Below are 144,179 nucleotides of genomic sequence, written 5' to 3' on the forward strand. Positions count from 1 at the left end.
TTATAATAAACAAGCTAGGAGGTCAACGCTGGAGAAACTTCTGGAATTTGTGAAGACTTGGGTCCCTGATGCAACTATCGTGTTCTTGGTAGGGATGAGCTTCAAGTTTGAGTCAAACTCATGTTCGACTCGAACATTGCCTGTTCGCCCGTTGGCCGAACAGTGAAAAATGTGGGGTGTTTTCAGCAAATTCTAAAAGCCTTGAAACACCCTGTAAAAGTCTATGGGAGATATCTAAAGTGATAATTTTAAAGGCTTATATGCAAGTTATTTTGTCATAAAAAGTGTTTGGGGACCTGGATCCTGCCCCAGGGGACATGTATCAATGCAAAAAAAAGTTATAAAAACGGCTGTTTCTTCGAGAGCAGTGATTTTATTAATGCTTAAAGTGAACAATAAATGTGTAATATTCCTTTAATTTCGTACCTGGGGGGTGTGTATAGTATGCCTGTAAAGGGGCGCATGTTTCCCGTGCCTAGAACTGTCCCTGCACAAAGTGTCATTTCTGCAGGGAAAAAAGTCATTTAAAAGCACTCACAGCTATAATGAATTGTCGGCTCCCGGTAATACAGAGAACAGTCATTGAAAGTCATTGATAAAAAATAAATAAAAATGCGTGAGGGTCCCCCTAAATTCAATTACCAGGCCTTCAGGTCTGGTATGGATATTAAGGGGAACCCCGCATCAAATAAAAAAAAAATGACGTGGGGTTCCCCCCAAGTATGGATTTTAAGGGAAATGCCACACCAAATTTTTTAAAAGAATGGTGTGGAGTTTCCCCCAAAAATCCATACCAGACCCTTTATCTGAGCATGCAACCTGGCAGGCCACAGCAAAATAGGGGGGGGACAAGAGAGCGTCCCCCCCCTGAACCGTACCAGGCCACATGCCCTCAAAATTGTGAGGATGCTTTGGGGATCTGTGACCCCTCAAAGCATCATGTCCCCATGTTGATGGGGACAAGGGCCTCATCCCCCCAACTCTGGCCAGTGGTTGTGGGGGTCTGTTTTAAATAGTAACGGACACCATTGGGATAAGTCCTTTATTAAAAATAAAAAAATGTAAAAAAATTCCAGTGGTGGTAATCCACTCTTGGTATCCTGTGATGGCTGATCATCTCCCTGGGGTCCAGCGATGGGTGATCTCTTCTCTGGGGTGCAGCAATGGGTGATCTCTCCTGATGATGTCCAGCGCAGTGCATCCTATCTCCACTGGAGACACTGTGGGAATCCCGGCAGCCTGACAGGTCTTAGCTGAGGAGGACGGGGCCACCCGTCACCTGACCCTGCCCCCTCTGATGCAAGGGGAAACCCGGGCTTCCCCAGTGATGTAGGGGTGACCCCGCCCCCTCTGATGTAACGCAGGTTTCTGTTACATCAGAGGGGGCGGGGTCACTTGCACGTCACTGGGGAAGCCCGGGGAAGGTTTCTCCAGCATTGCCTTCCTCTTTATTTTGTTACCCAGAATAAATGGAGATTTTATTTTCTGAAAATACTTGCCTATGTGTTTTTCTACAAAAATTACAGTTTGCTTGTGAGTAGGCAGGTACATTTGTAAAAGACAATGTCAAATTAAGAAGGGACACCAACCTCCTTGAGGTCAATAAAAAATAAAAGATAATAATGTTTTTGTGGTAACTTGACACACAAAAAATAAAATTATATATGGTGATCACTAGAATTTTTTTTCAATAATCCCAAAAAAATAGATCTTGAAGAAATAAAAAAAAATACAATAAAAATTAATTCTAAACATTATTATGGAAATCCGGCTTTTAAAAATTAAAAGATTATTCATGAGATCAAGAGAAATAATTAAGAAATAAGTTTGTGAGAACTCTGTGTGAATATCAGCAGCAAAACAACTTCATTATTCTAGCGTTATAAAGAACAAAATAATGCGCTGCATTAAAAGTTCACAGATTTTTCTGCGTGAGGAATATGCTATCGCCATTATGAATGCTATTTTTACCACACCGAACGCTTCCATCTTGTACTTGTTTCAGAGCATGCATTGTTCTTGGTACGATGGAATAGCACACAGACAAGCGGTTTTCCCGATAGGAATTTGTTCCATCAGAAATATATAGAACATGTTCTCTTTCTAGGTCCGTCAGAATTTTCGAAGTGAAAAGTCCGATGGGGCATACACTCGATCGGAATATGCAATGAAAAGCTCCCGTCTGACTTTTTATGTCGGACATTCCGCTCGTGTGTACACGGCATTGCACTTTTTTTAGTGATGTTTCCCTTTAGAGGGGAAATATTTTACAGGTGCAAATATCGGCAAACACTTTTGTTCATATGCTTCTTCAGATTATGTTCTTCAATACATGTTCTTCAATTGCAATATATGTATTTCATAGGCCCTAGAGTAAATATAGTCCAGTTAAACTTTCTGTCTGTATTATTTCAATCGTTTATTTTCTGGCACTATACCACCCAGTTGAGGTGCAGTTCTAAGTCAAGTAAAACAATGGGGAACTTCATGGCCTCACTTCTTCCAGGGAGGTCAATAATGTACTGTATATTAGAGGTCTGGTGTAGCCAATTTTTTTAGTGACCTGGGGGGGGGGGGGGATAAGGGTGTTCACAGAGTCTCAGAGCCTCCTTTATATCAGTGTCTACAGTCTCCCTTTACATCAAAGTTTGCCCTTTAAAGCAGTCCCACTGTCTCAAGGGGACTTCACTGGATATAAAGGGGTACCATGATATGAAAGGGACTGCACTGTAATCCCCATCAAAGTGCCACATGCAGTCATTGCTCCCCCATCACAGTCCTCCTTGCAGTCATGGGTCCCCATCACAGTCCTCCTTGCCATCATGGCCCCCATCACAGTCCTTCTTGCAGTCATGGGCCCCCATCACAGTCCTCCTTGCCATCATGGCCTCCATCACAGTCCTTCTTGCATTCATGGGCCCCCATCATAGTCCTCCTTTCCATTGTGGCCCCCATCACATTCTTTCATGCAGTCATGGCTCCCCATCACAAACCTCCTTGAAGTCACGGTCCCCTATTTCCAGTGCCCATTCCACTCTCTGCCTCCCCTGCGCAGGCTTACCTTTGGCAGGGCAGAGGCAGTTATCAGCCTGTGTTTATTCTCCCAGGTGCTAAGATGGAATGCGGAAGCTGCCAAACTTATCATGTCAACAAGCAGGTGATTACCCATTTGTTTTTTTGAGAAGCTTCCTGCTCTCTGTCCCAATCTTCAGCTCCTTCCACCCCTAGGAGACCTGGAAGAAAATAGTTGTACAGTGGCGGCCAGCTTATCAGCAGGCCACAGATCGCTACCAGCCCACAGCCCTGGGTTTGGAGACCCATGAAGTATATAATATGTATATATTGACATTAAAGTATATCCAAAGCCAAAACTTATTTTTATTATTTTGTGATAGGGTAAGGAATAGCTAAATCCCCTATAAGGGTTTTATTGTACAGTCTGAGCCCTATTTGGTAGATTACTTTCATGTTCTGTCCCAAAGACAGGTCAAAAAGTGGGTGGAAGTCTCTCCAATGTGAATAAAATCCTATATTTGACAGTTGGCAGTGCAACAAGTATAACCATTGGAAGACTTTTCTTTCATCTGTTAACATTTTGCATCTTCCCTGACTTTCAGTTTCAGGAACAATGGTCATTAGGACTAATGTAGAAGATGAAACTCCCCAGCTAAGACACATGCAAACACTAAATTACCAAAGGTATGGGGGTGTCTGCCTTGACGTCTGTCATGTCCATAAAGACATGTATGAGTAAGTTTGGGGTGGAGAAACTTAACAGAGTCCTGACCTCAACCTGATATAGCACCTTTGGGATGAATGAGAGCAGAGACTGTGAGCCAGGCCTTCTCATCCACATCAGTGCCTGACCTCATAAATGCGCTTCTGGAAGAATGGTCAAACATTCCCACAGACACACGCCTATACTTTGTGGACAGCCTTCCCAGAAGAGTTGGAGCTGTTATAACTGCAAAGGTTGGGCCAACTCAAAATTAAACTCTACAGACTGGGATGCCATTAAATTTCATGTGTGTTTAAAAGCAGGCGTCCCAATACCTTTGGTAATATAGTGTAGATGGTTTGACACACCAGACAAGTGTGCTCATCTTTCACTACTAAATCTAAAACTTAAAAAAAAAGTGTCGGCTTTAGATACATTTTAGCTGGTGACAATTTCCAATGCAGTTAATCTTGCATGGTAGAGGCAGATTTTACTGTGCCGGGCTGCCAGTCTTTTGCTTTACAGCCTCTAGAATGGAACCTTATCTTTTGTGGGATGAATATGAAACAGTGGTTTAACTAATGGTTAAAGTGAAATCTTTACAGATTTATCAGCATCCGTTTCACCCATAACTAAAGAGGCACATATGTGCTGACTTTATCATAAAACTGTACTTTTATAAGCCTCCTGACAGCCTGACTAGCTTACTGTACATTGTAAATACTTAACAAATGATATCAATAAAATATATATTATAGTGGATTTTGGTCAGATAAGACAACCACAAGCAGCAATGTATACCACAACAGTTTTATCCTTTGTTTTGCAGGAGTTAAAACAGTTCTGCCCCGAGCTACTACAGTAGCACGTGCAGCTAATTAACTTTTTTTTTGTTTTTTATTAGACAGCATGGGCTAGAGAAAGAGAGAGTGGGGAGGTGAAAAGGGGTATACAGCCTTGTTTAGCCTTGTTTTACAATGTTTAACCTTGCTTTTAGCTAGGGATTTCTGTGTAGCTACCCCACCGTTGGATGTAGGCCACATTGACCACCTATATTAGTTTATTGAGACAATAGGAAAATGATATGGTGTACCCAAGATCCACTTGGTATAATGCCATAAAAGATAGTTTATTTTTGAGACTGAATTGGGATTAGATGTTTATTTTCTATTTGTGTGACTACTCTTTTACATGTTGCAGTAGGCAACCAAAGTTGTAGGCTGTTCCAGCAGGATTCTGCTCATTTTCTCTGAAGCCTTTTTCTCTGAAGCCTCTTCCAATTCCAATTCCATACATTTCTGCAGTTCATTTAAACCAGGATTGATAAGTCCTTTATCTTCTTCCCACCCAGCCTCAGCATCCCCTTAACAGGGTCTTTGCTGCATGAAGGACTATGTGATCATATGACCACTGTGACTGCCATTCACAGTGGTCACATGATCACACAGTCCTTCCCACCCTTACTTCCTGATATAAAGACCTTGAGTGGGAAGAATCCCCACCAGTTTCTGGTCCAGGTCTTTATAAGCCCTTGTACACACGGTCGGAGATTCCGACAACCAAATCCGTTGGATTTTGTCCGAAACTGTTGCATACACACGGTCGGACAAAGTTGTCGGAAAATCCGACGTGATGACGTTATTTCGTTATGACGGGACTACGTTCACGCTAGTAGCCAATAGCTTTGGTGTAGGAATTTGATCTGAGCATGCGTGGCACTTTGTCCGATCGGAATTCTCTACACATGATCGGAGTATGTCCGATCGGAGCATTTTGTCGGAAAATTTTACCAACAAGTTGGAAAACTTGGTCCGTCGGATACTCCGACGGAAACAGTCCGATGTAGATCACACACAGTCGGAATATCCGACAAAATGGTCCGATCGGACACATTCCGTCGGAATCTCCGACCGTGAATACAAGGGCTTAGAGATCGGGAGCTGTCTATCACAGCTCAGTCTCTGTGCTGGGAGAGTGAAGTGAGTACGCTCCAAGCACAGAAACCTTGGCTGCCCATGGATGCATTTGTGCGGCATATGGGCATTAAAGGATTTATCTCTTAGGCATGCCAATAATTGAAAAAGAAGAAGAATACATAGTTGCATAGTTAGTCAGGTTGAAAAAAGACATAAGTCTATCTATTTCAACCAATAAAAGGGGATACAATCCCATATTCACAATCCTTTAACCACAGTTGATAAAGAAGAAGGCAAAAAACCCCAGCAAAGCATGATCCAATTTGCTTTAGCAGGGGAAAAAAAACCCTTTCTGATCCCCTGAGAGGCAATTGGATATTCCCTGGATCAACTTTACCTATAAATGTTAGATAAAAGAATAGTAATCCTGTTACGGTAGTAATCCGGTTCATAGAGCCATGGACTATGAGAGGCTTAATGCCACACACACACGAGTGGAATGTTCAACAGAAAAAGTCCAACGGGTACTTTTCATCATATATTCCGATCGTGTGTATGCCCCATCAGACTTTTTACGAAGAAAATTCCGACGGACCTAAAAATAGAACGCGTTCTAAATATTTCCGACGGAACCAATTCCTGTCGGGAAAACTGCTCATTTGTATGCTGTTCCGACAGACCAAAAACGACGCATGCTCTGAAGCAAGTACTAGACAGAAGCTATTGGCTACTGGCTATTGAACTTCCGTTTTCTAGTTCCGTCATACGTGTTGTACGTCATCGCGTTCCTGGTGGTCGGACTTTGGTGTGATCGTGTGTGTGCAAGATGGCTTGCGCGGAATTCTGTCGGAACTCCGTCAGAAAAACCTTCAGAGTTTATTCCGACGGGAAAACTGGTTGTGTGTACAGGGCATAAGGGAGCTCGTAGAGGTATATGTGCAGTGCTCAGTTAGATGTATAGTTCAAAATCTTCAATCTAAATGAGTGTAGGATATGTTTCATTTACCAGTTATCCAGTCATGCAAAATGTTTTAATATACAATGGTATGTGATTTTAACATGTGTATTAATGAACAGTCCTTTTATTGGAAATATACTCCAGTTGTTTTGGCTATTGTTTTGGTTAGTAATATTTTCTTGTATTTTTGTATCGTCAGTAGAGTCCATAAAGCAGGGTTTTTTTTAAGTTTTGATATCTATTTACTTATTTTATACCAAAAATGTGGATTAAATTGTGTCTGTGTAGACTAAAATTTATTTTAGTGTATTTCTCATGATTTGATAAACAGTTAAATGTAAACATTTTATTAGTCTAAAGAAAGCGTGAAAGAAAAGTAGCTATACAAAAGTACTCTGAAAAATAATAATGCAATGAATTATACATATAAAGACAGAGATTTTTAAAAATAATAAGTGCATCAAGTATGTAAATGTTAACAAAAAACAATTCACTAATGTATGGACTAAAATCAGTGTAAAAAAGAAATAATAAAATACACCTGAAGGGGGAGACAAAGGGTAAAAAGAAGCTTGCTGGAAGGGAAAAGTGTGCATGCAGTCTTCTACATGCTATTTAATACAAAAGTGTTTTTTACATGTTAATGCTTTCACCTAATAGCAAAGCCTGTAAACTTTTTACACATAAACACACATTTTACATATTTGTGTGAACGCTTACGGCTTTATTTTCTAGAGTCGTACGTTTGACATTGTTGAAGATGTTTACCACTCGCAGAGCCTTGACTACAAATAATCATGTGTACGACACACACTGACCATCACAAAGACAAAATCGTGTATTAAATTCACACACCCTTACTAAAAAAAGTCATGTCTATGGCAATCGCTGACCTCACTAAAGCAAAAATCAACTGAATTTAATGTGTATTAGGTTTACAGACATTCACTGTGAAAAAGTATTTATTATTTATTTATTATGGGTATTTTTATAGTGCTAACAATTTATGCAGTGCTATATATATATATATATATATATATATATATATATATATATATATATATATTAACATAACATAAATTCATGTGTATAGCAATCACAGATCCTTAAAATGACACAGCTATGTGTATTACATTCACAGACCCTCAACATAACAAAACCATGTGCATGACACCCTCACAGACCATCACTATGACAAAATCATTTATATTACTTTCACAGACCCTTACCATTAAAAAAAAATCATGTGCATAACACTTACAGACCCTCACAATGCCATTCACAGACCCTTACCATAAAAAAATCATGTGCCTTATATTTACAGACCTTCATCATGACAGATTCATAAATATGACACTCACAGACCCAAGCTATGACAAAATCATGAGTATAACATTCACAGACCTTTGCCATTACAAAATCATATGCATCTGGAAAAATGGTAGCATGCATTAAAATGATTATAAAGCCTTGATTATTTTGTTTTTCTATTATTATTATTATTTAAATAATAAACATGTTATACTTGTGCAATCTGTAGAATGGTTTTATACAGAGCAGCCCCAAACCTCCTCTCCTGGGGTCCCCATCTGTGGTCCAGGCTCCTCCACTTCTCTGTGTGTCCCCAAAGTAAACCTCTTGATATAGAGGCACACCTGCAGACTTGCTCCCGAGCTGCACTGCCTGTGTCAATAGATACAACCTGTAAAAAGAAGAAGAAAGAGGAGAGGATCACAGCTAGGCACAGCCCTGGCTCTCTGAAAGACTCAAATGATTATTAGTATTTGGAGGGAGAATAGTTTGTGGGGTGTTTTTTACCTTAATGCAGGGAATGCAATAAGGTAAAAAAAACAAAAAAAACACCACGTTAATATAGTACACTGTAAAAAGCTACAATGATAAACCAGGAAATGATTACTAGGGATGAGCTACAGGTTCAGATTGAACATGAGGAAAGTTTTCCCACTGCCTGATGTAACCTAGAGTCCATAATTTAAGGAGAGTAGAACTGCTGCTAAATGGTATGACAGAGCCCCACTGCCCTCTGTTCGTACACAAGACAACGCAAAAACAATATGACATAACCATATTTGATCAATGACGTCATTTGAGGTCCCCCCCCCCCCCATTGTGTTTACATTCAAGAAGCATTGGGGATCTGTTCTTTGTCAAGGAAAGATGGTTATGTACTGGTGGGTCAACATCATCATGAATGACGTGGATATATGTGTCAAAGCAGCACTATAGATCAAACAAATCTGTGTGAATTTGTTTGATCTATATAAGTGGTTATTAGGGGCTATTGGTGCTACCTCAAAATAATAGTTATACTGTTAAACCTCAGGTAAGTGACCATTACCAATACACAGAGCTAATTCTGTAATATAAGTGCGAAACTTTCCCTATTATCTATCTATATATATATATATATATACAGTGGTGTGAAAAAGTGTTTGCCCCCTTCCTCATTTCCTGTTCCTTTGCATGTTTGTCACACTTAAGTGTTTCGGAACATCAAACCAATTTAAACAATAGTCAAGGACAACACAAGTAAACACAAAATGCAATTTGTAAATGAAGGTGTTTATTATTAAAGGTGAAAAAAAATCCAAACCATCATGGCCCTGTGTGAAAAAGTGATTGCCCCCCTTGTTAAAACATACTTTAACTGTGGTTGTCCACACCTGAGTTCAATTTCTATAGCCACACCCAGGCCTGATTATTGCCACACCTGTTCACAATCAAGGCATCACTTAAATAGGAGCTGCTTGACACAGTAAGGTCCACCAGAAGATCCTTAAAAGCTACACATCATGCCGAGACCCAAAGAAATTCAGGAACAATTGAGAAAGAAAGTAATTGAGATCTATAAGTCTGGAAAGGGTTATAAAGCCATTTCCAAAGCTTTGGGAATCCAGCGAACCACAGTGAGAGCCATTATCCACAAATGGCGAAGACATGGAACAGTGGTGAACCTTCCCAGGAGTGGCCGGCCGCCCAAAATTACCCCAAGAGCGCAGCGACGACTCATCCAAGAGGTCACAAAAGACCCCACAACAACGTCCAAGGAACTGCAGGCCTCACTTGCCTCAGTTAAGGTCAGCGTTCATGCCTCCACCATCAGGAAAAAATGGGCAAAACTGGGCAAAAATGGCCTGCATGGCAGAGTTCCAAGGAGAAAACCACTGCTGAGCAAAAAGAACATCAAAGCTCGTCTCAATTTCTCCACAACACATCTTGATGATCCCCAAGACTTTTGGGACAACATTCTGTGGACCGATGAGACAAAAGTGGAACTCTTTGGAAGGTGTGTGTCCAAGTATATCTGGCGTAGAAGGAACACTGCATTTCATAAAAAGAACATTATACCAACAGTAAAATATGGTGGTGGTAGTGTGATGGTCTGGGGCTGTTTTGCTGCTTCAGGACCTGGAAGACTTGCCGTGATAAAAGGAACTATGAATTCTGCTGTCTACCAAAAGATCCTGAAGGAGAATGTCCGACCATCTGTTCGTGTACTCAAGCTGAAACGAACATGTGTTCTGCAGCAGGACAATGATCCTAAACACACCAGCAAGTCCACCACCGAATGGCTGAAGAAAAACAAAATGAAGACTTTGGAGTGGCCTAGCCAAAGTCCTGACCTGAATCCTATTGAGATGTTGTGGTATGACCTTAAAAAGGCCGTTCAGGAGGCGCATGTGCGGCAGCTCCATGGACGGTCGCATGTCCTGAGAGCTCCGTTCGCCCTGACCGTGTTCCCCCGCCGTTGAGCCACACGGAGAAGAGCTCCATACCGCAAATTCACCCTCCCGTCTCCGCGGATCAGCACCACCCGCTTGATCGATCGTTCATCACGGCGAGACGCAGCTTATCCCGGCAGCTGACTCCGGAGCTCCAGGCCGCATCCACCGCCATGATGGCGGACGCTGCTCCCGCCGCACAAGGCCTGCATCTTCATCCGATGCCATCCATCGCAGACCGACTCCCGTCTGACCCTAACTCCAAGGATCCTAATCTTCATACTGTGAGTTACCCGCTGACATCACTTGCATCCCCAGCATCCACGGAATCATTGCTGGGGAGATTTCATGGGGGATCCCCGCTCACTCCTATGGAGGACTATCTCTCCTCTCCGGCGGCGCGTGGGGCTGCCCCATCTATCCAAACTAATCCCACTGATCTCCCTGCCCTGCTAGAGACATTCTCCCAAATGCTCTCCAGGGGCCTGGCTCAGAACGCATCCCATATTACCTCAATCATTCAAGCTGACCTACAGCAACTTGGGGCCAGGATTGAGGCAATAGAACTTAAAACTGACCAGACTGTTGCCAGAACCATGCAAAATACTGACAGGATCTCTGAACTACAGGAGCAGCTGGACACTGCTTACTCTAAATTAGATGACCTCGAAAACAGGAATCGCCGATACAATTTTCGGCTCCGAGGCCTACCTGAATCTTTTAAAGAAACAGACGCGGTGGTACGCGCTTTCATTTTGTCACTATTACCAGATCTTCCTGACCATCGTCTAGAGCTAGATCGCGCTCACCGAGCACTTCAACCCCCTCGCCAAGATGGTCTACCCAGAGACATTGTGGTCAAACCCCACTTCTTTAAAACTAAGGAAGAGGTCATGCGAAAGGCCAGAGAAACTGAAAATCTATCCTTCCAGGGCCATCCAGTCCAAATCTTCTCGGACCTATCCACATACACGATCCAGCTGCGGAGATCCTTGAAACCACTCTTACAAATTTTAACACAAAACTCCATTGCTTATCGCTGGGCCTTCCCGTTCAGATTGCACTTCACTTATTCCAATAAACAATATGGCTTCTCCAACTTCACCGATGGCGAGCGCCTGCTTCTTCAATTGGGCCTCATCTCTCAATCTCCTGCTGACCTTGCGGATCCCAAGTCTTCCAGTTCTTCGAAGAGGCCTCCCCCTGCAAGCCCCGACAAGCCCCTCTGGCAAAAGCATAAAGCGAAACGTCCCAAGGATGGACGCCCAACCTGAAAGACAGACTTTGGATATGTCGGCAATGATTACCTTTTTATGCTAATAACTCTTTGTTTTAGACTCCATGGTTACAGCGCTTATTTTGCGCATTCTCCTTTTTCTCCCCCTTTTTTTTTTTTTTTGTAAGGGTACATCCCTTCTCAGACGGGTGTGATCGGCACTACCACAGACTTCCTACATGACTTTTGAAATCCCTCCCCCCTTTTTTTTAATGCCTATTTTGTGTTTTAGTTATGGGTTTCCCCCTTTTTACGTCTTACCCCTAGATGGGTTTTGATACTATGAGCGGCAGCTCTTCTCCACGTGGCTTTCAATAGCTATCGCAAGCTTACGGCTCTCCCTCTTGTAATTGTTTTCCCTTTTCTTGTTCTACAGATTATTTTTTTGCTTGTTTTTCATATTTTTTTTTCTTTTTTTTTTATTAAGCGGGTTAATCCCTAAACCAAGAATTGCATAAATCACCAGCCCCTAAATAAGTGATACCTATAAAGGCGCATTCAAAAAGGTATATATGAAAAAAATATATATATGAAAAAATATATATATATGGAAAATATATATATATATATATATATATATATATATATATATATGAAGCAAAAAAAGAGGGTTTTTTTACCATGAAAAGTGTATGTGCACCTTATATAGGTGATAAAACATATACTAGGATTTACAACAACCTTCCCATCCACGTAAGGCAGGGAAAAAAATTAAAAAAATGAAAGAATGAAAAAATTCAAAAAGTACAATAAGAATACCAAGATAGAACTAAAATAAAATAAAATAAAGGTAGTCCACAGTAATTCTTCTGGTAAACGTCCAACAGTGTGCAAGATTCCAGCTCAGGAAAAAACAAAGAAGGTGACTTTCGTGATCATATATATTTTTTTAGTGACTTCCGTGCTTGTTTCCCCTTTTGGGTCCCCACTCACCAGATCCATGTACCCCCTAGGGGGTTGCAAGCATATAGGTTCTGCTCCGCTATGCACTGTTGAGGGTTCCACCGGCCAGCTCTAACCTCCACACTCTGCCACAGGATTTGGTTCTTCGTGCAGGAAAAAGATCTTTGCCAGGTGCGATAATTCCTCAGAAAGGAGAAAAACCAGCTCTCATGGTGTAGTATGTCAGATACCCAGGAAGCAGGCTTTTTTAGGGCAAACCTTTTATCACAATTTATCTTTGAGTCTTTTTGGGATTTGTTAGGTGGTATTTAAAAGGTCAAAAAAAACAACGTAAAAAATAAAAACAATAAGAGGTTCTAAAGGCCACTTATTTTAAAAGATTATTTTATTACAAAAAATATTGTATATATAAAAAATGTGTCACACATCAATCAAAAATAAACCATAGAAATAAAATAGCAATACCACACACTTCAGCTAATGGGGGACATGACACATATGCCTAAGGACAAAGTTGGTGATATGTCCCTATTAGGCAAGTATTAAAAGAGAGAGGCCAGTGTTAACACCTCACTGGAGCCCCAGTATAGGTATACATAGATGGGGACTAGCCCTCCTACTCTCTATATATACTGTATCCCCAAAAAGCTTGCTTTATACAAAGCACCGTTGTAGGTAAAAAATAAATAAAAATAAAAATAAAAACGAAACCAGTAAAGCTCCAGTGAGGTGTTAACACTGGCCTCTCTCTTTTAATACTTGCCTAATAGGGACATATCACCAACTTTGTCCTTAGGCATATGTGTCATGTCCCCCATTAGCTGAAGTGTGTGGTATTGCTATTTTATTTCTATGGTTTATTTTTGATGTGTGACACATTTTTTATATATACAGTATTTTTTGTAATAAAATAATCTTTTAAAATAAGTGGCCTTTAGAACCCCTTATTTATTTATTTTTACGTTGTTTTTTTTGACCTTTTAAATACCACCTAACAAATCCCAAAAAGACTCAAAGATAAATTGTGATAAAAGGTTTGCCCTAAAAAAGCCTGTTTCCTGGGTATCTGACATACTACACCATGAGAGCTGGTTTTTCTCCTTTCTGAGGAATTATCGCACCTGGCAAAGATCTTTTTCCTGCACGAAGAACCAAATCCTGTGGCAGAGTGTGGAGGTTAGAGCTGGCCGGTGGAACCCTCAACAGTGCATAGCGGAGCAGAACCTATATGCTTGCAACCCCCTAGGGGGTACGTGAATCTGGTGAGTGGGGACCCAAAAGGGGAAACAAGCACGGAAGTCACTAAAAAAATATATATGATCACGAAAGTCACCTTCTTTGTTTTTTCCTGAGCTGGAATCTTGCACACTGTTGGACGTTTACCAGAAGAATTACTGTGGACTACCTTTATTTTATTTTATTTTAGTTCTATCTTGGTATTCTTATTGTACTTTTTGCATTTTTTCATTCTTTCATTTTTTTCATTTTTTTCCCTGCCTTACGTGGATGGGAAGGTTGTTGTAAATCCTAGTATATGTTTTATCACCTATATAAGGTTCACATATAAGGTGCACATACACTTTTCATGGTAAAAAATCCTCTTTTTTTGCTTCATATATATATATATTTTTTTTTTTCCATATATATATTTTTTTTCAAATATATATTTTTTTCATATATACCTTTTTGAATACGCCTTTATAGGTATCACTTATTTAGGGGCTGGTGATTTATGCAACTCTTGGTTTAATTCACATCAGTTGGTATTTATAGTGATAAGCCCACATAGGGTCTGCACTGCACTACTATCTATTGAGAATACTATCTATAGGGGGAATAAGTATAAGTATTATTTACAAGGATAATTTATGCTGCATTTCTACACTTAGTGGAACTAATCACAATTATTCACAAGGCACTCTAAAAGTTTTTTTATCCCTTTATTTTCCTATTTTTTTCTCTTGGATAACTCTTGACCTGAGGATTTTTTTATATACAACTTTTTTATATACATCTTTATACCTATCTGTGGAGGCTATTATATATGTATGGCAGATGTACACTATTGGTGTCACCAGTATATATATATAGATGACCAGTATAGTTACTGATATATGTATGTATATATATATATATATATATATATATATATATATATATATATATAGATAATAGGGAAGGTTTCGCACTTATATTACAGAATTAGCTCTGTGTATTGGTAATGGTCACTTACCTGAGGTTTAACAGTATAACTATTATTTTGAGGTAGCGCCAATAGCCCCTAATAACCACTTATATTAATCTCTAGGCACGGACTTCAACGAAAGCCCATGCACTCAGGGGCGGCTGCAACCTGTTTGTATTTTCTTTCCTCTGTGCAATAGCACCTATTCCCTTCCTTATTACTATTTTTCTGTTTTTCCTGTCTATTTCCATAAGCGTGGCTATTTCCATATATCTATTTTTGTTTGATCTATAGCACTGCTTTGACAGATATATTATGAGAATTGGTTTCACAATTTTTTAGCAAGCTAATTTTCAGTCTTGCGTACCTAGCGTAGATTTTTGTACATTGTTTCATTAGTGATGTGGATATACATGGCCAGACAAAATTACTGACATTGGATTTACATCAGGGAACATTGTTTTTTCTTGTTTAACCACTTTCAGACCGGACCAATTTGCTGGTCAAAGACCAGACCACTTTTTGCGATTCGGCACTGCGTCGCTTTAACTGACAAATAGAGCTTTCTTTTGGTGGTATTTAATCACCCCTGCGGTTTTTATTTTTTGCGCTATAAACAAAAATAGAGCGACAATTTTGAAAAAGCGCATTATTTTTTACTTTTTGTTATAATAAATATCCCCCAAAAATATATAAAAAAACGTTTTTTTCCCTCAATTTAGGCCGATACATATTCTTCTACATATTTTTGGTAAAAAAAATCACAATGAGCGATTATTGATTGGTTTGCGCAAAAGTTATAGCGTTTACAAAATAGGGATAGTTTTATAGCATTTTTATTAATAATTTTTTATTATTTTTTTTTTTACTAGTAATGGCGGCGATCTGCGATTTTTATTGTGACTGCGACATTGTCGGGGACCCATCGGACATTTTTGACACATTTTTGGGACCATTGTCATTTATACAGCAATCACTGCTATATAAATGCAGTGATTCCTGTGTAAATGACACTGGCAGTGAAAGGGTTAACCAGTGGGTGGCAGTGTAGGGGTTAAGTGTTCCTAGGGGTGTGTTACTAACTGTGGGGGGGTTGGGCTTTCATTTAGTGTACATTGATCTCTGCTCCAATCACATGGAGCAGAGATCAGCGTCACTAGTTGCTAGGCAGAATGGAAAAATGTTGTTTACACAGCATTTCCTCCATTCGGCCGCTCCGTGAGACGATTGCAGGGATGCCCGCGGCGATCGAGTCCGCGGGTCCCGCGACCGGACTCACGGGGGTCCCGACCAGCGCAGGCGGCACGCTCCCGATGGCAGGGCGGCATCGAATATTGGACGTACCTGTACGCCAATATGCCTGCCCGTGCCATTCTGTCGACGTATATAGTCGTGCACTGGTCGGGAAGTGGTCTCATAGTGCGGGCATTTTTATTAAGTAGTTTACTACTCCATACTCCTAGTGCTTGACCTCTCTGTGGCCTTTGATACTGTTGACTGACCGATCCTACTCAATAAGCTCTGTTCTCTTGGCCCCCAAGATTCTGCTCTATCCTGATTCTTCTCCTTCCTATCACAGTGCTCTTTCAGTGTTACCTACAACTCTGTCTCCTCCTCTCCATTGCTCCTTTCTGTGGGGGTCCCCCAAGGCTCTGTTCTTGCATCCCTTCTCTTCTTTATCTACACCTCCTCCCTTGGTCACTTGATAACCACCCACGGCTTCCAATACCATCTATACACCAATGACACCCAAATCTAGCTGTCTGATCCTCACCTCACTCCTTCAGTCTCCTCTAGCATTACTAACTTACTAACTGACATATCAGCATGGATGTTGCACCACTTCCTTCAACTAAATCTCTCTAAAACAAAGCTATTAATATCCCCCCCACCCGTGCCCCCCTCCATGACTTTTCCATCAAAATCAAAAATGCAACCATCAGTCCCTCCCCTCATGCCAGGGTACTAAATGTAATCCTAGATTCTGACCTGTCCTTTCAGCCCCAAGTCCAATCACTGTTGAAAGTTTAAAGAATTCACCTCCGTAACATCTCTAAAATACGCCCCTTTTTTAACAAATGAAACCGACAAGCTACTCATTCTCTCCCTTGTTATTTCTCTCCTTGACTATTGCAACTTCCTTTACATTGGCCTACCGCTCCATAGGCTATCCCCTCTTCAGTCTATCATGAATGCTTCTGCCAGACTTACCCACCTTACCAACCTCTCAGTGTCTGCCATCCCTCTCCTCCAATCCCTATACTCGCTCCCAATCACCCAATTAATTAAATTCCAATTACTAGCCACAACATACAAAGCCATTCACAACTCTGCCCAGAGCTACATCACCAATCTTTTCTCCAGATATCACCCAAACTGTCCTCTCCTCTCAAGACCTCCTAGTCTCAAGCTCCCTTGTCTCCTCCTGCTATGCTCGTCCCCAGGATTTCTCCAGAGCCTCTCCCATCTTCTGGAACTCGCTACCTCAACCTGTCGAGCTAACAATCTCCTACTCTAGCTGCCTTCAGGCAATCCCTGAAAACTCATCTCTTCAGGGAAGCCTATCATACCTCCAACTAATCTTTTACCACTTCCATCAGCTCATTCCCCACAGTTACAACCATCTGCCCCACTCTATTAGATTGTAAGCTCTTCTGAGCAGGGCCATCTTAATCCTCTTGTATTTTATTGTATTGTAACTGTATTGTCACCCCTTTTTATTGTGCTACATAAACTGTTGATGTTAATTATTATTATTATACAGAATTTATTTAACTATTTTTTTTTTCACCTGGAGGGGAAAATATCTGGTGCCCCCTTATTCTATATGCACTTCCAGATTTCCTCTCCCCCCATAGACCTTCACATCTCTTTTGGGGGACAGGGGAAAAAAATGTGAAACAAACACCAATAAAAAATGTCCTTTATTATAAAGATAATTAACGGCCTCACATCAGGAAGAAAAAAAAAATATATATCCAATTAACATATCCAGTATCTAAGTGCACCCTCATCCCAATTTAACTGGAAAAGTAAGTTCGAAATCTCTGGTCTCCAATCAGAGATGCTGAGGAAGTGTGAGCAAGGGGACTGTCACGGGGCACATACATCAATTTAATTAATATAAGGAAAAGCAATGTTACATACAAAGTATTTTATTAAAAGATATACAATGTTACAGCTTCGGATGGGTATCACATTATTTCCAGAGAGGAGAAGTAGGGTAAATCAACTGGTTTCGCTTCTCAGCTTCCTCAGGATATTACCCCCATAATGTTACAGCTTCGGATGGGTATCACATTATTTCCAGAGAGGAGAAGTAGGGTAAATCTGCTCCTTTATTATAAAGAAACAATGCCACCTGATGTAAATTCAACATCAATCAGGTTGTCCAGCAATGCAGATCTACATCAGTCACAATATCCAGTGATGTTATTCCATGTCAGCTATGGTGATTAAAGCTCAACAATGTTGACTGAAAATATGACCCATTGTGCCCAACAATCTTCACTCGCTAATTTTCTTGTCACAAACCACAGATCCCCAGTTCTGCTGGGAAGTAAACACAGTGGTGGGGATCCCAGGTGACATCATTGACCAACTATAGTCATTAACTAAATAACAGACTTCTGGCTACATCAGCTGGAGGTTTGAAATATGGGCAGTTTGTTCACCCATTTGCAAAACTGGAACAAGCTGGATACCCTAAAGAGCAATAGGCTTTTACACATTTTGTGTATTATTTAATTACAAAATATATTTGACAGAAAAAATTATATATTATAAATATATCACTTGCAGTTATTATTGGTGTTTCTTGTTCCAATAGCTTTATTAAGGGCCGGTTCACACTGCAGGCGCGGCGAGGCGTCTCCGACTTGCCTCCCTGCGACCTGCGGCGGCCTCGGCGGCGACTTGCAGATGACTTCTGTATAGAAGTCAATGCAAGTCGCCCCCGAAGTCGCCCAGAAGTAGTACAGGAACCTTTTTTCTGAGTCGGAGCGACTTGAGTCGCTCCTCTCAGAACGGTTCCATTGTACAGAACGGGGGCGACTTGCGGGAGCGAGGTGAGGCGAGTCGTGTCGCCTCGCATCGCCCGCTGTGTGAACCGGCCCTAAAGAATAAGGCCCCATTCACATTGCTGATCAAAGCCATAGGAATGCTTGACCATTCTTCCAGAAGCGCATTTGTGAGGTGCGGGCCAGTCAAGTTCCTCCACCCCAAACTCGCTCATCAATGTCTTTATGGACCTTGCTTTCTGCACTGGCCCAAATCATTTGGTGGTGGGGGGATTATGGTGTGGGATTGTTTTTCAGGGGTTGGACTTGGCCACTTAGTTCCAGTGAAGGGAACACTTAAGGCCACAGCATACCAAGATATTTTGATAATTTCATGTTCCCAGTTTTGTGGGAACAGTTTAGGGATGGCCCCTTCCTGTTCCAACATGACTGCGCACCAGTGCACAAAACAAAATCTATAAAGGCATGGATGAGTGAGTTTGGGGTGGAGGAACTTGATGAGCTTGCACAGAGTCCTGACCTCAACCCGATAGAACACCTTTGGGATAAATTAGAGTGGAGACGGCGAGCCAGGCCTTCTTGTCCAATATCAGTGCCTGACCTCACAAATGAGCTTCTGGAAGAATGGTCAAGCATTTCCATAGACATACTCCTAAACCTTGTGGATAGCCTTCCCAGAAGAGGTGAAGCTGCTATTGCAAAGGGCAGGTCAACTCAATATTGAACCCTATGGACTAAGACTAGGGTGCTATTAAAGTTCATGTGCATGTAAGTGCAGGCATAGCTAGAAAGACAGCAAGTACCCACACCCTATCAACCAACAACCCCATCCCCGACCACATTCTCCTGAGATTCCCAGACAGTAGGTGAATGTAAAAAAAGGGCCATATTCTGTCATTCAACATTCAACATCTCAGCCCCTTTGTTTACAATCAAGCTGCCATCCCTTAAATCTTTACATTATGGAGTAACACAGAAGTGGATGTGTTGGTGAGACTGCTGTTTTGATTTGTCAGGTCAGACTCGGTGGGTGTTTTTGATTCTGATTAATGATGGTTCTACATCACTGGATGAATTGCATGATGATGGATTTACACATTTTTTTGTTTGTTTTGTTTTTTTTAAATAAAGGACTTCTCAATCGTGTGAGTATATGTGTGTTTGTGTATCTAAATCATAATTTTTTTGTGAATCATTTATGTGGGTGAAAGGGCAGATATCTGGATCCCCCTATCTTATTGAGGCCTCCAGAGTGGACAAGTTCTCCCCCTGTAAACCTCCATGTGCATGGGGCCAGGGATGAGGGGAAAGAGGCAGTTGTTCCCATCAACATGGGGATAAACTGCTTAGATTTGTTAAAGAGGAGCTCCAGTCTCTTAAGTAAATATTAAAAGTCAGCAGCTACAAAAACTGTAGCTGCTGACTTCTAATAAACAGCCACTCACCTGTCCTAAGATCCAGTGGTGTGCTTACCCCATCTTGCGGCTTCACAACCAGGTGCCCAGTGTGCAAGCATGAGTGGCACTGTGCACTGTGCATGGTCTGGGACCTATCATGTGTCCCAGAAGACATTGAGAGGGAAGGAGAACTTCCACTTCTGATCACCTAGGTGGTTAGAGAGAAAGAAGGAGTGGGTACCTGTCAAAATCAGGTACCTTATCCCCCCATCATCAATAAAAGCTTCATTTCACAAACAGGAGCAGGGGAGGAGGCCTTAAAGTGGAACTTCCCATTTTGGGTGGAGCTCCACTTTAAGGACTTATGGCTTGTATGGTTTGGTGGGGGTGGATAGGGCACCCATCTTCCTGTCCTGATATGGATTTTGGGGGGGTCACCAAGTTGTTGTTTTTTGTGCAGGGTCTCCCCTTAAAATCCACACCAGATCCTCACCAGAGATAAGGGTTCAGTAATGATTTTGGGGGGATAATGCATGCTTTTGTTTTTATTTAGCAACACTTGGGGTTCTCTCCAGAAATCGATACCAGACTCTTATCTTAGACAGGTATTCTCTGCCAGCCTTGTTCTTGGTTAGATATGCTGCATGCTCAGTTGAGGGTCTGGCCTGAAATTCCACACCAGGTACTTATGCGTGTATGCAACCTGGCCAGCCCATGGGAAAGATATCTTTCCGGGGGAATCCCTGTCTGATAGATGAAGGTAAAAAAAAGGGTGGGGATGGTGGCTGACATCCCTGACCAAATATGGCCATAGCCATGTTTTGGTTGATGGGCATGGCCATGTTTGTTTAGTGACATCAGCCACTAACCCCATCATTTGTTTATAAACCAGCTGTTAGTCAGGAATCTGTAATTCATTGAAGGGTGTGGATTACACCAGTAATGTTTTTTCTTTTGACAAGTGTTATTTATCATATTTGATGAGGATCTACATCTCTGGACAATGTGGTTGACAATTGATTTACATTGTGGAACATTGTTGTTGTTTTCTTTTTCTTTTTTAATAAAGGTCAGTGTATGGTGTGATTTTATTTTTGTTTACAATTTTAGTTCTGTTTACTTTTTTTGGGGAATGAGTAGGGGAACACCTTACGTATTCACATGGATGAAGGGTATAATAGTATCTGAGAGCCCCTTTTTTTAAAAGGAGCTTTCAGATTTCAATAAGCCCACCCCCCACAGACCCTCATATCCACTCGGCCAGGATGTGCAGCAAACAGGCCCTTTAATTCATCAACATGAGGACAAGTTGCTTTGCCAGAGGGCTTCCTCCCCATGCTGAGTGAATGTGATCTGTTAGGGTTCAGGAGGGTAGGGACTTATACTCAGATAAGTAATTGCCATGAATTTTGGGGGACCCCATTTTTTTGTCATTCTTGCCATTTTCCAAAAAGGTTAGATCTTGCTACATTTCCACCAGATGTGCATATAATTACCTTTTGAATGACCACATCTCCAGCATGCATCTGAGACCTGTGAAAGTATACAGTGCAAAGAGACCGGGTCTTTTTACCATCTCATTTTTTTCTGCTCATAGCAGGCAATTATAGATTCATGTGTGAATATATGTAAAGGCTTTAACCCATTCTGCAGTCAACCTCCCAACCTCCCAACCTAAATCCTTATTCCAGGCTGCTAGAAAGTGTAGAGAATGATTATTAGTATTGGCTTGGAGTATTTTGCAGATCATGGTCAGAATTTGCCTAGGTGGTTCCAAGAGAGAACACAGAGCTAGTGGATTTAAATTTCCTATAAAAGATGGAGAACTGGTGTGCTAATAACCAGTTTATCTTATGTGGGATGATGAAAGATGAAGTTAAGGAGTCAATAGAAGTGGTGATGTGTCTTGCTTGAGGCCAGATTAATCAGTGAAAGCTACCTATAGAGTGGGAACGGCAACCCCCCTAAAGGTCTGGGTTATCGAATATGGGTCTGGGGTCAGTAGACAACAAATGAGAAATCCTATATTTCTACCATATACAAAGGGTGGACATAGTAAATGGGGGAAAGGCCAAGGGGGGACATAAAAGAGTGGTTTTAACTAGGTTGCACCGATACTGGTATTGGTGCCGATACTAAGTATTTGCACAAATATCGGAACTCTGATACCCAAAACCAATACCTTCTGGCTCAAGTCTTTTCAGATGTCAGCGGGATTTCCCCACTAACAGCTGAAATGTAAAGAAAAAATATCAGTTGTTAAGGAGCAGGGGCCGCTGCATCCTTAACAACCGATGATATTCTGCACGTATCTCCACACCCACCGCTCATACCACACCAGCCTCCAGCTCTCCTGTCCAGGCCGGGGCGGTGAGGCAGAGGTAGAGGGGGTGGAGACGGCAAAATGCTGTGTACTAATGAGCTAATCCCCCGCTGTGCAGCTATTTTTTTTTTTAAAACTTCTCCCAGTCCCCTATGTTCAGTCGGTGCCAGCGGACAGAAAGCAGACTATTTAACCACTTTTGGGTTTAGGCGGATTAATCTGCAGCAACACTTCACACAATTACATTGAAGGTTGGCCTCTTCTATATCAGTACACTGGGGCCAGTCAAGAGTGCTGCTGCAGATTAATCTGCTTAAACCAGAAAGTGATTAAATAGTCTGCTTTCTGTTCCCCGGCACCCACTGAACACAAGGGACTGGAAGACATTTTTAACCACTTAACAACCGGCCCATAGCCGAATGACGGCTACAGGGCGGTTGTTTAACTCTGGGAGGCCGTCATATGACATCCTCCCAGAATTCCGCTCTCGCGCGCCCCCTGGGGCACGCACTCAAGAGCATCCGTGACCGCTCATCGCGGCCGTTTACCACGTGATCCCTCCCCCTCTCTGTACCGATCGGTACAGCGGAGGGGGAAGAGATCGGTGTCAGCAGCGCTGTGGGCTGCATCTGCAGTGCCCACATCGCTGCTCACCGAAATTTAACCCCTCAATTCCCTGCCATTACTCTGCATTACTCTGCAATACTCTGCAATACTCTGCATTACTCTGCAATACCCTGCAATACCCTGCAATACTCTGCAATACTCTGCAACACTCTGCAACACTCTGCAATACCCTGCAACGCTCTTCAATGCTCTGCAACACCCGCCAATACCCTGCAACACTCTGCAATGCTCTGCAACACCCGCCAATACCCTGCAACACTCTGCAACACCCACCAATACCCTGCAACACTCTGCAATGCTCTGCAACACCTGCCAATACCCTGCAACACTCTGCAATGCTCTGCAACAGCCGCCAATACCCTGCAACACTCTGCAATGCTCTGCAACACCCACCAATACCCTGCAACACTCTGCAATGCTCTGCAACACCCGCCAATACCCTGCAACACTCTGCAATGCTCTGCAACACCCGCCAATACCCTGCAACACTCTGCAATGCTCTGCAACACCTGCCAATACCCTGCAACACTCTGCAATGCTCTGCAACAGCCGCCAATACCCTGCAACACTCTGCAATGCTCTGCAACACCCGCCAAAACCCTGCAACACTCTGCAATGCTCTGCAACACCCGCCAATACCCTGCAACACTCTGCAATGCTCTGCAACACCCGCCAATATCCTGCAATGCTCTGCAATGCCATACTCTGAGATACCCAGCCATAGTCGGTGATACCCTGCAATACCCAGCCATAGACATCCCTTCCCCCCTCCCGTCACCCTCTGGTGCTTCTACCGACTCGCCAATACGATCAAAAATCTTTTTTTTTTTCAGGCTTCCCAGCTTAGAGGTGAGATGCAGGGTCTTATTGACCCCATATCTCACTGTAAAGAGGACCTGTCATGCCATATTCCTATTACAAGGGATGTTTACATTCCTTGTAATAGGAATAAAAGTGATCAAAAAATTTATTTTTGGGGAAAAAAATGTCAAACTAAAATAAATAAAGTAAAATGAACAATAAAATATATATATTTTTTTTAAAGCGCCCCTGTCCCCATGTGCTCGCATGCAGAAGCAAACGCATACGTAAGTCCTGCCCACATATGAAAACGGTGTTCAAACCACACATGTGAGGTATCACTGCGAACGTTAACTACTACTCAGCGTAGCTTCATCTTTCACATTATGCAAAAATTGGGCTAACTTTACTGTTTTATTTTTTTTTTAAGCACAAAGCATTCGAAAAATTGCTGCGCAAATACCGTGCGAGATAAAAAGTTGCAACTACCAACATTGTATTCTCCAGGGTGTTTGCTAAAAAAACATATATAATGTTTTGGGATTCTATGTAATTTTCTAGCAAATAAATGATTTGTAATTTGTGGTATGCATATGCTGTGTGTGAGAAATAAACTGATAATATGACAATTTTGTGAAAAAAAAAAAGTAAAAAAAATCTTGATTTTGCTAAGAATTGTGGGAAAAAATGACAACTTCAAAAAACTCACCATGCCTCTTACTAAATACCTTGGAATGTCTTCTTTCCAAAAAGGGGTCATTTGGGGGGGTATTTGTACTTTTCTGGCATGTTAGGGTCTCAAGAATTGAAATAGGCCTTCAGTACTTCAGGTGTGATCAATTTTCAGATATTGGCACCAGTGTTTCACAAAGACCAAATAATATCCACCAATTTGTACTTATTTTTACCAAAGATATGTAGTAGTATAAATTTTGGCCAAAATTTATGAAGAAAAAATTACTAATCTGCTAAATTGTATAACAGAAACAAAGAAAAATTCATTTTTTTACAGAATTTTCTGTATTTTTTCTTTTATAGCACAAAAAATAAAAAACCGAGTAGTGATTAAATACCACCAAAAGAAAGCTCCATTTGTGTGAAAAAAAGGACAAAAATGTCATATAGGTCCAGTGTTGCATGACTGAGTAATTGTCATTCAAAATGTGAGAGCACCGAAAGCTGAAAATTGGTCTGGTTATTAAGGGTGTTTAAGTGCCCAGTGGTCAAGTGGTTAACCCACTCTACCCCTGCCCCCCCCCCCGGCCTGGACAGGAGAGCTGGAGGCTGGTGTGGTATGAGCGGTGGGTGTGTAGATAAGTGCAGAATGTCATAAGTTGTCAGTGGCCCCGCTCCTTAACAACTGATAATTGCCGCCATATTTTTCTTTACATTTCAGCTGTTCAGCAGTTTTTTTTAAATAGCTGCACAGTGGGGGATTAGCTCATTGGTGCACAGAATTTTGGAGTCCCCACTTGCTCTACCTCCAGCCCCCCACTGAGCTCCCCCTAGCCCCAGTTGCCCAGGAGGAAGGTACAGGACCAGATACAATAGCAGTACTCAGTTGGTCCCAGGCTTCCATCTCCAGAGGATCCACCTGTATGAGAAGTTGCATCAACCACTCCAGCTCTCAACCACTATCCCACACTCAACTACCATGGCCTCACTTACCCCTCTACTCTTCCCCCACCCTGGCCTCACTTACCCCCCTACTTCCCCCCACCCTGTCCTCACTTACCCCCCTACTCCACCTCCCACCTTGCCTTCACTTACCCCCTACTCGCCCCCCCACCCTGTCCTTCACTTACCCCCTACTCCCCCCACCCTGTCCTCACTTACTTCCCCTACTCCCATCCCACCCTGTCTCACCCAACTCCCTAACTCCAAAACCCCCCCTCTACCTACTCTTCCAAGGTGATAGGTATTGGTAATTGGTATAGGCAAGTACATAAAGAAAAGTATCGATACTCATACTCAGTGTTAAAAAATGGTATTGGTGCATCCCTAGTTCTAACCCCACAGAATGGCTCAATGGTCAAAGGGAGACATCTTTCATTCAAAGGTAGAAGCTTTAAATATGGGAGTGCATACCAGTCAGGGATGCGGACCAATATAGCAGAAATGTTATAAAGTTTAAAGTCTGGTAGCCAGCTAGTTTAGGTAGACAAAGAGTATTAAGCTTAAATGGGTTGTAAACACATTTAAGCTTATATCTGTAGTGTTTCTTGTCTATCTCCAAAGCCCTGAGTGTCATTTATCTCTGGTGCTTCGGTACTCTAATATCAACATGAGTCATTTCTGATAAATTTTTCTGACACATGAGATAAAATTTGCGCCGGGGAGGAAGATAAGCTCACAGCTTGTCTATTCAGAATACAGCTCTGCATGTTCCTTCAAACCTCTGCTTATGTGGGGGGGGGGGGGTCCTTTCCACCAATCAGCTCTCACACAGTGTATAAGAGCTGTAACTGCAGTTCCCCACCACCTCCTCTGTACTCCACACAGATGCAAAAAGATTTGATCACAAACCTGCACTTTGGAAGGGTTGTAGACAAGAGAAGACTGCAGATAAACAAGTAAAACTTATGTAGGAGGATTGGTTTAATCTCTGTGTATCATCTGATGCCAGTCACTTCACTGGGTATATGTGAGTGTTTACAACCACTTTAAATCTTGAGAATTAATTATTCGAGGAAAAAATTGGCCAGTGAGTGAGCAGAGCGTGCCAAAGAATGAGGAGGAAAGAATAATGGATAGAGTTTGGAAGAGATAACGAAACTAGGTAAAGGTAAAATGTAAATTTTTAAAGACAAGATTTGAACATTTTGGCTGGGTTTCAAAGAAGGCTGCACACCCCAAAAATGTATACGAAAGAAAATTTAAAAATGTTCCCCCATGGGATTTTTTAGCAGTAAATTGAAAGACATCAAAAAATTATGTAAATTTTTAGAGTACTCATTCTGCAGAACCAGGGGATGGGCTTAGTATGCCATATGTCCAGGTCTCTGATGATTTAAGTCAATAAGGTCAGAAACTGAAAGAATATACAGTAAATCTGATAGACCGGCAGCAATGGCAATGCCCAAATATGTCAATGATCTATTAGGCCATTGAAAGGTGAAGTTGGTTCATTCTTTGAAATTTTGAGTTTGAAGTTACTGAGGTTACCAAATCGTTCAAACTCTGTAAAAGTGAAGATAAGTGAAGATGAACTATGGGGTTTTTGGTTGTACAGAAACAAATCATCAGCATAAAGTGAGAGCCTATAATGTGCCGAAGACATTGATTACATAAAAATTGATTCATTGTGTCTGATGGCTTTGGCTAGGTGTTCCATGACAAGGTTGAAAAGAAGAGGAGACAAGGGGCAACCTTGTCTGGTGCTGGTCGAGATTTTAAAAGGTTGGGAGCAGGTACCAGAACCGAGGCTGAGGGGGAAGAATAAAGTGCCAGAACTTAGTAATGAAGTTGGGGCCCAGACCAATTTGTTTGCGAGATAGGCATAGGAAAGGCCAACCATCCCTATCAAATCCCTATTCTTTTTTGGCATTAAAAGAAAACAGGACTGGAGATTGTGTTTCTAATACAACAGTTTATGTTGTATTGTCCTGGGTTTCCTCCCCAGGGACGAAACGGACTTGGTCATTATGAATGAGAGCAGGTAAAAGGGGAGAGAATCTAGAGGCCAACATCTTAGAATAGATTTTAAGGTCAACATTTAAAAGGGAAATCTGCCTGTTATTTCCACATACAGGTTTTTTTTTCCTAGGTTTGGGGATTAGAATAATGTTAGCGGACCAAAAATTGGATTAGAGAGATGATGCGCATCATCAATGGAATTAAAGGTGAACCCAATTTCAGGGTTTTAGTAGTAACAAGAAACTCCAGCATGGATAAAGTAGATTCTGCTGCTGCTGCCTGCTGAGAGTCGACAAGGCGGTTTCATGAATGTAACAGACTAAAATATTCATCTTGAGGTTTAAAGTGGGACATGCAGGGGATTAAGGAAGATTATATAATGAAGAGTAGAAATTATTACCCTGTTAATGGTAAATGGTTTGTCTCAAACCTCTCAGAATTCTTGCGTTTTGGGTATTCATCCCTGATCGCATACAGCCCTAGATATTATTATCACTCAGGACAATGTCACCTTCTCCTAGACTTTTACAGGCTGCTGGAAGCAGGGCTAGATGGTGCACCTGTTCTTTGTGCCCGCACAAAAACTCCAGACTCTGGGGCACAGGGGCTAAATGCCCAGTGTGCATAATGCCTGACGTTAAACTCCAGCCTTAACTTTTTTCCCACACTTGTAGCAAGCTCTCTCCTGTGTTGAGACTGATTCCTCTAAACTTTGCATATCCCAACAGTACAGATATCACAGAATAAGGCTCTAACTGTTGATGCACATATAACAAATATATGTAAAAATGACTGTAGTGCTGGTAAATATATGTGCAATCTTCTTCATGCAAGACATTATTATTAGACTCATCTAAAATGTAATATTCTAGAATGACATGTTTTAAAAATAATTTATTGGCTTTACAATAAGCTGTACACTATGATATACAGTGGTGTGAAAAAGTGTTTGCCCCCTTCCTCATTTCCTGTTCCTTTGCATGTTTGTCACACTTAAGTGTTTCGGAACATCAAACTAATTTAAACAATAGTCAAGGACAACACAAGTAAACACAAAATGCAATTTGTAAATGAAGGTGTTTATTATTAAAGGTGAAAAAAAATCCAAACCATCATGGCCCTGTGTGAAAAAGTGATTGCCCCCCTTGTTAAAACATACTATAACTGTGGTTGTCCACACCTGAGTTCAATTTCTCTAGCCACACCCAGGCCTGATTATTGCCACACCTGTTCACAATCAAGGAATCACTTAAATAGGAGCTGCTTGACACAGTAAGGTCCACCAGAAGATCCTTAAAAGCTACACATCATGCCGAGACCCAAAGAAATTCAGGAACAATTGAGAAAGAAAGTAATTGAGATCTATCAGTCTGGAAAGGGTTATAAAGCCATTTCCAAAGCTTTGGGAATCCAGCGAACCACAGTGAGAGCCATTATCCACAAATGGCGAAGACATGGAACAGTGGTGAACCTTCCCAGGAGTGGCCGGCCGCCCAAAATTACCCCAAGAGCGCAGCGACGACTCATCTAAGAGGTCACAAAAGACCCCACAACAACGTCCAAGGAACTGCAGGCCTCACTTGCCTCAGTTAAGGTCAGCGTTCATGCCTCCACCATCAGGAAAAGACTGGGCGAAAATGGCCTGCATGGCAGAGTTCCAAGGAGAAAACCACTGCTGAGCAAAAAGAACATCAAAGCTCGACTCAATTTCTCCACAACACATCTTGATGATCCCCAAGACTTTTGGGACAACATTCTGTGGACCGATGAGACAAAAGTGGAACTCTTTGGAAGGTGTGTGTCCAAGTATATCTGGCGTAGAAGGAACACTGCATTTCATAAAAAGAACATTATACCAACAGTAAAATATGGTGGTGGTAGTGTGATGGTCTGGGGCTGTTTTGCTGCTTCAGGACCTGGAAGACTTGCCGTGATAAAAGGAACTATGAATTCTGCTGTCTACCAAGAGATCCTGAAGGAGAATGTCCGACCATCTGTTCGTGTACTCAAGCTGAAACAAACTTGGGTTCTGCAGCAGGACAATGATCCTAAACACACCAGCAAGTCCACCACCGAATGGCTGAAGAAAAACAAAATGAAGACTTTGGAGTGGCCTAGCCAAAGTCCTGACCTGAATCCTATTGAGATGTTGTGGTATGACCTTAAAAAGGCCGTTCATGCTCGAAAACCCTCTAATGTAACTGAATTAGGACAATTCTGCAAAGATGAGTGGGCCAAAATTCCTCCAGGACGCTGTAAAAGCCTCATTGCACGTTATCGCAAACGCTTGGTTGCAGTTGTTGCTGCTAAGGGTGGCCCAACCAGTTATTAGGTTTAGGGGGCAATCACTTTTTCACACAGGGCCATGATGGTTTGGATTTTTTTTCACCTTTAATAATAAACACCTTCATTTACAAATTGCATTTTGTGTTTACTTGTGTTGTCCTTGACTATTGTTTAAATTGGTTTGATGTTCCGAAACACTTAAGTGTGACAAACATGCAAAGGAACAGGAAATGAGGAAGGGGGCAAACACTTTTTCACACCACTGTACAGCAGGATGTTTTAATTCCAATATACCGGGATGCTGACATGCACATTATTTCTGTAAGTCCCAGGTGCCACAGACCTATAATACACAGTCCTCATGCTTCTCAAAATGAATTTGGAAAGATGCCCAGACAATACATCTGTCCTTAAGTTTCATGCCATACTTCAAAGCCAAGCACAAAGAATTAACTTAGTCAGTAGGTTTTCTAATATCTTTGAAGAAGTGTAAAAATATCAATAAATATTTAAAACTAGCACATCATTTGTGATCACATTTTACCTATATGAGCACGTGTTTCAACAACTTAAGTGCAGAAAAGCTTACCCTTTCCTTGGTATTATTGCTATTCATTATATGACACCTGTGATGTACACAATATGGAGAGATGTTTATATATAGAAAGGAGAATGGAAACCAATATAAAAGCCTGGACAATTCAAGAGCTTCACTGCTTCAAACAACCTGCACGTTTATGCTGGTCATATACACTATATAAACATCAAGCAATTGTGTATGTGCCAACTAATGGCAATAATCCCTTTATGGAACTGAATAGGATAGTTATCAGACAGGGGCGGATCCAGAGTCTAGTCTCGGGAGGGACACTGCCAGAAAATATGTTTTTTTGATTTTATCAGGGAAATGGCTGGTGTTGGTGCTTCAATCATCCTGGCACCATGGTTGATATGGTGTCAGAATGATTGAAATGCATTGTTTCTATTATTACATTGTTATATAAAATGAAATGGTTCAACTCATAATATATAACATAATGCAGAATCAGTGGGAGCCCAGCGTGTCACTTGCCACCGTCACCTGCCACCAGATGCTGATTGTCACATGCCATGTCACCTGCCACACGTTGCGGATTGTCACTTGCCACGTCACATGCCACAAGTGGCAGATTGACACTTGCTTTGTCACTTTCCTGCTAAGGTGGAGATTGTCTCTTGCTGTGTCCCAGAGTCAGGCAGCAGAGAGATGATGTAATCTCTCTGCTGCCCGTGGCTGCCTGTACAGTAAGGGCAGAACTCCAGGGATGCAGGGTGGGTGGTGAGAGATGATGTCATCTCTCTGCTCCCCTGCCCGTTAATTGGCCAGCCGCCCTCTCACCCACCGGGCCGCCCAGATGCCCATCCCGCCTGCTCTCTCAACCACCCAGTTGCCCTCTTGTGGAGATGTCCACTCTCTCACCCACCCGCAGAGCCACATGCTCTCTCAGCCGCCCACCCATGGAGCTGCCCGCTCTCTCACCCGCCCACTCACTGAAAATGTATGTATAGTGATTTCTTCATTACAGGGCTAGATAGATTAGTCTTAGATCATGGGTGACAGTAAATTTGCAGATTTACAGATTTTAATGTTAGGTTAAACTTCTAATTTCTAAGCTGCCTTCCCTTGTTCCTCTTTCTCCCCTCATCAGTATGCTAAATGTATGTTTAAATAAAAGCTTTCTATTTGTATTACACACCTTTTTTAGACCCTTTGATGTCGTCACTGGGTCTCTGTGTTTCCTATGCAAGGCAGATCATGGCAGTTGGGAGGTACATGACTGGTACATAGATTTCTGAAAACAGCAGACTACCCTAGGCAATGAGCTACTGAGCCTCAGGATTGAATAAATTAAATCCAATTAATAAAATGGCCAGGAAAAGTAAGGCTTGGGAGAAAATGGGGCAGGCTCTATCTGACTTGTTGCAGCTACTATTGCACATTTTTAGAAGCTCACAGCATGCAGTGAAATCAAAGTAAACAATGTACAATCGGTACAGGAGAGGAGCCTGTAGGACAATGCAAGACTGAAGTAAGGCTAAATAAGGCTGTAAAGTAAATACGTGTAGTAGGTTCACCTTTATTATATTAATAAATCTCTCCAGTGTCCATTTTCAGATACATTTCTATCACTATTTGATCGATTTGCTCCAAGTGAATGCAAGGGTTTCAAAATTCCACTATTTTTCAAACTGATTGTATAGAGTAGATTATTTTGAAATGATCGCTTTTTATACTTTGCCTTTTAAAATTCTGACACTGAGAATGATCAGATTAATGCAGATAATTGTAATTTTCTTTTATGTTGCACCCAATATCCAATCAATTAAAACAGTTGGGACAATTAGTTGGTAAGGCCACAAAAAAGAGATCTGTGTATGGCCAAAATAACATACAAAAATTGATAATAGGATAGTATGACAATGTTAAAAGCTAAATATAAATAAAATAGCCTTGGTAAGGTCAGCAGCGAGGCAGATTTAAAAGCACTACCTACATTTTTATTGTGATACAGCATACCACCAAAGCGGCATACTAAACGCAGTCAAGTCAAAGGAAACAGTGACCTGAAATGTTGAAAGATTTGTGCAACATATTTTCACCAGCTGTACCCAGGGTAAAGACACTTCTATTTACAATCCTGCGTTTAAAATAATTTAGTGTTATATTGGTTGTTGATAATATTGGATTATGCTATTCATGTGGTTGATTATATTCCAACTATATTAACAGCCTTTACTGAATGTCCCCATGTTATCCATTATGGTCATCTCATGTGTGCCCCTCCAGCTTGTTTTGAAGTTCTATAGATTAGCTGAGTAGATAAGTTAGTTCTTACCAGTTGAATGTGATTACTCTGCATTCAAAGATTGAATTCGACAAGAATGGTGCAATGTCAGATTTTAAGGCTAAATAATAAATACTTCTTTGATTCGACAAGCAAAACTAAAATAAATATATAGAAATGTATTCATTATGAACTAATAGGTAAGTTTCTGCTGAGGCTAAGGCAGTTTGCTGCTGTACAGAAGACCCTGTGCATAAAAGCCTCAAATGGCATAAGCCCCCATTTTGCATCAGGATGCTAGCACCCAAAAAGTTTTACAGGTCTGTTAGCACTTTTTATTAAATACTACCGTTACAATTTAGTTTGTTGAAGTTGATGATTGCTGAGTAGAGGAAAGGGGTATTAATCTCTATCTCTTAACTTCTAATTAGACCAAAAAAACAAAAAACGATTTCAGATAAAGGTCTTTAAAAACCACGGTTGTTGCCAGTAAAATTAAAAAGACCCTGTAGGCATTTTTTATGACCAGTTATAACATGAAAATTAAGGACATTTTTTTTTTAACCATATTTTTAAAGTAGTTCCATGTATGTCAGCTATGAAGTTTGTATATTTTGCAGCGTTAGTTTGTATAAAATCAAAATATTCACTAGTCATTGAATGATACAAGTTAATCCATTTCCACAACATTTTAATTAAAAGCAGCAACACAGAAACCACTTAGGTTGACGGAACCCTGGGAGCAATGCTACGGTACAGGGAAACCCAAGATACTCTGGTTTCATGTGTTTGCAAAGTACTTAGGTAAACAAACACATCTTACAGCCCTACTATGATATGGTTAACTATTTCTGGAGTCAGAAAAAAAAAGAAGAAGAAGAAAAAAAAAAATCTTTTTGAAGCTACCCATAGCTTCATTCCATAGAAAAGGTGAAACTAACCACATATTTGCTAACAAAATGGAACAAAACTGTCACACAAGTTGAGGACTGTAGATACATGCAAAACATCCATCAATCTCAAACTGGCAAAAGGGAGACTAGAATGCCATTGTATTTATTATTAAAAGCCCATGTTAAGATTTTTTTTTTTTTAATATTGGATACAGTGGGGAAAAAAAATTGAACTTCTCACATATATCAAGTTATTATTTCCGCTCACTTCTTGTCGGGCAGACATTTATGAAATAGACAGGAAATTAGAAATCTCCCCAGCAGGGACACAAACTGCAATAAAAGATTGGAGGAGGTTCTTTGACCCAAGGATAAAGATATCTTCCCACCCTTCTTAACTAATTGTTGTATTAAAAGAAAGCCCTATCTAAATACACCTTTTTACTGACCTTATACTGGGGGCATCATGTGATGCTTTAGCCCTGAGCCTTCTCTTCTCTTTACTTCCTGGTTGGGCCCTTCTTCATCTGAGTGTCCAACCACTTTTAGCATGCAGCTTCTCTGGAAGACCCAGCAACTGTGGGGAGTTCCTCCCCAATTGCCACTAGAGTACTCCAGTTCTAGTGTGGTGGCCTCTTGTCTGAATCCCTCTGCTTGTTTGTCTGTGCTACCAGAGCTACCCAGGACTTGTCTCTCTCAGACAAGTATAGTAGCCGGTTTGTGTTTTTATTGGCTTGTGATTTTTTTTAATCATTCACAACAACACAAGCTGACAGTTACACTCTTTGTGCCCCGAATGGCTGGTTTCAGGTTCAGGATTAATCTGCAATAAACAGGGGAGATGAAGAGGCAGAGGGCTTCACAGCAGAACTCTCTGGCAGGTTAGAAGGAGGAGGGCATAGGGGGTTGTGCAGGCTCTGCATGCACTGGCTGTTACACCAATGCTCTTCCTGCACTGTCAGAACTACATTGTTTAGTGTTTTTGGATAGCGGTATTGGGAGGCAGGGCCAGGTATCTGACAACTGGTGCTTTGGGACCTCTGTAAAGATTTAAACATGGACATGTGTTCTGTGCACATGATCCCCTGGGGGATGTAATATTTTTTTTCAATTTCTGGGTACATTTCTTCTTTAAGGAGGTCCTAAACTCTGGACTCAAACAATTTTATTTTTGAAGTACGCATACAGTATATGAGCCAAATAGCCCACTGCTAACCAGCACTGTTGTAAGCTTGTATTTAATACACAAAAACATCATACTATATTTATCTCCAATTCTCCACCTTCTAGAGGTCTTGCCACCAGATCTTGAACTGCAGGACACAAAATACAAGAAGTCTGTCTCACCCACAGAGCACCTGCTACACTCCCTTGTTTACCCTATCCATTGAGTCTAATTTTGCAATGCATGTTGCCCTGCACCTGTTATACACAAAAGGGATAGTGCCATTTTCACCCTATTCTTCTAGCCCATTCTAGCCCATTCATTGGCTGCCTGTATGGCTTTTAGGGATAAGTTTATGGTACAGTTCATGGTACAGTTCAAACACAAGTTTATACTGTACTTTGACTGATCAGACATTCATCCAAATACAGGACTTTTAGCCCATTCAGTAAGTGCCGAGCAACATATATAGCAGTAGTAGGTGTACCACTACTATCTATGACAACTTCCTATCTGTCAATGGTTGTTAAGGAAGTGGAAGGTGCTGCCGACACCCTCCTCATCCTTAGGAACTAGTTATAACCCTAATTATTTACTGACCAGAAATCTCAGGCACCTATTTGGCCAATTATCTCACCCTAGGTAGCCCACACCTTTGTTTATTTTTATCAGGAAATGTCATTGAGTGCTATTCAGCAACAGGATCAGACATATCCATTGGTGACTGGGTGTTTTTTCTTTCAGCAGGTGTCAGAAGACAGTCATCAAGATTGACACAGATCTGTATGGCTGGACAGCATGATTGGTAATCGATGCACATTGTGGGACATTTTTTAGGTGTTTTATATTTTAAATATTTGTCAAAAAATTGTGCGGTTATTATTTACTGTTTAATTTTTTGTAAATGATAGTAAGGGTCTGATATGTATTTTTAGGGTGAACGCCATGCCATTGTCTTTTGTTGGGGGGTCCCCCATTAATATATATATATATATATATATATATATATATATATATATATATATATATAGTATATTACATTGTAAGATCTAAGAAGAGTCCTACTGTATTAAACTTTATTGTAATTGTAGTATCTGCCCTTATGTTGTAAAGCACTGCGTAAACTGTCAACGCTACATAAATCCTGTATAATAATAATATAATAATGATAATATATATATCAAACCTCATCTAGGATAAGGGTCTAGTATAGAAGAAGAGAATTCCCAACAGTTTTTTTACAAACAGAAGTAAAGCAGATGGAGCTGTTAATTCCAGGCAATTTAAATGCCATTTTTTTAATATATAAATGTCTTTCTTATATATAAATGTTTTGCTGTAGTAGGTTATATATAGGGTATGGGCATGCACCTTATGCCCTTATGCCACTTCATACACAGATTTTGCATTTTTTAATGTTGAAAAATGTTTCTATTTCTGTTCCCCACCAAACAGAAATAAATATTTTTTGCTTTTATATTGTTTCCCAGGGCAGTGCCCAGCCCTCATGCTATCTGTTTAAAAACCCCTTGCCTATTAACCTAGAAAATGGCAATTACTGTTTTTTTAACATTCAGCTTCAATTGACTTCAGTCAGGTTCGGATTTGACTATCAAACTTAAAGTGGTTGTAAACCCTTACAACACACTTTGACCTACAGGTAAGCCTAGAGGCTTACCTGTAGGTCCAAGAAATATCTCCTAAACCTATACGGTTTAGGAGATTTTTGCCTGAAGACAGGCACCGCTGTCTACGGCGCATGCGCCGTAGACAGCAAGGCGCAGGCGCACTGAGCGCTGCATCTTCAACGACAGAGATGCCGCGCGTGTCGGCTCCTGTGCGCATGCCAGCAGCGGAGCTGTGAGACCCCACCGAGAAGATGGATGCGCCGGACTACAGGGGACAGCGGTGACTTCGCTGGCTCCTGTGTCAGGTAAGTGACAGATAATGGACTACTATGCGATGCATAATAGTCTATTATGCTTTGCCTTTGCAGGGAATGAAAGAGGAAGTAAACCCATCAGGGTTTACTTCCTCTTTAAACCCATCAATTGAACTGTTTACAAAAACAGTTACATTCGAGACATGCCATGAATGATAACTGTCAAAGTTGCTTATGTTCCAAACCCAAGCTGTCAAGCCATCAATGGTTAGTATCTGAACTGATCACATAGGTAGCACCATGACAACTGCAAATCAAACAGTGGCTATGATAGTAGTTTACTCGAAAATAAAGGATATGAGGGTTTATTTATACTTTAAGTCACATTCTGTGAACCCGCCAGCTCATCCCTAAGCATTCCAGCCTCCCATATATACCTGCAGGTGCGCAAAACATTCATTAGATGTTGTACACCACAAGAACCACTTTTGAGGGTGTTGGGAATGTAGGAATTAAGACCCCTGAACATATGTGCTTTTTGTAGACTGCCACTTGGTTTATAAATGGGACAATAGTTATAGCAAGGTAGTATTCTTCAATATCCACATCATTTCACTAATTTGTTTATCACCTTCAAAAGGGCATCATTCTTGGTTGTCTGCTGTGCCAGTCTTCTAGGAGGATAGCCCCTAGATTGAATTCTTGGCCTAGTGGTTAATGGGCCAAGTTGCTCCCCCTGTTCCAAATGGGCATCTGTTGTGGAAATGGAAGGATGACTTGGCAGACAACCATCTACAAACTGCACAGCTACAGTGCACATTGAATCGCCACATACCTTCCCCTATACAGCCTCCTTTTCCTGCTCGTCATCTTCAGAGGTATACTCAGTTCTTAAAAAATATAATCAAACATACTGTATATTTGGGAAATCTTTTTAAAGACTACAGACCAGGAAATGATTACACATGCTGTTCTTGCAAATCCATATAGGGCTGAAGAAACCTAAGTAGACTGAGCTACTTTCCTCCAATTGTCACAAATATTCCTCTTTTTTTACTTTCGATTTAAAACCACAAATTTAAAACAAAACATTTTGATTTATAAAACATTTTTTAATATTAACCACTTGCCGACCAGCCGCCGCAGTTGTACTCGGCTGCGCAAATAGCTGTCATGTTAAGTTGGTTCATATTTTGTCCACTAGGGGCGCGCTCTCCCCTTCAGACCCCTCTCCCCTTCAGTTAGAACACACACGGGAACACATTAACCCCTTGATCGCCCCCTAGTGTTAACCCCTTCACCTCCAGTGACATTTTTACAGTAATCAATGCATTTTCATAGCACTGATCGCTGTATTAATGCCAATGGTTTCAAAAATGTGTCAAAATTGTCCGATGTGTCCGCCATAATGTCACAGTCCCAATAAAAATTGTAGATCGCTGCCATTACTAGTAAAAAGATTAATAATAAAAATGTCATAAAACTATCCCCTATTTTGTAGACGCTATAACTTTTGCGCAAACATTTCAATATACGCTTATTACAATTTTTTTTACCAAAAATGTGTAGATGAATATGCCTAAACTGAGGAAAAAAATAGTTTTTCTATATATTTTTGAGGGATATTTATTATAGCAAAAAGTAAAAATTAATGTGTTTTTTTCAAAATTGTCGCTCTTTTTTTGTTTATAGCGCAAAAATAAAAACCGAAGAGGTGATCAAATAGCACCAAAAGAAAGCTCCGTTTGTGGGAAAAAAAGGACGTCAATTGTGTTTGTGTGCAATGTCAAACGACCACGCAATTGTCAGTCAAAGCGAAACAGTGCCAAATCGCAAAAAGTGCTCTGGTCAGGAAGGGGGTAAAATCTTCCGGGGCTGAAGCGGTTAACCGGCTTCTGACCGACGCACGCCGATGTACATCGGCAGAATGGCACGGGCAGGCATATTGACCTACGTCCAATCTTTAATGCCGCCCTGGGGCCCGCGGACTCGATCGCCGTGGGCATACCCGCGATCGTCTCATGGGGCGGCTGAACGGAGAAATGCCGTTGTAAACAGCATTTCCCCGTTCTGCCTTGCAATTAGCAGAGATCAGTGTTCACTAAATGAAAGCCCAGCCCCCCACAGTTAGTAACACACCCCTAGGAACACTTAACCCCTACACTGCCACCCACTAGTTAACCCCTTCACTGCCAGTGTCATTTACACAGGAATCACTGCATTTATATAGCAGTGATTGCTGTATAAATGACAATGGTCCCAAAAATGTGTCAAAAATGCCGATGTGTCCGCCATAATGTCGCAGTCACAATAAAAATCGCTGATTGCCGCCATTACTAGTAAAAAACAATTATTAATAAAAATGCCATAAAACTATCTCCTATTTTGTAAACGCTATAACTTTTGCGCAAACCAATCAATAATCGCTTATTGCGATTTTTTTACCAAAAATATGTAGAAGAATACGTATTGGCCTAAACTGAGGGAAAAAAAATTTTTTTATATATTTTTGGGGGATATTTATTATAACAAAAAGAAAAAAATAATGCGTTTTTTTCAAAATTGTCGCTCTATTTTTGTTTATAGCGCAAAAAAATAAAAACCTCAGAGGTGATCAAATTCCACCAAAAGAAAGCTCTATTTGTGGGAAAAAAAGGACGCCAATTTTGTTTGGGAGCCACGTCGCATAACCGCGCAATTGTCAGTTAAAGCGATGCAGTGCCGAATCGCAAAAAGTGGTCTGGTCTTTGACCAGCAAAATGGTCCGGGGGCTGAAGTGGTTAATCTGACATCATTTTTTTTTTTTTAGGTATCCAGGAAATTCTTATTATTCCGTGTATTTTTTAATTCCTTTTTGGCAAATCAATAATATACTACATTTTTACAGCAACTTGGAAGGCCATATGGAGAAATGTATGTCAGATTGTAATGCCAAAGTCCACAGAAGAGAAAAAATAATTTCTGACACCAAACTCCTAACATCAACTTCTGGAATTGCATTGCAGCTACAGACGGAAAACAATAGCCTTGTCATGCAACCACGCAGTCTGGCTGCATCCATTTTAACTGTGGGTAGCTGAAGCTGCTGCCTGTTGACTTCCTGGATTTAAACAGACACACAGAGGCACATAGACACACACACATATATACAGACAGACACACACAAATATACAGACAGGCAGATAGACACACTTACCCCTCTGCTTGCCTTAACGTTTCTCTCTTTTTTTAACTAAAGACTGTGCTGGGCCCATAGGATGGTTGAAAGGACTTTCAACCATTCTAGCTAAGTGACAAATATTACAATCTGCTAAACACATGGATTTACAGAATGCAGTGTGCTGAAGGTAATGTGTATGCTGCACAATATTGTGAGTGTCTGTGATGTATGCAGTGGGAAAATGCAAGAGGACCACAAAATGCACTCCAGAGCAAGTACAAAAGGGCAGAATATTTAAAGCGGGGTTCCACCCTAAAGGCTAAGACAGGTATTTGCACCCACTTCCGGGCATAGACTCCCATGGGAGTCTATGCTGTTTCCTGTCCCGGCGCGCTGTCTGCTGGGAAACACATGGGTCCCAGAGACAGCGAGGACCATTCCTATTGTGCTGCGTGATTCGCGCATGTGCAGTAGGGAACCAGGAAGTGAAGCCGCAATTCTTCACTTCCTGATTCCCTCACCAAGAATGGTGGTGGCAGCAGCCGAGAGCCCGAACAATCGATCGGCCTTGGCTGCCGACATCGCTGGACCCTGGGACAGGTAAGTGTCCATTTATTAAAAGTCAGTAGCTGTAGTATTTATAGCTGCTGGCTTTTAATATTTTTTTTTCCAGTGGAATCTCTCTTTAATTTCCCCTGTAGCCAATGTTTTTATGGCAGGACAGATTGACTTACCACATAATAATAGTCAGATGCAGATCATTTCAGGTCCTGTTATTCTGAATGTAGATTTTGTTGTCAAAATGTTAGAAAGAAGTATTTGTGGCTTTTACCTGGTCCATGTAGAATAATGGTCAGCCAACTGCTTGCTGAGGGCGGGAGCGTATATATACAGCCTCCCACTCTTAACGCTTGTGATTGCCCCCCTTTGGACGCAACGGATCACAAATTGGGGTACAGGGCCAATAAATGTACACAGTGTTCGGAAAAATGCCGGCACACCACCAGTACTGGCCCCAGTGTCACCAGACCAATGTCAGCCAGCAACAGTGTTCCTGATTGATGCCACACCAGTCCTAGTGTAACCAAATCAGTGCAACCTGGTAACAGCATTCCTAATCACCACCATGAGTGCCAGTGTCATCAAACCAGTACAAGAGATCAACACTGTTCCTGATCATCTCCACACCCGTACAGTGTCACTATGGGATTATAAGCCAGCAACAGTGTTCCTGGTCTCCATCACACCAATCCCAGTATCACCAGACCAGTGCAGCACACAACAGTGTTCTTGATCACCACCGCTCAAGTCCCAGTGTCATCGGATTAGTGCAGCCAGCAACAGTGTTCCACATCACCGCCACACCAGTCCCATTGTCATTAGACCAATCTAATGCCGCGTACACACGGGCGGACTGTATGGCGTACTTAGTTCGTCATACAATCCGACGGACAGTCCGTCGTACTTTCGACTTTTTGAACGGACTTGACCACACACGGATGCACAAACAGTCCGTCGAAAGCTTGCACGATGACGTGTACAGCACGTACGACGGGACTAGAAATAGGAAGTCCAATACACAGCAAAGCACCCTTCCGCCGTGTAAAACCTTTCTGGGCATGCGCCATTCTTAGTCTGTCGAACTAGCATACTGACGATTGTCCGCTGAAACCAAAGTACGACGGACAGAATTTCGAAAAATCCAAAATTCTTAGTACGCCGGACTGCACGCTGAAAAAGTCCGCTGAAGCCCAAACAAGCGGACTGTCCGCTGAAATGTGTTTCGACGGACTAAGTACGCCATACAGTCCACCCGTGTGTACGCGGCATCAGTCAAGAACAGTGTTCCTGATTGCTCCCACACCAGTTCCAGAGTCACCAGACAGTGCGGTCAGCAGCAGTGTTCCTGATCACCACCCTATAAGTCCCATTGTCACCAGATCAGTGTAGCCAGCAGGAGTGTTTCCTGATTGCTGCCACACCAATTGCAGTGTTGCAAGGCCAGTGTAACCCAGCAACAGTATTCCTGATCACCAGCACACCAGTTCCTACTTCACAAACCAGTCTAAGCCACAACCTAGTTCCTGATCACAGTCACACCAGTCCCAGTTTATCAAACCAGTGTAAGCCAGTATTGCATCAACAGTGTCCCTGATTGCTGCCACACCAGTGACAATGTCACCAGACTAGTGCAGCCAGCAACAATATTCCTGATTGCTAGACACACCAGTGCCAGTGTCACTAGAACCAGTGCAGCTATCAAGAGTGTGCCTGATTTCTGCCATGTCAGTACACTGTCCTCAGAGCTGTTTCAACCAGCAAATATTCCTGATCACTGTCACACCACTGCAGTTTTGCCTCTGCCTGCTGCCTGTGCTACCCTCATCTGTTTATTGACCACATTTCTGCCTGCTGCTTGGACCGATTCTTTGCCTGTTTAATGACCATGTATCTGCCTGCCTCCTGAACTGATCATTCTTCATGTCTTGCTGAATACGTTCTTGAGAGACACCAGCCCCAGCTGTCCCCTGTGGACAACTGCACTCATGGGACCACAGGAACTGTTTTGTTCACCCTTTGTTTAGACTCCTGTAACTCCTGGCCAGTGAACATGGCATTCCTCGGAGAAGCCAGGTACCAGTAGGCTAAGCTTGCTTGGCTTATAGGAACAGCGACTGCTACAGGTGAAGCTACACTAAGCTATACTCCCTGACAACTCATACAGAGGCGAGCATTGCAGTACACTGTTTTTGATACAATGTTGTGATATCTTGTGATACACAAGATATAATGTCCTCCACATAAGCAGTCCAAACTATTTAAAAAAAAGTCTTATACAGCCCATGCTATATGTGAGAAACATCTTATTAAATTGACAAATTTGTGTAAAAAAATACATTTTTATTATCTTTTGGCATTTAAAAAAAAAAATAATAATAATAAAAAAAATATATATATATATATATATATATATATATATATATATATATATATATATATATATATATATGAAATCTGCAGTGGACTCACCATGCCTCTTAAAAAATATGTTTGTATGTTTACTCTCATAAATGTGTAATTTTGTGGGTGCGTCTATTTTTCTGGTGTTCCAGGGCCTCCAAAAATAACATTATAGCTTTATCATTTGGTATTATTACACAGTACCCCTGCTTATTCACATAAAAAAAAAAGAAATGTAACCTACAGACACCAAAATTTTAGAAAAATCATTTATTATTAAAAGAAAATGTTAAAAACAAAAAATTTGTCAATCACAATGTCTGCTGCCTGCCAACTTGGTAAAATAAAAACCTGATGGATCTGGAACACACCAACTGTCATCTGGTATATAAGAGAATAGGCAGGGATAGTAGTGACATCATTATATAAATATAGCCATGACCTAGGCCATCCTAGGTTTGGACTGAACAGTCGACTCACCCCTAATTATAAAGTTCCCTGTGCTACTGCACCATGTTGACAAACTTGTCTAGATCAATCCAGCCTGATGTGATTGGTATGAATAGCAAGCTGTAGCTGACACAACCCTATCCTTTACACAAAATACCTTCTCCTCAAAGAAGGATAACCTAAGGGGTACTGGAGGGGACAAACTATTGCAATTATATATTTTTTATTTTCTATTTTGTTTTAACTGCATTTCCATGGGTTGATTTGCATTGGGTTATGGTAAAATACATACATGTTGCATTATAACACATCAGTGCAGTGTTGTAGTGTGAACAGGACACATAGCAAATAATAGATTTCTACGTGCTCTAGCAGTAACCTGTGTTTATCCAATACAGAATAATGCATGTCACCATTGTATTTGTAAATGAGCCTTAACATTTCTAAATGTTCCCTATAACATAGCAAATCTTAACTTTTTCTTAATCTAATTTTTTAACTTAATCTGTATACATGAATATACTATATACCAGGGGTTTTCAAACTCTCTAAACAAAGGGCTGTATTGACTGTCTTTCAGACTTTAGGGGGGCCAGAGTGTGGCCATCGGGAGTAGAAAAGGCCCCAAACATCAGGGGATGGGAAAGAACGATGCCCCATCTTAGGTGTCAGTGTGAGGAATTTTGCCCATCGTTGGTTTCAGTGAGAGAAAAAGTGCACCACCCTTGGTGTCATTGGGAGAAATTGTGTCCCATTGTGTCATTGGGCCACATTGTTGATGTCATTGGGAGAAATTCTTCCCCATCCTTAGAGTCATTGGTCTCAATTTTTGGTGTCATTGGAAGAAATGGTTCCCCATCATTGGTGCCATTGGGAGAAATTGTGCCCTATCATTGGTGTCATTGGGTTCAATTGTTGGTGTCACTGGCAGGAACTGTGCCCCATCATTGGTGTCATTGTGCCCCATTGTTGGTGTCATTGTGAGAAATTGTGCCCCATTGTTGGTGTCAGTGGGAGGAATTGTGCCCCATCATTGGTGTCAGTGGAGGGAATTATGCCCCTTAATTGGTTTTACTAGGAGGACTGCTGGTATCAGTGGATGAATTAGTGCTCCAATGGCCGAATAAAAGCAAAGGGCCTCAGTTTGGAGACTACTGCTATATACTATAGTAATATAAACACATAAATATTATAAACTTTGGGAAAATCCTGGTAATGATAAGGTAGAGTAGCTTGCACTGTATATGGAAAAACTTTTCACAGGAGAGTAATTTCAGTAGTTGATTTATTCCTGAATATCCAGCTGCTATCAGATGTAATTGGCAAGCTTTAAGCTTAGTCTACACAGGTAGTCAACAGAGGACCCTATGTACTGCTTTGTAGAAAAAAAAATTGAGAATGTCACAGGCACTGTTGTTACAGTCAAATTTCCAAGACATACCAAACATTCGTTCCTCTAGAAAGCTTAAACAGCCCTCAAAATGGTTATATATGAGACAAATTCCACCTCAAGCTAAAGAAGACAAAAGATTCTACCAGTCCAAGATTTGGTAAGAGATAAAATGTCGATTTTCAATCCCTGTGATTTTAGTAATCTTTCTGAATGCATGGATAAAAAGTCAGTTGAAGATATATTCAACATGTCAAAAATAAGCATTTAGCCAGTCTTCTGATAAATCAGCATGTTTTGTTATTATTATTCATTTTGGTCACGAGTCTCAGAAAAGAGCTTCAGAGAATCATTAATTTAAGTTTTTCACAGATTTCTGACAAATGTTTAAGATATAAGCATTTCCCCTAGGCCTTACTTGTAATTATGGATGGGCTGAACACCCCCTTGTTCAGTTCACACCAGGGGCTTATATGCAAGTTTTTGCCATAAAAAGCATATGGGGACCCGGGTACTGCCCTAGGGGACATGTATCAATGCAGTTTTTAAAACAATTGTTTTTTTCAGGAGCAGTGATTTTAATAATGCTTAAAGTGAAACAATAAAAATGAAAGATTTCTTTAAATATCGTAAAGTTAAAGTGGCACGTGTGTGATGTGTAGAACAGTGTCGCAGCAAAATTACATTTTTAAAGGAAAAAATTGAATTTAAACTTGCTCGCAGCTGTAATGTATTTCTGGCGCCCGGCAATATAAATGAAAAATCAAGGAAAAAAACTATCCTCTTCCCAACAACCCTGGCCATTGGTTGTCAGGGTCTGCAGGTGGGGGGCTATTCTGAATCTGGAAGCCCCCATTAACAAGGGAACCCCCAGATCCCACCCCCCCCCCCATGTGAATGGGTATTGTGTATATTGCACCCCTACCCATTCACCAAAAAAGTGTCAAAAATTAAAAACCACAATAGACCCTTTTTGATAATTCCTTAATTAAAAAGGAAAAAGTGTCTCGCAATGTACATCCATTGCCAATCACGCCTCTCGACGGACCCGAAAAATAGAAAAAAAATGAAAAAACTGCGCCTCCATGGGACTGCTGTCTTTTCCCTTTAATAGCTCTTATATAGGTTGACTGGATGACCCCACCCCGTCTGACATCACATGAAGTCAAAAGGGGCGGGGTCACTCGATTACGCCACCGGGTGGCCTATATAACAGCTGTCACAGCCAAGAGACAGTAGTCACTGGGAGGCCTCCCATCAAGGGTGGGTGGCATGATTGAAGATGGATGGACATCGTGGGACATTTTTTTTTCTTTTTTAATAAAGGAATTGTCTGTTTTTTGCACTTTTTTGGGTGAATGAGTAGGGGTTCAATGTACCCGATACCCATTCACATGGGAGGGACCAGGATCTAGGGGCCCTCTTGTTAAATGGGGCTTCCAGATTCAGATAATCCCCCACCTGCAGACCCAAATAACCAATGGCCAGGGTTGTCGGGAAGAGGCTCTTGTCCCCATCAACATGGGTACAAGATGCTTTGGGGAGCACCTCAAAGCACCCTCTTCATGTTGAGGGCAAGTGGCTTGGTATGGTTAGGAGGGGGGCGCTCGCTCATTCTCACCTATTTCCTGGCCTGCCAGGCTTCTTAGTCAGATAAGGGTCTAGTATGGATTTTGGGGGGGACCAATTATTTTTTTAATTTTGGCGTGGAGTTCCCCTTAAAATCTATGCCAGACCCAAAAGACCTGGTATGGATTGGGGGAGGGGGGGCACGTTGTATTTTTTTTAAATTTTGTTGTGGAGTTCCCCTTAAAATCAATACCAGACCCAAAGGACCCGGCATAGATTTTTGGGGGAACCCCATGCCATTTTCTTTCTTAATTCTGTCATAGGGTTCCCCTTAACTACTTCAATATACTATATTATATACTCTGCACTGCACTATATACCCTGCACTGTGTTATATATTGTACACCGACTGCACTATATTATATACTGTACACTGACTGCAAAGTATTATATACTGTACACTGCCTATACTATAATATATACTGTACACTGCCTGCACTGTATATATATTCTACATTGACGCACTATATATATATATATATATATATATATATATATATATATATATATATATATATATATTAGTCTGCCTGAACTGTATTGTATATATAGCCTACACTACACATACTATACAGTATATATACTAAACTGCCTGCATGCCACTAACTAACCCGCCTAATCTAGCTCAAGTTCTCTCAATCTCCACATTATCACACTACATACGGCCGCCTTGTAATCAGCCTTATATAGCGTGGGGCGTGGACCCCCTGAGCCATTAATGGCCAAAGGCAACCTGCCTTTGGCCAATCATGGCTCTCACAGCAGATCGCGCTGTGATTGGCCAAAGCAGCCGTCATCTCAATCTCGCAGTGCATAATAGGCACCCCATATGTTTGTTTGTTCTGCGAACAAACGAACAGCGGACGTTCGACTCGAACATCTAGACCATCCCTATTTGTAATTTGAAGTAACATTAGGCTACATTATTAATTCTCAAGTAAATCAGCCCCATACATTTTAGAGGCTGCTGTGCATTATTATTAACCTCAACGGGCATAAAACATTGCTGTGTTAGCTATACAGGAGCTTATCACAGCTCATAGCATATGCTTGGTTACCTGAAATTACTTACCAAATCATGCCATGCTATCAATAACAAAGGAAACTATGCAGTGGTAAATTTACCAGGGTGTTGGTAATTTCCCTGTCAGGTACATTCCAGTTTGCTGGAGCATAAATGCTGTATGAACAAATGATTGCTGAAAGCCAGCATCAGTTCAGATCACCCAAAAAGCCAGGTACTAATAACTGTTCATCAGTTTCCTAGCAATCAAATTGCCAATGTAAGCTAGTAAAATAATCAGGAGTACCCCATACAAGAATGGTTACATTCTTGTGGTGAAATATCTGTGAATATAAAGGCCCTACAAATTAATAGGCAAATCCAAAAGAGGAAATCAGGTGAAGAATAAATCAAAATGATTCATTCCCACTCATAAATGTACAGTACCTCAAAATATGAAATAAAATGATATACTTTGTTGATATTATCCCTTGTTTATTTGAAGCTACAGCTGTAGCTAAGTATGAGCTCAGGCGTGTTCGCAACTCCATGTGCCCGTGCCCACCAGGAAGCTGACACTCCACAGTGCTAATCACAGGCAGTGAGTCATGTCAGTTCTCCGCTCTCCTCTATGGGGGATCGGATGAGCACGGACCGTCTGTCCGTGTTCATCCGATCCCCTCTGCAGACAGATAGAAAAATAGGATTTTCCTCCGTCTGCAGAATCGGACAATAGCGGAGGCGGACGATAGTGGGTATCTGCGGATGTTCATCCGCAGACACCCGCTATCCCATAGGAATGCATGTATGTCCGTATTTCATCCGCAAATGGATGGATGAAATACGGACATACTGTCCGCATGTGTGAAAGGGGCCTTAGTTGTAGCTATTGTAGCTACAGTTAAAGAGGCTCTACACTGTATCTGAACATCACAAAACGTAAAACACTATTTATTTATTTTTAGTATTCAAAGCAAACCCCCCCCCATCCATCCATGTCTCCATGCTTTATATTGCTGGCCATCTTCAGTAAGGGCAGATGATTCATGTAGCATTTACTTCCTGGAATCCATCTTCCTTTAGCGCAGGCACACGGGCAGAAAGGTGTGCTTGACTGAGAAAACTCCTCCCACCCTCTAAAGACTTATGGAATATATGTCAAACATTGCCTAGACATAAAAACCAGCAAGTAACTGAAAAAAATGGATTGAAATAAGTTTAAAACAAGTGAATATAATATACTGTGCCTTGCTATCTATTTACTAATTCTAGCAGCATAAGGATTAAAAATAGTCACTGTTGATAGAGAGTGAGTGAGTTCCACTAAATGTGTCCAAAAATCCAATATGAAGAGTGTAGGCCTCTCTGTTCACTATTGGAATCATAATATAAAAACATTACAAATATATATACCTTTCCTATTAGCACAATATACAAAGGGTTCTCGTTATACTTTGTCATTCTACCTTATCCCTTGGGTGATTGTGTTAAGAAAATTCCTTTGCTAACTTTTCCAAATCCATAGGGCATGAAATGTTATGGTTTTATGTCTGACCAAACTTCTTTAATAATACAAACAGCATCTGTGTATGGTATACATCCATTCACATTATTTATGCCTGAGGTATCTGAAAGAGTCCTCATTTAAGCAATTGAAGTTCCACTCGGACTGTTCCCACTATATTATTTTTCATCAATGAGTACATGCAGTAATTTCACAGACCAATAAAAATCTTGAAAAGGGCAACATCAGTGCCCACATTTGCACAAAGCTCTCAGGGCATGTTCTCTGTGCGTCATCTGAAACTAATTTCACCTTCTCATTAGCATAAAATGTACACTTACGCAACCATACAAGTTAGAATATTGATTTTCCACTAGTAAAAAGAATATTTGGCTGAATTTTGTGACATGTATTTTTTAAAGTGTGAAAACAAATATTTGCACTCATTAAAATTTTATTTTTTCTTCTTTATTTTTTTTTTCTTCTTACTTTTTGTTACTTTCTTTTCTTTTCCTTATCTTTTTTTTCTTCATTTTTAAATACATTGCCAAACAGTTTTAAATGTATTGTCCATGATTTTGAAAAATAATCTTTACTACAATACTTACCTGTCACTGTCAACAGCAGATGCACTGCTCCCATTCCAAATCATTGAACCAACTTCCTGTGAGGGCAAACTGCCATGGACACGATTAGGTCTCTCTTAAAACATTTTTATTTTCTCCTTTTGTTTCCCATTCCTTCCCTTCCATTCTATTCTGTTCTTCTATCCATCCTTCTGTCCTTCCTCCCATCTATTCTTCTGTTCTTCTTTCCGTTATTTTTTCCTGACCCAAACATGACAGTATACACTGTATATGGGTATAACTCTGCCCCTTCCCAATCACAGGACCACTAAAGCCCCGTACACACGAGAGGATTTATGTCCGACAGACTTCTGAAGGAGTCCTGCCGGAGTTCTGCCGGAGTTCCGACAGAGTTCTGACGGACTTTTCGACTGAGCGGACTTGGCCACACACAATCACACCAAACTCCGACGGATTCGAACGTGATGACGTACGACTGGACTCGAATAAGGAAGTTCATAGCCGGTAGCAAATAGCTGCCCTAGCGTCGGTTTTAGTCCGTCGGAATAGCATACACACGAGCGAATTTTTCGAAGGGACCGGGTCCGGTGGAGTTCCGTCGGAAAAATTTGAAGCATGTTCCATTTTCTAAAGTCCGTCAGACTTTTGCGAATCAAAAGTCCGTTGCAGCCCACACACGATCGAATAGTCTGACGGAATCATTCCGTCGGACTTTGGATGTTGAAAAGTCCGCTCGTGTGTACGCGGCATAAGACTATAAATGAAACACACACTACTAGATAAAACACGCACTACTAGACAGTATTCGTTTTTTCCTCACTCCTCATACTCAGCCAGTTACGCCATTACTAAGAACAGGTTTTTCACATTTACCTTGCCGGGTTCCTCTGGCCAGCCACACAGGTTTATCCTCTACTGTTGTGAAGTTTCCTCTGTACCAGTCACTAAAGGAATCCCCCCCATATACAGGAACTTTGGATGCAGGAATATGGTTTCTAGGGATTTTTAGACCCCTTGCGTAATCTGGTTACCTCGTTCATAATGACGCCACGTTTTGAACAATCATCTGACTTCCTGCTGCCTATAGAATGCGCTCACCCTCCCTTTCTCCTAGGGTGGCATTATTTAAACAGCAATGGTGTGTACCTTTGTGTACAAGTTGGATGCTTTGCCGTTGGTATACTTTATCAACAGTTCTTTGCAGGTATGTGATATCATGCCCTTTACTGCTGGCAGCAGGCAACACAGGTTTTCAGTGGCAGTGCCTGCATTAGGGGCGCTCAGGCAATGCCCCCTCTCTATAGCCACCCCCTCTGTGTATTATGGATAGATTCACGCATTGTATGAATCTATGCATGGCTGCTGTAGCCATCCCCATTTAGGCGTCCGGCCCATTTTCAGGTGCCGTGCACCTGAATTACAGTGGTGGGGGGAGTTTTTGAATCACCTGATTAGAGCCGTAGGCTTTAAAAAAGGTGCACTGCAAGTGCAAACCATTGTGCTCGCAGTGCATCCAGGTGTGTTAGCAAAGCAAATTAATATTTGCTTTGCTAATACAGAACCACCTCTCAATCAGGAGGCCCAGATGTAATACCGGGCACCTGATTGGCTGAAGGTAGAGGCGATCCCATTGGCCGCCGTGCAGAACAGGAAGAAGACATGCACGGAGGAGTCCTGCATCCATCACCGCACTACACGTCCCACAGCTCGCTGCCTGACCTGCTGCTTTACCCACTACCACGATGGGGGTAAGTGCTGGGCACACAGTGGGCGGACGGAAGGGCACAGTGGCTGCATATTATGGGCACAAAGACTGCAATTGATGGAGCGCAGTTGACTGCATTTGCGGGGCATAGTGGCTGCATAATATGGGCACAAAGACTGCAATTGATGGGGCACAGTTGGCTGCAGTTGATGAGAACATAGGCTGCATATGATGGGCATAGAGGCTGCATATGATGAGCACAGTTGGCTGCATATTACGGGCACAGTTGGCTGCATATTATGAGCACAGTTGGATGCATATGATGGGCATAGTTGGCTGCATATTATGGGCACAGTTGGCTGCATATGATGGGCACAGTTGGCTGCATGCGATGGGCAGAGTGGCTGCATATGATGGGCACAGTGACTGCAATTGTATTAAGAAAGGTATGGACTCCAGAGAGAGATATCTAATTTTGCCCCTGTACAAAATATTAGTAAGACCTCATCTGGAATATGCAGTTCAGTTTTGGGCACCGGTTTTAAAAAGGATATCGGTGAACTGGAGAAAGTGCAGAGAAGGGCAACCAAACTGATAAGAGGCATGGATGAGCTCAGCTATGAGGAAAGATGAGAAAAACTGAATTTATTCTCTCTTGAGAAGAGGCGATTAAGGGGGGAAATGACCAACGTGTACAAATATGTAAGGGGTTCATATAGTGAACTCAGTGTTGAATTATTCACTTTATGGTCAACACAGAGGACAAGAGGGCACTCTTTACGTCTAGAGGTAAAAGAGATTTCATCTCCAAATATGGAAAGGTTTCTTCATAGTAAGAGCTGTGACAATGTGGAATAGACTCCCTCCAGAGGTAGCTCTGGCCAGCTCAGTAGATTGCTTTAAGAAAGACCTGGATTTTTTCCTAAATGTACATAATATAACTGGGTACTAACATTTATAGGTAAAGTTAATCCTGGGAAAATCCATTTTCAGGATCAGGAAGAAATTTTTTTCCCCTGCTGTAGCAAATTGGAGCATGCTCTGCTGCGGTTTTTTGCCTTCCTCTGGATCAACTGTGGGTATTGGATTGTGTATATGGGATTGTATGATATCATTTTTTAATTATTTATTTGTTTTTATGGATGAACTAGATGGACTTGTGTCTTTTTTCAATTTGACTAACTATGTAACTATGTAACTAAAATACCGATATTTACAGGTGTCTTTTTACAGAGCTCAGGCTTTTGCCTGTTGTGCTATAACTTTCCAGTGTTTCTGCCTATTATGGATTAATCTTTCAGTGCTTCTATCTATGGCGCCTTAACCATTCAGTGTTTCTGCCTATTGTGCATAAGCGTTTTAGTACATCTGCCTATTGTGACTTATCCTATCAGGGCTCTGCAGGTAAGTATTTGGATTGTCACCACTGCTACTATCCCAGCTGGTACTTAAATATATTAATTATTAAGCCTGCACTCCATCAGCTCATCTGTGAGTCAGCAACCATGAGCTCCCCTAGAGACTAACCATGTTCAGTAAGGTAAGGGTCAACAGGTATGTATTGTCCTTAAAAAGAGTGCACTTTATGAACCTAATAGATTGTGGATCTTTCCGGGCCTTAATGCCAACACCACTCCTCAAGAGGCAGAGAAACAACTCACTTCCTCCACTGATCCTATTCAAACCTGTATGAAATTACTACAATTTCAAGGTCCTACCATAAGAACCGGAATCACATCATAAGGATTGTCCAAACTTTGAACACTACTGGACTTGTGCTCAGCCCACATCTCCTGAACAAAGAGGTCAAGAAAAAGTGGATGTAGTTTTACCAATCAGACTATTAGAGACCATATTAAAAAGTTATTTATGGGTACGCCTAGTCAGACAGCCACATCTGTGTCAAGTCTGCCTCTAGCTCAGAAGCAGTCCCACAGGTAGTCTTCATCAGTATCTCTCTCAGGTGAAGAATCTGCACTTGAGAATTCTTTGGTGGTTAGCCTTAATCTGGTCTCTAGTCAGGGCCATCAGAGAGACAATTGAGTGGCAGGAATGAGTGGAACAGCCTTCTAAAACCAGGATGTATTATCCACAATCAAATAAATAAGTGTCACTGTTTCCTCTAATAGAGAAAGTTAGAGATCTCATTTTAGACAAATAAAGTGGTACCAAGATGTACCTATTCAAGGAGGATGAGGGCCATTGCTTTGTCCCTTGCATTCTTAGTTTATGTGGCAGTTATCAGAGTGGCAAGTCATGGCCTATTGATGATGTTGTTTTTTGTTTAGTGGTCCCCTTGATATGAAAATAGATTTGGAGTTGAAGAGGTTTTATACCTCTGCAGGCCACGGAAAACATGTGATGCCTGCTGTGAGCAGTAAAGAGCATGATAGCAAATGCCTGCAAAGAATTGCACTCTATAGGCAGCAGGAAATCAGATGATTGTTCAAAATGTGGCATCATGATGAACGAAGTAACCAGATTACACAAGGGGCCTAAAAATCCCTAGAAACCATATTACTGCACCCAAAGCTCCTGTCCTTTAGTGACTGGTACAGAAGAAACTTCACAACAGGAGAGGATAAACCTGTGTGGCTGGCCAGAGGAACCCGGCAAGGTAAATGTGAACATCTTGTTCTTAGTAGTGGCGTAACTATAAGCCTACTTCGGCACTCACAGCTATTGCTAGGGCATGAGTCTCTTGTTGGAGAGGGTAGAAGCAGACCTATTGGTGGGTAATGACTGTTTCATCAGTTTTGTGGTCAGATTTTTGGACAACTCTTTCAAGTCAAACTGGTGCAAAATCCCATTTGATGGGTCCTTCCTGTTAACCAACAAGTTTGAATTAGTGATATCTAAAGTCATAGGCGGCAAATCAAGATTAATCACACATGATATAGGATCCCAGTGCCAATACCAGCAAATGCACAGGAGGCAAGCAAGCATATTTGGGATGATAAAACGTATGATCCAGGTAGGGGCTTCTACAGGGATTGGAAAAACTCACAGTCATATTTTCTACATTTGACCAAGAGCAAGTCTATTACATCTCGGGAGCGGAAAAATCTTTTGAGGGTTCCTCCACCCAAACTTCCCCAGTAAGTGGCAGGTTGTAAGAGTTTGCACAGTTTTGGAATTTCTCCTCTCCTCCTTCTCTTCCCCACTTTGTTTTCACCAAAGTTGGGTGATACACAGTGGCACAGTGGTCTAGTGGGTAGCACTCTCGCATAGCAGTAAAAATGGTTGCTGGTTCAAATCCCAACCATGACATTACCTGACTTTGCATGTTCTCCCTGTGCCTGCATGGGTTTCCTCTGGGTTTCCTCCCACATTCCAAAGACATGCTGGTAGGTTAATTGGCTTCTGTCCAAAATTGGCCCTAGTATATGAATGGGAGTTGGGGACCTTGGATTGTGGGCTCCTTGAGGATAGGGATCAATGTGATCCTATGGTCTTAGTGCATATAGAATGGACAGCTTGGGACCTCAGGTAGCGAGATTAACAATGTACTTACCTAAATTTCAAGGCAGCCTCGGGCTCCCACACTTCGCCAAATACTACCAGGCGGCCCAAATGGCCCAGTTACCAAAATTACACACCTCCCACAAAACTCCTCTCTGGGTAGCATTGGAATCCATACTGTGACCCCCTTTCCATGACCAACTTACTGCTTTCTGTGGCCCCCTTTCCATGACTAACTTACTGTGGCTTTGCCCTAGCAACCGCAAGACAGTGAGGAACTGTCAACTTGCCATTCCTTGCGGATATGGGATAATCTTAAAACTAAATTTAGACTCCAATCTCCCCATAACCCTCTTCTATCCTATCTACAAAACCCCGATTTTTATCCGGCATGGACACCCCCTTCCTCCTTTAGCCAATGTTCTGCAGCGAACCTAATCCGTGCCCATCAATTAACAACCCCTGACACCTTTAAGACATTCTCCACTCTACGTGAAACATACGGAATCCACAAATCTGGAATTTTCCACTACTTCCAACTTGTACATTTTTTCTCTTCATGCTCATATGCAGACTCCTTCTTAACCGACATGACCAACTTTGAACGGATTTGCAAGAAAGATGCCCATGCACAAGGCATAATCTCCTCTTTCTACTTATAACTGTTAGATACACCACCTCACACATCTCTACACTCTGCAAACAAATGGGAATCCAATGTGGGCCTCCAATTGGATGCTACTGACTGGCCCAATAATTGGGCTGCCAAAAAATGTTGTAGCCTCTGGAACTAATTGCAAAGTATTGATGTGCTGGTACCTAGTCCCTTCCTGGATTGACAAATATTTTCTGTCCTACTCTCCTGCTTGTTTCTGGGGTTGTCTGGACAATGGCATGCACCTCCATATCTGGGCCCACTAGCCCAAAACACTTTGGGCTGATATTTTTCATAGTCTTTCCACCCCTATTGGTAACACATTAGCCCGACCCAGCCATAGCTCTACCCACTAAGAAACCTCCTGATGTAATCTCCAATTCAAACTACTTCTGCAGGTTATGACTGCTGCAAATCAAACCATTGCAAAAGCCTGGAAAAACCCCCACCTCACTGTCTTGGAAACTAAGAATAGAGTTAGCAAAGCCATGATTCATGCCAAAACAGAAGCAGTTCTCCTAGACAGGGTCAAAAAGTTTGAACACCTTTGGAAACCCTGGGTCGGCCATTACCATCCTCCTGACTTCGATAAAGCTTTACTGCTACCTTGAATAACCTTATTTATCACTTTGTTTACCCATAGAGACCAGACTCCTATCTCCTCCCTACTCCTCCCCACTCCGCCCATTGAACTCCCTCCTTGTCCTTTACTCTACCTTCCCCCTCTTTCTTAACTCTCCTTTCTCTTCCTTCTTTCTCTTCTCTTCATTTCTTTCTTTTCCCTTCACTTTTCAGCTCTTCTCTTCTGGATGTAAACCTTTCAGCTCCAACCAATATATCTGCTCATCATGCTGAGGCTGGATATTCCCCTCTAACTGCAACCCTTAAGACCTTAAAATGGTCCCAATGTTTATTAGGCAATTTAACCTTTACACATTTGAAGGGCTCTTCTTAGACACCTGTTTGTAAACCTTGGGGTAACTCCATCTGGAGCCCTTGGTAACTAACATTTATTCATAGAAATCAAATTGGTTCCTGGACTTTATTTGCTAATAATCTCGTAAGCACCCCCAAACTAACCCACGCCATGTAGTCTTACAATGTCTTTTTATGCCTTGCTGTTATTTTTTTATATGTTTTGCTACAGAGGGCTGGGTCCCTACCTCTGTATTATGTTACTTTACCACTATTTCCTCCTGTTATCCTGTTATCCTGGAGGGAGATTTTTTTCTGATGCATCCAGTTGTTATTTATTGTTCTTTCCTTCAATAAAAAATTTGAACAAGTATGGACAGCTTGCACATCCTCCAAAAAGGTCATTTATACCTCCTTGGGGCTTGGAAGTAGTGCTAGACATGCTCTTCCATCTGCTTTTCCTTTTGTATCAGTCATCCTCAGTATGGACAGTAAACTTAATAACAGTTACTTCAGGATAGAGGGTGGGTATTGAATATCCAAGCCTTAGGCTGTAATCCACCATACTGCTTCCATTTCTCAGACAGGATAGTCCTTAGGACCCTACCTCCTCATCATCCAAAGGTGAATAAACCTTTTCATCCAAATCAGGACATTACTCTGCCAACATTCTAGAATAAAGTTACTGATTTCCCTTAGGCCCCTTTCACACTGGGGCGGTTTTCAGCTATACTGCCGGCAAAGCGTCGCTTTCCGGTGTTTGTGGGCAGTTTTAACCGTTTTTCGGTCACTAGCGGGGGGTAAAACCACCCCGCTAATGGCCGCAGACCACCACTAAAACGAAGGTAAAGCACCGCTAAAAATAGCAACGCTTTACCGCTGACGCCCGCACCGCCCCAGTGTGAAAGGGGCCTTATGCATTAGATGTTGGCACTATGTTGAAAAAATATAATTAGATGGCCTCTTGGTGGTGGAAGTTAGAAAATTTGTTCACCATTCACTGAGACGATTGCAGAGCTTTTCTGTCAAAGAGAATAGATCTGCTTATTAGTCTCAAGGCTCACTCCATTTTGTCCTCATGTGTGGAGTTCAGAGGTGTATCTCCTGAGTTAATCTGAGAGCAGTAACCTGGTTTATGCGTGGGATGTTTTCACCCCATAACAAAGTCAATCTAGAAGCATTGACCACAAAGGAGTTACGTTGTTCTGTTCTGAATGAATCTAATTATTTTTCCAATGGTGAAAATGTATTTATTTATTACAGGTACTTACTGTATATTGCACTGTCAATTTACGCAATACTTTACATATATATTGCACATTCACATCAGTTCTTGCCCTCAAGGAGCTTACAATCTAAGGTCCCTAATTCACATTCATTCATACACATACTAGGGCCAATTTACACATGACTCAATTAACCTACCAGCAGGTGTTTGGAGGGTGTGAGGAAACCACACAAGCACAGGGAGAACATGCAAACTCCAGGATGGTAGCGTCATAGTTGGGATTCAACACAGCCACCCTAGTGCTGCAAGGCAGAAGTGCTATCCACCTAGCCACTGCACTGTCCGATGATTTCAGCGTTGCCTTCCTTTGTTTGGATATACAATGTTCCATTTTTCTTTTCTAACTAACAGGCATGTAAGCTACTTTAAAACCTTCAGCTAAATAGATGGTTATGAAGAAAGAAAACTTTCTATAAATATTACCATGCTCTGAGTACATTTTTGTAATTTCTTCAGGGAGCTTTTCTGTGCCCTCAAAGCATCTTCTATATGACCATGACTATGAACTCTCTAATCACATTCAGTTTAACATCATAAAAATAGGGGTTAAATTACAGCATAATGCATAACACTAAGAGAAAATAACCTCCAGAACTTAAACTTAATGCTGAGATATATGAACTTTGACTTTACTTATTTACCAAGCCCTTTGGGATTAGGATGAATAGAAATATAACTATCTAGGCAACAAAGTGAATTATAACACTTAACTAACTATTATTGCAGTATTCTATAAATGAAACAGTTTTAGAAAAAAAAGTAATCATTTATAAAAGGGCTATTATTTATCATGCCCTCTAACACAGGTGACTCGGTAATGATATATTTGCAACAAGCTGTCTCCTTCCCAGCCATGTGTTTTCCTTGTCATAAAAGTAATTCATTGTATTTTTGGCTTTTTAAATTAGAATTCAGTGTAGTCACACATCCACACATAAGCTAACCAGCTGAAGTCAGATAAAGAAAACAATATGCTCTTAACCTATGCTGTTCAGCCACAAACGTATGAAGTGATACAAATACAAAAAGGCCATAGGGTATTTCCTTTTCATTCTTTTGGAAGCATATTTCATACATGTTTTATTTATTAGAGCACATGCAGAGACATACATAACAACAAGGATACAGTACTATATTACTATACATCTGACATATTGGGCATACTTGAAATAGAGCTCATGCTGCCTATAAGGTTATGCAGTAATCACTCTCCCTCACTGGCAAAATGATACTTCCTCAACATCTTTGTACATGTATGCCTAGATTCCCAAACCGTAACTAATATAGACAATCGATCAACAAAGAAATATATTAAATACCGGTACTTCTTTTTGAATATTTTAAAACGGGACGGACCCATGATGATCCACCCTGTGGACATCTGCTTGCTCAGCGGGGATAGCTCTGTCGATCCCCGATGAGCAGGAAGATAACAGGTCCGTCTCTGCACACTGTGCAGGGACGGACCTGTCAGAGCGCAGCTCTCCCCAATGGGAGATTGGATGATGACGGAACGCGGAGTCCGTCATCACCCGATCCAATGGAAAAGTAGGTTTTTTCCTCCGTCACACTTTTTCGGAACGGAGCGGGTCGGATGTCAGCGGACATGTCACTGCTGACATCTGACGCTCCATAGAGGTCTATGGAGCATCTGTTTAGGTCCGCCTAAATAACTGACAGGCGGACCTGAACGGATCGTTCGCGTGAAAGAGGCCTTATAATTTAAATAATATAACATATTGTATGAACTGATAAAAAACACACTTAGAGACCAAAGAGAAGTAGAAGATTTTGTATTTGGGAGAGTAGTATGTCCAAAAGGTTACTAGCAGAAACATGGTTAGTGTCACTGATATTAAAGTGATTGTAGAGGCACAATTGTTGTTTTTTTCATTAAAATAACAAACATGTCATACTTACCTGCTCTGTGCAATGGTTTTTCCCCAAATCCTTTTCTTCTCATGTCCCCCACCAGAGCTCCTGCCCCCCCCCCCCCCCATCAATGGGTGCCCTCATTGCAAGCATATTGATGTGAGGGTACTCCTGCATGCTCACTCCAGAATGGGGCTGGGCCCTACCCCCCACTCTCTGCTCACTGGCTGTGATTGACAGTGGCAGGACCCAATGACTGTGTCTGATCCAGCGAGGATAGAGAGAGAGTTGAGAGATCAAGAGGAATCACAGGAACCAGAACCAACTCCATCTTAGAAGAGCAGGAAAATTGTTGTGACAAAGCGTTAGCCATTCTTAGCACTGGGTAAGAATGAGACAATGCAATTGAAACTTGACAAGAAAAAAGCCCATTGCGCCCTTCTGGGAGAGAGGCGTTTAACCTCAGACAAGAATGTGAGATTCTTATGGTCAGTAAGAATGAGAACCAGCACAGTGGTACCTTCAAGGAGATGTCTCGATTCTTTCAGGGCTAAAATGATTGCTAACAGCTCTCTGTCCCAAATCTCGTAATTGTACTCCACAGGTGACAATTTCTTGGAAAAGTAGCCACAAGGATGCATAGCACTTTTAGAGATAGGACGTTGAGACCAAAGGGCGTCAACTCCAGTCTCAGAAGCATCAACCTCAAGGATAAAAGGTAACATAGGATCAGGATGTGCCAACACAGGAACAGCCTTGAGACTCTCAAAAGGCCTTAATGGACTCTGGAGACTAACTCTTTAGGTTACCATCCTTTCTGGTTATATCAGTCAGGGGCTTGACCAGAGACGAGAAGTTATGAATAAACTTTTGATAATAGTTGGAAAAGCCAAGAAAACACTGCAGAGGACGTAAACCCACAGGTTGGGGCCACTGTAGGACTGCTGAAAGTTTCTCTGGGTCCATTGAAAACCAGCAGTGGAAATGACATAACCCAGGAATTTAACCTGTTCACAATGGAATTTGCACTTCTCCAATTTACAATAGAGATTGTTCTCTCTTAATTTCTGAAGCACACGGCATACATCTGTATGGTGGCTCTCCAGAGACTTATGTATATAATGAGGATATATATGAGGATATCATTGAGATAAACCACCACACATAACTGCAACAAATCTCAGCGGGCATCATTAATAAATTCCTGGAAAATCTTCCGGAGTGTTGCAAAAGCCAAATGGCATTACGATGTATTCATAATGGCCTGTTCTGGTATTAAACACAATTTTACACTTGTCCCTCTCCTTAATCCTCACGAGATTGTATGCCCCTCTCAAATCAAGCTTTGTGAAAACCATTGTTCCCTTGAGGCCATCAAATGACTCCGTAATCAATGGAATTGGATAAGAATTCTTAATCACGAAATGATTGAGACCCCTATAATCAATACAAGGTCTCAGTTCACCACTCTTCTTCTTCACAAAGAAGAAACCAGCACCAGCAGGAGACGAGGCTTTGCGGATGAAACCTTGAGAAAGTGCATCTGCAACGTACTCCTCCATGACCCTATCCTCCAAGACCTACAAAGGGTAAACCTGGCCACGAGGGGGTATGGCACCAGATTGAAGGTCAATTGCGTAATCATATGACCAGTGTAGAGGCAAACTACTAGCTTGACCTTTGTCAAAGACATCACTAAAATCACTGTACTCCTCCAGCAAGGAGGAGAGTGAAAAGGTGCACAGGACATTGGCTACCTTCTGGAAACATGTCTTACTACGGCGTCCAATAGAGAACCTCAGCACAGAGCCAATCAAAAGAGGGGTTGTGCCTCTGTAACCAAGAATAACCAATAACCAGTGGAAACTTAGGTCAGAGAATTACTTAGAATAGGATAATCTTATGGTGAAGAGCCCCTACAGCCATGGACAATAGAACAGTCTCATGAGTCACAGGCTGTAGATGTCTCCCATCAAGAGCCTCAGTGGCAAGTGGAGTGATAGGGAGCTGCAGCGGAATCGAGTGCTTCAATACAGGCAGCATCAATGCACAGGCCTGCAGCCCCAGAGTCAATTAAAGCCTGTATGTTGATGGACAACTCAGCACAAGAAAGGGTAACCAAAACCAGGGGCTTAACCTTCTGGATAACTGGGGATGAAACAATGTCACCTAAGGTCTGTCCATGACAGGACCTCAAGGTTCGGGCATTCCCTGGATGGGTAGGACAAGACTTCAAAAGGTGACCTGCCTGGCCACAATAAAGGCACAATCTCTCTCTCCCTCCTCCTAAGGGCTCTTTCATCCACAGAGAGACATGTGAAGCCCAAGTGCATGGGTTCACCTTCACTGACAGACTCGGTACTAGGAGGTATGGGAGGTGAGGGAGGAAGAGGGGACTGCAAAGCTCAGACCCTGTCATGAACGGGTGCGACCAGAACTATGTGAACTGCAACAAAGTGAACCAAACACGTGTAAAGTGAAAAATTATATAATTTATCATAAGAAAAGTAAATAAACAAAAGTAAACGGACCTCCGATATGACAAGCAGTGAATAATTAGCAACCAACCCCAATGACATACAAGTAACTGCCTAAACCAAAAAGTTATGGAAATGGAACGTGCGGGAATGTCAAATACCCCTTTAAAGGAAGTCCCAAACTCTGGGTAACTCAAGACAACGGTTTTTGCATCTCCCATACAGGGATTGCCCCAGCCAAGGCTCTCTCAGGAAGCAAAGATACCACAAAACCTACTTTGCTTCTGTCCATGGAAAATGCATGGGGCAGCATCTCAAAGTATATCTCAAGCTGGTTGAGAAACCCTCTGTATTGGACTGGATCGCCCCCAAATCTCTGGGGAAGAGGAACAAAACCAGACATACCATAGAGGTAATACTCGACTGCACAGAGACTGGGGCAACAGCAGGGTTGGCCTGCAACACAGGTTCTACCGCAGCAACTACAGTGGGAAATTCCAGGTGAGCCATGTGACTCAAGCATTTGTAACGTCATGACAAACTGATCCATGCGGTGATCCTGGTCATCCAATCTGGAAAAAATATTACCAACAAGTGGATTAACTGCATCTTTTGAATTCATGGACTTCGCCTACTGTCAGAAACCATGAATCAGACTGAGACGGAAGTACAGTTAAATCACACTTGTTTAATAATAAAAGTAAATAGAACAAATGTAGTCAAAACATAGCCAAAGTTCAGTAACTGTAATGGATAGTCAGACAAGACAGAGAGTCAGGAAGCCAGGAATCAGCAAAGGGGAACAGCAAGCAGGATCTGGAGCCAGAAGGAATGTCGGCCAAGCAAGTCTTTAATAGGAGTGCAGGAGAAAGTCTCTGTGATGTTGACCAAGGCAAAGGCAGAGATCATATTGGCTGGATGTCTTAAGTATGCAGGACTGACAAGCAGGATATCATCAACAGGTAAGTCACTGTGGAGAGATAGGAGCTGGCAATTAGCCGACAGCTGAGCGGCCAGCTCAGAGAAGGAAGAGCTGAGCACAGCCTTGACAATCTCTCTGCACGATTCAGGCCTCCACTGCCAGTTGGGACGTCCAGCCTGAGAGAGGGGGATCCCAGGTGTATATCGAGGCACATCTCCACCATGTGGTGAACCATTCCAGTGTGAAGGGACTGGTCAGGTCGCCGGCAAAAGCCTGCTTGTTCCAGGACATACGATTGGCCCTGTTTGAAGGAGTTGGTGAGAGGGCATTTCTGCCCATCTGCAGGGAACAGAGGCACTTCACTACAGAAGGAGTTATTTGAACACTGTATACAAACATCATTGCTGGTAGTCATCTTGCTGATACTTGTAGCACTACAGGGATAAAGGGCAAGGTTATCCATTTATCCATTTCTGGGACATTGTGTACAGACATCATTGTCCTCTCACCTTGTTGAACAAAATCCTGTCTGTTTCACTTGACAATCTGGGCCAGTTATATTGTTTGCCCTGCTACCCAGCTGTTAAAGTGAACAACAAAATTGGCTAGCTGAAGACACCAAATTTTATTTTTGATTCAAAAATTGACTGAAGCAGTTAGTGCCTTACAGATCTGCACACACATATTTAGGGCTCTGCATATGCATTGGGTGTGTGGGAAAGTTTATCTATTAAGTTAAACTATTGTTTATTGACTTGAATAGGTGTGTAAAGTTGGGCCTGTAGTGCCAGGGTACAGTAGAGAGAGGCCTGACACTAAGGGAATCATTCCTCTGCTCTCCTCCTGCCTGAACTCATAGAGCCAATCTGAGTAAAGGTAAGCAATCTAATTTGAAGTGCCATATTGTGCTTTATTTACCAATCAAGAGTGCCTCTGCTCTTGGGGACATTCTAGTGTTTGGAATCCCCTGAAAGCTTCTTGAGAGCTATATTGCTCTTAATCTCAGTTATTGTTCTCTAGTTGATTATTTTGAATATTGATTGTTACTGTTTGTTACTCCTTTCCACAGAAATATTGCAGTAAAGACAAATTTCTGTGTTTTATCATAACCTGTGTGTTCCTCACTGTTCATTGCACTTACGCTATTGCCAGGTGTGCTAGAGGGGCTGAGGCTGTTGTTGGGGTTGAGAGGCAAATTAACGGACTGAACTAATTTAAGAAGCTCCTGCGGGGGGTATCGCTACATTTTTATGGGTCATGGTTGTTGAGGATGTGGCAGCTGGAAGCATGCCCCGCTCCTTACCAACCAGCTATTATCAAATTAATTTGAATCATTTGTTTATGTACATGCTTCAAACATAGTTACATAGTTAGTCAGGTTGAAAAAAACACAAGTTCATCTAGTTTAACCAATAAAAAAATAAAATAAAATAAACAACCATACAATCCCATATACACAATGCTATACCCACAGTTGATCCAGAGGAAGGCAAAAAACCCCAGTAAATCATGATCCAATTTGCTACAGCAGGGGAAAAAGTTCCTTCCCGATCCCCCAAGAGGCAATTGAATATTCCCTGGGTCAACTTTACCTGTAACTGTTAGTGCCCAGTTATATCATGTACATTTAGGAAAGAATCCAGGACTTTTTTAAAGCAATCTACTGAGCTGGCCAGAACCACACTGGAGGGAGTCTATTCCACATTTTCACAGCTCTTACTGTGAAGAAACCTTTCCATATTTGGAGATGTAACTCTTTTCCTCCAGACGTAGAGCGTGTCTGTGTTGACCTTAAAGTGAATAGCTCAACACCAAGTTCACTATATGGACCCTTTATGCATTTATACATGTTGATCATATCCCTTCTTAATCTCCTCTTCTTAAGAGAGAATACATTCAGTTCCTCTAATCTTTCCTCATACAGTGCCATGAAAAAGTATTCATACCCATTGGAATTTTCCACATTTTGTCATGTTACAACCAAAAATGTAAATTTATTTTATTGGGATTTTATGTCACATAGTTACATAGTTGCTAAGGTTGGAAAAAGACACAAGTCCATCAAGTCCAACCTGTGTGTATGCGCTTTTATGTCAATATTACATTGTATATCCCTGTATGTTATGGTCGTTTAGATGCCTATCTAATAGTTTTTTGGAAATTATCTATGCTTCCTGCTGAAACCACTGCTTGTGGAAGAGAATTTCACATTCGTACCACTCTTACTGTACAGAACCCTCTATGCAGTTTCCGGTTAAATTGCTTTTCTTCTTTGTGAAAGGCCGCAAGTCTTTTTAAATACCCTTTCATGGAAAAGTTTTAGACCTATTGTGGGGTCACCAGTATGGTATTTGTACATTGAAATCATATCCCCTCTCAAGCATCTCTTCTCCAGAGAGAATAAGTTCAGTGCTTGTAATCTTTCCTCATAACTAAGATCCTCCAGTCCCTTTATTAGGTTTGTTGCCCTTCTCTGTACTCTCTTCACTTCCAGCACATCTTTCCTGAGGACTGGAGCCCAGAACTGGACAGCATATCCCAGGTGCAGCCTGACCAGAGTCTTGTAGAATAGGAGAATTGTCGTTTCTATCTCTGGAGTTAATTCCCTTTTTAATGCAAGCCAATATTCTTTTTAGGAGTATCAGAGTAAAGGGGGATGAATACAAATGCACGCTACACTTTTCAGATATTTATTTGTAAAAAATTTGGAAAACCATTTATCATTTTCATTTTTTTTCAACTTCACAATTATGTGCCACTTTGTGTTGGTCTATAACAGAAAATTCCAATAAAATACATTTACTTTTTTGGTTATAACATGTCAAAATGTGGAAATTTTCAAGGAGTATGAATACTTTTAAAAAACACTGTAGCTGAGCTCCTCCATGCCTCTTATTAGTTTGGTTGCCCTTCCCTGTACTTTCTCAAGTTCACCAATATCCTTTTTGAGAACTGGTGCCCAAAACTGAACTGCATATTCCAGATGAAGTCTTACTAATTATTTGTACTGGGGCAAAATGATAATTCTCTCTCTGCAGTCCATGCCTCTCTTAATACAAGAAGGGACTTTACACACTTTGGAAATTGCTTGGTATTGCATACTATTATTTAGCTTATAATCTACCAAAACACCCAGATCCTTCTCCACTATGGATTCCCCCAGTTGTACTCCCCCTAGTATGTATGATGCATGAATATTCTTAGCCCCCAAGTGCATAACGTTACATTTATCAACTTATCAACTTACCATTTAAAGTAAGAATCTTTAACTACAAATCTTTGAATTCTGTCTTTTAGACAGTTTTATATCCATTTACAAACTGATCTTTCCAAGCTTGTAGACTTTACCTCATACATGAGTCGTGTGTGGGAAAACTGTGTCACACACTTTTACAAAATCAAAGTATACTATGTCCACAGCCGCCCCTCTGTCCAAGGTTTTACTTACCTTCTCATAAAAAGAAATCAGGTTTGTTTGACAATTTCTGTCTTTCATGAATACATGCTGTCTGTTGCTTAACCACTTCAGCCCGGAAGAATTTCTGACCCGGCCATTTCTTGCAATATGGCACTGCGTCACTTTAGTCACTGTGAGGTTATACCCAAGCAAAAATCCGACGGATTGTGTCCGAAACTGTTGCATACACACGGTCGGGCCAAGTTGTCTGATTTTGCGGTTGCCAAGAACGCGGTGACGTAAGCCGTGTACGGGGGGACTAGAAAAAGGAAGTTCAGCACCACGTCCAGCACACTTTGGGCTCCTTCTGCTGATCTCGTGTTTTAGTAGAAGTTTGGTGAAAGACGATTCGCGCTTTTCAGATTAGTGATTCAGATCGCTACTGCTCTTCAGTTTGTGCTTGTCTTTGCGTATCTGATAATCAGTGCGTGCAGTCATTAAGTATTTGCTTCTCATTGTGGACTCTATCTTGGTATAGTACGCTTTGAAAGGCATTTTTTATTGTCTGCTTGCTTCTGCTATTCAGGTCGTCCTTTAAGGTCTTGCTGTTTAGCGTTGCTTTCTGGTGTCCGTTCTGAACAGCCGACCGTTTTCCAAACATGTTTCGTCTACGTACTCATCGTACAGTTTGTGCTGTGCAGGGGTTCTTACTTTGACTTTGACACAAGCCAAAGGGCTTGTGTCAAAGTCAAAGTAAGAACCCCTGCACAGCACAAACTGTACGATGAGTACGTAGACGAAACATGTTTGGACGACCAAGAATTGGTTGCGCCAGCGTCACCAGTTCTCCCAAATGCCTTTGCTCTGTGAGATCCGCGAGAATAATCCTGATCATTTCTGGATTATTCTCAGGATGATGGACCCCGTTTTTCACTGTCTGCTTGCTTTGCTGTCCCCTTATATCACCAGGCAGGATACCTGCATGCGGCAAGCCATCACTCCGGAGCAGAGGCTCATCGCCACGTTGCGCTACTTGGCGACAGGGAGAAGCCTTCAGGACCTCAAGTTCTCTACAGGCATCTCCCCCCACGCTCTGGGGATCATTATTCCAATGACCTGTTCTGCCATCATTCAGCTCCTGCAGAAGGACTATATTATGCTAAGTTTTCTCCTTAAACATCACATTCTATGTATTTCATGATTGCTAATGTCTTGCATTTCTTTCCTCATTCCCTAATTACCATCATTGCAATATGCTCTAATTCATATGCTCTGCCCCTTTGTCCTCATGCAGATTTGCCTCACTAACTTCCCCACCATGCTCTTCTTGGCCCATAAAACTATAGTCTAGTCACTTGACAATGTCTTTTGTCAGCTCTATAGTATTGCTTTCCCCTAAACACCCCCTAAAATCTCTACAAATGTGATGTGTGTGCTTCAATTCATGCAAAGTGACCTTTTTAGTGTTTTTTGGAGTTGTGCCAAACTCATTAGGAACCCCCCTCTCCCGAATTGTTACCTCAGCTGATAGCAATCTTCTATCTGATGACTTGACCCAACCCAATACACACTCTAAATACCTTTTTCATGATCACATTTATGGACAAATTCACCAAAGCATGTAGTGTAAGGGCCTGCCTCAATACTTTCAAATGATATTTTGATTTTTTTAAAACATTCATTTTCTTGCTATGTAATAGCAGAATGTGAAAATGTCCTTCCATTTTGTTATTCTGACACTTCTTACCTGTCCGGTGGGCTGCCAATAGTGTAACTAAGGAGGGGCTTCACAAAGTATCACACATTATTTAGGTATTCAGCTCTCAATCAAGTGGAGAGGGTTACCTGTCCTAAACATCCCCCCTCATTTTTTATCAAGGGCCCATCAGATGGGGGGGATGGGGGGGTTAGGACTCTCATAAGGGGACCTTATACTTTAGGCTTTAAATACTCAGTTAAAAAAATTTTATACTAATTTTGTCAAAAAATGTGGGTGTCTAATCTGCATGCAATGTTGATTTGTAAATTACTCGTTTTTTTTCTTGTGTCACTACACAGTGTCCTTCAACGCAACAGGAATGGCAGACTGTGGCCTCCCACTTTGCCTTTTTTATTTAAGTTGTGCCTTTTTCACCAACAGTGCAAACCCAAGTTCAGAGTGAGATGAGGGGACAGTCTCTTCTTCAGATAATCTTATTATGTTGTGGGTCTGCTACACACACACCTTCTTTTTGTTAACTAATGTGTAGTGCATTACTGATCAAAATCATGCTCATTTTCAGCACCATGGCAGGAAAATGGCATGATTGTCCAAATTTACACCTCACTGTGGGTGCTTTTTACTAAAGGCACATCCACTATGCACTACAAGTGCACTGCAAGAGTACACCTGAAACTGCACTTGGAGTGCAAAGTGGAGTTGCCTTTATTAAATCACACTCCTTCTCAGCACAAACTCAAATTTCACTACAAATACATTTTAAGCCCAATGAAAAAGGAAGCCAGACATTGTTGAGAATTCAACTTTTTAATACAAGCACATTCATATGTGCGTTTAGTAAAGGTTTTTACAACAAACCAAGATATTTTGGGTATCCAAAACCGAGTTTAATCATATTTTTTTTTTTACTTGTTTTTTTGTGCAAACAGGCATGTATCAAAGCGTAAAATACAGAACACAGGAACTTACAAAGTTCAACTTGGAAAAGTGAAGACAATATCAGGCATGAGTATGTCCAAACTGGGCTGATATTGCCTTAATCACATGGGGTGTGACCCCTGAAAAATACAAATTTGGAAGATGCACACAGTGTGTCAACATGTGCTAACTCCCATCATGGGGGATCAATGTACATGCTTTGGGGCTGCAACCCCTTCATCTCAGACACTTTCCACAAAACATGTACATTGATCCCCCATGATGGGAGATAGCGCATGTTTACACACTCTGTGCATCTTCCAAATTCGGAATTATGCAAAATACAACATTTTTTTTTTAAAAAGCAAAAATAAAACCCTATCTAGTTTTTTCGTTTTCACACTCTCCCCAAAACATCAATGATGTTCTTCATTTTATTTTTAACATCATTGATGTTTTGTTGTACAATTTCCAAATCCCTATTGCACCCCATTATCTCCCCGATCAAGATCTGGGCACTTTCACTGGTAAAACGGGAATCTTCCTCCACATCACCTAGAAAAAAACTAAACAAACACACCATGTAATCCAAATATGGTGATATACATTGATGAGCTTACCGGAAGCTGTGTTTTCCGACACTCACCTGTTGTGGTGACAATTTGGCCAACCTCCACAATCTCTCCTTCTTCCTCCTCCTCCTCCTGCTCCTGCTCCTGCTCCTCTGTTTCTTCTTTTGGAAGTTGCCCTTCTTTGGGAGGGGTGTGGTCCCTGGTGTCCTCATGGTCCCTGGTGTCCTCATACTTGCCGAGTCTTCTCTCCCCTATGAGAATGTAAACAAAGATTAATTAGCACACAGAGGGCAGAAATAGGTATCTGAAACATTGCTTGGAAGTGTTGTACAATTGTGTTTTTGGGCCGAGTTACAAGGTGAGAACATTATTGGGGCCACTTTGTTAAGCTGGAATACTTCCCTGCAGAACGATGTTTCATACGAACGAACGAAACCATGACCTGGAAAGTGGCCATTTTAAAATGCACAACATGAAATCAAAGCACATGGAGCATGTATGCAAGCAAGAATAATGATATGAACACACGACAACTACTTACTTTTTTTAAGAACACGCTTGATCCTTAGGTACTGCTCGTGCTGCCTAAGTTTCAGGTCTGACCAGCGTTTTCTCAGTTGATCCTTGGATCGGCGTACCCCAAAATTCTTCAGAAGACTCTTCACAACTTTATTCATGATCTTGGCCTTTCTGATATTTGGGTTTGGGTAAGGTCCATACTTCCCATCATAGTCGGTCCTATTCAATATGTCCACCATCTCCAACATCTCTCCAAAAAGACATATTTGAGCCCTTAAATCTTGTCTTCCTGGATCGGGACGTTTCAGGCTCCGGGCTTTCCTCACCCTCCTCCTCGTTAGTGGAACTATTATTGTGCACCTGCGTTCTCTCTGCCATGTGCTCTCCCCACTGCGCGGGAAGCGAAGGGGCAGGAAATAGTCTGGAAAGAACGTCAGGGGCGGGCGGAGTTTCACACATGCGCACTGTATATAAAACACCACACATGTGTATCGTCCGTACGATCTGGGAGGAGAGTGTGAGTCACGGACGCGGCGAACGTGGAAATGAAGGTAACATTTTTAATTTTGTGCTTCACTAGACTAGACTGCTTGTATCTAGGCCGCTGTTGGGACAAGATTAGGAGGGATTTTAATTGCATTATTAGTATTTGAGGGTTTGTCTTGTGTTGTGTCTTTCAGACAAAATGGACCCATTCAACAATGCCAACTTTATGGGGCTATTCCTCGAGCTCTACATGGAGATGCCCTGCCTGTGGCAGTTCCACAACAAGTTTTATTATGACAGATCAAAGAGGAACGCAGTACTGGAGAAACTGCTTGCTTTGGTGCAGATCAGGGTCCCCACGGCAGACATGACATATCTGAATCGCAAAATTGTGGCCATGAAGCTTACATATTTCAGGGAGAGAGAGAAGCACCTGGAGTCCTTGAGAGCAGGAGATCCAGATGCTGTTTATTACCCCAGGATGGTGCACTTTGACAGGCTGCATTTTCTGGTAGACCAGGGGGTACCCAGGCCACCACTCAGGCCACCACTCTCCAGGCTTCCTCCAAGGCATCCTTCACCCCCAGCTGAGGCTTCTGATGTCCAACCTGGGCCTTCCAGGCAGCACCATGTGGTGGGGCCCAGCTTGAGACAGGTATTGCATTGTTGAACATATTTCTTGTGTTACATTTAATGATGTTAACTAGATGTTCTTATTGATCAGTAAGTTGAGATTTCTCTAAGTGGTTTACATCTCAATAGACAGTAGTGACCAAAAATGATTGGGACGGGAAAGAAAAATGCTGGTGTCAGAATGATAGTCTGTTCTATTTGGTAACAGTCAAATAGCAAAAGCCAGGAGCACAAAATGTTGTGATTGATGATCAAAAAACTAAAACTATGTCCCCTTTTCATACACAGGAAGACCTCAGTCGGGGGGAGGCTGTGGCAAGTGGCAGCCAGGAGGTCCACCAACGCCCTGCTTCTCCTCCTGCCCCAGCTACAGGAGCCCAGCCACAGCCTGGAAGGATGCCTGGTGGGAAGTCACAAAGGAAGACCAGAGAGTAATGGCCTGGGTTGAGTCTGGTGTGCCAGAAGATGCAGCCTCTTGAAGATCCACATCCTGGGGACAGAAATGGCATCTGAATTTCCTGCTCTCTAGGACTTCAGGAGCAGACTTCTCTCCCTGAGATATCTACTCCTCAGGCCACCAATTTTTTTATATCTCATTTAGTCATGTCTGCCCTGGGGGCCAAAGGCTGCACCAAAGTTAAGAAGTTTCTCCAGTGCTGCGTTCCTAGTTTTATTTTCGAGCAAACAAAATAAATTTTATTTTTGTTTGATGAAATACTTGTGTAATGTGTTTTCCTTCAAAAAATTGAGTTTATTTGTGAGCAGGCAGGTACATTTCCAAAATACAAAGTGAACTAAAGAACAAGGGGTACCAACACTAAACAACCTCCTGTAGATTAAAAAAGAAAAAGAAAATCTAAAAAATACAATAATGTTGTTGTTGTAAGTTTACACCCAAAAATAAAAAGTAAAAAAAAAGGAGAAATGAGCAGTGTCTTTAAAGTAGATTTTTAGGGAATCCCCCCCCCCCCAAAAAAAACATCCCAAAAAAAAAAAAAAAAAACATTGTGTAGATGTGACGCAAACTAAAATTGTATTGCTGAAATGGTTAAAAAAGAGTAATGAAATCCGTTCGGGAGAAGTGTGTGACTATGAGCATCAAAAGAAGTTGGTTCTTGCAGCATTGTAAAGAACAAGAGAATGCGCTTGATGAATGATTTTTTAACATTGCAGCGTGACGAATGTGCTATATCGCTTACGAGCAGTAGTTTTACCTGAACAAGCGCTTCCGTGTTGGAATTTGAATGTGAGCATGCGTGGCACTTGGTCCGATAAAAATGCTCTACACATGATCGGATTAGGTCCGTCCGGCCCAGTTGGTCGGGAAATATTTCCAACATGTTGGAAAATTGGGTCGGATGGAGATTCGGACGGAATCAGTCCGATGCATACCACACACGACGACACGGTCCGATAAGACTCATTCCGACAGATTCTCCGATCGTGTGTACAAGGGCTAAGTAGGCTTATGCAGAGCGGACACAGACACAGCCTGCTGTCCTCTATGTCCATGGACCGCCTGACCGTTTACACCCGATGGCCAACTGATACGCCATGTGTTTTTGGCAGATTGTATGTCAGCGGGTGGCAACGAACACACATCCATTGACACCCGTCACTCCATACAGGGCAATGGATGGTCCAATCAGGTCCACCTAAAAACTTACAGATAGACTCAGTCGGTCCACCCATGTGAATGGAGCCTAAGTGTTTAGTGTCACTTCAGTTTTTAATAATAATAAAACAATATTACGCTATGAAGGTTTCTGTCTTCTTCCTTTTTGGATGTCTTTGAATAAGTTGGTTTCTTGTGAAATAATTTGCAGAGGTAAGGTGCTGTGAATTTTCTTCCTGAGGATCCATGGGAGTTTTCTACTATAAGCGAGTGTGCTGGTTTTGAAAGAATTCAGCAAATCCATCTGAGTGATTTGGAGGAAAAGGTGGTGGAGATCGCTAGCTGGTGGTGGTGTTCAGTAAAGAACTGAAAGACAGACTGCATATAAAACTCTGAATTCATCCTCTTTATACACTAGGCACTTTTATAAACAGAGCACTTTATTCCAAGAGAGCACTTATAAACTTTTTGGGTGTTTCCTTTGAATAAATGGATTCATGAAACCGAAGTACACATCTAAGTTTGTTGATAAAGCACTAATCACTTTATTTTTAAAGCACATGTCACTTTAATATTTGATTTTATGGTATCTATATATGTTTTGAAGTTATACAATATTTTAGTTTGTTTTGCACAAGTAATCTGTATTGGAGCACAATACAATCAGAGCAAATACTGCTTCTATCTGTAATATAGTTTCTAAAAACCGTTGTAGTTATTTTTCTGTTTCAATAATTTTTTATTGAAAATGTTCAGAAAATATCATATTATTGCACAGTTTATATAGACATGTTCCAGATGCAGATACATTCAATTGCATAGTAATGGTATGCAAGACCCTTAGTGATGCATTGAAGATGAGTATATTATTTTTTATTTATTATTAATAATATAAACATTATTCAGTTCATAATTAATACCTTTGGATTCATTTATTAAAGGAGTAGAGGCTGTTCACTTGGCAAAGATTATGTTCACTTTGCAAAATGAAAATTAGTAAATAAGGTGAACCTGAATTAATTTTGAATACCCAATTATGTGTAAGGCATTGTTTAAACTTGAGTTGAAAGCAGTAAAAATGAGGCCAAGTCACATATTTGCCACCCCTCAACTGCTCCCACTTATGCTGCAAAGGCAGCAGAGGGGGGAATAAATATGCTGTAGCCGCAATGTTTTGTACCTCCCGCAGTGCAAGCAGTTGGGGTTCAAGGGGTTAAAACGGGTGGTGAAGAGGTGAAACAATGCTTCCTTACTGCCTGCCAAATGCCCTCTGCCGAGCGATCAGAACATGGATCGCTCTTCAGGGAGCAATCTAAAGCCTCATACACGCGATTGGATTTTCTGCAGACAAAACCTTGGACTTTTGTCTAAAAGCATGTGCCTGGATTTTGTCTTGCATACAAATGGCAAGGAATTAGGAGCAGCACAGTGGTGTAGTGGGTAGCACTCTCACCTAGCAGTAAAAAGGGTCACTCAAATCCCAACCACACCACACCACAACACTACCAGCCTGGAGTTTGCATGTTCTCTCTGTACCTGTGTGGGCTTCCTCCAGGTACTCCAGTTTCCTCCCACACTCCAAAGACATGCTGATAGGTTAATTGGCTTCTATCCAAAATTGGCCCTAGTATATGAATGGGGACCTTGGATTGTTGGCTTCTTGAGGGTAGGGACCAATGTGAGTGTGCAATGTACAGGGATAGGGACAATTGTAGACACTCACTCAGATTGAACTGGATGGACTGATATCTTTATTCAACCTTACTAACTATGTAACTATGTAATTGTCGGCCAACAAACACAAACTTACTGATGTACTACATGTTTTTTCAGCTCTTTAGCACCACCCTTTGGGCTCCTTCTGCTAATTTAGTGTTAGTAGAAGTTTGGTGAGTGTTGATTCATGCATTTTGCGCTTTTCATTTCATGCTTTTCAGTTCATTTCTGAACAGCCATTCGTCAACCAGACATGTTGCAGAATCGGAGGTGATAACATGTTATTTATTAGTAGCCTTAGGCCCTGTACACACGGTCGGAGATTTCCACAACCAAATCCGTCGGATTTTGCCCGTCGGATTTTGTCCGTCTGGTCTTGTCCGAAACTGTTGCATACACACGGTCGGACAAAGTTGGCGAAAAATCCGATCTTTCAGAACGTGATGACGTAATTTCGTTACGATGGGACTACGTTCAGGCTAGTAGCCAATAGCTTTGATGTAGGAATTTGATCTGAGCATGCGTGGCACTTGGTCCGATCAAAATTCTCTATACATGATCGGAGTATGTCCGATCGGCCCAGTTGGTCGGGAAATATTTCCAACATGTTGGAAAATTGGGTCCGACGGAGATTCGGACGGAATCAGTCCGATGCATACCACACACAGTCATATGATCCGACGACACGGTCCGATAGGACACATTCCGACGGATTCTCCGACCGTGTGTACAAGGCTTTAGAGTTATTGCTTTGATCCAAGTCCAGTCCAGGAACAGGAGGAGGAGGATTTCTTGGACCAAAAATTGGTTGCTTTATTAATGGGGACAAATTATGTCATATGCTTTTGCTGCAGGAGCTCCAGGAGAATAATCCAAATGATTTTCAGAATTATCTTCGAATGATGGACCCCTGCTTTCACCAACTCTTGACATTGCTGACCCCCTATATTAAGAAGCAGGAGGCTTTTTATTTAATTTTTTGGTTGAATAATAATGATTTGATTTGTTATATTTTCTATATTTTTGGATGCATAGAATGCACTTTTTGGTTAAGTTATATTGGCAGATGGCATGTCTAATTTTATTTGTTTTCTTTTTTTAATGCACAATTAAAAAAAATGTGGAGAATAATACCTGGCTATGTGTTTTACTTCAAATGACAGTTTGGGAGTAGGCAGTTACATTTAAAAAAAAATACAATGTAAAATTGACAAGGGAAAATAACATTTTATCTTTGATCTTAAAAACTACTGGGTAATGGTGTTGTGGTAACTTGCCCAAAAAAAAAAAGCATAATAATATTATTCTTGATATCACTAGAAAAAGAAAGCCTTTGAAAACTTGTTTGCAATAACTCCATCAGTATCACCAGGAAAGCAGCTTCATTATTATCCCATTAAAGAAGAAGAGAATTGTGCGCTGCATTCGGAGATTTCATAATTTGCCATGTCACGAATGTTAATTCTCTATTACGAACGCTAGTTTACAAGACTGGCCGCTTCTAACTCGTCCTTGCTTCCGAGCATGTGTGTTTGTACTTTGGACTTTTGTCCAACAGCCGTTGTCCGTGGAAAATTTTAAAGCCTGCTATACAACATTTGTCCAAGGAAAATCCGACAACAATTGTCCGACGGAGTGCACAAACGGACGGATTTTCCACCAACAGCCTGTCATCACACATTCCCCATCGGAAAATCCGATTGTGTGTAGGAGGCTTTAGTGTAAACTGGCCTTAAGGGAAACTTATAAACTTTTTGTTGCCAGCACTGTTTCACCTTATTTACTAATATTCCAAAGTCGCTATTCACATTGCTCAGTTGACAGCTTCTACTGCGTTAGTAAAAAAAAATTATATAAAGAAAAGTCTGTGTTACAAGGGTGCACTAAAGCTCAATGTGAACTGTTATATGTTGCTAACTCCTTTAAAATACCTTTTTGTGTATATCCTTAAGAGGTGTAGTACAATCATATGCCATTTTTATCTTCTAGCTAATGTAATGACTCTGAATCTGCATAAATCTTACTTAACAAGCCCCCAGTAGTGAGTTAAACACTTCTCTAATTGCTGTGTCCATGTCTGAAGCTAATTAGTTGACACCTGATAACGTTGTTGTAGATAATTGTAAACAGTGCTGCTGTCTGGGCTGGTAGAAAGTTTTACTGGGAAGCCTGCTAAGAAATATAGTGCATGCTGAGTAGAGGTATTAGCTTTACAAATATTTTGACATCACCCTTCTATTTGGTCTAAAAAGTTTGAAAACAGCATGGTTTCTGTCCTAATCCGAAATGTGTTAATTACTCCGATCCACCATTATCGACTTGTTAGTATGCATCTAATTGTCTGAGATGAGCTCTTGGGAAAACAAAGGTTAGATGATCTAGTCTAAATTGCTAGCAAATTACTGAGCTACCGAAAGCAAAACTATCCATGCAGTGAAATCTTCTTGACGCTATCTTTAGAAGTTCATTCATCAAAGTGGAAAATTCCTTCTCCACTGATTTCAATCCATTCCACATGTAAAAAAAAATGCCCTTTAACTTTTAAAAAGTTAAGTCAATTAAAGGAAAACAAATGATATACTATATATACATACCATATAGCATTGGTAAAACAGTTAGTGCTCCAGTAGTGACATAGTCCAGTAGTGACGTTAATTAAACATTACATTCAACTGGAATAAATACTATATATTATTAATGAATGATTAATATTTACCAGTAATTAACCACTTGACCACCGGAATATTTAACCCCTTCATGACCAGGCCATTTTTTTGCAGTGTGTTACTTTAACTGGCAATTGCGTGGTCATGCGACGCTGTATCCAAATAATAATAATGATTCAATTATTAATAATATAATAATTATATTATATATAATATAATAATAATAATGGTGGTATTTGATCACCTCTGCTGTGTTTATTTTTTGCACTATAAACAAAAAAAGACAAACAATTTTGAAAAAAAAACAAAAAAACAATATTTTTTACTTTCTGCTATAAAACACATCAAATAAAATAAAATAAAATAATTAGGCCAATATGTATTATACATATTTTTGGTGAACAAAAGAACCCCCGATAATCGTATATTGATTTGTTTATGCAAACGTTATAGCATCATGCAAACTATGGGATATATTTACTTAAGTCTTTTTTTTTCTTATACTAGTATTGGTGGCGATCGGCAACTTATAGCAGGACTGCGATATTGCGGTGGGCAGTCGGACACTGACAACTTTGACACTTTGCGGGAACCAGTGACACTAATACAGCGATCAGTGCTAAAAAAATATGCACTCTCACTGTACTAAAGACACTCGCTGGGATAGGGTTAAATATCTAGGGTGATCAAAGTGTAATATGTAACTATGTTAACTGTGTGCCTAACCAGTGTTATTGTGTACACAGTGTGCTGCTTTCACTAGGGTGTTATAACAGAGGAGCAGGAGGGGACGCTCCCCCTACTGCCGCCTCCCTCCGCTCTTATCGGGGATCCTGTTCTATTGGGAGCCCCGATCAACAAACCACCCCTTTTGGTGGCTAGGGACAGACTGGATTGAAGCCGTCACTTCCCGTTTACTCGGCTGCCAATGGCGCCGGTTTAAAAAATATACAGTATTCAGAATCACTGAAAATGGTGATCTGAATACTTTGAAGTGCAAAGGAGGGATCGGGGGTGTTTTAGACCCCCGATCCCTCCATAAAGAGTACCTTTCACGACCTATTACTGTCACAAGGGATGTTTACATTCCTTGTGACAGCAACAAAAGTGATTAAATTTTTTTTAAGCAATTTATTCATTTTAAAATAAATTTAAAAAAAAGAAAAAAATACTTTTTTAAAGCGCCCCCGTCAACGCGAGCTCGCTCAGCAAAGAAAACGCATACGGAAGTTGCGCCCGCATATGTAAACAGTGTTCAAATCACACATGTGAGGTATCGCCGCGATCGTCAGAGTGAGGGCAATAATTCTAATACTAGACCTCCTCTGTAACTCTAACCTGGTAACCGTAAAAAAATGTAAAGTGTCGCCTATGGAGATTTTTAGGTGCCGTAGTTTGTCGTCATTCCACGAGTGCGCGCAATTATAAAGCTTGACATGTTTGGTATCTATTTACTCGGCGGAACATTATACAAAAAAATTGGGCTAACTTTACTGTTTAGTTTACTTAAAATTCATGAAAGTGTCCCTTTTCCCAAAAAGTTGCATTTAAAACACCACTGCACAAATACCGTGTGACATAAAATATTGCAACAATCGCCATTTTATTCTCTAGATTCTCTGCTAAAAAAATATATATAATGTTTGGGGGTTCTAAGTAATTTTCTAGCAAAAAATACGGATTTTAACTTGTAAACACCAAATGTCAAAAATAGGCTTAGTCATGAAAGGGTTAAATTGTCTTGGTATGCTGACACCTAAAGAGTTCCCTTCACTGGTACTAAGGGGACAATTCCAACCTCTGAAAAACGTAATCCCCCAAGTGCACAAAGCAAGGTCCATAAAGACATGAATGAGCGACTTTGGGAGGGAGGAACTTGACTGGCCTCCGCAGATTCCTGACCTCAACCCAAATAATTGAAGCTGTTATAGCTGCAAAGGGTGGGACAACTCAATATTGAACCCTATGGACTAAGATTGGGATGCCCTTAAAGTTCATGTGTGTGTAAAGGCAGGGTGTCCCAATACTTTTGACAATATAGGGTATGTTTGGGCTAAGACAAACCATAGATCATACATTTTTTTTTCATGGAGTAATAGAGCATTAATACTGTCGCTGCCTAGTCTCATTAGGGATATTCCTCTTCCCTTTTTGCCATGGAGATACAGCAGGAAGTGAAATAATATATTACCAAAGGGAGGGAAAGTCCTCTCTTAGACAGTTGTCAACGTAACAGGTGTCCCCAATGGGTGATTGTCCCTTTACCCCCCGTTCTGGTGGTAGTCACCAGGAAGAAGACAGAGGGTGAGTTCCCCAGCTGAGATGGAGACAGTAAAAATACTGTTACTTTTATGAATAATAATGAACAAAATGCCATAAACATAACTTATGCAACTTCTTGGCTGTTCCAAAAAAAAATCTATATAACAAGGGTAGGTAATTTAAATTAAAAAAAAAGTATTAAATCCAAAATTATCCTTTGACATTTATTAAAACTGAAAAATATACACAGCTGAATTTGTCCTAGAGATCCTGAAATAGATCCTTAGGGTATCCAGCTCCCCTAGAGGGAGATTCAAATTTGGGAAATGGCAATGGACCTCTTTTCACTTGCTCTACACAAATATGTGGTGAGCTTTAATGCCATACCTCTACATATATGCCACCAACACTGTTCTGTGATCACATGTTCAGGAAGCAAAAAGGAACGCCTCTAGTGTTAAGATCCCATTAAAAGGGCTGATTCCCACAAGTAAAAATATAATTGGCATGTATAGATAGGTTATATTTTAAAAATATTTATATTTGTATGCAAAATGGAACTTTACAGGTTTTGCATAGGGAATTATTGACCGATTTAGAGTCTCTTGCTTATATTGCCAGAACATTTCACTTACGTTAAAAATACTTTTAATCACCCAAATCCCCATCGCCCTCTGATGTCATCACCACTCTCAACTATCAATGCGAGATGGAGAAATTACTAGTGATCACTGACTCCACTGTAGACAGATTTAGAGAAAAATGGGCTATATGGTTATCTAACCCCAAATGTTTCACTAAAGTCCGAAAACTTTGCATTCTAGACCATGATCTGTTCCTCTACCTTAAATTATATTATGGTGACTGACCAGAACCCTTTTCTTCTCTTTACCTCTCCTCCTTCCTCTTCCCTTCTTACCCCTCGTTTTCCTTTCCCCTCTCCTACCCTTTTTTCTTTATTTTCTTTACCTCAGTTTGTTACTTTTATGCTATAGCGAATACACCTCACTGGTGTATATCAAGTGCGTTGCAAGTTTCAGTTTTCTCTCTTATACTCTTTTTAACTTGATATATTTGGACATATCCAGTTATGATGTTTTTATGTCTTCATGATGTATCTCGCCACAGTTATTGTATGCTTTGTGATTGTATTCTACTTCAATAAAAAAACATAATGATTAAAAATACTTTTTATACACCATGCAAGAGAAACACTTAAAATAGTTTACTTTTGTTACTTATACAAACCATGATCCCAGAATTGCAATATGAGTTGTTGTTTTTTTTGTAAATTCTTTATTTCTACTGGAAGCATAACAATCAAAAAGAAAGAACAATATAATAGCAGATTACACATTACCATACAGAGGACATACCAATCATGTGTACAGGTAAAGCCCATCTCCGCCATTTAAAATCAACTGGAAACAGAATAACTCTCCTCTGTCGGCCAAGACCTCAGTATTCCCATCTGGAATCAGGGACTCCAGATTAAGGAGCACTTTGTGTCCCCTGTGGTCATATTTTCAGAACATCAAGAGCAGGTGTGCTATAGGTTTCGACCAAATGGTCATAAGTCTTTAAGAGAAGGTAAGAATCAAGAACAGATTTAGAAAGAAAGAAGAAGGAAAAGTCCCAGTGGAAGAAGGTAAGGGAGAGGGAGGAGAGGGATGAGGCCCCCCCCTGGCCCCTTCAGCTGTAACTCGGGCTCCCCAATCCCCAGGCATCTATTCTGTCAGCCTTGCATACTCCTCCGAGTAGAAAAACTCAAGCAGTTGCCACCAGGTCTTCCAGTCTGTGAATTTTGGAGACCCGCTTCAACCAGGTCGCCACTCCGGAGGCTCTGTCCGTCTCCAAAAGAGGGGAATGCAGCTTTTCGCCGCTGTGACCAGTGTGGGCATAATTGACTTTCTGTATGTTCTACTTGGAATGTCGTGGTGGTATAGTAGAAAAAATTTGGGGGTCATGGGCAGTGTCCGTTCTGCGAACTTTTGTGTGATGCGATGAACCTTGGACCAGAAGGAGGTCAGCAATATGAGTTTTAATAGTTATGATAGGCATAGCGTAGTAACAGCCTCATGTCATGATTGTATTGCTTCTGCATCTACAATGTATCCACAATCCTGCATGTTGGTCATAATCTATGCAGATGGATATAAAACAATATACAATGCACAGATTTCCTTGCTGTAGGCACACTTGAACTACTGAAATGTTTGTGTTTAGCGCTCTTAAATAGATACAAAAGTTACGTTTTGTCTATGACATTAAGAGATTTACGCTTAATTAAAACAAATGTTGCCCGAGATTTCCCTCACATAAGATGTCAATTACACACACTGTCTGTATACAATGTCATGTTGTTATCTCTTTGAATTATGTTTTTTAAAGAAGGCATTTTGTTGAAATACAATTACAACACAGTTCCTGATGTTTCATATACAATTTTGACAGCAGGTATAATGTATTGTAATGAATTCAGCATTTTTAGAGGCCTTCTATGTCAGCTACTGACAAAGAGTTGGGTTTATGACATTTTGTAACCTTTTTGTAGTTAATCATATTTTTTAAGTTTTAAAAAATATTTTTACATAAATAGTAACAGCATATTTGCTAAATATGGAATTCAAAGGAAAACTGTAATGGTGTCCTTTGAAAGTCTATGTAAAATTTTTAAAAAAGCTTTATAAATTTCCTGTGTTTAACCACTACAGCCCCGGACCAATAAACACCTTAAGGACCAGAGGTCTTTTTCCAATTTCGCACTGCGCTGCTTTAACTGGTAATTGCGCGGTCATGCAATATTGCACCCAAACGAAATTTGCGTCCTTTTCTTCCCACAAATAGAGCTTTCTTTTGATGGTATTTGATTGCCTCTGCGATTTTTATTTTTTGCGATATAAATGGAAAAAGAGCAAAAATTTTGAAAAAAAAAATATTTTCTTCTTTTTGTTATAAGAAAAATCGAATAAACTAAATTTTAGTCATACATTGAGGGCAAAATTTATTCAGCCACATCTTTAGTAAAAAAAATGTCAATAAGCGTATATTTTTTGGTTTGCGCAAGAGTTATAGCGTCTACAAACTAGAGTACATTTTCTGGAATTTACACAGCTTTTAATTTATGACAAATTTATCTCAATTCTTGAGGTGCTAAAATGGCAGGGCAGTACAAACCCCCCCCTCAAATGACCCCATTTTGGAAAGTAGACACCCCAAGGAAATTGCTGATGGGTATGTTGAGCCCATTGAATATTTATTTTTTTTGTCCTAAGGGATTGAATAACAAAAAAATTTTTTTACAAAAAGTTGTCACTAAATGATATATTGCTCACACATGCCATGGTTATATGTGGAATTGCACCCCAAAATATATTCCGCTACTTCTCCCGAGTATGGGGATACCACATGTGTGGGACTTTTTGGGAGTCTAGTCATGCACGGCACCCCGAAAACCAATCACCACCTTCAGGATTTCTAAGGGTGCAAATTTTTGATTTGACTCCTCACTATCTATCACAGTTTCGAAGGCCATAAAATGCCAAAATAGCACAAAACCCCCCAAAATGACCCCATTTTGGAAAGTAGACACCCCAAGCTATGTACTGAGAGGCATGTTGAGTCCATGGAATATTTTATATTTTGCCACAAGTTGCGGGAATATTACAAACTTTTTTTTTTTTGCACAAAGTTGTCACTAAATGATATATTGCTCACACATGCTATGGGCATATGTAAAATGACACCCCAAAATACATTCTGCTGCTTCTCCTGAGTACAGGGATACCACATGTGTGGGACTTTTTTGGAGCCTAGCCGCGTACGGGACCCCGAAATCCAAGCACCGCCTTCAGGATTTCTAAGGGCATACATTTTTTATTTTACTCCTCACTACCTATCACTACCTATCACAGTTTTGAAGGCCATAAAATGCCAAGATGGCACAAAACCCCCCCAAATGACCCCATTTTGGAAAGTAGACACCCCAAGCTATGTACTGAGAGGCATGTTGAGTCCATGGAATATTTTATATTTTGCCACAAGTTGCGGGAATATTACAAACTTTTTTTTTTTTGCACAAAGTTGTCACTAAATGATATATTGCTCACACATGCTACGGGCATAAGTCAAATTACACCCCAAAATAAATTCTGCTGCTTCTCCCGGGTACGGGGATACCACATGTGGGGGACTTTTTGGGAGCCTAGCCACGTACGGGACCCCAAAAACCAAGCACTGCCTTCCGGATTTAAATATAAAATGCTACCAAAAAAACTGTTAGCGATCGCAGGGATCAGGCCTGACTCTGAGATCGCTGCAGTTATGTGTTTAGTGTTTTGTAAGTGACAGTGATCGATCGATACTGCACTTGGGTGGGCTGGGCAGAGGGGCAAAACGCAGGTGCTAGCAGGTATCTGGGCTGATCCCGCTAACAATGCGTTTTTTTGGAACCCTGAACTGCTGGGGACGCTAGTATAGATCTGGTCAGATATTGATCTGTTCAGATTCTATACCACTACAGGAGGTTTATGCTTTGCGTGTGGGTGTTAGCGGTACTGGCACTAACCTAGCGCTGCCTGGGGCAACGCAGACCCTGACCCTAAAACCTAATTGATATCACCCGCCGGGTGATCAGGGGGTTAAACCTTTATTGGGTAATAAATGGTGGGTGCCCCGATGCTATAAAAAGCAAACTAACCAGAGTCACCCGTAACACTTATACAGTGATCAGTGGTGAAAGGGTTAACTAGGGGCAATCAGGGGGTTCAAATTTTTATTAGGTAGTATATGGGGGTCCCTGGCACTATATAAAAACCTGACGGGGAACCTAAATAACTAACTGGCTAACCAGCGTCACCAGTGACACTTATACTGTGATCGCTGGTGAAAGGGTTAACTAGGGGCAATCAGGGGGTTAAAACCATTATTGGGTAGTATATGGGGGTACCTAACGCTATAAAAACCTGGCGGTGAACCTAAAAAAATAACTAGCTACCTAACGACACTAGTGACACTAATGCAGCGATCAGAAAAACGATCGCTTAGTGACAGTGGCAAAAGAGGGTGAAAGGGTTAACTAGGGGCAATCAGGGGGTTAAAACCATTATTGGGTAGTATATCGGGGTACCTAGCGCTATAAAAACCTGGCGGTGAACCTAAAAAAAAACTAGCTACCTAGCGACACTAGCGACACTAATGCAGCGATCAGAAAAATGATCGCTTAGTGACAGTGGCAAAAGGGGGTGAAAGGGTTAACTAGGGGCAATCAGAGGGTTAAAACCCTTATTGGGTAGTATATCGGGGTACCTAGCACTATAAAAACCTGGCGGTGAACCTAAAAAAAAAACTAGCTACCTAGCGACAGCAGGCGACACTAATGCAGCGATCAGAAAAATGATCGCTTAGTGACAGTGGCAAAAGGGGGTGAAAGGGTTAACTAGGGGCAATCAGGGGGTTAAAACCATTATTGGGTACTATATCGGGGTACCTAGCGCTATAAATACCTGGCGGTGAACCTAAAAAAAAACTAGCTACCTAGCGACAGTAGCGACACTGATGCAGCGATCAGAAAAATGATCGCTTAGTGACACTGGCAAAAGGGGGTGAAAGGGTTAACTAGGGGCAATCAGGGGGTTAAAATCATTATTGGGTAGTATATCGGGGTACATAGCAATATAAAAACCTGGCGGCGAACCTAAAAAAATAACTAGCTACCTAGCGACAGTAGCGACACTAATGCAGCGATCAGAAAAATGATCGCTTAGTGACACTGGCAAAAGGGGGTGAAAGGGTTAACTAGGAGCAATCAGGGGGTTAAAACCATTATTGGGTAGTATATCGGGGTACCTAGCGATATAAAAACCTGAAGGTGAACCTAAAAAAATAATTAGCTACCTAGCGACAGTAGCGACACTGATGCAGCGATCAGAAAAATGATCGCTTAGTGACAGTGGCAAAAGGGGGTGAAAGGGTTAACTCTAGGGGCAATCAGGGGGTTAAATCTTTATTATGGGGTGATAGGGGGCTACCCTGGACCTAACACTAACTGCCCTGACAGTTTTAACTGTTACAACTGACACTGAATGCATTGATCAGTAAAGAAATGATCAATGGAATCAGTGACACTGTGACTGGGGGGGGAGGGGGGGCGATCGGGGGGGATCGGGGGGGGTTTGTGTACCTATGTGTACCTATGTGTCAGTGTAGTGTTTTGGTGCACTTACTTTTAGTCTTCTCCTCGTAGTCCGGTCAAAAAGACCGCCCCGAGGAGAATGACATCACTTCCTCCTTCCTGTGTAAACAATACACAGTGGGAGGAAGTTCGTCATTGGTCAGGAGCGATCCAGAGGGAAACGGAGGGAAACGGACCGCCGTATCCAGCGGGAGGGGGTCCGATCGGACCCCCCACCCGCTGGAAGGCAGGCACGTACATCTACGTGCTTGTGCCTGCCTGTGCCATTGCGATGATGTACAATGGTAATACGGCGGTCCTTAAGTGGTTAAAGCAGACCTCCATCCAAAAATAGCAACAAGAAAAAAACAAATGAACCCATTAAAAGACAAATTAAAAAAACAGCTTTTGATAAAATATTCAGTTTCTGCGCAGAGATTTCCCTTACACTACTTATTTTCTGCTTTGGAATGCCATCAGTCTGATGGCCACTTGGCCAGCATCAATCAACCCACCTTCTGAGGCCGTCCTGGACCCCCATTCCAGCCTGTTACTGGACAGTGAAAGAGAAGCAACACAGTGATGAGTTGAGCTGATTTTTTGGGCTGCTGCTTATTTTCACACTCCAGCTCTGCTGTGCAGAGACTGCAAAGGGTGATACAAGATCAAATGTGGGTAGTAACACTGCTGGCATTTAAAAAAAAATACTTTTCATTATTAAATAGAAGATTGGGAAAATATTATTGGTCCAATCTAATTGTCATGATGGGCTAGCAGTCCCATTTTATATTACACAACAAGTGGCTATACATAAACCACATACTCACTTCATACATACAGATGCCTCATTCACTATTCCAATTATCCCATTAAATATTTGTCAGCTTCACAAGTCAGCTACAGTGCTCAACATTTTCATTCAGATTTGTCAGAAAACCTTTACTTTCCTTTCAGAATCAACATTTTCTATGGAACACTACAGTGGTGTGAAAGAGTGTTTGCCCCCTTCCTCGTTTCCTGTTCCTTTGCATGTTTGTCACACTTAAGTGTTTCGGAACATCAAACCAATTTAAACAATAGTCAAGGACAACACAAGTAAACACAAAATGCAATTTGTAAATGAAGGTGTTTATTATTAAAGGTGAAAAAAAATCCAAACCATCATGGCCCTGTGTGAAGAAGTGATTGCCCCCTAAACCTAATAACTGGTTGGGCCACCCTTAGCAGCAACAACTGCAACCAAGCGTTTGCGATAACGTGCAATGAGGCTTTTACAGCGTCCTGGAGGAATTTTGGCCCACTCATCTTTGCAGAATTGTCCTAATTCAGTTACATTAGAGGGTTTTCGAGCATGAACGGCCTTTTTAAGGTCATACCACAACATCTCAATAGGATTCAGGTCAGGACTTTGGCTAGGCCACTCCAAAGTCTTCATTTTGTTTTTCTTCAGCCATTCGGTGGTGGACTTGCTGGTGTGTTTAGGATCATTGTCCTGCTGCAGAACCCAAGTTCGTTTCAGCTTGAGTACACAAACAGATGGTCGGACATTCTCCTTCAGGATCTCTTGGTAGACAGCAGAATTCATAGTTCCTTTTATCACGGCAAGTCTTCCAGGTCCTGAAGCAGCAAAACAGCCCCAGACCATCACACTACCACCACCATATTTTACTGTTGGTATAATGTTCTTTTTATGAAATGCAGTGTTCCTTCTACGCCAGATATACTTGGACACACACCTTCCAAAGAGTTCCACTTTTGTCTCATCGGTCCACAGAATGTTGTCCCAAAAGTCTTGGGGATCATCAAGATGTGTTGTGGAGAAATTGAGATGAGCTTTGATGTTCTTTTTGCTCAGCAGTGGTTTTCTCCTTGGAACTCTGCCATGCAGGCCATTTTTGCCCAGTCTTTTCCTGATGGTGGAGGCATGAACGCTGACCTTAACTGAGGCAAGTGAGGCCTGCAGTTCCTTGGACGTTGTTGTGGGGTCTTTTGTGACCTCTTGGATGAGTCGTCTCTGCGCTCTTGGGGTAATTTTGGGCAGCCGGCCACTCCTGGGAAGGTTCACCACTGTTCCATGTCTTCGCCAATTGTGGATAATGGCTCTCACTGTGGTTCGCTGGATTCCCAAAGCTTTGGAAATGGCTTTATAACCCTTTCCAGACTGATAGATCTCAATTACTTTCTTTCTCAATTGTTCCTGAATTTCTTTGGGTCTCGGCATGATGTGTAGCTTTTAAGGATCTTCTGGTGGACCTTACTGTATCAAGCAGCTCCTATTTAAGTGATGCCTTGATTGTGAACAGGTGTGGCAATAATCAGGCCTGGGTGTAGCTAGAGAAATTGAACTCAGGTGTGGACAACCACAGTTATAGTATGTTTTAACAAGGGGGGCAATCACTTTTTCACACAGGGCCATGATGGTTTGGATTTTTTTTCACCTTTAATAATAAACACCTTCATTTACAAATTGCATTTTGTGTTTACTTGTGTTGTCCTTGACTATTGTTTAAATTGGTTTGATGTTCCAAAACACTTAAGTGTGACAAACATGCAAAGGAACAGGAAATGAGGAAGGGGGCAAACACTTTTTCACACCACTGTATACTACAAAATACTCCCACAAATGCGGGTTATTGATTCAACCAAAATTTCTTAATTTGCACACAAAAAAAATATTTTTCCCAACAAATTCATTCAAGACCATGTTACAAAAATGCATACACCCCAATAAACTTTTTAGGAGTAAAGCTACATTTTAGACAACAAAATCCTAATTAACCCCCCTAGCGGTAATCCCGAGTCTGGCTCGGGTTTAGATTTTACTGACAGGAGCGGTAACCCCGAGCCAGACTCGGGATCGCATCGCTGGATGCAGGGGAGGACACAGGGAGAGTTACTTACCTTGTCCCCTGGATCAAGTGATGTCCTCCGCGCTGTGTGAGCGAGCCGTCCTCCGCTCGATTCACACTGCCGAATGCCGCCGAGCTCCATTCACTGCGGCGTTACGACGCACGGGAGCGGAGAACGGCGGCAAATTCAAAAAAGTAAAAACACACAAAACACACACAGCACTGTAATCTTACAGATTACAGTACTGTATTAAAAGTTACACACACCCTTTGTCCCTAGTGGTCTGTGCAATGCCCTGCATGCACTTTTATATTATAAATACAGTTTTTTTCTGCCTGAAATTTGGAGATTGTCCATAGCAACCAAAAAGTGTCCCTTTTTCAGTGTTTTAGGATTTGATTACATTATTGAATAATTTGTATTATTCTTTATTATATTATAAACTTTATCATACCCGGATGTCTTCTAGACTCTGGTTTGAACAGATTTAAGAGAGTTATTCCTAAGAATTACAGGACCACAATATAAAACGCCAAATTTCCATGCAAAATAATTGTAACGCTTTTAGCACCAAAATTCAGACTGAATCATACCGCCAGGGAGGTTAACAAAAATTCAACTACAGGTGAGTTTAATTGTTCATTAAACAAATGTCCAGCAGACGGCTGATTATAAAAGGGCCTTACTTAACACCACATGGAAGACGGATGTCACAAGGCCTGAGAAAGAAAATTATTTCTTTACACAAGAAAGGTGAAGACTACAAGAAGATCAGTAAAGCTTTACGTATCAGTCAGAATACTGTATAAAAAGTGATATAAAAATTTAACAAAGATGTAACTGCAACCACCTCAGACATCAAGGCCATCCATGAAAGTTAACATCTTGACTGGAGTGTCTTCTGATGATAAGGGTTGAAGAAAATGCAAGTACACTGCAGTTAGCTAAAGAAGTAGAAAGCCAAACTGGGGTGATTGTTTCCCCTGACACAATATGGCATACACTGCAAAGGAATAGCATGCATCAGTTTGATCCACAAAGGAAGCCTTTCCAAAAGCCCATGCACAAAAAACCCCACCTAGAATTTCCCAGGGCCCATGCTGAAAAAGAAGAAGACTACTGGGACTCTGTACTGTGGAGCGATGAGACCAAGATAAATGATGACTTCAAAACTGTAGGGTGTCGCAAAGATGAGGAGTACAAAGACAAATGCATGGTGCCTGCAGTGAAACATGGTGGTGGCAGTGTCCTTCTGAGGGGCTGCATGAGTGGTGCTGGTGTTGGGGAGCTGCATTTCATTGATGGTATCATGAATTCACAGATGTAGTGCTCCATATTGAAAGAGTAGATGCTACCATCACTCCCTGTCCTTGGTCTCCGTGCACTTTTCCAACATGACAATGATCAAAAACACACCTAAGGCCACTGTTGAATTTCTGAAGAAGAACAGGGTGAAAGTGATTTAGTGGCCAAGTATGTCTCCTGATCTGAAACTAATCAAACACCTATGGGGAATTCTGAAGAGATAAATTGAGCATCACTCTCCATCCAGCATCCGGGCTCTAAAAGAAGTTGTTTTTGAAGAATGGAAAAATATAGATGTTGCAATATGTCACCAACTTGTTCATTCCATGCCTAGAATACATGGTGCTGTGCTTACAATTCATGGAGGTCATACAAATACTAGACATAGTAGTTTTTTGTTGTGGTGTGTATTCATTCTTGCATCAAATAATTTGAGTAAAACTGAAGATTTTGTAATCTAAGTTATATTATTAACCTTACTTTCATGTAATGAGCTAAAAATATGTTCTATAAAACTCAGTTTTGTCAAAATTGTCCTTGTGTTTATTGAGATATTGATTACAATCTTACTTTTCGAAAGGGGTGTACTCATTTATGCTGAGCACTGCATTTGCTTTACAGTCTAATATCTGAGCCCATGTACACACGGTCGGAGATTTCGACAACCAAATCCGTCGGATTTTGCCCGTCGGATTTTGTCCGTCGGATCTTGTCCGAAACTGTTGCATACACACGGTTGGACTAATTGTCGAAAAATCTGATCTTTCAGAACGTGATGACGTAATTTCCTTACGATGGGACTACATTCAGGCTAGTAGCCAATAGCTTTGATGTAGGAATTTGATCTGAGCATGCGTGGCACTTGGTCCAATCAAAATTCTCTACACATGATCGGAGTATGTCCGATCGAACCAGTTGGTCGGAAAATATTTCCAACAAGTTGGAAAATTGGGTCCGACGGATATTCAGACGGAATCAGTCTGATGCATACCACACACAGTCATGTTATTTTTTTATTTGCAAATCATAGATCTCATTTATCACTTACTTTATGTATATTTTGACTAAGTTAGTTATACACCCTAACGCAAACATGTGCCCATTTACAGCAAAGCAACAGCCACGATTTAATGCCTGTTCCTTAGCAGTAAAAGTTTTACTTGTGTTTTACTTCCCTACCAGGCCAGTTTCTGTGAGGAAGGAGAGGAGGCACGATAAGTCAATTTAGCTAGGGTTATACTGGGTTGAGGACTGTCTCCCCATCATATGTGATAGTGTTAGATTAACTACCAGCCCTGTTACAAGAGAGGAAGCAGCTTGAGTACATGCCCTTCCATACTTGCAAGTACTTTCGTCATTACAGAGGTGGGAGTGCGAAAGTAGGCTGAGTATGTTAAGGCCCCAAAAATCACAAAGTGGCCCCATTGGATTACAACCTACTGGCACCCCTTTTAGGGTACCCCCCCCCCCCAGTTGTGGCTATCCTTTGTTGGAGACATTGTTGCCTACTTTTGTGTGTAGACAGTATGATAAAACACTTTAATGGGCTAGTTACGCTTAGCTCAAGTCTTGGTAACAGCGCTTAAGCTGTTTGGTAGTTTTTGTTTGGTTTAGGGCTCTTCATTTTATATGAAGTTCACTTGCTTTTGATATGTTTTTAACCTCAATAATAGGCTGCAACCAAGTACTTTCCAATAGTCTTGTATTGTTGTTTTTTTAATTACCTTACTTTCGTTTCAGTTTTTTTATTGTTACTATTGTTGCCTCGGGTTTCGTATAGAGTCTGCAATCCCATGGGGGTTAATTACTAAAGGAAAATTCACTTTGCACGGCAAGCGCACTTGGAAGTGCAGTCGCTGTAGATCCGAGGGGGACATGCAAGGAAAATAAAAAACAGCATTTTAGCTTGCACATGATTGGATGATAAAATCAGCAGAGCTTCCACTCATTTCAGATCTACTCCTTATATTTAGAGCAAGTGTAGTGCAGTGCAGTGCAAAGTGGACCCCCTATGTACTGCTGTTGAAAGGGTCAGTTTTTAAAAGTTACATTGATGGCCCCCAGACCTCCAGAAAATTAGCTCAAGTCATAGTTGAAATACTATAGTATTTACTAGTAATACTAGTTGAAATGTTGCTATTTTACCCGGCAAAGGATTTTTTTTTTTTTGACAGCCATTCTTGAGATAAAGTATATACATAAATATGTCTTGATATGAATCTGATGATGTAGTATTACTGCTTCATAAATCAGATTTAATGATTTCTGTGTCAGCTCCCTGCTTATATAACAGAGAGATGGGGTCACTAACTAAAGGAGTGGAAGATGTTCACTTTGCAAGTGAATGAGGTGAAACTGTGTTGACTTTGTATACCCAATCATCTGTAAAATAAATTAAAAAAAAATTAAAAAAAGTTTTTTTGCTCACAAAAGTGAATGATTGAAGTCAGTCCACCACATTCACTAAACCAAGTGAAAAATCATCTAGCTCAGTGCATGAGATGAATTACCCTCTATTTCCATCTATAATGAGGATAGTGGAGGTGCAGAAGTGACATAGGAAGCTAAACTGCTGAACCAAGAAGATAAATTGATTAATAGGAAAATATGAGTGTCATCTGTTAGAGCATGCAGTGTCGAAAAGTTGTTAAAAAGAATTTAAAATCCTTTGGGAAGAAAATCAGTAAGCATGTATGTTTTTAGGTGGTGCTACAGTATATAGCTGTTCTCCTAGTGCTTTAATTTTTAGAGGAAGGAAAATCCCTGGAGCCGCACATCACTCAAAACTCATATATAAAGAGTGGAAGCAGCCTCAGCCTAGACTTCATCTAGGCCACACCTTTGACATGATTCACCCACAGGGCTTAGTCATTCATTTACCATGAATATTGGTATAGCAGTTAACAACACAACTTGGATCCCATATGTGTTGTGCGACAATGATCTATTTAGTTTGTTAAGGTTTACATGCTGTCAGGGCTTGAGTTTGCCTTCCTGAATCAATGTTAACATCAAGGTGCACGGCTTTGTTTCTAATAATATAAAATCTGTAAATATTTAAAAAAAAATATTGTTTGTCAAATTTTTGCACCTTAAGCCCCCGTTCACACCTATGCGAATTAGATGCGGCTTACAGGACATTTTAAAATACATTCAAATGAATGTATCTGGTTCACATATGTGCATTGTATTCGCACTTTGCATTGCACGAAAAACGTGTGTTTTCTGGCCATTGCGGTGCGAATTACAAGCACATTATCCTCTATGTGAATGCATCTGATTCATCACTCTCCCTGCTCAGCTGATGCGCAGATAGAACGGAGCGGCACCGCACTGGTGTGGACCCGCACTGGTGTGAGCCCGCACTGGAGTGAGCCCGCACTGATGTGAGCCCGGGCTTAATATCTTTTTTAGTTTAGTTATCTTTAGTTTTAAAGGTGCCCATCAGTATAAATTGAATATTGTCTGATTAGACCAAATACATCACTTGACATACCAATCCATTGTCCAGTTTGGAGTTTCTTATAAGACTGGTGTAATGCATGTCTACTTACAATATGGTAATGGGCAGTCTTATGATTTGTTAAGAAAGGTAGATAAAAGGTCTACTATCAGTGGTGATGCGTCCATAAGGGTGCATGGGCACCACCCCTCTATCCAGCCACCCCCTCTATCACCCCTCTATGCATTGCCTGAATCTATCTATGGCTGCCATAGGCTCTAATAGGCGTCAAAAAAGGTAAACAGCGAGCTTGACACTCGCAGTGACGCAGCTTGACATTGTGTTAGAAAAGTGAATGAATATTCACTTTCCTAACACTGAACTGCCTATCTGCCAACCAGGCGCTCAGGTCAGTTACCTGTCACCCGCTTGGCTGAAACAACAGGCGCCACTATTGGATGCCTATCAGGAGGAGGGGACGGGAGATGAGGACGGCAGGAGATGCATGAAGGACCCTGCTCGTCACCGTCACCCGCTGCCCCACCAAGACAGGGTAAGTGCCGGGCAGATGGCGAGCAGGCGGGGGTCACACTGGCGACATTCAAGGGCACACTGAAAGCACTTGATGGGCACACTGGCAGAATTTAATGGGCACACTGACTGCTTTTGATGGGCACACTGGCAGCATTTAATTTGGCACAGTGGCAGCGTTTGATGGCACAGTGGATGCGTTTGATGGCACACTGACTGTGATTAATAAAAAATTTTTTTTAAATGTTTGCCCCCCAAAAAAAAATATTTGAGCACCAGCCACCACTGATCTACTTTAACATTTTGTGAGCTGTTTTGTCTGGTAAATTGCATTCTATGTGTTCTAAATGTCCTAATTCAGTAAGTCAGCAATGGTTCAAAATGAATTAAACGTCCTTTATGGAAATCAGTTGAAATGTGTCAGAATAAACAGAAGCACCAGCGAGCCAATTATGTTTAGCAATTAGAGAAGGTTCCTAGAGTACAAGAAATTGATTTTTCTTGAAATGCTTGGAAGCTTCGTGTTTCCTGTAGTTTGTAAAAGCCGTTCAAAGTGATTAAAAAACAGCTCTGTTATATTTCACAGCATCGAGATTGCCAAAGTCATTTTCCTTCTCCCCTTTAATGAGGTACATTAGTCAAGAGCCAAATGACCTTTAACCCTGGGATCAAGTGCCTAGTCTGCAGCACAAACGTGTGGTGCAAGATTAGAGCTTGACATGAGACATCTGCATAAATTAAATATAATGACATATAGAAGTAACTCAGAGAAGAATTGAATATGTTGCATATTTTATATTCAATAATGTTGTTAAATAAAATAACATATGTATGTATACAAATGGAACTTACATTTATAAACATTATTGTAGCTGCTTAATCCCTATTCTATGGGGAGTTCTTTCTTCCTCTTTTTTTTTTCCGGGTGTTCTTTCACCCTCATATTTGCAGAACAGCAAGCAGGTATGTCAGGAAATGTAGTTTCTCTCTATATACATTCTTGGTGGACTGATGTACCCCTCTACTCCTTAGGTAGGGATGAGTCAAACTTATCTGAATTCAATTCAAGACAGACACACATTACTAAAGTTCAGGTGCTGAACCCAGCCCTATTGAAGTCAATGGGAGCTGAATGTTAAAAAACAGTAATGCCGCATACACACGACCGGACTTTCCCATCAGAAAAGGTCAGACGGAATCATTCCGTCGGATATTACGATCGTGTGAGGGCTTCATCTAACCTCTTCTTCAAAAATTCCAACTGGCCTAGAAATAGAACATGTTTCAAATCTGTCCGACGGAATCAATGTCTATTGGGAAAACCGTTCATCTGTATGCTGGTCCGATGCACCAAATACGGCGCAAGGGCAGCTATTAGCTACTGGCTATTGAACTACTTCCTTTTCTAGTCCCGTTGTATGTCATCACGTTCAAAACAAACAGACTTTGGACCGTTCGTGTGTGGGCAAGTCCGTTCAGTCAGAAACTCCATCGGGAAGACCATCGGATCTTTTCTGCCAGAACGTCCAGTCCTGTGTACGCGTATAAGAAACATTTTGTAGGCCAATAGGTAAGGGGTTGTTAAACAAATGACATGGGGGGCTGGGCATTGCCCTACCAAAGCAAAAAACATATTTTTTTAAATTCTGTTTTGTGGGAAGTAAAGATTTTGAAAAAGATTTAAGGGCAACATTAAAAAAGCAAAATGTCCGAGGTGTCCTTAACCTGCCTGTGAAGTGGCATATCTGTAAAATGTATAAAACCTACTGCAACAAAACTAATATTTACAAGAGAAGGAGACAATTCCAAAATATACCTGGTGCTCATCCAAAAACCTGCTTTTGGTAAATGGTTTATATATATATATATATATATATATATATATATATACACCATATGACCAAACGTTTTGTGACACCTGCCTTTACACACATGAACTTTAACCACTTCATTCTCGGAGGATTTGGCTGGCCAAAGACCTGAGCACTTTTTGCGATTCGGCACTTCATCGATTTAACTGACAATTGCGCAGTCGTGCAACGTGGCTCCTGAACAAAATTGATGTCCTTTTTTCCCCATAAATAGAGCTTTCTTTTGGTGGTATTTGATCACCTCTCTGGTTTTTATTTTTTGTGCTATAAACAAAACAAAGCGACGATTTTGAAGAAAAAACATTTTTTTTAACTTTTTGCTATAATAAATATCCCCAAAAATAAAATTAAACAAAAATAAAAAAAACATTTTTTTCCCTCAGTTTAGGCTGATACATATTCTTCTACATATTTTTTGTTAAAAAAAATCACAATAAGCATTTTCGCTTAGTTATAGCGTCTATAAAATAGGGGATAGTTTTATGGCATTATTGTATATATTTTTTTTTTTTTACTAGTAATGGCGGCGATCAGTGATTTTTATTGTGACTGTGACATTATGACAGACACATTGGACACTGGCGCTATTTTGGGACCATTCACATTTATACAGTGATCAGTGCAATTAAAAATGCATTGATTACTGTGTAAACGTGACTGGCAGTGAAGGGGTTAACACTAGGGAGCGCTGTAGGGGTTAAGTGTGCCCTAGGGAATGATTCTAACTGTGGGGGGGAGGGGCTGTGTGTGACTGATCAGCGCTCCCGATTACAGGGAACTATGATCAGTGTCTGGGCAGACTAGGCAGAATGGGGAGATGCTTGTTTAAATTAGCATATCCCCGTTCTTCCTCTCCTCTCCGTGAGGCAATCGCTGGTATGCCCACAGACATAAATTGTCCAAAATGTCTTGGTATGCTGAAGCCTTAAGAGTTCCATTTGCTTGAACTAAAGGGCCAAGTCCAACCCTTGAAAAAACAACCCCACACCATAATCCCCCCTCCACCAAATGATTTGGACCAGTGCACAAAGCAAGGTCCATAAAGACATGGATGGGTGAGTTTGGGGTGGAGGAACTTGACTGGCCAGCACAGAGTCCTGACCTCAACCCGATAGAACACCTTTGGGATAAATTAGAGTGCAAGCTTGTGAAAGTTGCGACTTTTATTTATAAGATAAGAATAGAAAAGAAAAATGTATGCATCATTTTTGCGCTGGGTGTACTAAGGAATCTCGAAGGTCTAAAGCAGATTTCAATTACAGGGTAATATCGTGATAGCTATCCCCTCACTACAGTCACCAAAGGTTATCATATCCTAGACTTAATAAGGCTCTAGTCATTCTTTAGGACATAACCTATATGCACTGGATACTTTTTACCTTTATTATTTAGAATGTGAGGACCTTTGACTGCTGATGAGCTGTGCATTAGAATGTTCTCTTTATCTTTTTGGACCATATTAATGCTTGATGCTTTATCCTGGACAATCGCCTATGTTCTTATTAAGTCTTACTTACCTGGAATAAATACTAATGTATGACTAATCTCCTGAAGAAGCACTTTTGCGCGTAACATTTAGAGCTGAGCTACAGCACGCCTCTATTAAATCTACACCAAGCCTGATGGACTACTGTTATTCAACAAATATAGGACACTCATACAACCATTAAGGGAATAAATTGTCTGGTGTAACTGGTAGTGGGCTTTACAGCATATAAGCAATATTTATATTGTAAAGTTTTAACAATGACTGTGTATATATTTTTTTCTTTTCTATTATTTTTTTGTAATAAAGATGTTCACATTTTAAAGTAAATAGTATTCCATTTCAAAAAGATATGGCACATTTTTATGATCTATGTATCCAGGGACGTTGCTAGGTCTACAAAACATCTAGGGCTAGAGCCCAGAGCAGCGCAGTAAAGAAAAGTCATATACTTGGGCGAGCACCCAGAGAGCCTCCTCTTATATCAGGGTCCCCAGAAAGCCTACCCCTTACATCAGGATACCCAGAGAGCCTCCCCCTTACATCGGGGTCCCCAGAGAGTCTCTTCCCTACATCAGGGTCTCCAGAGAGCCCATTCCTTACATCAAGATCCCCAAAGAGCCTCCCCTTACATCAGGGTCCCCAGAGAGCCCCCTTTCTTACATCAGGGACTCCAGAGAGCCCCTTCCTTACATCAGGGTCCCCAGAGAGCCTCTTTCTTACATTAGGGTCCCCAGAGAGATCCTTCATTACATCAGGGTCCCCAGAGAGCCCCTTCCTTACATCAGGGTCCCCAGAGAGCCTCTTTCTTACATTAGGGTCCCCAGAGAGATCCTTCATTACATCAGGGTCCCCAGAGAGCCTCCCCTTACATCAATGTCTCCAGATAGCCTCACCTTACATCAGAGTCCCCTTAAAGCCCCCCATGTATATCAGTGTCCCTAGAACTCTCTTCATTACATCAGGGTCCCCAGAGAGCCCCCCTTACTTTAGAGTCCCCAGAGAGCCCCCCTCCTTACATCAGGGTCCCCAGAGAGCCCTTAATTACATCAGGGTCAACAGAGAGCCCTTTCCCTTACATCAGGGTCCCCAGAGAGCCCCTTAATTACATCAGGGTCCACAGAGAGCCCTTTCCCTTACATCAGGGTCCCCAGAGAGCCCCTTCCTTTAATCAGGTTTCCCAGAGAACCTCCCCTTACATTAGGGTCCCCAGAGAGCCTCTAATTTGCACAGATGATCCTAGTAGCACATCTTCAGGTTTTCATCTACAAATGATCCAAGGTCTACAAAGGAGATCGGCTATACTGTACATAATATCAACGTGTTATGACAAACTGCTTCTCTATGAAGACAAAGCCTTTTAGATGTAAGTGTAGAAATGTCATTACATATATTTTCCAGATGACAAGCCCATACCAGAGAAGTTTGTCTTTTAACGAAAGTTCAATTTCTGTCCCACACACAAAGAAACAAATTCTCATTTCTTTTTCAAGTTGCCCTTATGTCTCACAAGCTATTTCATAGCACAGGAAAGATGAAACTTTTTAAACCCTTGGTTAATAAATCCTACAAAAGGAATTGTTTTTTTAAAAGAAGATGAGACTTGAGGGTTATACAAACATATATATAAATTTAAAAAGAAAACAACTGGGTCATATTTGGTATGATCTTTAATTTGCTTCAAAGTTATGGAAACACAGGAAATGAACGTCTTCATCACACTATATAATTAATGAATGATTGTGAGGTTGAAATATTACAACATATATGATTAGTGATGAGTGGATCAGCCTGGGTTCAATTTGAGGGCCATTTGCCAAACCCATCCTAAAATCTGTGAACCCCAAACATAGCAACTGGACCCCTAGAATTCTATAGGAGCCAAATCTTTCTTCTTTTTTTTTCATGGAAATTGTGTAAACTATTGTTAAAAAAAGAAAAAAGGTTAGGGGTAGCATGGCACTCCCATGTATCAATGTAGAAACATTTTTCTTTAAAATACTGGTTTTGGTAGGGAACAGGTCTTTGAAAAGGCTTAGTGGGCAACATTAAAAATACATTGCACATAAAGAGATGCACGTGTAGGATGTATTACAGCAAAAACGGAAAATTCCTATCAAAATACTTACCGTAATTTTCCTTTCCTGATGGACTCCATGGCAGCAACGTGTGGGTTAAGTCCCGCCTCCACTACCCTATAGGACACTATTCTTTGCTCCCTGCCCATGGTCGTGTTCGGTAACTAGCCACTCCAGCCATTTTGGGAGGGCTGACAGACTCCATGGCAGCAACGTGTGGGAAATAACTCGCCAAACACACTCGAGTGGGCAAAAATGCTGAACAAAAATGTATTTAACACTGTCAACCGACAGCACCTTTAAACCAAAATCAACGGAAGATAAACTGGCAGGTTCAACACAATAATGAGCCATAAATGTATGAATGGATGACCAAGAAGCAGCTTTGCAGATAACCTCAGGAGCCACATGACGTGAAGCTGCCCAAGAAGTAGAGAGACTTCTCGTGGAATGTGCCGTAACTGCCTCAAGAGGAGCCAAGCCCTTCTCTTTATAAGCCCACTGGATCGCCTGAACCACCCACGTGGAGATGGATCTAATCGAAGCCCTAAGGCCTTTGCTTTTACCGTGAAAAAGAACAAAAAGATAATCCGATTGCCGGAAAGAAACTGTCGCCTCCAAGTATCGTTTCAGAATAACTCATCGAGAGGATGAAGATCCTGACTCCCAGCAGAATTAAAGGTAGGAAGAGTAATATCCTGATTTTCGTGGAAGACTGAGGAAACCTTTGGATTCGACCCCAGCATTGGCACTAGGACCACTCTGTCAGGGAAAAATGTGAGGAAAGGTTCCTTTGACCCTAAAGACTGTATCTCAGAGACTCTATTCTATATGCTGAAGATATGGCTACCAAAAACGATGTCATTAGGGACAATTCTTTGATTGAAAGTGGTCTGTCCAGTTGTGAGAAGAAGTCAAGAACCAGCGGTAAATCCCACTTGGGGAATCTAGGTTTCCTCTGTGGTTTAAGTCTAATTGCTCCTTTAAAGAATTGCTGAACCAAGGGATGTTTAGCCCAAGATACTCCAGAAAAAGCCGAAATTGTCGAGACTTGTACACGAAGAGCGCTGACAGATAGGGAAATGTCTAATCCGGACTGTAAGAAACCCAAAACATCCTGAAGCGTCAGATTACCATCAGAGCAAGACCTGCAGGACAAGTGACTTGTGAATCTAGACCAAATCCTCTCATACACCTGGTTGGTACTTTTCCTCCTTGCACTCATGAGAGTAGGAATGGCCTCTTTGGGGCAACCCAGAGCCTCTAACCTTCCCCTCTCAAAAACCAGACCCTCAGACATAGATGGGCCGGACAGGGATGTAGTTTCGAGCCCTGGGATAGAAGATTGGGTCTGAGAGGTAAGGGAATCGGGTCTCTGACACTGAGGAGCATTAGTAGTGGAAACCATGGCCTATTAATAAGGTATTACAGCTATCACCTCTACTGCTTCTGATTTGAGTCTCCGCAGGAACTGTAGAATAATAGGAGTCGGAGGAAAGGCGTAAGCTTTGTTGAACCACCATCGATCCCTCAGTGCATCTACTCCGTAAGCCTGAGGATCCCGAAACCTGGAATAATACCTTGCCAGTTTCTTGTTGCAAGGGGAGGCAAACAGGTCGACCTCTGGGGAGAACCACAACGTTAGAATCCAACTGAAAACTTCCTTGTGAAGGGACCATTCGTTGTTGTCCAGACTGACTCGAGACAGGAAGTCCGCCTGAAGGTTCTGCGTCCCTGGAACATAAGTTGCTGTAATGTTGACCAGGTTCTTCTGAGCCCAAGACATGATTGGCTCTACCTCCTGAAGAAGGGACAGACTCCGAGTACCTCCTTGTCTCCTTATATATGCCACTGCCGTTGTGTTGTCTAGTCTGAGTAGAACCGAGGTTCCTGAGATCAGAAGACGAAAAGCTAGGAGCGCCCAGAAGGCTGCCCTTAATTCTAGAATGTTCGACACCATCCTCCTGGAAGGGAAGTCCCAGGTGCCTTGTGCTACTTCCGTCAAACAGTGGGCGCCCCAGCCTCTGTTGCTGGCATTCGAAGTTATTGTTATCCATGAGATGGGGAGAATGGAATGACAATTGAACAGATTCTCCTTCTGAAGCCACCAGGGCAGAGAGATTCTCATTGAGGATGTGATCCGGATAAGTTGAGTTTTGTCGCCTAGCCATTGGTGAAGAAACCCTTTTTGGAATGGTCTCATCTTCCATTGGGCCCACTTCACCATTGGAATCGTGGCCACCATAGTGCCGATAATTCTCAGACACTGAAGAGCCTGGAGATGGGAGGCTGAGAGGGCCGGACGAATTCTGTCCCGAATTACCGCTACCTTCTCTTCGGGTAATGAGATATTACCCTTCACTGTGTTGAAGAGTGCTCCTAGGAATACAAGAGACTGAGAAGGGATTAACTGACTCTTTTCTAGATTCAGGATCCAACCGAATTCTTGAAGAGTGGAGATAACCTGATCCTTGTGTAATAACAGACGGTCTCTGTCCTGGGCTAGCAGCAGAAGATCGTCCAAATAGTGGTGAAGACGAATTCCTTTGGATCTAAATAGAGCCACTACGGCTAACAACACCTTTGAGAAAACTCAGGGGGACGTTGAAAGCTCGAACGGGAGACATATGAACTGAAGATGTAGTTTCCCTACTGAAAATCGCAGAAACTGCTGAAAATCTTCTGCCACAGGGACATGAAAATAAGCGTCCTTTAGATCTATTGAAATCATCCAATCGCCTGACTGGACTGACTGTTGTATTGTTGACAAGGTTTCCATCTTGAACCTTTCCTTTTTGATAAAACGATTCAGATGTGTAAGGTCTATGACTGGCCTCCAAGATCCGTTTTTCTTTTGGACCATAAAAAGAGGAGAATAAATTCCTCTCCCTCGTTGATCGTCTGGCACGGGAACGGCAGCGCCTTGAGCCAATAAAGATTTAAAGAAGGGAGGTGGGAACATACTTTATTCTTGGGGACCTGCTGAAGGTCCAAGAATGGCCTGAAGAGACCGTTCTGACGGTCCAGAAGTCCTGGATTGAGGCCGCCCAGACATGCCGAAAACGTAGAAGACGAGCCCCCACCTGGCCTATCTGAGCGGGCCCAATCTCAAAAAGATTTAGCTGGTTCCCTCTCTCCTGTCGCACTGCTCTTGGCGGATTTCTTAAAGGAAGACTGCCTTGACTTCCATGACCTGGAATATTCCCGACCAGGTCTATAGCTACGGACCTCCCTGGCCTGCTCTTGATATTGCTTTTTAGGAAAAAATCTTCTCTGCCTTTTAAACGTCTATCCTGAGGAAGAAACCCCGACTTCCCGCCAGTGGCCCGGGTTATGGCATTATCCAATTTATTCCCAAAAAGGGAAGAACCCTCAATAGGGATACGGCACCACACCTGTTTTGACGCTGGATCAGCCAGCCAGGGACGGAGCCAAAGAGCCCGTTTGGCGGTGACAGCTGAAAGCATAACCTGAGACACTAAGCGGATGATGTCAATCGAAGCCTCCCCCAGAAAAGCCGATGCCAGCCGTAACTCCTGGATAGGAGAGTTTTTTGCGACTTTATCCAAAATGTTTCTGAGGGTATCATCCACACCGTCCATCCAAACTTCCATGGCCTTGGACATTGCCGCTAAAGCCAACGCTGGCTTGCATGCCATACCAGCAGTGAGGTAGACTCTCTTTAAATCGGAATCAATCCGCCTATCTAAGGCATCCTTGAATGTAACTGTATCTATCTTCCAATGGAAGGGTCACGTGTTTTACTAGTCTCATCACCGCTGCATCCACGAGTGGAGCTGATTCTAGATACTTGACCTCATCCTCCTTAAAGGGATATAACTTTAGGACTTTTGAAAGCATACTATTCTTTTTCTCAACTTTACTCCATTCATCCGTAATGACCTCACCAAGTTCAGACAGGAATGGAAAGTTAAGACGCTTAAGTTGCTTAAAATACTTCCTTTGTTTGGAAGGATTAGCCACCTCATCTTCCCAGTTCAAAGCCTCTCTGATAGCCTTCACCAAGGGGGAAAGTAAGGCGAAGTCAACCCCCACACAGGGACTATCTGCCTCAGATTCACTGTCTGATGCAGCAGCTGAAGGGTGGCTTGTTAGAGAGGACTCCCAGATCTCTTGAACATGCGACTCCCTGACTGGTGACTGAGGTGACTCTGACTGAGGCACAGGAGCCTGACTGGCCCCGATCCCTCTAAGGGATTCTTTCACCACCTTTTCCACAAGGGATCTTAGTTGCTGGTCCGTACCCCCTCTCTCACTAGAGGCTTTGGAAAAGCAGAGGTCACACAGGGATTTCCCATTAGGAACTTGCGACCTGCAACCCCAGCAGGTACTGATAACTGAACGGCTGGAATGAGCCTTGGAGGAGCGAGATCGATCCTCGCTATGGCGCCCAGATCTTGAGGGTGAACTGTGATGTTTAGATTTAGAATATGAATGCCGGTGGTAAGATTTAGAAGAATTGCTTCCTCTATGCGTTGAGCTGCGTTGCTGTTCTGATCTAGATGGGCTAAGACATAGATAGAAGAGACATACAGATAAGGAAAGATAACAGACTGACTAGTACCGGACCCCCCCCCCCACTTCCCCCCCAGACAGTACCTATTATGAGAGGGCTGGCCACATACAGGAGGAGGAGAGTCCATCTCTCTAGGGGTTTCCATAATTGCTGCAACGATATATAAGTAAGGCTGAGAGCAGCATACACATACACACACATCCACCCCCCTCTTCCCAGAAGGCCACCTACCTCCACAGAAGAAATCCCGGACAAGGGGAAGTCACGTAATATCCTGCAAGCATTCCCAAAGCCTGCAGGCTATTTCCCATGTTTAAATAGGGCGCCTTAGTGACCTCATCACCGTGTCGTGCGCGTCGCTACTGCGCATGCGCTAATAGCGTCGGTTTGCCGCTATCGCGCATGCGCGAACCAAGCCTCGTTCCTGTGCCGCACTCGCGCATGCGGAGAACGAACGCATGAACAAAAAACCAGGAAGTAAGCGGCGGTTGGAACGCAGGCTAACCCGGCCGCCATGCCTGTAACCACATACATAGACACAGAAAAATGAACAGAAAGGAAGGTAAAGCAAGAAACAAACACAAACTGCTGCCATGAAAAAGAGGAACAATCTTACCGCTCCCACACGATCGTCTCCAGGCCGAAGGTAAGAATAATACACACCGGACTTCTCAGGGCAAAATAGGTCACCTGCTATTTAGCTGGGCTATCCGACCAAATGCGCAGCCTGCCTGCCAATGGCTAGGTTCCTGGCTTCCTCCAGCGCTTATATCCAATGCCCACTCCATACCCTGCTAGTAGCTAGGGCTTAGCAGAGTCATGCGACAATTCCATCCACAGTCGCTATTCGGCCAAACCAACAATGGAACCGTGTGGAAGCAATCTTCAGGTAGAAAGACCGTAATGGGTCCTACGGAGGAGGACAAAAAAAGAACACGGCCATGGGCAGGGAGCAAAGATTTATGGGAGTAGTGTCCTATAGGGTAGTGGAGGCGGGACTTAACCCACACGTTGCTGCCATGGAGTCTGTCAGGAAAGTGACATTTACAAAAAAAAATATTGCTGATAAAGGATATTTCCCAGCCAGATTCATTCTTTTTTAACCGCTTACAGACCACGCTATAACCAAATGATGTCTCAGCGCAGCTCAATAACTCTGGGAGGGCGTACATGTCCTCCCAGAATCCCACTCTTGCGGGCCCCCTGGGGTCATCCATATTCAGCATACTGATCCATTCATCCATGCTCACCCATCCATACTCAGCATACTCAGCCATCCACACTCAGCATACCCATTCATACTCAGCATACTCATCCATCCATCCATGCTTAGCCATCCATTCATCCATGCTCAGCCATCCCATCCACTGCATCCATAATTAGACATACTCAGCTATACCCAGCCATATCCAGCCATACCCAACAATACTCAGCTGTACCCAGCCACCCCATCTATACCCAGCCATACTCAGCCATACCCATCTGTACTCAGCCGTACCCAGCCATACTCAGCCATACTCATTCATGCTCAGTCATCCCATCCATACTCAGCCATCCCAATCTATGGCTCGTCCATCCCCATTCATGCTCATCCATGCCACATAAGTTCTCATCCATGCCACTACAGTCCCTCACAAAAGTGTAATAGGTAGTCAAATTTGATTTGAAACTTATGCCCCTAGAACACCTGATGGTGCTCCCGTCGGGCCTCTCTATGTGGCCACTCTGTGGAAAAGTCTCACACATGTGGTACTACCATACTCAGGAGGTGTAGGAGAATCTATTTTGGGATGTCATTTTTGGTATGTACATGCTATGTGTTAGAAACTTAGTAAATGGACAACGTTGTGTAACAAAAAGGACATGTTCAAAAGACTTATTATGCCTCATATAATATACATTGAGGTGTTTTCTTTCCAAAATGGGGTCATTTTTAGGGCGTTTCCATTGTCCTGGTTCTCCAGGGCCTTCAAAATTGCAAGCGGTAGTCAAGAAATTATATGTGTAATTTATGCTCCAAGAACGCTTGATGGAGCTCCCTGCATGTTTGGCCCCTGTATTTGGCACACTGTGTAAAAGTCTCATACATGTGGTATCGCCAAACTCAGGAGGAATAGTAGAATGTGTTTTGGGGTGTTATTTGAGCCATGCATATGGTGTGTGTGAGAAATTACCTGCTAATATAACAATTTTGTGAAAAAAAAGAAAAGAAAAAAAATCTTGATTTTGTGGGAAAAAATTACAACTTCAAAAAACTCACCATGCCTCTAAAGAAATACCTTGTAATGTCTAATTTCCAAAAAAGGGGTCATTTTGGGGGGTATTTGTACTTTCCTGGCTTGTTAGGGTCTCAAGAAATGAGATCAGCCTTCAGTACATCAGGTGTGATCAATTTTCAGAGATTGGCACCATAGCTTGTGGACTCTATAACTTTCACAAAGACCAAATAATATACACTGATTTGGGTTATTTTTTACCAAAGATATGTAGCAGTATAAATTGTGGCCAAAATATATAAAGAAAAATTACTAATTTGCTAAATTTTATAACAGAAACAAAGAAAAATGCATTTTTTTACAGAAATTTCAGTATTTTTTCTTTTATACCGCAAAAAATGAAAATAAAACAGTGGTGATTAAGTACCACCAATGAAAGCTTTATTTGTGTGAAAAAAAGGACAAAAATTTCATATAGGTACAGTGTTGCATGACTGAGTAATTGTCATTCAAAATGTGAGAGCACTGAAAGCTGAAAATTGGTGTGGTTAGGAAGGGGGTTTAAGTGCCCAGTGGGTAAGAGGTTAAATAAAGTGGCTGGGAGATTTCCATTACCATCTATACCAAGAGCTCCTCCAAGATAAGGGTCTGGCATGGAAAAATGGTGTGGGATTCCCCCCAAAATCCATACAAGACGCTTATTCTTGATGAGAGACTGGTATGGATTTTAAGGGGGACCCCACAAAGAACATAAAAGACTTGAAGTCCCCCCAAAACCCATATGAGAACTATATATGAGCACCTGTTGGGTCGATCCAACACAGCATCGACCCAAATTCAAAGCTCATCACTATTCATTATTTGATTTGAACGATATTAGGATTAATATATAGAAAGATAGATAGATAGATAGATAGATAGATAGATAGATAGATAGATAGATAGATAGATAGATAGATAGATAGATAGAAAGATAGATAATTAGATAGTTTGCAACCACATTATTGATTATTGATCCCTTGATCCCTTTCTACACACAGTATTGTGCAAAGGTTTTAGGCAGGTGTGAAGAAATGCTGTAAAGTAACAATGCTTTAAAAATATATATATTTTAATTGTTTATTTTGATCAGTTTTCAATATTTGATGTGACTACCCTTTGGCTTCATCAATACTTACACTTGCACAAAGTCAGATGTTTTGTCAGAATAGAGTTGGGTGTGTGATTAACCACTTCCCGTCCTAGCTATAGCTGAATGACCTTTCTTTGCCATGACACCGTCATATGAAGTCCTACCGAGCTAGAGAGTCTGGGCTCTGTGATCAGCGAGTCTATGAGACTATGAGAGTCGATCCCGACCCCTTACCACGCGATCAGCTGTCAGCCAATGACAGCTGATCATGTGATGTAAACAGAGCTGGTAATCGGCTATTTTTTCTCCTCATGCTGATAGCGTGAGGAGAAAAAAAAGCTGATCACTGGCAGCTGTCAGAGGGACATCGGCCCTGATTGCGGGATCATCTGTGCTGATCATCTGTGTCCACTTGTGCCATCTACCAGTGAACAACAGTGCTGTCTACCAGTGCCCACCAGCTCCACCTACCAGTGCCCACTGTGCCATCTACCAGTGCCCACAGTGACACATATCAGTGCCCATAGTGCCACCTAGTAGTGCCCACAGTGCCACCTATCAATGCCACCAACCAGTGCCTCATCACTAGTGCTGCATAGCAGTGTTACCTACCAGTGCCCATCAGTGCCACCTATCAGTGCCCATAAGTGCCCATCAGTGCCACCTATCAGTGCCCACCAGTGGCATCTATCAGTGCTACCTATCAGTGACACCTATCAGTGCCCTTTAGTGGCACCCATCAGCGCCACCCATGAGTGCCGCCTCATCAGTGCCTCCTTATCAGTGCAGCATTATCTGTGCCTATCAGTGCAGCCTATCAGTGTCCATCAGTGCAGCCCATCGGTGCAGCCTATCAGTGCATATCAATGAAAGAGAAAAATTACCTGTTTGCAAAATTTTATAACAAACTATGAAAAAGTTGTTTGTTTAGCAAAAAATAAAACCCCCTGTAGTGATTAAATACCACCAAAAGAAAACTCTATTTGTGTGAAAAAAATTATAAAAATTTCATTTGGGTGCAGTGTAGCATGACCACGCAATTGTCATTCAAATTGCGACAGCGCTGAAAGCTGAAAATTGGTCCGGGCAGGAGGTGGGTTTAAGTGCCCGGTAAGCAAGAGGTTAACCAAATACACCAAGAAGTTGCTAATGATCATAAATGTCATATTTCATATGTAGGTTGAAACACACTCATTAACTGAAACAGAAACAACTTAAACGTGTGAGGAAAAGCCAAACTCTGCTACTAAGGTGAGATTGTGGAAGGCGATTTAATGTCACAGGTCATACACCATGGCAAGTCTGAGCACAGTAACAAGACTCAAGGTCATCAAGGCATCAGTAAAGTCTCTTTCAGGCAAAAATTTCAAAGCAGACTGGATTTTCAAGATGTGCTTCCAAACTCTTTTGAAAAAGCACAGAGAAACAGGCAACATTGAGAACCATAAGCGCAGCGGTCGGCCAAGGAAACTTAATTCAGCAGATAAAAGAATGCAAGCCACAACATGCTTACTTACCTTCGACATCGGAAGATGTCCAGCAGTGCCATCAGCACATAACTGGAAACAAGTGGGACCCAAGTACATATATCTACTGTCCAGGGATGGCTGGCCAGAAGAGGACTTCATAGAAGAATTGTGGTAAAAAAGCCATACCTCCAATGTGGGTACAAAAGGCTTAGTGACTCAACTATGAATGAAAACATAGCCAGTGGCTTGCAAAAGAGTGGCAGAAAGTGCTCTGAGTCAAAATTTGAAATATTTGGCTGTAGCAGAAGGCAATGTATTCATCGAAGGGCTGGAGAGCAGTACAATGAGTGTCTGTAGACAACTGAGAAGCATGGTAGAAGTTGCTTACAAGTCTGGGGCTGCATTTCTGCAAATAGAGTTGGAGATTTGGTTAGGATCAATTGTGTCCTCAATGCTGAAAAATACAGGTAGATACTTACAGTGTATCTATCATGCCATACCATCAGGGAGGTTGATACTGTTTTGAATGAAAAGGGTGGTGACATCAAATATTGATTCGATTTAGATTTCTCTTCTGTTCATTTACTTTCCATTTGGTTAATTGATAAACTAAATTATTAACACGTCTATTTCTGAAAGCATTCTTAAAGCAGAGTTCCACCTAAAAGTGTGGAATCTTCCCAAATGAGCCTTTGAATTCTTGCAGCGGGGAGGCTTCCCGAGAATGTACTACAATAGCCAGCAGCGCTGATTGAACAGACATTTTCCAACAGGGCATTTGTACAGAAGTCATTTGGTAGATCAACTTTTGCACAACCACCCTGACCATGCATGGATTAAAATTTGGCTGTTCCCTGCTGAACCAGCTGAATTTAGATCCAGCTATGGCTTATAAAGATGTGGGTGAACACAAATATTTCCTGCAACAAAGGCGTATGTGTATACAAGGAAAGAATGAGGAGTATAAATGTATTTTTTTCAAAAAGTATGTGCACTTAACAGAACTTTATTTTTATTTTTATTTTTTAATTCTTTATTTCTTAGCAAGAACAAAAACAGTACATAAACAGTACATAAGTTATTAATAATAATTATATATAAGAAACATTTTTTAATAACTATATCTTGCCATTTTTATAAACAAACAAAACAATGTCCATACGATATCGGTATGCTATCAATTCCCCTCGACAATTCCCTACCCTCTCCTTTGGCAAGAAAAAAAAAAGGGGGGAGGGGTACAGAAAGAGGGTAGGGAAGAGGGAGAAAAAGGGGGGAGTCCGACGTCACCCCTCCAAGAGGTAAAGTTTACATCACTCGACCAATTGATCTAGTCCTCAGTTTCCTCTCCGATCAACCTCTTCCCTTCCTCTGACTGTAAAAATATTTCCCATGGGGCCCAGACTTGCGCTATAGCTTCCCTTTCCTCGGAAGGCATCGGGATCAGACTCTCCAAAATCCCAATTTTCCTTACTTTATTTAACCATTGCGAGATTCGTGGAGCTCCCGTTTCTTTCCAACAAATGGTGATGCAGTTTTTAGCTGCATTCACCAAATGACATAGCATTGACTTCTTGTATCTCTCTAATGGAATATGTGTACATTGTAATAGAAAAAAGGCCGGGTCTTCCTCAAGTTGATATTCAGTAAACAATTGAGAAATTTTCCGAACTTCTTCCCAAAACTGTCTAATCACTGGGCATTGCCAAAAAATATGGACAATAGTACCTCTCTCCTTACCGCACCTCCAACATTTATCCGATGACTCTGAGAAAAAAGTATGCATTCGTGATGGAGTATAATACCAACGCATTAATACTTTATAATTTAATTCCTGTATCTTAACACATCTAGATGATTTAAAAGTCAAATGTATTATTTTCTGACGTTGGGCCGGGGTAAAGGTTTGTCCTAAATCTCTTTCCCACTTATCCAAACTCTTTATATCGGTATCCTCCAAAGGAGAGACTAGTAAAGCATATATTTTAGAAATAATATGAGAGAGGGGCTCCTTCTTCTCACAGAACTCTTCAAACCTAGTAAGTGGTCGATCAAAATCCTCAGATGAACCCAAAGTGTCCAAGAAATGTTTAACCTGTAGCGCCTGCCATATGGGTAATTCATATTGTCCTCCTGATTGCATTAACATTTCAATCGATAGCCATTTTTTAGACTTCAAGAAATGTGATGCCTGAAAACATCCCCTCTCTCTTAATTTCCCAAATATTCCTGGTTCCAAACCGGGTAGAAAATGTGGGTTCCCAAGAATGGGAAACAAGGGAGATTTTGCTGTTGAGATTCTGGGGATACGTACGGCTTTAGCTCCCATCTGGAGCGTAGGTCCTATTAAAGGATGGGCTCTTAATAAAGGAGGTATAGCCGTACCACACCACATAGCTCTATCTAAGGGAATGGGGCTTACTTGTTGTTCCATGGCAACCCACCTTTTACTGTCTCTATGTCGACACCAATCCAAAATTCTACCGAGCTGAGTAGCCTGGTAGTATTTATATAAATCTGGTGCTGCGATTCCACCCACCTCTTTAGACATTGTTAATAACTTCCTATTAATCCTAGGACGCTTACTTGCCCATATAAACTTTGTAAAAATTGTTCGAATTTTACTAAAAAAGGCCTGTGGAATCCGGATTGGTAGCGCCTGAAACAGATAAAGAAACTTGGGGACTATGTTCATTTTCAAAATATTACTTCTCCCAAACCAGGAATGTGAGGATTTACTCCATTCATTCAACGTTGTACTAATTTCCTTTAATAAGGGTGGGAAATTCAATACATATGCATCTATTAGATTAGGTGGAATCTGTATCCCTAAATAGTTCAGCGCTGTAGCTGTCCATTTAAACTTAAAGTTATCCTCTAAATTTTTTTGAATGGAGCTCTCCAGTGATATCCCCATTGCCTCCGATTTGCTATAGTTTATTTTAAAACTAGACAGAGCTCCGTAACGCTCTATTTCCTCCAATAGATTAGGTAGTGATATTTGTGGGTTATAGAGTGAAAATAATAAATCATCCGCGTATGCTGAGAGTTTATATTCCTGGTCCGCTAAAGAAATACCTTTAATATCAGGGTTCTGTCTAATTCTATTTAACAAAGGTTCTAATGACAACGCAAATAAAAGAGGCGAAAGGGGACATCCCTGATGGGTCCCATTGGATATAGAAACATTTTCAGAATTTATCCCGTTGACCTTTAGCAATGCTTGTGGCTTTGAATACAATCCTGCTATCCAATCTAACATTCGATCACCAAAGCCCATTTGTTTTAAAACTCCCAACATAAAGGGCCAATTGACCCTATCGAACTTTATAACTTAAAGATGTTTTTTAAAGATTTCACAATATAATTATAGGTGATCAATGTACCCATATTAACATTGTTATTTTCATCTCAATACAGTCATATAGCAGACACAGTGTGCTACAGTTTGACACTTGTGTACATCAAGTATACTATATTCAGTCATTTCAAGGATTTTTTCCTTTTCTAAGTTTCTAAGAAATATATATGGGAACTTTCAGAGCAAATCCAAGTCATGGCTATGACTTGAATTTTAGCTTATCTTTTTTTTAACTTCAAATATCTAAGAACCTGCAAGGGATGTTTCCAACGTTCCCCAAAATCCACCCAATGTGACTGGATGTTGAAAACAAATGCATGCTGGAGAAAAATGACCTCTTTACAACTTATTATAACTAGATTTTTTATTGCCCCACAGATAGTCAAAAAAGACCAGCAGCTAATGTATAGTTATTATGTATAGTTCATGGCAGCAGAACTGCATGGCAATGAGAAATGAATATGAAGAAGAGACAGCACAGCCAGAATGGTCATCATCATTAATAAACGTTTAGAACAGTCTTGTTTTGCAATAGGGAAGATTGGAGTAAGGCAGGGAAAGATTTATAGTTATGGAAGTCAGCATGTGTGCCGGATTTCTTCCAACACACATCAGCTCTGTGTGTGTGAGCTCTGAGTATGTGTGTGGGAGTCTAGGCCAGCAGAGAATATGTGGGTTAACAACAGCAAAGTTGTGAGCTACAAAATAAAGATTAAATTAAGAAATGATAGTTATTAAAATCTACCACAGTGTCATGATCTGACCAAAAAATATGAACAAAGTTGCTTGAGCTTCTTGGAGAAGCAGGCATTGCTTACCTGAGCTAACCAGGATGTTGTACAGGATTTTGCCAATGGGAATATGGTTATGTCACAATAAATATAAATATAACACAGTTGATTTTATTTTTTGATATACCTAAAACTATTAACCAAACCATAAATCTAAAGAATATGAACAATAGAATTATATAAAAATATTGAAGAAAGTCAAAACTACTAATAAACAATTAGAACGTTTGTCAAAGATCACTTTGTAAAACAATCTATTCAGTTTAAAATAGAATTGAAAGGCAACACATTTGTGTATAGCTATAAAAAGCATTATAAATACCTTCCCCCCTCCCCCCCTTTTTTCTTTTTTTTAAGTGATCACATTCTCTCTGTTTTTATAAGAGCTGGAGGATGAGAAACAGCAGGACACTGATTTCCCAGTGAATGGCTGTGCAAGGGAGGCGTGTCAGGATAAGTCTGATCATTGGAGGAGAGCAGGCTAGAGAACTGACCACAGTGTGTTCTCCTGCTTAATGTAGTCAGTTTTTAATAGGAAAGCGGAAGGGACTGGCAGGAACACCAGGGATTTCACACAAATGAAGCAATACAAAGAGAACGGAATACTTTTTCATACAAGTACATGGTACAGCTGGCACATATCAGGAATATGAAATCTTGGGGTTACATACTCTTTAAGGACACAACAGAAGATGATGGAAAGTAAACATGTTACCCATAGATTGTGATTTAGTAAGCAAAATAGCAAAGTGAGAGGGAGCTGTGTAACTTTTTAACTCTGCATCTCAGATGTACTCAAACTTTTCAAGTCCACTGCTTAGATACCCTGCCTATGCAGAAAGGCTTTTTACTTATACAGTATACCTCTATTCATAATTAAACAATTTTAGTGAGTTGACTTAATCAAAAAAATAAAATAAATCACACTGCTTCTGATTGACTTGAATATGCAGTATTAAATTGTACCCGTATGTGTTGCAATTGCTATAATGTAATCTACTGGCCAGCTTGGCCCATTAGTTGCCCATCCAATGAATATTTTTATAGACAGCTGTCCAGAAAGTTGCTGGCAGCTTACAGTTTTGTTCAATCTGCTAAAGCAGCATTGGGCTGTCAACATATTTAGGATTATTTAATAAAGCATTGGAAAGCACTGAGTTATGGCATCTTGGCACATGGTGACTTTCCCAGCAGTTTGAGTCTATTGTGGTTAACATGTTTTGCTATGCAGTTAAAAAAAAACTGGATACTTTTACTGCCACTGCTAACAGCAGATTTATATGTCACTCGGTGTTCAGCAAGTATACTCCTTATACTTCACACAACTATTTTGTAATTTACTAAGGATTCAGTATTGGCATTTTTTATTTACTATCTCCAGAAACCAGAGTTAGAGATGGGTTTGTGCCTTTCTATTTTATAAATCTATATGTTTAAAAGCTGAAAAGGGTATAATGTGTTAGTAAAATCTTAATTATGATTAGGGAGAGTGAATTGTGTCACACATAAGGCAAACCAGCAAATCTCCCAAAATGCCATTATTTATGGAACATTGTATGGCTGTGATGGATGAACATTGTATTGGTGTGATGGACAACAAAGTTAAAAACCTTGCCCAGTCACTATTTTCTTTTTACCTGATGCCTCCTCCTGTTCCTTCAACACTGCCTTATCTTGGAACACTGGAATGGCTTGAAAGTTTCTATTTAAAGGAGAAAGCGAAAAAAAAAAAAAAACAATGCTTCATTTGGATTATGCATTAACCACTTCAATACAGGGCACTTAAACACCTTCCTGCCCAGACCAATTTTGAGCTTTCAGCGCTGTCGCACTTTGAATGACAATTGCGCGGTCATGCTACACTGTACCCAAATGAAATGTTTATCATTTTTTTTCCCACAAATAGAGCTTTCTTTTGGTGGTATTTGATCACCTCTACGGTTTTTATTTTTTGCGCTACAAATAAAAAAATACCGAAAATTTTGAAAAAAAAATGTTTTTTTTTGTTTCAGTTTCAAAACTTTGTAAATAAGTACGTTTTCTCCTTCACTGATGGGCACTGATGGGGCTACACTGATGGGCACTGATAAGGCGGCACTGATGGGCACCAATGTGGCACCAATGAAGTGGCACTGATAGGCGGCACTGATGGGCGACATGGATGGGCGAGACGGATGGGCGACACGGACGGACACTGATAGGTGGCACAAATTGGCACCAATAGCTGGCACGGATGGGCGGCACGGATGGGCGGCACGGATGGGCATGGATGGGCATGGATAGGCGGCACAGGTGGGCATGGATAGGCGGCACAGGTGGGCATGTATAGGCGGCACAGGTGGGCACTCATAGGCGGCATCGGTGTTATACTATAGTAATGGATGCCAATCAGTGCCAAACAATAATGCATGCCAATCAGTGATGCCCATTGTGGGCACTGATTGGCATCCATTATGGGCACTGATTGGCACCCATTGTGCTGACTGGCATCCCTGGTGGTCTAGGGAGGATTATGACCTTTATTACCTTTTCCCTGGTGGTCTGGTGGCGTCCCTGGTGGTCCAGTGTGGACATCCTCGGGGGGGCTGTGCTGATAATCGATCAGCACAGACCCCCCCTGTCAGAGGAGCAGCCGATCGGCTCTCCTCTACTCGCGTCTGACAGACGCGAGTGAGGGAAAGCCGATCACCGGCTCTTCCCATTTACACTGTGATCAGCCGTGATTGGACACGGCTGAACACATGGTAAAGAGTCTCCGTCGGAGACTCTTTACTGAGATCGTAGTTGCCGGGTGTCAGACTGACACCCCGCAACAACGATCGCCGCGATGCGTGCCCCCGGGGGCGCGCAGCGGCTCATAATCCTGATCACGTCATATGACGTCCGGTCAGGATTATGAAACCACTTTGCCGCCGTCAATTGCCTATAGGGCGGGCGGCAAGAGGTTAATAAACACCTGTTCAATTTTTCTCTCCATCTATGTTCTGACAACAAGGCTGGGCTTATTATGGTCAAGCCAGGAAATTGTCTTTGCTGCAGATTTAAAATAGTGGGCTTGACCTCTTTTATGCGATTTTTATCTTGGCAGGGTATAACATAGTGTATGGCAACTTGAAGCCTTTCCCTAATTTCTGTAAATTTAGCTCATCTGCCCTGAACTTTTGTGGAAAAGTACAGATAAAAGAACACTTTTTCCCTATTGTATTGTATGTTGTATTTACCAACGGCAAGTTGGAGTATGATTTCTCAATCTTTATAATTTAGTAATGCCAGTATTGGTCTTGGTAGGTGGAACAGAGGCAAAGGCCAAGGCAAAATTCTTTAGACACGTTCAACGTCAAAGAGAAGTGTAAACACAAGCTTGCCAAAAAATTTATGTAGCCACCTTTTCACAAACACAGTGGGGTCTCTGTCCTCCACTCACTCTGGCAGGCCCATTATGCGCATATTAATTCTAAGCTGGTTTTCAATGTAATCTTCTCTGTTGTTAGTGGTGGTGGCCAGCTGAGGAAAGGTCCCGGCATCTCTATCTAAGGGGGGGAGCTGATCCTTTATGTCGCTGATGTGACTTTCTGTGGCTAAAGTGCACTCCCTGATCTTCTCAAGATTCTGGCATAAAAAGGAAACCTCTTCCCTAAAGCTGACAAAATGTTTCTTAAGGTTGTTAACTGAAGCAGTACATTTATCAACTGTTCACAAGATTTCACCTAGAGTAGGTTCAGTGTCATCAGTAGCCAGCCTTTTTTGCTACAGTGTCAGTATCCTGTGTGAATGCATGAGGCCTGGTATTAGAAAATATGGCTGCTGCCCCCTGTGTGTCTAGCTTTGTAGCTGGAGAGCGCAGAGTCCTCCTGAGCTGCAAGTTCCTGGGACCCCAAGAGTTTTCGTGTGTAAAACTGCATGTCTCCGGCCGGCTCCTTTCCTTGTGGTTTGATAGCCTGGTCATATTTTACTCACTGTCTCTTCGGTTTTCTCCACTCCCTATGGGGCACACTGTGTTAGGGGAAAGCTGGGCACCATCCTGGCTCTCAGAGACCGATGCTCCCTCCCTACCTTTTTGGGTCGAATGTTTAGTGGAAGCTCTGTGATGCACAGCAGCTCACATGCAGTTCAAGGTCATGCCCCCCCCCCCCCCCCCATTCATTCTTTATAGATATTTATTTTAGTACTGTACATACTTTACAAATTGTTTGTTTTTAGTACTTTAAACCCACATAGAAAAATTCATGAACTCTCCTTAACATAACTTCTGTGAAGTACCTCAGAGGTCGGTCCAATTACACATTTGTCTGGATTAAAGACACACGTTAAAGTGTATGTAAAGCCAAAAGCTTTTTTTTTTTGTTTTGAATAGAATATAGAAGAGCTAAAACCAGACAAGTTTTACATCTCAGGAAGTAGAAAAAATGTGTGCAGCACTAGATATCTTAAAGCAGTAGGTGTTCCCAGCCAGCCCTTCCAGAAGTTTTGGCCAGAGCTCAGCTCTTTGTTCAAGCTGGGACTAGGTGTGCAAGGAGGAAATCACCAAAAGCAGAAAGCATGAAGGCCAGATTCAATTTTACTGAAACACTGATATAACAAAAATCAAATGCATTTCAGGGGTTTAAAGGGTTCTTGCTTTGCTTTTCACAAGGATGAATGTACACAACTTATGTATATTTACAAGCACATCCAAGTTGCAGAATTGCTGCAGTCATCAATTAATAAGGACTGGACAAAAATATATCCTTTAGTCAAGAATTGTGACATTTTAAATAGTCGGTCAACATAATACACACACATAAGCCAAGTAATTCACTTGATTTTGTTCTTTAATGCAGCATTTTTGTTCTGTCGATATTCTTTTTCCCTGTAAGGGGAGTGTAGTTATAAGTGTAGAGACAAAGTTGTCCAATTTTAACCAAGGTCTGTGTTTTTGTGGAAGGATCAGGACAAGTTTACAATGTGATTTAAATTAATGGATTAAAAAGATTTGACTGATTTCTAATACTCTTCTAAATGTCCCTAGTACCCTTTCCTTTCTTTTTAGATTTATGCTTAAGTTCTCCACTAAAACACATTTTTCCCTACACCTTAGTTTGTATTCTTTATACGGTACATAATTTTAGTAATAATAGTGCTTTAGTTTTTAGTGCATATTCCAAAAAAAAATGTGATCCAATTGAATTTACCAAGAGAAAATCTATTTTTTCAACATCACTAGTAAATGTCTAAATGAAGCTATTCCAAGGGAGCTGTGATCGTAGCATGAACACGTTCAATCTGGTGATCTGTGAACACTGCCTCCCTCTAGGAGTTCTTAAATTAATTACTTTAGTCCACTTGACAAGGTCAAATCCATTCCCCCACATGATGGATCTCATCTGTTGCAGCACTTGAAGAGATGTTTTCCCTCTCCTGTGACTGCAGTAGAAGCTCATCCATCTCAGAGTTTCAAGAGTGATCTGCCTAGATCAGAGAGAAAAGGAGTTACCAGGGGGCAGCTGATGGCCAGTATGATACATTGTCTTCACTTTAAAGTGGTAACAAGTGATATAAAACAGCCCCACCACAAGCCCAAGCATTTTTATGCAACTTTATCAATTATGTGTAGACCAAGAAAAGAAAATAGAAAATGACCTACAATGTGAACACAGCTTGGAGTATGTGTAAAAGAGAACATCAACTAACAATTCAATATCTACAGCCAAAATATCATTTTACTGAGTATGCTGAGAAATGGTTATTTATCTAGCGTTTTATGAAATTTTGAAATGAGCTTAAAATATATAAATTGAAACCTGGTCAGTGTAAATCACATAATATATACAACATGAATTAATAATAAAAAAAAAAATTTGGACCATATGTTTATAGTAGAACTACACTGCATCTGCACACCACAAACCATAAATACTAGTTGATTCATTTTTATTATTCAAACCAAACCTACTCATCCATCCATGTCTTCAGGCTTTAATTTGCTGTGAAATTACTTTAAAAAAAACACCCCCTAGCATTTCTGTCCATAGTCATCTTGAGTAAGGGATAATGATTCATGTAGCATTTACTTCTTTTAATCCATCTGCCCTTAGTTTAGGCATGCAAGCAAGGAGATGTGTTTAGCTGAGAAAACCCCTTATCCCCTCCTCCCCTCCTGACAATTCCTGGGATGTATGACATCATTTGCCTAGGCCTGGAATCCAGGAAGTAACTGAAAACACTTAGAACACAAAAAAAAGTTTAAAGGGGTTGTAAAGGTTTGTTTTTTTATTTTCTAAATAGGTTCCTTTAAGCTAGTGCATTGTTGGTTCACTTATCTTTTCCTTCGATTTCCCTTCTAAATGTTTTTTTTCTTTGTTTTCTTTGTCTGAATTTCTCACTTCCTGTTCCTCCTCAGTAAACTGTTCAGTAAGCTGTTCTGGCTGACTAAACACCGATCGGATGATGGTGTGAAGTTTACTGAGGAGAAACAGGAAGTGAGAAATTCAGACAAAGAAAAAAAAACATTTAGAAGGGAAATCGAAGGAAAAGTTAAGTGAACCAACAATGCACTAGCTTAAAGGAACCTATTTAGAAAATAAAAAACAAAGCTTTACAACCCCTTTAAAACAAGTAAACATGATATTCTTGCCTATTAATTTACTAATGGTGGCAGCATAAGAATTAAAAATAGTCAATATTGATTAAGAGAGTCAAGTTTTGCTTTAACTGTATTCCATAGGCAGATGCATTTGCAATAAAATTATATAGCATTCATTTAAAACACTCACTGAAGCGATAAAGAAACTCTCAGTGGAAACTTTTAAAAATGGAGAAAAGTGTTAATGTAAATAGAAAGATAAATTATTTTTGCATAACAACTTTTTCATATATTAACGTCTTGCAGACGTTAAAAAAAAAACTTCCCACTACTTGCTCTCCTCCCCTTCCCTAAACATATAACTGACTTGTCTTACCATTCCAGTGGTGTGCTGGCCGCAGCATCGCTCCTCTCTCTCTTGGTCTCTTAGGAGACATTGAGGGCAGTGGGAGACATTGGCTCCTGCTGATGTCAGTCAAACTCCTGTAAGGAGGGAGTGAGGGGAGTAGCTTATTGGCGCTGTGGTTCTATGGGAGGTCCTACTGAGGAGGCCTGGATGGACCTAATGCATAATGGCAGACCCCACTGATGTCATCCCACTGACAGCCACCTTCTTGCTGGTGATCTCTTATGAACACTGGGGGGTTGAGTAAATGCTCTTGTTCCCATTGCTACATGCATTTTCTTGTACTTTGTGCTAAGGGGGCGCTATGGTCAATTTTTAAATTTCAACAGTGAGCTCTATTTTTTGCAATTTATGCTTTCTTTCATGTCCTGTGAAGAAATGTATGATTAACTCTTTGGCATCTGGTTACCTTGCACCAGTGCACAACCGCTGGCACAGTGCATTCTCCAGAACACTGTGCAGTCACAGAGATCAATTTAGGGTCTTTATTTACAAGTCCCCAGGACAACTGCACATACCCTAGCTTCCTCTGGACACAGTCCAGTGAAGGAGACAGTGCTTCTCTAGACCAGATCTCTTTGGAGAAATCCTGTAGTCATGTCCAGGTCACTTACAGGTCCAGGCTCTGCACCAGTGAGAACTCACAGAACCCCGGATAGCAAGCAATTGTGCTGTAAGTTTGAAAATGACTTCCTAAGTTATTGCTAGACTTGCCAAGCTTCACAAGTTTGTTGCACAAATGCAGCAAATCCGCATTGCATGACTGCAGGTCCACATTCTTTTCAAAGATTCTGCAAGTCTGCTGCAAGTTCTGGTTCAGTTATGTTGAGCAATAGTCATCCCACTACAGGGGTCACTTTGACTGAATGTTCATGCTGTAGACTCACAACTGCAACTTTGCTTTTGCTAGAGACTTTCCACACCAATGTGCTACAAATTGTAAAAGTGTCAACTTGAACTTGCGCTTCAAGTGCTCTGCAAGTGTACAATTTGGCGTGGAAAATGTGCAGCAAGTTAACAGACTTTCAATTTGACACTGCCACAAATGTGTGGCAATTTATCTTTGCTATCTGGAACATTAATCCAGTCCAAAGGCTGCCTCAGGAGCAACAGCTCCTTGAGGCTTGGATTTTAAAAAGACCCTCTCTAGGCTCCAGACTTTTTATTAGCTTCCAAGCCACCCTCTGGGCACACCTCTCCAGGGATTGGCTAGGCCCTTATTAGTATTCAGTCTAGGTGTTTAAATTATCCCTCCCTAAGCTCTAGAAGCTTCTTCTATAGGCAGGGGGGAAGCAGTCAAACTCCTAACCTGTCAAAACTCGAACAGGTCAAAGCAAACAATCTCTGCTCCCTTGAAGAAGAAGGAGACAACAACTACGTTTTCCTATCAGCCTAGGAGGGTGCTACCTATGGGGCAACATATAAAAAATAAAATATACCAGCGCAAAAAGATAATATAACATTGGTCAACCTGGTGAAGCCATTGTGGGATAGTTGGTAATGACTGGGCGCCAGTAAGCTAGGATTGATGCATTACCAGTAAATGGGGTGTCTCAGTAAAAAATGTAATCTTATCCTCTTCAATTGTACTTAATATCAAACTTCCTCAATAAAAACATAATCTAGTGCGCTCCTTTTGTATCAAATTTTTTAAAACAAATGTAAATGCTACTCATATATTTGAGATGAAAATTACTTTTACATTTACAAAGATTCCCTACAGGGTGGCTCAATCGCACAGCTTCAGTTAAGCTCACACACCACCTCCCAGCAGCTGGTGCGGCTCTTCCTCATAAGTGTGTGAGCTTAATTTGTCTAGGGGAAAAGAGAAACAATTTTACTTACCTAATGCTCTGCTCCCTTAGCAGGCAGCCCTCCCCTATAAAATGGTGGTGATCTGTCCCTCAGCATCCTCACATCCAGTGCAGGGCTATTGACCCTACTCTGGTCTTGTTGACATCAGGACTGTAGACTGGTGGAGTGTGGGGGTTGCTGATGGCGTGGGCTCCAATGTAGCTGCGGGGAGTAGCTGGGAATCAAGTAAGTAAATAATGTATGTAATGTATGTATACATTAAAAAAAATGATTTTTTGGGGGGGAAAAAACTAATTCAATGTAGTAGTACAATATGTAGTGACAATTGGCAAACATGGATATTTCAAGCCATAAAGTGGAAAAAAAAAACTGTACAAAGAATATGTTGTCTGTCATTGCTAACACCTCCTTTTAAAAGTGATAACTACAGTGGTACATTTGTTCCAGCACAATGCTTGTAATCCAAAGCACTCATATATTAAAGCGAGTTTCCCTATAGATGTCAAAGGAAACTCAGATAATTAGTTCCACAGTGACTCCTATTGTATGCAGTACCGCATGTAGCCAGAAGAGGGGCATCAGAGACACTGAGAAACACCCATAAACTGCTTGGATACACTCGGAAACACTCGAAGAGGCGCAGAAACACTCGGGAACTGGGTAATTCCACGTGTTTCCGAGTGCCTCTGAGTGCATCCGAGCGGCTCCAAGTGTCATCGGCGCCCCTGCACCTTTGGCCAATGTGGTACTGCAGACGGCAGAGGCTTGAAACATGCTCATTTTGCAAGACAACACTTGCAAATCGAGTCAGGATTTTTTTTAAATAATAGCTCGTATTGGGAAACACTCGTTAACCGTGTTACTCGCAATCTGAGGTATTACTGTACCTGGTTTTCTGATGATCCATTTGCTTCCATTCTTTCTAAGTAACCCAGGGCAAGTATACAGAGTTCTACCTTCACACTGATTCCCCTTTCTATAAGCTTGTTCTGGGTCAGTGATTCAAACTGTTGAAGCCATTGGCAGCAAGTAATTAGAATTCTCAGGAGATCAGCAATTGCAATTTAAGGATTTCCAAGTGTTTATTGAATTGCTTCCAATGTTCACTATATTGCAACCAATTAAATTCCAGCTTACTTTAAGTCAAAATATTAGGGGGCAGCAATGTACATAATATGCATTGGTGAGATGTGGTGTCATACATTCTTAAAGGCACCCTAATGTGCCTGGGTTGCAACCCGCAGTAATGCATTATCATGTATTGAGGTGTTTTGTATTGCAAAAAATGATGAAGGTGCCAGCCTATTCAAAAAAATAGGATGCCTTAATGTAAAGTATGTCATCACAGCAAATATTAATGCACAACACAACAGAGCTTAACATAAGTGCATTTGTGCAACGCACCAATGTGAAGGGGCATTTGAAATTTCCTAGACTGTTTATTGGCACCAGAATGAATGGCCTGTTGCCTGTATGATTGCTAGCCTCTGCACTGTTTGGGGAAGAACCAGTTAAAATCAGCAACTCCTATGGGGGTAGCTCTACATATCTATCATAATCAAACAAAAATGAGTGAAATGAATACAGCTGCCAACATCAAGACAAACAAAATCCAAGATGAATAGAAATTAAAAAATGTAGCGCTCGTGAATAATATGTGACAAAAATTAAACGTTGTGATGAAACAACTCAAAATAAAATGTGGTGTATAGTAAAGTATGCTGACTAAAGTTCCAACACTGTTGAAGTAATAACACAATAAGTTTGTGAATATAAGTCCACTGAATGTGACTAAAGTGGTATCCTCTGTGGCAGATGATAAAATAAAGTAAATCCAGTGGTGGTTGTGTGACAAAACTGGAGGTTGGAAATGGGTAAACTTTCATCAAAGATATAAAAAGTGGATGAGCCAAACACCCCCCTGTTCGGTTCGCATCCAGAACATGCGAACAAGCAAGCAAAAAAAATGTGTTCGAACATGCGAACACTAGGGATGAGCAGAACACCCCCCGGTTCGGTTCGCACCAGAACTTTCGAACGGACCCCAAATTCGAACGAACTTTAGAACCCCATTGAAGTCTATGGGACTCGAACGTTCAAAATTAAAAGTGCTAATTTTAACGGCTAATATGCAAGATACTGTCCTAAAAAGGGTTTGGGGACCTGGCTCCTGCCCCAGGGGACATGGGTCAATGCCTAAAATGTTTTTAAAAATGTCCGTTTTGGCGGGAGCACTGATTTTAATGACGATTAAAGTGAAAAAAAAGTGAAATATTCCTTTAAATATGGTGCCTGGGGGGTGTCTGTAGTATGCCTGTGAAGTGCCACGTGTTTCCCGTGTTTAGAACAGTCCCTGCACAAAATGACATTAAACGGAAATAACACCATTTAAAACTGCTTGCGGTTTTAATGTTATATCTGGTTCCTGAAATATGGTTGAAAATCATTGAGAAAAATGGCATGGGTAGCCCTCCCTGCCCATTACCAGCCTATTTGGGTCTTGTACGCATATTAAGGGGAACCCTGTACCCATATTAAAAAAAGGAAATGCGTGTGGCCCCCAGGCCTTATATACTCAGAACAGCAGTATACAGGCGGTGCAAACAAGACAGGGACTGTGTAGGTTTGTTGTGTTAAATTGAATCTGTTTGTAATTTTCAACTGGTACATTTTTAAAGTGTAGCTCCAGTCAAAAAAACTATTTTTAAGTTTTTTGGAAAACATAGGGAAGGGTTATCACCACTGTATAATTTGTTTTGTCGTCCATCTTTTTTCATCTCACTTGCTGTTGTCTCCTTCCGTTTGCAAGTAGGAGATGTTTGTAAATTGGATGTTTGAAAGTAGGGGCCTGCCCTATATGCTCTGCAGAAATGGCGGAACAAGGTGTTGGTTTTGCCACAACATTGTAAGCCCTCAAAGTGACTCTTGGTGGGCGCTGGAGCGCCCTGCTGTGAACGATTATATCAAGAATTGTAATTACATGCCATTGTTGAACAGTGGTAGAAAAATTGACCTTTGGTGGTTGTGGTGCTGGTGCCACAACACTATAAGTCCTCACCGTTACTCTGGGTGGGCACAGGAAGGGGCCCTCCTGTGAAATATTATATCAAGAATTGTAATTACATGTCCCTGTTAAACAGGGGCAGAAAAATTGGGCCTTAGGCACTGGTGCTGGTGCCACCACACTGCAACCTCTCCCATATACTCTACTTTTATTGCAGGAATTAGCCCTGCTGCAAAGCATTGCATCAAAAATTGTACTTAAACGCCCCTGTTAAACAGGGGCATAAAAATTGGGCCTTAGGCACTGGTGCTGGTGCCACCACACTGCAACCTCTTCCATATACTCTAGTTTTATTGCAGGAATTAGCCCTGCTGCAAAGCATTGCATCAAAAATTGTACTTAAACGCCCCTGTTACAGGGGCAGAAAAATTGAGCTGATGGCATCAACCAGAACCAGAAATGTTCTTCCAACATATCAGCGGAGGAGGAAGAGGATAGACAATCAACATAACAGGACAGTCACTCAGCATCAGCATAGGCAGTCTTGAAGGGATGTGATATTTCAAAAAAAAATTATTCTGTTACATCAGCTTCAGGTGCTTGGTAGCTGTGGGTGATCCAAGACTGATTCATCTTGATGAAGGTCAGTTGATCAACTGATTCGGTGGACAGGCGCACCCTGTGATCGGTAACAAAGCCACCAGCAGCACTGAAGGTGCGTTCCGAAAGAACGCTGGATGCAGGACAGGCCAGTAGCTCAATTGCATACTGTGCAAGCTCTGGCCAGTGATCCATCCTCAAGACCCAGTAAGCCAGAGGATTTTCGGTGGGAAAGGTGTCCAAGTCTGACCTTGCCCCTAGGTATTCCTGCACCATGTAAATCAGACGCTGGCGATGGGTGCTGGAACCGATCATACCTTGGGGCTGCGGACTAAAAAATTGTCTGAAAGCATCAGTCAGACGGCCACCTTCTCCACCGCTCCTTCTGACCGATACCTCAGCAACACGTTGTCCAGGACCAGGAGTTTGTAACCTCCCAGTCTCTGGGGACGCGTTGCACAGACCTTTCTGCAAGGCCTCCCGGAGGTGTCTCATCCTCTGCTCCCTCTGTGATGGCAAGATAAGGTCGGCAACCTTACCCTTGTACCGTGGATCAAGGAGAGTGGCCAGCCAGTAATGGTCCCTCTCCTTGATCCGAAGAATACGAGGATCCTTCCGCAGGCTTTGCAGGATCAGGGAGGCCATGCAGCGTAGGTTAGCTGAGGCATTCGGTCCGGAGTCCTCTGGGTCACTAAGGACAACATGATCCGCAGCTACCTCCTCCCAGCCACGTACAAGTCCACGTGTTTCTTGGGACTGTAAATCATCCCTACAAGACTGCTGCTGCTGCTGCTGCTGCTGCTGCTGCTGCTGAGTGCCAGCCTCCACCTCCATGCTGACACAATCATCCTCCTCCTCCTCTTCCTCCTCCTCATCTTCTTCCTGTGTGATGGGTGGCACAGCAGGAACACTGTCTGGATAAAGGGGGCCTTGAGAGGCAAGGAAGTCCTCCTCTTCCTGCCTCTGTTCTGCCTCAAGTGCCCTGTCCATTATTCCACGCAGCGTATGCTCCAAGAGGTGGACAAGAGGTACAGTGTCACTGATGCATGCACTGCCACTGCTCACCATCCTTGTGGCCTCCTCAAACGGTGACAGGACAGGGCATGCATCCCTGATCATGCCCCACTGGCGTGGTGAGAAAAAACCGAGCTCCCCTGACCCTGTCCTGGTGCCGTAGTCGCACAGGTACTCATTGATGGCCCTCTGCTGCGTGTGCAGCCGCTGCAGCATGGCCAACGTTGAGTTCCATCTGGTGGGCATGTCACATATAAGGCGGTTCTTGGGCAGGTTCAACTCCTTTTGGAGCTCAGCCAGCCGAGCACAGGCATTAAATGATCGGCGGAAATGCACACAGACTTTCCTGGCCTGCTTCAGGACATCCTGTAAGCCGGGGGACCTGCCCAAGAACCGCTGCACCACCAGGTTAAGGACGTGAGCTACACAGGGCACATGGGTCAGTTGTCCCTGTCGGAGGGCGGAGAGGAGGTTGGTGCCATTGTCACAAACTACCATTCCTGGCTTAAGCTGGCGTGGCGTCAACCACCTCTCGGCCTGCCCCTGCAGAGCTGACAAAACATCCGCCCCAGTGTGGCTCCTGTCCCCCAAACAAACCAGCGCAAGCACGGCATGGCATCGTTTTGCCTGCGTACTTGCATAGCCCCTGGAACGCCTATGAAGCACCGCTGGTTCTGAGGACAGAGCACTGGAAGAGGCCATGGAGGAAGAAGAAGAGGAGGGGGTGGAGGAGAGAGGTGTGTCACAACCAATAGTAGCATTTTGGAGGCGTGGTGGCGGATCAACCTCCAACACTACTGCACCTTGTCCTGCATCCTTCCCAGCTGCCAGAAGAGTGACCCAATGGGCCGTGAAAGACAGGTAACGTCCCTGTCCATGCCTGCTGGACCATGAGTCAGCGGTAATATGCACCTTACCGCTGACCGCCCTGTCCAGCGAGGCAAGGACATTGCCTTCCACATGCCGGTAGAGAGCTGGAATCGCCTTCCGTGAGAAAAAGTGGCGTTTGGGGACCTGCCACTGAGGAACCGCACATTGTACAAACTCACGGAAGGGGGCCGAGTCTACCAACTGAAAAGGCAGCAGTTGAAGTGCTAGCAATTTAGCCAAGCTAGCATTCAACCGCTGGGCATGTGGATGGCTGGGAGTGAACTTCTTTCGCTGGTCCAGCAGCTGGGGCAGGGACATTTGCCTGCTATAATCGGACGTGGGTGTACCGCTAGCAGAGTTCCCGGAAGCACTTGGCTGTGACACACCTAATTCAACACCTTTATTCCTCTCAGAGCAGGTTTCACAGAGGACTGAAGGTCTAGTGGGGTTGGAGATGCCAGCTGATGAGGAGCAGGGAGAGGTCCGCTTTGTTCTTTGGTGTGGGTCTTTGAGGTACGCTTGCCAACAGGCTGCATGGCAGGTCAACATATGTCTGGTCAAGCATGTGGTGCCCAAGCGGCTGATGTTTTGGCCACGCGAGATACGCTTGAGACATATGTTGCAAATAGCAGCGGTGCGATCTGATGCACTCGTCTCAAAAAAGCCCACACCAAAGAACTTTTAGAATAACGCGCAGAGGCAGTGCCCTGCACAGGCGGAGCTCTGCGGTGTGATTCAGTCGGTGTGCTGCCCCTAAGCTGGCCCCCGGAGGGCATCCTGCCTCGTTGGACATGTGCCTCCTCCTCCTCCTCCTCCTCCTCTCTCCTTCCAGGCACCCACGTGGAGTCAGTGCCCTCATCATCCCCTCCCTCTTCATCGCTGTAGCAAACCTGGCAGTATGCTGCAGCTTGTGGAACATGACTGCCAGATTGCTGTCCTTCTTGAACATCCCCTCTCTCTGCGCTCACGCTACTGCCTTCCTCTAGCTGAGTGTCATCATCAGAGCCCACAAAACACTGGGCATCCTCCTGGAGCATGTACCCAACACTGTGCTCAAAGAGTTCAGGAGACTCCTCAGGAGGACGTGGTGGGTCTAGGGAAGGAGTCACTGATGATGACATTGAGAGGAGGGAAGACGATGTGTTGGCAGCTGCTTTGCTAGTACCCTGAGACTGGGTGAGAGAGGATGAGGAGGATGAAGAGGGCTTGGTCATCCACTCTACCAAGTTGTTGGCATGTTGCGGCTCAACATGTCCAGCTGCCGAAAAGAAGGACAAGCGTGTCCCATGGCCACGTGCTGATGACAATGCACCGCGTCCACGACCAGCACTGTTGTCTCTAGACACAGAGCCTGCTTGCCCTCTTTTATCGGCTCGCGCCTGTCTGCCTCTCCTTGCTGGCCTTCCAGACATGGTAATGGCCTGAAGGGAGTTGGGTAAAAAAGCAGTTGGGTAGTGTATATTGTGCTAGAGGCACACAACACCCACTAACTCCTGCAGATGCCTTTATTATAGAACACCAGAGATAAAGGGGTATATACAGATGTATACTGTGCTGTGCTGGAGGCACACACAACTTCCAATAACTCCTGCAGATGGCAAGTGGGCTCAAATAGAGAACAGCTATGTAGGTGGATATAGCGGTATGTACTGGGTACAGAGCACGCAGACAGCACGCACAAGCTCCTAACACTACTGACTGCAAGCTCTATTATACAGTGGTGTAAAAAAGTGTTTGCCCCCTTCCTCATTTCCTGTTCCTTTGCATGTTTGTCACACTTGAGGCCGCGTACACACGCGCGGACTGTTCGCCCAACTTTGTCCGTCCAACAGTTTCAGCAAACAGTCCGCTCAAAATTAGCATGGACGGACATGCCCACACACGACGAACGAACAGTTTGCTGAAACCGTGCGCGATGACGTGAACAGCACGTACGATGGGACGAAAAATACGACGTCCTATACACTGCATTATAGCTTTCGGCGTGAAAATCCTTTCTGAGCATGCGCGCAACTTTGTTTGACGAACAAGCCTACACACGAGCGGGCTGTTCGCTGAAACAAGGTTTCAGCGGACAGTTTTTCGGAATTTCCGAAAAACCTTGTCCGTCCAACTGTCCGCTGAAACTGTCCGCTGAAAGCCCACACACGAGCGGACTGTCCGCCCAAACACTGTTCAGCGGACAAAGTTGGGCGAACAGTCCGCCCGTGTGTACGCGGCCTTAGTGTTTCGGAACATCAAACCAATTTAAACAATAGTCAAGGACAACACAAGTAAACACAAAATGCAATTTGTAAATGAAGGTGTTTATTATTAAAGGTGAAAAAAAATCCAAACCATCATGGCCCTGTGTGAAAAAGTGATTGCCCCCCTTGTTAAAACATACTATAACTGTGGTTGTCCACACCTGAGTTCAATTTCTCTAGCCACACCCAGGCCTGATTATTGCCACACCTGTTCACAATCAAGGCATCACTTAAATAGGAGCTGCTTGACACAGTAAGGTCCACCAGAAGATCCTTAAAAGCTACACATCATGCCGAGACCCAAAGAAATTCAGGAACTATTGAGAAAGAAAGTAATTGAGATCTATCAGTCTGGAAAGGGTTATAAAGCCATTTCCAAAGCTTTGGGAATCCAGCGAACCACAGTGAGAGCCATTATCCACAAATGGCGAAGACATGGAACAGTGGTGAACCTTCCCAGGAGTGGCCGGCCGCCCAAAATTACCCCAAGAGCGCAGCGACGACTCATCCAAGAGGTCACAAAAGACCCCACAACAACGTCCAAGGAACTGCAGGCCTCACTTGCCTCAGTTAAGGTCAGCGTTCATGCCTCCACCATCAGGAAAAGACTGGGCAAAAATGGCCTGCATGGCAGAGTTCCAAGGAGAAAACCACTGCTGAGCAAAAAGAACATCAAAGCTCGTCTCAATTTCTCCACAACACATCTTGATGATCCCCAAGACTTTTGGGACAACATTCTGTGGACCGATGAGACAAAAGTGGAACTCTTTGGAAGGTGTGTGTCCAAGTATATCTGGCGTAGAAGGAACACTGCATTTCATAAAAAGAACATTATACCAACAGTAAAATATGGTGGTGGTAGTGTGATGGTCTGGGGCTGTTTTGCTGCTTCAGGACCTGGAAGACTTGCCGTGATAAAAGGAACTATGAATTCTGCTGTCTACCAAGAGATCCTGAAGGAGAATGTCCGACCATCTGTTCGTGTACTCAAGCTGAAACGAACTTGGGTTCTGCAGCAGGACAATGATCCTAAACACACCAGCAAGTCCACCACCGAATGGCTGAAGAAAAACAAAATGAAGACTTTGGAGTGGCCTAGCCAAAGTCCTGACCTGAATCCTATTGAGATGTTGTGGTATGACCTTAAAAAGGCCGTTCATGCTCGAAAACCCTCTAATGTAACTGAATTAGGACAATTCTGCAAAGATGAGTGGGCCAAAATTCCTCCAGGACGCTGTAAAAGCCTCATTGCACGTTATCGCAAACGCTTGGTTGCAGTTGTTGCTGCTAAGGGTGGCCCAACCAGTTATTAGGTTTAGGGGGCAATCACTTTTTCACACAGGGCCATGACGGTTTGGATTTTTTTTCACCTTTAATAATAAACACCTTCATTTACAAATTGCATTTTGTGTTTACTTGTGTTGTCCTTGACTATTGTTTAAATTGGTTTGATGTTCCGAAACACTTAAGTGTGACAAACATGCAAAGGAACAGGAAATGAGGAAGGGGGCAAACACTTTTTCACACCACTGTAAAAGATAGATCACTAGCTATATAGGTGAGGTGAATATAGCGGTGTATACTGCGGTCAGGGCACGCAGACAACAACCACTACACAACAGCAAGATCGAAAATCGGCCGAAAACGATCGGTGTGTACTGTGTTGAAGGTACACAGAACACCCACTGCTTCAGACGCCAACACACTACACAAGGCCGCCGCGCTGGCGGCCTTATATAGTGTGGGGCGTGCACTACACAGCCTGAGCTATGATTGGCCACAGGCATCCTGCCTGGGGCCAATCATGGCTCTCCTCGCTGCTGGCGCTGCGATTGGCCAAGCATGCGGGGTCACAGTGCATGCTTGGCCAATCATGAGCCAGCAATGCACTGCGCCATCGCAGTGCATTGTGGGCCGTGAGCGCCACACGAATTTGGCGTGAACGGACCAAAATGTTCGGACTTCGCCGAACGGACGAACAGCCGATGTTTGCGTCGAACGTATGTTCGACTCGAACACGAAGCTCATCCCTGGCGAACACCATTAAAGTCTATGGAGCACAAACAAGAATAATCAAAATTGCTCATTTTAAAGGCTTATATGTAAGTTACTGTCATAAAAAGTGTTTGGGGACCTGGGTCCTGCCCCAGGGGACATGTATCAATGCAAAAAAAAGTTTTAAAAACTGACGTTTTTTCGGGAGCAGTGATTTTAATAATGCTTAATGCTTAATGCATAATAAGTGAAACAATAAAAGTGAAATATTCCTTTAAATTTCATATCTGGGGGGTGTCTATAGTATGCCTGTAAAGGGGCGCATGTTTCCCGTGTTTAGAACAGTCTGACAGCAAAATTACATTTCTAAAGGAAAAAAAGGTAATTTAAAACTACTCGCGGGTATAATGAATTGTCGGTCCGACAATACACATAAAAGTTCATTGATAAAAACAGCATGGAATTTCCCCACAGGGGAACCCCAAACCAAAATTTTAAAAAAAATGGTGTGACCCCTCCTGAAGGGTCTGGTATGGATTTTAAGTGAAACCCTGTGCCAAAATGTAAAAAAAATGGCGTGGGTCCCCCCAAAAATCCATACCAGATCCTTATCCGTGCACGCAACCTGGCAGGTCGCAGAAAAAGAGGGGGGTGAGAGTGGACCTCCCTCCTGAACCGTACCAGGCCACATGCTCCCAACATTGGGAGGGTGCTTTGGGGTAGTGGCTTCATAAACGGGATGACCCCACCCCCTCTGACATCACAGGGAAAGCCATAGGGAAGTTCCCATGCATCAGAGAGGGCGGTGTCACCGGGTGGCCCCACCCTTCGTTATATAAGAAGTGTCAGAAGAACAGAAGCATCACAGGGCAGAAGACTCCCACTGAGGGGGATTGTGCGGACGGAGCGGAGAAGAAGTGGAGCAAGCTGCGGGATGAGAAGAGCAGAGGAAGAAGAAAAAGAATTGTAAGTGTATTTGATGTTGGTTTATGGAGATATTATATTTGTTGCTGACTTCTTGGACCTATCTGTATAATAAGAAGAGATGATGGTAAATCTTATAACTTTCTAGATTTTGTGTATTCTTGTTTAAAAATAATGTTTTATATCTCTTTATTTTTTTTGTATGGAATAAGGATGTTAAAAATAAAAAATAAAAGATTGTAATAAAGAAGAAGAAGAACACAGAAGGAAGACCAGAAGAAAGAAGATGGAAGAAGAAGCGGAAAGAAGAAGAAATTAATAAAGGACTTGTTAAAAACCGTCTCTTGTGTTTTTTAACCCTTTTGACACTTTTTTGTGAAATGGTAGGAGTACAAATGTACCCCATTACCAATTCAAACAGGGGGGCCGGGATCTGGGGGTCCCCTTGTTCAAGGGGGCTTCCAGATTCCGATAAGCCCCCCGCCTGCAGACCCCCACAACCACTGGGCAAGGGTTGTGGGGATGAGGCCCTTCTCCCCATCAACATGAGGACAAGGTGGTTTGGGGGAGGGCGCTATCCCAAAGCACCCTCCCAATGTTGAGGGCATGTGGCCTTGTATGGTTCGCTCTCTCGTCCCCCACTCTGTTCCTGCGGCCTGCCAGGTTGCGTGCTCGGATAAGGGTCTGGTATGGTTTTTTTGGGGGACTCCACGCCACGCCATTTTTTTTTTAATTTGGTGCAGGGTTCCCCTTAAAATCCATGCCAGACCTGAAGGGTTTGGTATGGATTTTGAGGAGGACTCCCACGCAATTTAAAAAAAAAAATTGGCAGGGGGTTCCCCTTAATATCCATACCAGACCTGAAGGGCCTGGTATGGAATTTAGGGGGGCCCCCACGCATTTTTTTAAAAATTTTGGTTAAGGTTTCCCCTGTGGGGAAATTCCATGCCGTTTTTATCAATGAACTTTTATGAGTTTTGTCGGACCGACAATTCATTATAGCCGCGAGTAGTTTTAAATTACTTTTTTTCCTTTAGAAATGTAATTTTGCTGTCAGACAGTTTTAAACACGAGAAACATGCGCCCTTTTACAGGCATACTATAGACACCCCCCAGGTATGAAATTTAAAGGAATATTACACTTTTATTGTTTGACTTTAAGCATTATTAAAATCACTGCTCCCGAACAGACTTCAGTTTTTAAAAAAATGTTTTGCATTGATACATGTCCCCTGGGGCAGGACCCGGGTCCCCAAACACTTTTTATGACAATACCATGCATATAAGCCTTTAAAATTATCACTTTTGATTTCTCCCATAGACTTTTAAAGGGTGTTCCGCGGCTTTCGAATTTGCCACGAACACCCAGAATTTTTCGCTGTTCGGCGAACTGGCGAACAGCCAATGTTCAAGTCGAACTCATGTTCGACTCGAACTTAAAGCCCATCCCTACTTACCGGACTCAGTCAGCACACCTGTCGTTCGACAGTGAGCCAATCAAGCAAAATTTTGACCGAAAGTCAAACAATTATCCATGTTCCCGACTGAAAGAATGACAATGTCAATGAAGACATCTCCCTGTAGGCAGATGTTATGCCAATTGGTCAATCGAGATTCGGGTATGGTAGCCGAATATCCAAGACTCAGGAAAATAGAATGTAAGCCAGACCTCAGAGGGAGATAGATAGGTGAGTGAGTAACACAATGGAACGGTGTCACATAGGGACCATACAGGAAGGAAAAAAGAAATATCTGTCAAAATAAAAAATAAACTCCAAAATGAAGAAAAAGCTCTCTGAGACAGCTGTTAATGAAATAAGTGTCTCCATTGCTATTCATTTTATGGGGAAAACTCACATTTTCTGATTGGATTTCTCTAACTTTCAGTCTTAGTGACAATGATCATCAAGAAAAATAGAAAGAATAAATGTTCCTAACACAGACAGAGATAGCAATAAAACCGGAAAGGATTTCTAAATCCTCACCAATCTATTCTAAAACTAAAAAAAGTTGTGACGTAAGACAAACTTTAAGCTGGTTCTTAATGTTTGTCTTTGTTACTGCACCTGGACTTTCTTTATTTAAAGTTACTAAAAGGAGTTTACAATTATACAGTTTCAGCTTTTTATACTGGACATAGTGCTGTATTTCATGAGAAATGATAGTTTTAAAAAAAGATTTTTCACAGTACATAGCTTAGTTCAGTTGTGGTGTATTTAATAGACATGGGCGTTGTCAAAAAATTTGTTTTGTTTCATTCCGTTTCGTATTAAAAAAAAATCGTTAGATTCGTAAACTTTTCATTAAAATAACGAAAGTTCGTTATGATGAATTTATCATTATATGAAGGGGCTCCCATCATCCCTGTGCTGTGCTGACTTCCTGGGTTTTTAACTTTTAGGTTCGTTAACTTTTCGTAACAATTATGAATGTTCGTTATGAATTTGGATACAAAATTTGTAAACTAAATTTCGTATTTCGTACAGAATTCGTATGCATACAAATTCGTATTTCGGATTCGTACGAATATACGAATTTCCGGAAATTCGTATGAATTTTCGATTCGTCCAAAACAATCGCACATGCCTAATATTTAACATACACCATGGCTTCATTTACTAAAAGTAACTAGATTGTTCCTTTTGCTAGGGAAGTTTCCCTTTTAGCCCACGTACACACGGTCGGAGATTTTGCCAACCAAATCCGTCGGATTTAGTCTGACGGATTGTGTCCGAAACTGTTGCATACACACGGTCGGGCCAAGTTGGCGAAAAATCCGATCTTTCAGAACGTGATGACGTAATTTCGTTACGATGGCACTACATTCAGGCTAGTAGCCAATAGCTTTGATGTAGGAATTTGATCTGAGCATGCGTGGCACTTGGTCCAATGAAAATGCTCTACACATGATCGGATTAGGTCCGTCCGGCCCAGTTGGTCGGGAAATATTTCCAACATGTTGGAAAATTGGTTTGGACGGAGATTCGGACGGAATCAGTCCGATGCATACCACACACAGTAGGATTATCTGACGACACGGTCCGATAAGACTCATTCCGACCGATTCTCCGACCCTGTGTACAAGGGCTAAGAGAAATGAATTAATAAGTAAAGCTCTGTGTGTGAATGAGGTCTTGGGGTTAATTCACATTGATGATGTTGCCTGTACCGTGTATATTTATTTTCTGGCTTGAGTTTTCTGGCTGGAGCTGTGTGCAAGGCTGCTCACCCACACTTGCACACATGACAAATTAGGACCTGTAGCTGTGTTTGCACAGCCACCGTGTACCCATAGAGTAAGAGGAGACTTCAAATGCATTAAAAAAACTACTTCCAGGCCAGAGTACAGAGCATACACAGAGCATACACATGTGAGGTCTGGGAGCGGTAAAAACCCATGGTGGAGATGCACTTTTAATACCCTCCAACTGCTACCTCTTTAGCTGCAGAGGCACAAGCTGGGGTTGTGAAATATCAGCGGTCTCACTTTTGAGCCAGAGAAAGTGACTAAGGACATAGATTGCCTTCCCTTGCAACCTCTGACTGCACTGGAGATAAATAGGAAGCACTCTGAGGCGTCCTGTGCATTTACAAACTGAGGCATGGTAAACACAATTTACTATGTTTTAGTTAAGAAATAAAAACAGAAACACATTACCAATTGATACCCCAATTGCTTGCGGAATTCATTCAGGAAAGGAAGGGGTCAGTAAATATGGCATATTTAGCAGACCCCCCTCCTTACGTGCTCCATCCTGAAAAAATCCCCCTTTGTTCCCAGTTGCAGCTTCAGCTGATGAAAAAGAGAGTCGTTGAAGCTCTGTAGGGAAGGGGGCACACAGGACAGCCCAGACAGCAGGAGCAGGGGTGATCAGAGAGGCCAGGGATGGGCACAGATACTGTAGATGGTTCTTCTGTGGCTCCTTCTGCAGCACAACCAACGGGAGGCGCAAAAGCTGGCTGTGCTGCAGGGGGAGCCAGCACACCAGTGATAAAGCAGTACAGGTGGTCCTCCTGGTCATCAGGTGCCCAGGACCCCTGTTGAATTGATAGGGCCTAGACCCAGTGCAGGAGGGCCTGCTGTACCCCCTTATTGAAGGCCCTGGACAAAATTGCAAAGAGGTAAGTATACAAGCAAAAGTTGCATTTTTTTATTTTTACTAGGCAATTCATTAAAAAAAAATCAAGTATTTTTTAATACTTAAAATGTTTTTTTCCATCTACCCACCTACAGTAACTCACAAAAGTATGTGCATCCCTCACATTTATGTAAATATTTTATTATATATTTTCATGTGACAACACTTAAGAAGTTACACTTTTCTACAATGCAAACTAGTAAGTGTACAGCTTGTATAACAGTGTAAATTTGCTGTCCCCTCAAAATTAATGACGGTTTAGCCATTAATGTCTAAACCGCTGGCAACAAAAGTGAACCCTTACGTGAAAATGTCTAAATTGGGCCCATAGTGTCAATATTTTGTGTGCCATTATTTTCCAGCACTGCCTTAACCCTCTTGGGCATGGAGTTCACAAGAGCTTCACAGGTTGCCACTGGAGTCCTCTTCCACTCCTCCATGACGACATCACAGAGATGGTGGATGTTAGAAACCTTGTGCTCCTCCACCTTCCATTTGAGGATACCCCACAGATGCTCAATAGGGTTTAGGTCTGGAGACATGCTTGGCCAGTCCATCACCTTTACCCTCATCTTCTTTAGCAAGGCAGGGGTCGTCTTGGAGGTGTATTTGGGGTCGTTATCATGTTGGAATACTGCCCTGTGGCCCGGTCTCTGAAGGGAGGGGATCATGCTCTGTTTCAGTATGTCACAGTAAATGTTGGCATTCATGGTTCCCTCAATGAACTGTAGCACCCCAGTGCTGGCAGCACTCATGCAGCCCCAGACTATGACACTCCCACCACCATGCTTGACTGTAGGCAAGACACACTTGTCTTTGTCTTTGTACTCCTCACCTGGTTGCGGCCACACACACTTGACCCCATCTGAACCAAATAAGTTTATCTTGGTCTCATCAGACCACAGGACATGTTTCTAGTAATCCATGTCCTTAGTCTGCTTGTCTTCAGTAAACTGTTTGCCGGCTTTCTTGTGCATCATCTTTAGAAAAGGCTTCCTTCTGGTACGACAGCCATGCAGACCAATTTGATGCAGTGTGTGGCATAATCTGAGCACAGATAAGCTGACCCCCCACCCTTTCAACCTCTGCAGCAATGCTGGCAAAACTCATACATCTATTTCCTAAAGACAGCCTCTGGATATGACGCTGAGCACATGCACTCAACTTCTTTGGTCGACCACGGTGAGGCCTGTTCTGAGTAGAACCTGTCCTGTTAAACCACTGTATGGTCTTGGTATGGCCACCGTGTGGCAGCTCGGTTTCAGGGTCTTGGCAATCTTCTTATAGCCTAGGCCATCTTTATGTAGAGCAACAATTCTTTTTTTTCAGATCTTCAGAGAGTTCTTTCCCATGAAGTGCCATGTTGAACTTCCAATGACCAGTATGAGAGAATGAGAGCAATAACACCAAATTTAACACACCTGCTCCCCATTCACACTTGAGACGTTGTAACACTAATGAGTCACATGACACCGGGGAGGGAAAATGGCTAAGTGGGCCCAATTTGGACATACTTTTTGTACTCACTTTTGTTGCCAGTGGTTTAGACAATAATGGCTGTGTGTTGAGTTATTTTGAGGGGACAGCAAATTTACATTGTAATTCAAGCTGTACACTCACCACTTTACATTGTAGCAACGTGTAATTTCTTCAGTGTTGTCACATAAAAAGATATAATAAAATATTTACAAAAACGTGAGGGATGTGCTCACTTTTGTATATATCTTTAAAAAAGAATTTCATGCATAACTCCAGTCTATTACAGAGGATGATATACATAAATCGGTAGTCAGGTAAAGTGACGTCAACCTCTGTTGACTTCAAACATCCAATAATCCACAGGGAAATTAAAAATTCTGAATCCCAACTTCACATGTTTGGGTGTGTTTGAGGATGAAGTAAAGGAAGGATCTTTATTGCATAGTTATGTCGCTGCCCCTCTTCTCCACCTTGTCAAATCAGGGAATGTCTTCTATTCATTAAAAAAAATACAAGACATTTTATGAATGGCATCAGTGCTGAGAAAGTTATTACCTGTGCAGAAGGGAAGCTCCTTGGCACAGGACCCAGAAAATATTTGGTTTATGCTCATTTAATACTTTCTTTATGTAAGTGCAACCACTTTTTTTACTATTAACCTCCCTGGCGGTATGATTATTTCAGATTTTTGATGCTTAAAGCAGTACAATTATTTTGCATGGAAATTTGGCATTTTATATTGTAGGCCTCTAATTCTTAGGAATAGCTCACTTATATCTGTTCAAACCAGAGTCTAGTACACATCCCGGGTATGATAAAATTTGAAAAAAATCATAAATTAAAATATAATAAATAGCTATAAATAATTATACCAAATAATAATATAATAATAATAATACAAATTATTCAATAATGTACTCAAACACTGAAATTTGCTCAGTTGCAGAATTGTCACTGTCATTACTTTTCAGTATTTGATGATGGATCTCCCCACAAATCGCTATTGCTCAATTCTGCAAGTGATTCTAATTTATTATCGTTGTTTTCTAGCTGGTCTAAAACCACTTTTGATGTAAAGGGGCAGTTTTAGTTGCTATGGACAATCTCCAGTTTCTAGGCAGAAAGAACAGTTTTTATAATATAAAACTGCATGCAGGGCACTGGACAGATCACTAGGGACAAAAGGGATGTGAAATAATTTCATACAGCAATGTAATCTGTAAGATTACATTATACTGTATGTAATGTGTGTGTTTCACTTTTTGAATTTTGCGCCGTTCTCCGTCCCCGTGCGTCGCAACGCTTGCAGGGAACGGAGCTCGGCTCCGTGATACATCGAACAGAGGATGAGCCTCTCACACATCGCTGGATCCAGGGGATAAGGTAAGCACACTCTTCCTGGATCCTGCAATGCGATCCTGAGTCTGGCTCGGGGTTACTGCTTTTGGTTCTTAAATTCCACCCCGAGCCAGACCCAGGAATACCGCCAGGGGGGTTAAACTTTAAAGGATTTTACACTATGGAAGCCGTATTTTTTCTTGGGGTTCAACTGTGATTGGGCCCATCTTTGGTGGTGGAGGCTTGACAGTGGGATTCCCTTGGAGGTTCAAAGGCTCTGGCTGGGTATATAGCCACAGACGGGAAGGACCTCCCATAACAGGATGTTATAAGTAGCTGGTAAGCAGCCTTCTCAAGAGGTGGAGGCTTTTTCCTGAAATTCACTTATCATTCTGGTGAAAGGTTAAAGCACTGAGGGATTCATTGGATTTCACATCACTCAATGGACTTTCCTTTATATGTTTGCCATTGTTTGTTATATTTGTGTAGCACAACTTTATTTTTAACTTTTTGATATGTGCTGTATTTATCTCACAGAAAAGTTTCTGCTTATACTGTTTTTGATATTTACTTATTGTTTGAATTTGACAGTGCTGTAATATTCTTTTTTTCTATTAGGATTAGGATCTGTCTTCAAGCAAGAAGAGAAGGCAAATTGAGGACATCTTAAATGAGTAAAGATCTTTAATTTGTCTTTAACCACTTGGGATCCGCGCTATTGCCAAATGACGGCATTAGCGCGGATCTACTTTTCCGGGACTACGTCTATTGACGTGGTCCCGGGTACGAGCGGCCTGCGCGCGCCCTGAGGGGCGCGCGCGGCGCGCTCTGTGATCGGCGAGTCCGTGAGACTCGCCTGATCACCAATCCGTGCAAGGGGTCGATCCCGACCCCTTATCACGTGATCAGCTGTCAGCCAATGACAGCTGATCATGTGATAGAACGGAGCCGGTAATCGGCTATTATTCCTCCTCGCGCTGTCAGAAAAAAAAAGCCGATCACCGGCGGCCGTGATCGGGACAGGACAGCAATACAGCTGACCACCTGCCCCCTGCCAGTGCCCACCTGCCCACCGCAGTGCCATCCTGAATAAAAGTAAGTGCCCCCCAGCAGTGCCACCCAGCAGTGCCCATAGTGCCCACAGTGCCACCCACAGTGCCACCCACAGTGCCATCCAGCAGTGCCACCAACAGTGCCACCCACAGTGCCCACAATGTGCCCACAATGTGCCTCAAAGGTGCTGCACCCCAGTGCCGCCCATCAGTGCCCAGCAGTGCCGCCCATCAGTGCCCAGCAGTGCCGCCCATGAGTGCCCAGCAGTGCCACCTATCAGAGCCACCTATCAGTGCCCATCAGTCCCATCTATCAGTGGTACCTATCAGTGCCCATCCGTGCCACCCATCCGTGCCACTTATCCGTGCCACCCATCCATGCCATCTTATCTGTGCCCATCTTTGCCCATCAGTGCCGCCTTATCTGTGCCCATCGGTGCCGCCTTATCTGTGCCTATTAGTGCCGCCTTAACTATGCCTATCAGTGCCCACCAGTGCAGCCTATCAGTGCCCACCAATGCAGCCTATCAGTGCCCACCAATGCAGCCCATCAGTGCCCACCAATGCAGCCATCAGTGCCGCCTAATCAGCGCACTTCAATGAAGGAGAAAAATGACCCGTTTGCAAAATTTTATAACAAACTATTAAAACATGATTTATTTTTTTTTGCATCTTTTTTTGTTTGTTTAGCAAAAAATAAAACTCCGAGCTGTAACTAAATACCACCAAAAGAAAGCTCTATTTGTGGGAAAAAAATGATAAAAATTTCATTTGGGTACAGTGTTGTATGCCCGCGCAATTGTCATTCAAAGTGCATCAGCGCTGAAAGCTGAAAATTGGTCTGGGACTGAGGGGGGTTTAAGTGCCCAGTAAGCAAGTGGTTAATATGTTTTCATATTAAATATTTGCAAGTTTAATTTTTACCCCATTTTCCTTGTACTTTTTTTCTAATCATAACTGCAGTGTGAATATCTCAACCAAAACATTGTGATCTCATGGTTCTGTTGATAAACAAAGCAATATCATTGATGGCTGCTACTGTATTTATTTCTGTCTTTAAATGTTGTAAAAAAATAACAATAACATTTTTAGGAATATTTACAAAGCCTACCAAAAATCAAATTAATTTCTCCTTGAGTCACCAAAGTTAGGAATTTTGGTAAAAAGTTAATTTTTTCACTGACATTTTAACAAAATAAAAACTCTAAAATGTGCTTGTTGCTATCAAAATGTTTAGTCACTTGAACCCCTTAATTAAGTCTTATACTAACTGAGCATCTAAGCCCCTCAGGACTAGTTAATAACTAGGGGATCATGCCAAAAATATTGCCTAGTGGTCTTCATCATCGAAGGTCAATATTGGAAACTGAAAACAGTATTTCAAAAATGTAAGGTGTTTAGACTTTGGCTGTTTTCCTTCATATTGCAGAAGGTAATAGAAAAACACAGGAATTGAGTATATTTACAATAGAGAAATGCAGCTGGGTGTATTTACTTTGGCTCAGCATTCCACATATGCTGAGACTTCTTGTAGAAGGTGACAACTCTTATAACTTCTTTGAAGAGGTTGTGGCTCCTCTCAGCAAGGGTCCTGTTTATGGAACTTCTTACAGGATTACTTCTCTGGATCATCTTCTTAATGTCAGGGATGAGATGATTTTATCTTTCAGACTATTTATAAAGGCCAGAAAATTCATGTGCCAAAAGCAACACTTAGCTGTATACTTAGAATACTTTATCTGAAATGATTTCCCTTGGCAGTTACACATTCCACTTCTGACACCTAACTCCCAAGTTCCCTAAAACCTCCTTTATTTACTTTGATTCATTGATATGTGGGGACATTTCCATTTATTTTTAATTTGTTAATAAAACTGTTTAGATGTGTGTTTGCAATAAACGTACACATGCAAATGCACTTTTTTTTTTCCTATGTATACTCTCACATAGACACGTTTTGAATAAATGGACTGACTTAGTGCAACACTACTCAGTACAATAAAACTCACACAAGTGTGAAGTGTTCCTAAATGTTTTGCACATGAATAATAAAAAAATAGCTGAAAAAAAATGAATAAGTTAATTAGATACCGGAAAGTTGATCCCCCCAATTGTCTGCATTTTACATCCCATTGATAAAATGCTGGCCACTATGTGGATCCTGAAATGCCACTGAATAGTGCTTAAAGCTGAACAAGTAGATAAAAAGACACAAAATAATGCAGTTCGGTAAACATTAAAGCAAAACTATAGGCGCTTTTTTCCATTTTCATAGAGCATGGGAGAGTTATAACCCCTGTCAGATTTTTTTTGCCATCTGTGTCCCACTGTGGAGATTTCCCCAAACTTCCTGTTCCATAGCCAAACAGGAAGTTAGAGGAAATCCCTGCAAATTTTGGTGATAATGGTACACTAGACAAATAGAGAGGATAAATTAACTTAACGGGGACACAGGGAGCAATAAAAACTGACAAGTTTTCTACTCCCTCTCCACTCTATTTAAAATAAAAAAATAAGTTTTGCCTTTAATTGTACTTTCATTTATTATTACATTTATTTTTAAATTCAGTGTAACTACCTGACTGTAACTTGGTATCTGCCATGTGCAGTCCATGTATAGCAGAGATTGAGAATGAAAAAAGGAAGCATTATAAGGAGCCAATTAGTTCATGATCTAACGAGAAACTTGCTGATACAGTATCTCACAAAAGTGAGTATACCTCTGACATTTTTGTAAATATTTTATTATAACTCAACACACAGCCATTAATCCCCCTGGTGGTATTCCCGTGTCTGGCTCAGGTGAAAATTCAACACCATTAGCAGTAACCCCCAGCGAGACTCGGGACCGCATCGCTGGATCCAGGAAGAGTTTACTTCGTTGACCCATGGATCCAGCGATGTCACCCCAGTAGTCTGAGCGAGCCAACCTCCACTCGATGTATCACATCGCCGGGCTCCGTTCCCTGCGAGCGCTGTGACGCACGGGGACGGAGAACGGCGCCAAAAAAAAGTAAAAAAAAAAACACATTACATACAGTATAATGTAATCTTACAGATTACATTGCTGTATGTAATTATTTCACATCCCCTTTGTCCCTAGTGTTCTGCCCAGTGCCTGGCATGCAGTTTTATAATATAAAAACTGTTCTTTCTTCCTGGAAACTGGAGATTGTTCATAGCAACCAAAACTGTCCCTTTAAATCAAAAGAGGTTTTAGACCAGCTAGAAAACAGCAATAATAAATTAGAATCACTCGCAGAATTGAGCGATAGCGATTTGTGGGGAGATCCGTCATCAAATACTGAAAAGTAATGACAGTGACAATTCTGCAACTGAGCAAATTTCAGTGTTTTTGATTTGATTACATTATTGAATAATTTTTATCATTATTATATTATTATTTGGTATAATTATTTATAGCTATTTATTATATTATAATTTATGATTAAATTTTTCAAACTTTATCATACCCGGGATGTCTGCTAGACTCTGGTTTGGACAAATTTAGTGAGTTATGCCTAAGAATTACAGGACTACAATATAAAACTCCAAATTTTCATGCTAAAATAATGGTACTGCTTTCAGCACCTAAAATCTGAAATAATCATACCACCAGGGAGGTTAATGTCTAAACCGCTGGCAACAAAGTGAGTACACCCCTAAGTGAAAATGTCCAAATTGGGCCCAAAGTGTCAATATTTTGCGTGGCCACCATTAATTTCCAGCACTGCCTTAACCCTCTTGGGCATAGAGTTAACCAGAGCTTCACAGGTTGCCACTGGAGTCCTCTTCCACTCCTCCATGACGACATCATGGAGCTGTTGGATGTTAGAGACCTTGTGTTCCTCCACCTTCCGTTTGAGGATGCCTCACAGATGCTCAAAAGGGTTTAGGTCTGGAGAGATGCTTACCCAGTCCATCACCTTTACCTTCTTTAGCAAGGCAGCAGAGGGGATCATGCTCTGCTTCAGTATGTCACAGTACATGTTGGCATTCATGGTTCCCTCAATGAACTGTAGCCCCCCCCAGTGCTGGTAGCACTCATGCAGCCCCAGACCACGATATTCCCACCACCATACTTGACTGTAGGCAAGACACACTTGTCTTGGTACTTTTCACCTGGTTGCTGCCCCACACTCTTGACAACATCTGAACCAAGTAGGTTTATCTTGGTCTCAGGCCACAGGACATGGTTCTAGTAATCCATGTCCTTAGTCTGCTTGTCTTCAGCAAATTGTTTGCGGGCTTTCTTGTGCATCATCTTTAGAAGAGGCTTCCTCCTGGGACAATAGCCATGCAGACCAATTTGATTTAGTGTGTGGCGTATGGTCTGAGCACGTACAGGCTGACCCCCCACCCCTTCAACCTGTGCAGCAATGCTGGCTGCACTCATATATCTATATCTCAAAGACAACTACTGGATAGAACACTGAGCACATGCACTCAACCTCTTT

Source organism: Lithobates pipiens, unplaced genomic scaffold (assembly GCF_037356315.1).
Source record: "Lithobates pipiens isolate NorthernLeopardFrog02 unplaced genomic scaffold, aLitPip1_a1.2 Scaffold_8, whole genome shotgun sequence".
Classification (NCBI taxonomy): domain Eukaryota; kingdom Metazoa; phylum Chordata; class Amphibia; order Anura; family Ranidae; genus Lithobates; species Lithobates pipiens.